This window comes from Mustela putorius, unplaced genomic scaffold, assembly GCF_011764305.1.
Source record: "Mustela putorius furo isolate JIRA1106 unplaced genomic scaffold, ASM1176430v1.1 tig00537281_pilon_pilon_pilon, whole genome shotgun sequence".
NCBI classification, from domain to species: domain Eukaryota; kingdom Metazoa; phylum Chordata; class Mammalia; order Carnivora; family Mustelidae; genus Mustela; species Mustela putorius.
In genome coordinates, this window is record NW_025422419.1 from 1 (window position 1) to 139,712 (window position 139,712).

The window sequence follows — 139,712 nt, forward strand, 5'->3', positions numbered from 1 at the left end:
TGTTAGGATCAGGGTCCGTGGTAGGTTTAGGGTTACTCTTCAGGTTAGGTTCACCGATAGGATTCGAGGGGGGGGGAGGGCCCGTGCTAAGTGTCAGGGTCAGGGTTACATTTAGGGTTAGAGTTTAGGTCAGGGCTCACAGTAAGGGTCAAGTTAGAGTGTCAGGTCAGGGTCGGGGTCACTGTTAGGATCAGGGGTTAGGTTTATGGTCATGGTCTGGGTGAAGTTTAGCGCCCGTGTCAGGTTTAGGGTCAGGTTCAAGTATTGGTTTTAAAGTCCACATTTGAGTCAGGGACAGGATTGTGTAGTGGTCAGAGTTAGTGTCATGGTTAGGATTAGGGTCAGGGTCAGGGTCAGGTGAAGGTCAGGGCCAGGGTCAGGTTTTTTAGGGTCAGGCTTTGGTTTAGGGTCAATATTCGGTTTCAGTGTCACAGTTAGGTTTTGGCGGTTGGGTTGGGATTGGGGTTAGGTAGAATTTAGAGTGATGGTTAGAGTAGAGAAGTAGGGTTATGGTTAGGGTTAGGTTTAGACAGCATAAGGTCAGGGTTAGGGTTTGGTTTAGGGTAGGGGTTAGTGTTAGTGATTACGGTCAGGGGTCAGCGTTAGGTTTAGGTTCAGGGTCCGTATTAGGGTCATGGTTAGAGTTACCTTTAGGTTTAGCGTTAGGGTCAGGCTCACAGTAACAGTCAGTGTTAGGATTAGGGTCAGGGTTAGGTCAACATCAGGGTTAGGATTTTGGGTCAGGGTCAGGGTCATGGTTAGGAATGAGTCTTAATTACAGTAATATTAACGTTAGGTTTAGGTTCAGGGTCCACATCAGGGTCAGTGTCAGGCTTAGGTTTAGGTTTTAGGGTTCAGGTCAGGATCACAGACAGGGTCAGGGTCAGGGTCAGGGTTTCGGTTAGGTTTTGGGGCAGGCTCACAGTCAGAGTCAGGGTAAGGGTTAGTGGTTACTGTTGGGGTTAGCCCCGCTCCTGGATATGGACCCATCCCTTCAAGGTCTCAGGATAAACCCTGGGCATAAGGGTGTAGACCCTCCACCTGATCCCACTTAACCAGCCCTTAAACTTGGTGTGAACATAATTTTGCCCACCAGACATCTAATTCCTCATCAGCCTGATCCTGCTTGGGGCATCTCCACCCACGATGGCATGGCCAGGTCCTCTTTACACACGACTCACAAACACACCCAGAGGCACACACACACACACACACACACACACACACACAGAAAGAGATGGGGATGAGACCTAGGGCTACACCCGTGGATCAGAAGTTGTGGGACCCTCTGACTCTGAGCCCCCTGGTGTCACCTTTTGATTTTAGTAGCCAAAGGGCCTGACGCATTGGGGAAACCTGATATGACATGCCAGGGAGGGGACGTGTCTGGTGGGAGAGCTCTCTTCTCCCTGCATCCTCTCGGCTTCAGTACAGCAGAAGAACATGTCGCTTCCTTTAGGATGTGCCTAGAAATGAGCTGGGCAGGGGGGTTTTCTCTGTAATGGGGTGCCTGGATACGTGGGTTCCAATTCTGTTGGGCTCTGTCATCAGGAAAGTGAGGTCACCACTGCCTGGGGGCTCCTTACCGAACTTCCTGCTCCACCAGAGCTCCCTGAGCCGCCAGTCCCCAAGCTGCTCAAGGCTCACTCTCCACTCAATGCAGTGCCTATCATATGACCCCCATACAGACTCCCCCAAGCTCCTGGGAGACCTGGGTGCAGCTGTTGTCCCCGCTGGAGGCAACAGAGCTGGGTTTAGACAAGGTTAGTGTTAGGGTTAGGTTTAACAAAGACTTAGGATCAGGGTTAGAGTTAGACGTCATTGGGGTCAAGGTTAGCGTAAGGCTTAGGGTAGGGGTCAGGGTTAGGGTTAGGTTCATGGTTAGATTTAGGGTCAGGCTCACATAGAGTCAGGGTTAGGGTTATGGTCAGAGTCAGGGTGAGGGTCAGTGTTAGGGTGACGGTTAGGTTTAGGGTCAGGTTCAGGGTCATGGTCAGATTTAGGGTCAGGTTCAAGTTTTGGTTTTGGGGCAAGGTTCATGTCAGGGTCAGGGTTAGGTTTGGGACAGGTCTAGTGTCAGGGTTAGGGTCAGGGTCAGCGTTAGGTTCATGGTTATGGTAAGGTCAGCTTTATGTTTAGGTTCTGTTTTATGAGTAGGTTCAGGATCAGGGTTAGCTTTAGGGTTATGATTCTGTTTAGGATCACGGATTGGGTCAGAGTTAGGTTTACAGTCAGGGTTAGGGTCAGTGTTAAGGTCAAGGCCAGGGTCAGGTTTAAGGTTAAGGTCTGACATAGGCAAAGTTCAGAGTTAAGGTTATGATGAGGGTCAGGCAGAGGGTCAGTATTATTGTTAAAGTGGGGTTAGGGTTAGGGATAGAGGTAGGTTGATGGTTAGAGACGGGTTAGGGTCCGTGACAGGGATAATGTTAGGGGTTAGTTTTTAGGGTTAGGTTCAGCGTTAGGTTTCTGTCAGGGCCCGTGTTAGTGTCAGGGTCAGGGTTACGTTTAGGGTTAGAGTTAGGTTTCGGGCTCACATTCAATGTCAGGGTTATTGTTAGGGTCGTGGTCAGGGTCACTGTTAGGGTCAGGGTTAGGTTTATGGTCTTTGCCTGGGTCAGGGTCAGGGTGAAGTGTAACGCCAGTGTCAGGTTTTCGGTGAGGATCATGTATTGGTTTAAAAGTCCAAATTCGGGTCAGCGACAGTGTTATGTAGTGGTCAGTGTTAGGGTCATGGTTAGGTTTAGGCTCAGGGCTAGGGTCAGGGTCTGGTATAGGCAAAGTTCAGGGTTAGGGGTTATGATCATAGACAGGTATAGGGTCAGGGGTTATTGTTAAAGTTTAGGGTTAGTGTTTAGTTGATGGTTAGGGTTAGAACTTGTTAGGATCAGTGTCCGTGGTAGGATTAGGGGTTACTCTTAGGGTTAGGTCAGTGATAGGATTCGGGGGTGGGCCCATGTTAGTGTCAGGGTCAGGGTTACATTTAGGGTTAGAGTTAGTGTCAGGCTCACAATCAGGGTCAGGTTTAGTGTTCAGGTCAGGGTCGGGGTCACTGTTAGGGTCAGCCTTAGGTTTATGGTCATGGTCTGGGTCAGGGTCAGGGTGAAGTTTAGCGCCAGTGTCAGGTTTAGGGTCAGGTTCAGGTATTGGTTTAAAGTCCACATTCGGGTCAGGGACAGGATTGTGTAGTGGTCAGATTTAGTGTCATGGTTAGGATTAGGTTCAGGGTCAGGGTCTGGTGAAGGTGAGGGCCAGGGTCTGGTTTAGGGTCAGGCTTTTGTTTAGGGTCAATGTTCGGTTCAGTGTCACAGTTAGGTTTTGGCGGTAGGGTTTGGGATTAGGGTTAGGGTTAGAGTTAGAAGTAGGGTTATGTTTAGGGTTAGGTTTAGACAGCGTAAGGTCAGGGTTAGGGTTTGGTTTAGGGTAGGGGTTAGTGTTAGGGTCAGGGTCAGCGTTAGGTTTAGGTTCAGGGTCCGTATTAGGGTCATGGTTAGAGTTACCTTTAGGTTAGTGTTAGGGTTAGGCTCACAGTCATGTTCAGGGTTAGGGTTAGGGTCAGGGTTAGGTCAGCGTCAGGGTTACGATTAGGGTCAGGGTCAGGGTCATGTGTAGGTATGAGTCATGGTTACGGTAATGTCTGAGTTAGGTTTAGGTTCAGGGTTCACATCAGGGTCAGTGTCAGGCTTAGGTTTAGGCTTAGGTTTCAGGTCAGGATCACAGTCAGGTTCAGGGTCAGGGTCGGGTCATGGCTTGGGTTAGCGTTTGGTGCAGGCTCACAGTCAGTGTCAGGGTCAGGGTTAGTGGTTTCTCTTAGGGTTAGCCCCGCTCCTGGGTCATGTACCCATCCATTCAGGGTCTCAGGATAAACCCTGGGCAGAAGTGTGTAGACCCTCCACCCGATCCCACTTAACCAGCCTTAAACTGTGGTGTGAACATGACTTGCCCACCAGACGTCTAACCCCTCATCAGCCTGATCTTGCTTGGGGCATCTCCACCCACGATGGCATGGCCAGATCCTCTTTACACACAGAAACACAGACACAACGAGGCACACACACACACACACACACACACACAGGAATACTATGCAGCCATCAAATATGAAATCTTGCCTTTTGCAATGACTTGGATGGAGCTAAAGTTTATTATGCTAAGTGAAGTAAGTCAATCAGAGAAAGGCAATTATCATATGATCTGTCTGATATGACGAATTTGAAAGGCAGGGTAGGGGGTCATGGGAGGTAGAGAGGGAAAAAATGAAACAAGATGGGATGGGGAGAGAGACAAACCATAACAGACTTAATCTCACAAAACAAACTGAGTTTTGCGGGGATGGAGGTGGTATGGAGAGGGTGGCTGGGTTATGAACATTGGGGAGGTTATGTGATACGGTGAGTTCTGAGAAATGTGTAACACAGATGAATCACAGACCTGCACCCTTGGGGCAAATAATACATTATATGTTAATTTTAAAAAATTTCACCTGTGCTTTATGCAGTCTGGAGGAGGATGGGCACACATATAAACCCATATAGTGATTAGTCCACCTGACACCAATAGGACCAATCAGAGTCTCCCTGGGATTGATATGTAAATGACAGGAAGACGAGGTTCTCTCTTTAGGCGAGTGACTGGCTTTGCTGGATGGGATTCAGGAGCTGGCCATGGCCATCTTCCTGGACACTTGAAGAGTCTGACCAGAGAAGAAAGCAGCCATATGGAGACGAGTAAACATGAGACATGGACAAATAGAAAACTGTTTTGCCGGGTTCCAGTCCCTGTTCTTGATTCTGAAATTTTAGTTCTGCAGCTCTTCTTTTGATTTTTTAAAAAGATTTTTTTTATTTATCTGACAGAGATCACAAGTAGGCAGAGAGGCAAGCTGAGAGAGAGGAGGAAGCAGGCTCCCTGCAGAGTAGAGAGCCCGATGTGGGGCTCGATCCCAGGACCCTGGGATCATGACCTGAGCCGAAGGCAGAGGCTTAACCCACTGAGCCACCCAGGTGCCCCATCTTCTTTTGGATTTTTATGAACTTCTGTGGTATCCATCCCTACAGGAACCTGGACATTCCTTTGTTTTTTGTTTGTTTGCTTGCTTTTCCCTTTTCGTTCCTCCAGTTTTCTTTGGATTGCTGCCACTTGCAAGCAAAGGGTCTTGTAAAAATACCACACCAAGGAAATTCACACGTCCTTAGGAGCTATTGAGTAAGTTCCTATAGGGGAAGGACACAGTGAGATGCACATTTTAGAGTGATCATCTTAGAATAAGTTTAGAGGATGAATTGGTGTGAGGAGGGGAGGGAAAGGGGCATATTCCTGAAGATGAGATGGACAGGTTGGAAGGCCGTTATGGTCATTCTGGCAAAGTATGGTGAGTGCCTGAAACAGAAGAGAAAAAGGGGGCCGAGGAAAGATTAAACTTACACAAGGTGAGAAGACTAATGAGACTTTATGAAATCTGAGTTTGTGAAAATCGGATATTGCTAGGCTTTTAGCACACTTACTTTGGGATCTAATCTTCAAAAAATATTTAAATATCTCTGGTGGTGACAACATCATCGTCTTTCCAGTGATTAAGAACTCTGAAAATCTTAATCTGGCCTGGGCTGTAGAATGTCAGCTGCTGCGGCTTGAGCACAACGAAAAGCCGTTGAAGGGTTTTACACTGGTGGGTGGAGGGTGGTCATGGGATTCCCTTTTTGCATTTTTAAAATGTCATTTTTGGCTGCTGTGTAAAGAATGGATAGAGAAAAGGCAAAAATAGTAACAAATCATTCTCCAATATTTACGGAACATCTACTATGTGTCAGGTACTGTTCTAAACCCTAAAGACAGAATAGTTAACAAGAGACAAAATAAATTTGATGTCCTCTTGGAGTTTTCATTTTAGTTGTTGAGTGAGAAATGAAGCAAATAAATATACATACATATCAGGGCCGTTTGTTCTGGCGGGCCTTGCCCCAGCACTCTGGAAAGTCCCAGGTACACTCTATTCCTCATTTGTCTTTTCTTTTGACAGACCGGGTGATCACAGACAATAGACATCCTGGTATGTGTTGCCATCCGGCTATGGGGACAATCAAGCCTTCAGCAAGGGGAAGGGGGAGAGGGGGTGCTGTGGGGACATCAGGTTATTTAAACAAGCCTTTAGCAAGGGGAGAGGGGTCTTTCATTCCCCCCTTTTTCTTTATCATGGATAGAATCCTATATCCATTCGCTTTGTTTATGAAGTAAGTCAGTTTGAGAGCCGGTTTGTTTAATTAGTTGATATTGCTGTGTCAGTACCATTGTCTGGATTACTGACAAGCGATCTTTTACTGTACGAGTTTATTTAAGATACAAGGGCCGATTGAAAATTGGGCTATTGATAAGGTAACTTCTTTGTTGTAATCTCAAGGACATTTGCAAACCAAGGGAGGCTCCTATCTTGCAGGATTGTGATCTTAGCAAGTCAACTATTTATCATTTTATGGCAGTCAGGGGTGCCTGAGGAATGCTACACATATGGAGGGGAGCGGGTGAAGGGGGGGGATGCAAGGCGCCAGCTTTTAAAGACCCTTAAATTTTTAAGGTGGTTGAAGGTGGAAGGTCTCATCTTCTATAACTTCTTCGTGCTGAATAGGGGCGTAGAGCTGTCCGTACCTACTGGGGTTAATATTGATCAGGGTAGGAATGTATAAGGGAGTTTCGAAAGGTGGAGGCAGCTGAATCCAGCGCTGACAGTGAAGAGGTGTCCTTGCACGCGACAAGGATCGTCTGTCGTGGTGTAGTCATTGTAGCAATGGAGTCTCGGCACCAAGTAGAGAAACATGGAACAAAGCAACATATTAAGGTTAATAAGGCGATAAGAATGAGAAGCCGGAAAAGGAGATTCGGTCATAGTCCTCCTTCAAACCAGGAACTTAACCATTCACTGAGAGAGAGAGCAGGATCTTGTAGGCCTTAATTTGGGTATTCATATCTTTTATTAGTCCTGTGACATTTTTGTGATAGTCTGGGATATACACACAACATTCTGTCTTGATAATTGCACATGTGCTACCTTGGGCTACTGTCAGGACATCTAAGGCCATCCTATTTTGTAGGACTGCCTTGCGTATCTGTGACACTTCGGTATTAAGCTGGGAGATGCTATTTAGTGAATCATTGAGTGCCTTTGTAGTATATTTATTAAAGGCTTCTTCATGCCACATGATATCCCCTAGTCCCGCAGATGGAACAAAAATGGATGCTAAGTGATCATACCATTTAAAAACAGATCGCGTCCATCTTTGTCTCAAGTAGGGGAGATTAGCTGGAGTTGTAATGGTTTTAGTAATGCGCCCATGATTCCAGGAAAATACCCTTTTCTTCCAAATAGCTCCATGGGCATGTGGTACCAGGAAGGCATATTTGGAGTCAGTATACATGTTAATTCTTAGGCTTTGGCAATTGCAAAGTGCTAGTGAGCACTATGGCACACCTAACTTTTCTTCTTCTTTCTATGAAAACTATTTTCATCAAAAAACCAACTTTCATTTGTAATTTTAACAGGGGCATCTTAAACCTGGCCATATAGAATAAGCTAGATTAATAATCTCTATAGAGAAAGAAGTACAGTGGTCAGGTTCAGGCATACAGGTAACTAGGTTTAAAGTTTGACAAATTTTAAGTTTTATTTCTGGCATCTCTGTTAATGTAGCCCAGTATTTAATAAGTTGGCCTCCATCATCCATTGGTGGCCTTTGGCTACTAAGACAAATCTGGACCTGATGTGACATTATTACAGTTAGGGACTGTCCCATAGTGAGCTTTGAGGCTCTTTTATGAGGGCTGTTTTAGCTTTTTGCTAAAGCATCTGTTTGCAATTGCACCTCAATGGAGGTGGCCTCTAGATAAATATGACTAAGGGATGAAACCAATAAGAAGACCTTTGAGTGGTCCAGCCTTAAAAATATCCTAATTACAGAGGATCATTGTCAAGTGGGAGAAGAGTACGGTATGCTGGCTTTTAGGCAATTTCATTATTCCCAGTCGTTTAATCATGTGCCGTGGGGTCTGCTAATATCCCCACAAAATAATAAGATTGAATAAAGAAGCTATTGTACAAGTTCTCTGAAAGTTTACCTCAAATTGTTTAGCTTAGGTAAACAAACATTTAAAGACAATCAAATCTAGAATTTAACATCCATAAAGGTGTTTTACTAAAATAGAATTTTTTTCTCTAAAATAACCCTCATTTACAGAGATAGCCAAATCAGGACTAATTCACTTGTGAAACAAGTTTAGTTTTGACAAACTTGGCCTATTCTTTACATAAGCTCAGCAAGAACAATAAGTTTGATCAGTAGATCTTTTAGCATCTGCTTTGCTGGAACTTTTAATAAGGAATCTCTAGGTTGAACTTTTAGTAGCCTCTCTGGGCCAGAAGCCAAGCCCTGTACTGGCCATCAGGCATGCCTGCAATACCTGTCGATTTGGGCGAATCTCTCATTGGGGAATTCCTCTTCTGAGACCGCACCTACCAAGGAGTGACATTCTTTACTCACCTGGTGAGGCTGCTGGGAACTCTGTAAGCAATGTATCAGGCCAACAGTCCCAAGGGGCTTTATGGCTCTAGGTTTTATAAAGTCAACCTTAGTTCCTTTAAACTGTCTGGTTATATCCGAGTCTTTTAAAATATGACATTCCAGCCAACGCCTTGGTAAAATAAACTGTGTTTCCAATTCTTTCCTGTTACAAGGAGAACAGATTCTTATTGGACTTATGCAAATGACTGATTGTCATGGAAGAATGTTTACTTACTGAGACCTTTTGGTTTCAGAGGGTTCAGATAGAGAGAAAAGCTTGAATGCTTTGAGCTCTTTTATAAATGAGCACTTTTACATCTCTATAAGTTACAGATAACTAGGAGGAAGTATCCCTAGTCTGGAAGAGCAAAACATCAGAGAGAACCAGCAATGTTTAAAGTAAGACAAAACATTAAAGAGATATAACATTATAATTTTTTAGTTCATTTAGTCCCGTGTTACCAAATCTAGTGAATGCGGCTTTAGTCAGTTTTGGAAATTTTTACCCATTTCAGTTTTAGGATTTTCAAGTATATCAAATATCTGTATTTGTCCTGAAAGTCCTTTATAGGAATCTCCTTGAAAATAAAACTCATTTTATAAGAGAATTAAAACAATTATAAATGACAAAAAACTCAGAATGGATATGGTTAAAGCTAAGGAGACACGGGAGTTTACAATTTAGCTGCAAGGAAATCAGGTTATTTTTGTGATACATAACATTTCCATAATTACAGTATCAAGCGATGATCTCTCAAAACATTAAAACTTTAGGAAGTGCGTAGAATCTCTAGAATAGTTATAGTATTTTTCCCAAATGTAATCCAAGGTTTATCATCGGTTCAGTAGTATTTCATGAGCAACTTCATATATTAAGGAAAAGCCTGAGTTAAAGAGATTTTACAATTTAAATCTTGTCAACATTTGCTAAGATCTCAGAAAGTTTTGAAGCACATGCCTAAATATAATTAGGGATGTTAAACACCTGATAAAACAAAACATAGAAACTGGTTTTTCTGGGCAGGCAAAGAGAAAATCACTTACATTCTCGTAACAGGAGATCAATTAATCTAAGAAAAACTTTGTCCTTTGAACAGAGAATTTTAGTCTTGTACTAATGTAATGTACTTTTAAAACCCATTTATTTAGTCTATTTTAGTCCGTCCTGACCATAGCTAAAATTCCTTTTCTGAAGATTTCCCTTTATAAATCTTTTATAACTTTCCTTTGCATTCAGGTCTTGTCCTAAGCCATTTCTTACTAAGCAACCATCTCATTTAGGATAAAATTACCTTCCCTTACCTTCAACAAAATGTATTCCCATTCCTTAAATTTTTTTACTTATCATCTACTTTCCTACAGAGTTTCCCTTATTTCCATCAGTCTTAGTTACACTAAGCAGAATTTGATACTCTTAGAAACCCCTTAATCTCTAGTGAAGACTAAGTATTAACCAATTGTGAACTGTTACAACAGAATTCTTCAGGTGGCAAATTTATGAATCAGTTAAGTGGCAAACAAGTTTACCAACAGATTTAAATACTCTTAGTTTCTTTGCAGTAAGAAGTCAAAAGCACAAACCTATATCCAGTAATTAATGACCTAGCATTTTATCCTGCTTGGTTAAGACCTAGATGTTTATAATTCAATTTTATTTGTCATCCAAGCAAAACTTTAAAGCTTTCAGATTATCAAAGACTTTGAAAGCGACTTCAGCAATTACCCATTAGAACTTTGAGACAGACAATTAACCACCAGTTTAGTTATTTCTTTGCTAAACAAATTTTAATAAATAACATGAGCTTATTTGACCTTCAGTAAACTTCGAAGTTTTACATTTACTGCTGATAACTTAAAAGACAGGTCTTATTTTAATTAAACCAACAAACTTAACTTAGTTCCAACACTGATTTACGTTCCATCTGGACCTGAGACATGGTTGGGAAGATCTGGAGTGAGGGGGTGTTAGGTCCAGGGGGTGCTCTTCTTGCTCCTTGACAGTGAAGAGAGAAGGAGCTGTGGTGCATGATCTAGAGGCCAGTCATGCAGGCTGCACACACGTTGGTATAGAAATAGGAGAAGAGGGAAACAGAAGAAAGAAAGTGCTGCCAGGAGGCAGAGAAAGGATTCCCAGTTTTGGAGCTCCTAAGCCCCAACAGAGGAGCAGATGCCATGCTTTTTCATTAGCCAGGGGGGAGGGGTTAGGCAGTCCAAGTCAGGCCAGAGAACACAGGGAAACCTCCCCGAAACAAAGAGTTTCGGCAGCTGCTTGGGAATATTCCCTATAGTCTCTGTCCCGAGTCAGACCAACCCCAGTTGGCTTCAGTTATAGCCATCAACATAGGAAGTGAGTGAGGGAGAAGCTCCCACATCTATTAGGAGAAACAGAGAGAAATAAAGCCAGAGTCCCCTTTGCTAGGGATGGCCCAGCAACCTGGGTTTACTAGAAGAAGGCTTATTTACATAATTATTATCCAATATGTCAGGAGGAAATTTACTAGCTGACTCATTGAATCTGGTTTTAGTTCTTAATACCTATCTTTATATATTCCCTTCCGATATGTATGATGTTTCAGACAAGGGGAGGGGGACCTTTCAGGTGCTGTCCTGCTCGCGTCCCTCGCGGGAACTTAGGAGCATCTTAGCTAAGGTCTATCCGTATATAAACCCCGGACCAGGCTACTCCATGGAGTAGATGACCGTTATGCCGTATGACGCTCCGCGAGACTCAGGGTGCAGCCCACTCAGACTCCATAGCCAAAGGCAGTGGAGCCACATAAACATTCATACAGTCAGGCATTCCTCAGATTCAAACGGATCAGACATTTTTTCCTAAACAGAATGTTACCTTCATAACTGAAACAAAGAACATATAGACACTTAGGACGTCGACAGGACAGCCTGGACACAAGAGACAAAAATAGAAATTGCTGTGCGGGTTCGGTTCAGAAATCGAGACTACGGGTTATGGTCAGGAGGAACGCAAGATCCACTCTGACCGACAGGTGGCCCAAGATAATGGCCCTCTACGGAAACCCCAAGGCGTACCCTGGAGTAAACTGAAACCCCCGAGGCATCCCTTGGTTACAGCAGGAGAGAAGTCTGAGTTCGTCAACTCCTTCTCAGCCTGCCCAAAAATACGGAGCAACAACGTTGTTGTACGGAACAGAAAAACAGACAAACAGAGAGACAGAGACACGAATGACAGAGACATGGATACTGGCCAGCTTACCTCCTGGTGGGGACCGGCTAGAGTCTTGGGTGGGACTTCAAGAGATCTCGGTGAGACCTCCAAATGAAAGACCCTGGAGCCGCACCCAAGAATCAAACAGCACGCCTCACCTGGATGAAAACTGAAAGAGGTTTATTGGTTACACAGGCGCCTGCGGACGCATCAGCCTTTGTGGGCTGAGCGTGCTGGGCTAAGTTGGGGAGCAGATTATATAGGGCAGGGTTGGGGTGGCGGGAAGCAAGCTTACAGAAGCAGATGCATGGTTACAGGGATCTGATTGGTTAATTAGTCAGGCGTTGGGTTTAAGGCAAGGACACAGCCGTTTGTTCTGGCGGGCCTTGCCCCAGCACTCTGGAAAGTCCCAGGTACACTCTATTCCTCATTTGTCTTTTCTTTTGACAGACCGGGTGATCACAGACAATAGACATCCTGGTATGTGTTGCCATCCGGCTATGGGGACAATCAAGCCTTCAGCAAGGGGAGAGGGGGTGCTGTGGGGACATCAGGTTACTTAAACAAGCCTTTAGCAAGGGGAGAGGGGTCTTTCAGTAGGAGGTAGGTAAGGAAGGTAGTGGGGTCAGATCACATAAAGTATTCAAGGCCATTGTAAAGATTTGCCTTTAACTTTGTGACAGATGAGAAGAGCTTGGATGGTTTTGAAGAGGCTTGACTTGATTTAGATTAGAAAAGGATCGGGGTGCCTGGGTGGCTCAGTGGGTTAAGCCTCTGCCTTCAGCTCAGGTCATGGTCTCGGGGTCCTGGCATCGAGCCCCGCATTGGGCTCTCTGCTCATCAGGGAGCCTTATTCTCCCTTTCCCACTGCCTGCCTCTCTGCCTACATGGATCTCTCTCTCGCTCTGTCAAATAAATAAATAAAATCTTAAAGAGAAAAGAAAAGAATCACTCAGGCTGCTGTGTGCAGAACGGACTTGTGGGGTTGTGGGATGGGGATGCTACTTGCATTAATGTAGACTGAGATTTCTATACTGCTGACATTTGGGGCCACATTAATTTTTGTTATGGGGAGCTGTCCTGTGCACTGACCACTAGATCGCAGGAGTGCCCTTTCCCACTCTCAAGTTGTGACAACGAAAAGTATGTCCAGACCCTGTCAAAATCCCCTGGGGGGGAGCAGGTACACAAAACTCTCCTGGTTGAGGACCACTTATTTGGGTGAGAAGGGGTATTGGCCCAGACCAGAGCAGTAGATGCAGGGGTGGGGAGAAGGGGGGAGATTCTGGGTGTATATTGAAGACAAAACATGCAGGATTTGTAAATATATTAAGTGTGGAGTGTGCGGAAAAGACAAGAGTTGGGATGATTTTACAATTTTGGGGGCCCGAGGCCCTGGAACAGTGACGTTACCACTTGCTAAGATGGGGATGGGAAAGATGACGGGAGAGAAGCAAGTTTGATGGGCAACAGGTGTTTGTTTCTGGAGATGGTGGCTGAATCCACATGGGGATGCCCAACCAGCAGCTGAACACACGAGTCTGGCATTCATGGGTGAGGTCCAGGCTGGAGGCACAAATATGAGCACCGTTAGGACATAGGGTTCAAGCTCTGAGAAGAAGTGGGCTTACCTACGCAGTGAGTATGGACAGAGGTGTGTTTGGCAACATGATAAGGCAGCTTCATGATATCTGTCCCCTGGTATTTGTCCTGTGAGTATGGATGGGAGTGTGTATGGGACTTAGGACTTGCTTTTAACCAGTAGAATTTGGCAAGGTAAGAAGATGTCACTATTATGATCTCATTATATTAAATCAGACTGTTTTACTGATAGGAGTTAGAGGCTGTCCTGGACTTGAAGAAGCAAAGAGCCAAGTTCAGAATCACCTGTGGAGAGAGTTATATGGCAGGAAACCGCAAGCAGCCTCTGGGGGCTGAGGATGGTTTCCAGTTAACAGCCTGGAGAATCTCCCTGGCCCGCCCCAGCATGGGCTGCCCCCAAAATCACACAGCTACAAGGAAATGAGTTCTTCCAACAACCCGAGTGAGTTTGGAAGCAGAGCCTTCCCTAGTGGAACCTGCAGGTGAGAACACAGCTTGGTGGGTGCCTTCTCTCCTCCTTTGAGTGAGACCCAGAGCCGAGGACCCTGGTTAAGCTGTTTCTGGCCTCCTGACAGCTAGAGATGGTAGGATAGTAAACTGAGCTGTTTAAAGTTACTAAACTTGTTATTATTTGTTATGAAGTAACTATTAAAAACAAAACAAGAGGCCCAAAATGGAGTTGCTTATGCTAAGCCCCATGTCCCCCAAACCAGACTTACCTATGATTTCAGCTGTCCCAGAAATGGAATCTGAGCCCAGGCAAGCAGACACCACCTGATCCCCACTCCCTCGGACCCCTGCCATCCCCAGAAGCCAAGTCACCTGGCCATAACCAACCTGCCTTGTTTGCCTGACGTGACTTCCTTGCTCCTCCTATCTTCTGCCTATAAAAGTCTTTCATTTTGTACTGCTCCTCCGAGCTCCTTTCAGTCTGCAAGCAGGATGCTGCCCATTTCGTGAATCATTGAATAAAGCCAATAGGTTCTTTAAAATGTACTCAGCTGAATTTTTTTTTTAACACAACAGAAAACTCAAGCAGAAGGTCCGAGTCCCAGAGCACAGGACTGATGTCTAAAGTTCAGGAAGCTCAACAAAACCCAGCCAGGAAAGGAGCCATCATCACTGACCAGTGTGGAAGAGGAAGGGAGAGCCAACATCACGATGAAAAAGATAGAATATTTCCAGAGAAGTGGAGGGAGTTCCTTGTCTATAGGACTGACAGGTTGAGTCATTTGGATCTGAAAGTTAATCATTGGATTTGGCAACTTGGCAGTGATTAGCTATCTTGTAAAATATCTGTGTAGGTGTAGTCGTGGGACCAATGACTGTTAACAGTGTCTGAAGTGCAAAAAAAAAAAAATTCAGGGTTTGGATTGAAATGGGAGCAGTGGATATAAAGAGCAGTGAGCAAGTCTGACTTCTGTTTTGGAGGTCAAATCAGTTGGTTTTGCTGATGGATTAGATACGAGAAAAGGGAAAGGGGGAATTTATCCCACGGGCTGAGGCTTTAGCCAGTAGGAGGTGGGGATGCTGTTTACTAAGAGGGGGGAGACTGGGACAGGAGCAGGTTGAGGAGGGAGCAGGATAGAAATCATGGTGAAAATAAGACTCCTGTTACATATTCATGGAGAAATATGCTGCAGGCAGTTGGCCATGTGAATCTCAGCTCCAAGGGCGGGTTAGGATTAAAGACGTTAACTTCAGAGCCTTCAGCTTCTACAAGAACTGAAATCAATGATGCTGAATGGAATCGGCCAAAGCAGTGGTTTTAAAACTGGGGCTGGGAGGCAAGGAGTTTTGCTCCCAGGGCCGATTGAACAATATCTGGCGACATTTTTGGTGGTCACCACTTGGGGGGGGGGGTGCTGCTGGCATCTAGTGGCTAGAGACCAGAGATGCTGCTAACTGTCCTGCAGGGCACAGGACAGCCCCACAGCAGAGAATCACCCACCAGGTATCAATAGTGCTAGGTTGCGAAAGCCTGATCGAGGGAGAGAGAGAGAGAGAGCGAACGCATAGCTACAGAAGACCCAGAATCAAGCTCTTCAAAGGGGCAGAGATGAAATAGAGAAGCAAATTGAGAATACAGGTCCAGGATGGTAGGAAGAGAAACCATGTGATTAAGAGGGCACTAAGGAAGCGGGAACCTAGAGACACCGAGTACATCCACGTTTGCTAGTGATAGGCGTGTATGGTGCATGGACCGCCTATGAGAATTCACACACCTTGCACATTTTTAAGTGGACATCTGAAACTTTTTAATCATAAACTTTTCATCACAATATATGTATATTTTATTAACTAGGTGTTGAAAATATTAAACATTTAAAAAATGAGATAGAGGGCACCTGGGTGGCTCAGTCACTAAGCAGCTGCCTTTGGCTCAGGTAATGATCCCAGGGGCCTGGGATGAAGGCCCACATTCCTGATCAGCAGGAAGCCTGCTTCTCCCTCCCCTGCTCTCCCTACTTGTGTTCTGTGTGTGTGTGTGTGTGTGTGTGTGTGTCTACCAAATAAATAAATAAATCTTTAAAAAGAAAATGAGATAGGAAAAAATTGACGTCATTGGAATAACATTTGCCTGCTACAAGTTGATTTTTTTTAAAGCAGAACAGTCTCATTTTCTGTTATTTTATTCCCCAAACCACACTGGAATGGAATGAAACCATTAAAATCCTTACTTGTGCTTTTTCCTATTATGTCCCTAAAAATATGTAGTTTAATTTAAATATTAAGGATTGAGTGTCACTAACCAAAACTGATTGTTATTCTGATGTAAGAGCACTTCCAACATCTGCCCTAATCCCCTTTCTGATGTTAACCTTTACCCTTAATAAGGAGAGGAAGCTCTAAAGGTGGAGCCCCAGGACTGCCCACAGAAGGGCATTATTTGAAACAAAACTGGTATTTCAACTTTGGTATCAGCCCAAGTCCTACACTCTAATAAGATCTGAGAGGAGTGTCTTGATCTTCCAGGAAGGAGAGGAGTATCCTGATATCAGACCCAAGAATGGGCATATCACCTATCCTACAGAGCACACATGGAGTTTGGATCTGGAAATGGACTCCCTTAAAATGATCTGCACATAAGGATTCTTTATAGAGATTTTTCAACTACCCTTGGGGACATGGTACCCTACACCCACAGGTGTAGACAAATATTTTACAAGCTATGCTGGGAATGAGGGTGGGGAGAAATATGGAGGTTGTTATAGGAAGGTAGAAGGTTAAAGGAAGTCTTTGTTTTGTGTTTTTTCCTTTTGTTTTTAAGAAAAAGGTCATTTGTCTTCTGACTGGAAGGATCCATTGGAACAAGAACTTGATATTGACCCTGGGAGTGGAGTCCCGGAGAGGGCTGGAAGAAACAAATCCCAGGCACAAGGAAGAACAAACCCTAGCTGGGGATGTCTGCTCTTCTCAATAAACCTGCTCTGTCTTCAACTCTTTCTGTGTTTCTTGTACATTTCTCCAATTACCATGTAAATTCGATGATGCCAGGGACTTTTCTGTGTCGTTCGCCACAGATTTACAAACACTCAGGGCAGTGTGTAGCACACAGTAGGTACTGACTAAATATTTGTTGAGTAAATGTCTAAAAACAAATTAAAAATGGATACAAATGTAGGTATAGATTTGATTGGGTGGTGGTAAGATAAGGGAATTCCTGCACAAAGGGCTTTTATTTTCTTGAAGTGTGACACTAGTGATGAAGTTTTGGAACACAGGTGAGGTTTGGTGGGGTGAGGTCCAGAGCCGATGACCAAGAAAGGATTCTTGAGACGTCTTAGGTGCAAATGGTGGTTTTATTTAAAACACAGGGACAGGACCCAGGGGCAGAAAGAGCTGCTCAGACAGAGGCATGGTTGACTGGGAGCTGAGGAAGGTGAGGACAAATGGGGTGTCCAGGAGGACTGTCATATGCTAAAGAAGAATTTCAGGATAAGGGAGACCTGGTTATTGTCAAGTCAAGGCTGTTTTTGCCTCTAATGAGGGAAAGCATGAAGACAGCTGGGAGTTTCCTGGAGATATGTTACATTCCTCCTATCACACATCCTTATCAGTGGGCTTTGGGCTTAGAAGAAATTCAGTTTTATTACACTTCCCTCCCCCTTAGCCTCCCTCAATTTTATGGAGGGGAGAATGATGTTAGGACTTCCGGAAACTGAGGTATGGGTGTCTGGAAGTCAGGCTATTGATGAGAAAGCTTCTTCCTTCCTTGTAAGTCGCTAGGACATTTGTAGATGGAGGGAGACTCCTGTCCTGCAGGACTGGGATCTCATTCAGTTAAGCATCGTTTTTCCTTGAGGGCAGCCAGGAGTGCATGAGGAATGTTACACATATGGCATGGGGAGAGGGTGTAGGGCGCCAGCTTCTGCTTTGTCCTCAGCTTGCCTTCTGCTCCCTCATCCCTAGGACAGGAGCTGGGAGTGAGGTGACATAGTTCAGAAGAGGTGGGGGTAGGGATTGTTGAGGCAAGTCTTGAAGGTGTGAAACGGTCATCCATTAGAGGGAAAGCAAACTCACCGGAGAGACAAGGGAGTTTGAAGCCAGAGTTGAGTATACACTGGAGAATTGTGGTCAAGTGTTTTAAAGTACATCAGGTTGGCTCAGCTGTATGATTCCTTCCTGGTTTCTGGTGCATGCCGCTGGCATTGGTAGAATCATTTCTAAAGAAACAAAACAAAAGAGGATAAGCCGTTCTTTCAGAAACGATGATGAATCAAGTTTTGAACATGCTGGGTTTTGAGGCACAGGTGGGACATCAGTGAAATAGCATGAGTAGGTAGTCAGTTACACGGGCCTGGTGGGTAGGAAAGAAACAGATGGTCATGTATCAGTGGGAGAGATGTTGGCTAGGGAATGGGAGCTGAAACCAAGGGCACAGTTGATATCACTACAAGAGAGGGTAGCTTGGAAGAGAAAGGTTAACTGAACCCCCGGGGAAACCCTGATGGGAAAGTCACATGCATTTCTCAGGCATGCCAATGTTGACACATATTATTGTAACTTCTGGAGGCCAGAAGCCATGGCTTTGAGACTCATTCATTCTCTGCCTCTGGCATAGCGTGGGCCACATTGAAGGTAATTCTAAAATTCATTCCGATTTGATTTCATTGCACTTTTCATTTACAAGAATCTTGTCATTGTTTGCTAGTGTATCATTTTCTCGAAAAGATTAAATAAGGACCATTTTACAAATATGAGATGAATGCCTGAAGGGATTTTGTTTAATTCATTCATTAGCTCGGGAACCACTAAGATGTTACCACCATTTCAAGCAAAAATCTCCAGGCAGACACATATACAATCAGTAATACTTAAACGAATTTGCTTTGATAGATGCAAATAGATATGCAAATAGAATGCAAATGGATGCAAAACTGCCTTCTACCAAAGGAAAGGGGGTCAACTGTACTTCCAGTGGACAAAATTCATTTACATATAGCTAGACAAGATCATCTGCATCCACATCAATTATGTACAATCTATAGAGTTGCAAAATAGCTCAAAGACAAGAAAGGCACAGAATGTCCCATAGAATTGGTCAGCCCAGAAGGGTACATGAGACAACACCTGTTTTCCCTTGGAAGACAGTATAATCTTTTAGGTTCATTTCAATGTCTTTCGTGATTTTGCGTATGCTAAAAAAAAAAAAAAAGTTACCCTTATTCTTATTAGTTTGAAAAAAAAACTAATAAAATACTAGTCTGTTATAAAATACACATGGAAGAATGTTCTGGCACTATCATACCCAATTTGGGGTACTAACTGATTAGGAAGATGAGGCAGAATTTGGGAGCCCCTAGAATGAGTCTGTTTCCGGTTGGAATGGGAAATATTTAAGAATCAAATTAAATGATCTCAAATCCACTCTGGAATGAAACAGGTTATAAGGAAAATACAGAAGATGTTGAAATGGACCTGTTGGCTCATTGTGAGCTTTCCTGGTCGAATGGAGACCTCTACCATGATGCTTGTACTCCATGTCCCACCCGTCCCATACCTGCTATCCGGGCACCAAAGGGCCACCAGACTTTAGGCTCAGTCTGCAGTTCCAAATGGAAACCCTCTGGTCCCACAGTAGTGGACAGGATGACTCTGGTTGCTGGTGGAAGCGTCAGCTGCTTTAGTCCAACAGTTCAAGAGAGGATCAGAAGAGCATAAGGACGATATTGGAAAAAAATGCTCGGGCGAATTTCCAGAACACAATATTTCTCTTTGCAATTTTTGAGTGTTCTGTAGCCAACCTGCCAAAAAAAAATGTGAAAACTATAAATAGAGAGGAGTGGGAAGGAGAAATGAGGACCTGTGACAGTGCCAGCAAAAATAGGGAACTGAGAATCTTCCAGAGATTCAGAGTCAAAGGGGGTTAATATTTACTTAGAAAAGAAGTCGTGGGCACAAGTTCTAGGATGAAATGAAGGCAAGAGAGGGAAGTTAGGGAATCGAGAGAGAGAGACTTGAAGATAAAAAAAAAAGTCAACTTAAAGTCTCATTCCTCATTAAGGAAAGTACATATCAGAGAAGAGGGGAGAGACTGGGATATAGTTGATCACTGATTGTGTCTGGCTCTGATTAGAAGCTTTGTATCCACTTTTTAATTTAATCTTCCAGCCTGTTTCCTGGATTCCAGCTTCTATTTCCTATGAAATAGGTACCATCACCAAAGACGAGAGTCAAACATGTAACAGTAGTCAAATCTTTAACAGCGCGGACAACTAACTAACCAAAAGCTGGCCCGGGGACCCCTGCAGAGTCAAGTGTTACATGCCCAGTGCCTGGACCGTGAGGCCATGGTAGGGATCTTGGGAAGGGTTTAGGGTAGGGAGACACACAGCAGGTTCTGGCCAGAGGCTAGTCACCAAACTTTGTGTGGCTGAAGGGGTGTGTACCAGCTGAATGTCAGCTCCCAGATGAAACTGAGGGAAATGTCCTTTGGGAAGGTTTCCGCTGACTCTCTGCCTTTCCTTCGTCCTCCCCAGGGTGTTCCATTAGCATTTGGGGTCTGGGGTCTTGCCTGTTGCTCCTGGCTTTGGTGGGCCACGCCACTGCCACAGCCAGGGCTCCAAGTGGCAGTGAACTGTATGGGCTCTTGACTGTTCCCTCCTTACTCTTGGAAGGAGAACAGGCAGCAGGGATTTTCATTCTTTGTTGGCACCTACTCTCTTCAGCAACCCCAAGATCAGAACCCCAGGCTGCACAAGCTCAGGTTCATGTCTTTACCAAAGGCCGGCAATAATTTCAGAAAGGAATGACAATGAAGGTAAAAAACAGTTCAACTACTCGCTCATCTGGACTTCTAGGGCAGGTGGGGTTCCCAGACAACTTTGTTCCGTCGGTCTGGCACACTTGCCCCCCCCCTCGGTGCCTTGGTGATGAGTGTGGGCCTTGCTGTTTGCGCTGCCTGAATTTGCCCTTGTCGCTTATTAGCACTGTGGCCCTAAAAGTCTGAGAGGCTAAAAGTCATGCCTCTCAGAGCCAATCGGAATAGCTTATTAGACCTATTGATTCCGGCATAGTGGGCCTGTGCGGAAATCTCTCTTCTTCATCCCTCCTCCTTCTCAGTCTTCCCCTCCTCCACCTCTTCCTCCTCCTTCTTTGATGTGTAAACCAAGATATTTGGGGAGCAGGGAATGATGTGATGTTTGGGATTTACTTTAAAATATATTCCAAACCTCCCCCCTCCCCAAAAGCAAAAATACAGCCACTTCGGGGGCAGTAGAAGGAGGAGGGCCTATGAAAGAGTTGGGGAAGCAGAGTGATAAGTACTCGGAAGGGCCGGGATCCTTCTGCTCTACACACTTTGATGTGTGCTTGAGAATTTTCATAATAAGAGTAAACAAACAAAGACCAAATAATGAGGCTTTCATTCCCTATATCCAAATGACCACAACAGGGCATAGAATGCACTTTCATAGTTGCTCCCCTGGCAATTTATTCTGATTCTCCAAATAAGATTCCAGCTCTCATCCTACCAGTCATAGTCTCTGGATATTGACTGGGAACGTTTTCCTCAACAAGGCCTTGCCAGGCCCACGCTAGGGAATGTATTGTTTCAGATTCTGTACTCAGGTTTTAAAGATTATTTATTTATTTATTTATCAGAGGAGGGGGAGAGCGAGCACAGGCAGACAGAATGGCAGGCAGAGGCAGAGGGAGAAGCAGGCTCCCTGCAGAGCAAGGAGCCCTTGTGGGACTCTATCAAAGGACGCTGGGATCATGACCTGAGCTGAAGGCAGCTGCTTAACCAACTGAGCCACCCAGGCATCCCTGTACTCACGTTTTAAAAAAAGTGACCAGTTTCCCGTTTGGAGTGACTCGAATGCAAGACTCACTGTAAGCCATTGTCTTGCTGTGTCCCATCCCTTTCTAAGGACTGCTTGTGCTATCTCTGGGAGATCACAGCATTGGGAGGGGCAGCCCAGGCCTGGGCTACTACAGCAAAACTGCAGCCTGAAGGGCGCACCTGAGATCTGTGGTTTGAGCTGTCAGAGCCTCACGGAGAAAAAAAAAAGAGAAATGAATCATCATTTGACCATGACATTCCCACTAAAGGTGAGGACAGTGGGAGAAAGAGCAAGGGAAGAGAAAAGAAAAATCTCAAAATAAATGTGGGGTAGATGGCAGGAGGAGGATGGGGTCTCGGAAATTGGGGGCAGGTGTGGCGATCGAACCAACGCTAGCCACAAACACAGGATTCCGCCCATTCTAGAGCGGACTGGACATAAACATGCTCGCACATCTACTTGTCGGCTGTGTTTTGTCAGCCGGTAGCAAGGTGACTCTTTAAGAGCTCTGAGAACCCAAACTTGTGGCCTCCCCGCAGCTGAGCCAAAGTGGAGCTGGGAGCGGCCCAGACGACCCGAGGCTGCCAGCTGACCACCTTCCTCCCTACTGATCGCTGGAGCCAAGCTCGGCGGGGGAGAAGCCACGCTCGCAGGTGGGTGCCAGGGCTAAGGGCAGAAGCCGGGTTCCCACAGAGGCCTCCTCGCCCAGGTGGCTGCAGGGGCGGCGCACGGGGACCGGAGGCCTGACACCGGGACGCGCCCCCCACTCTGGACAATCGGCCGCAGAAGTAAAGGGCCAGCATCCGGCCATGGCTGTGCTTCCCGCGGGACAATCTCGGGAGAAGGTCCTGGAAGAGGCTCGCAGGCCGATTTTCCGAGGGAAACGGCGAGGTGGGGAGGGAGCGCCCCTGACCCTCCCCGCCCTCCCCTCTCCCGCTCACCCAGCATCACCAGCGTCCGGGCTGCTCCGCAGAAACTTACGCGAGGTTGTAGTGTCGCCCTCTGCCGCATGGGGGCAGCATCACCTGCTGGCTCAGCGGCAGCGGTCCGCACCCCTCTCTTGGCGGAGGCAGGCGGAGGCGGGCCTGCGGCATCCTCTTTCATTGGCCGGGGCGTGGTCGCTGCCATGTTGGAGGAAGCAGTGCCTTCTGTGCGGTGGAAACGCCGTGGCTTCACCGGTAGCGTCGGGGAGCGCAGTCTCCTACCTTTTCTCCTCGCTCGAGTGTCGGTGCTGAGAGGCGGTGGCCGGCGGGATGGAGAGAAGTAGGATGAACCTGCCCAAGGGGCTGGACACGCTCTGCTTTGACAAGGACGAGTTCATGAAGGTGCACGCCTGGGCTCTGCTCCCCGGAGCCGGTCCGTGGGTGGCCTGCCCCCGTTGGCCCTCCAGGGCCTCTCGTCGGGCTTCTCCTGCCGGCTTCCTGGGGCGTCCCCGCCCCAGACGGGTCCTCGACAGGGACCTCACTGCACTTCACAGTGAGTCTCTTGGCCTCGGGTGGGCTAGGTGCAGCCTGGAGAAAGCACTCCTGTGAAATCGTGCACATTGAATGAAAACGCCTGAAAGTTCAGGGCAAGTGGTTTTGAGCTAAACGTAAAAGCCCTGGACCCGTAGGACCCGCCTCTGGTACCGTGCGGCACAGTCAGACCGCCGCTCCCCCAGCCTGACAGAAGCCTCCCAGTGCCTTGTGCCTAGAAGCTGAGCGACTGAGCGTTGAACACATCTCTGAACACACGTACTTACCAGGAATCGGGTCAAAAAGGCACTTAACCTAACGTTTATGCCTGACTTTCGTCTTAAGCTCCCGGAATGAGAAATCTGAAAGACTGTACTGTCGTTACTGGTTCTGGTCCAGTACTACAAAGCATACCAAGCTCCTTTTCTAAAGTTGCCCTACTTCTCTTGGTGAGGTCAGCCTGAAGCTGGCAGCAGATAACTGTAGGACATAAACTTACAGAATAGAAATTTAAACTGAAAAGACTTTACTGACAGGAAAGGTTCATCAGACATAGCCTTGAAAATGTCCCAAGGTTTGAATCAGAGCCAGGAGGAGCTTTATCTGTTTTCTGTATCCCTCTGGGTCTGTAGTTAAACTATCAAAACATATATGTTTAATTTCTAAGGATTGGGATTTAGTAGCTGGTTTCAGTGTTAAAAAGTTTTGGCTCTGTAGGTACCTAAAATTCTGAAAAGAGTTTGAATTTCTTACTTTTTTATGGCTTCAAGTCATAATATGTTTTTTTTCTTTTTTGGGTTAACCAGCTAGTTCCTTTTTGATACTTGCATTCAGATCACATCTCCCAAACTCTGGCTTTAAAAGTGCTTATGTCTGGATCCTCTGCAGTGTGGCCATATCATTTTAATATGTAGGGATGCCTAGACGAAGGTATATTGTACTCTTGTTCTTGTATGGTGATGTTAAGCCACTGTAATAAAAGGTGTAAATTGAATGGAGTGTCTGAAGGAGAGCACAGAGTGAATTCTCGGATCCAGAAACCTTTTGTTAATGAAGGACACGTGATGAGGAGAGAGGTCATTGGAAGAAGAAAAGGCACACACACAGACTTAAAGAATCTCAAAGCACGGAAGTCTCTTTAGCTTGTCTGTCTTTGGACTTCGTCAGGCTTTCTTTGGGCCTAACACTAGCATTTTCTCGCACTTCCTCGCCCCGCCATCTTTCTCACTCTGAGCTGACAGAATGCCTTTGGTCAAAGCAGCTTCGGAAAATAGAAATCTCAAAATAGCAGTTCTAAAGTAGGACTTAGAGGTAGGAAGAGAGCAAACTGGGAAAGTGGCTAGAATGCCAGCAATTCCATATTCTTTCAAGGCTCTGAAATTTCTGAATATAATGTACAATTTGTAGTGTTAATGAACGTGACCCCTTCATACATAGAAGGAAAATACATAGAACAGCTGTTCTGTGTAAAGTGGTATTGATCCTCTATGTGGGAGCTGGAGATAAAGGTTATATGCAATTTGTGTTTCCATCAGAGAGATGTTTTGTTAAGTTACAGTTCCGAGGCAGAAATGAGTGGAGAGCTTGCTGGCAGGGTTGTATTTCTACATAGGTGTCTTGTTTGGCACATTTTGGAATGAGACTGGGATGGTAAAGGGAGATGGGGTGGGGCTGTGGGTTGCACCTTGGACACTGCATACATTGAGGGGTCCACGTTGATGCAGTCTTCACGGTAGAGCTGCAGTCAGGTTTACAGCAGGAAGGTGCATGGTCATATCTGTTGAGTTCGAGCTGACTGGTGGCAGGAGACTACTTAAAAAGTCATGTTTATGAGATCTAATGAGAAATAGAAGGGGAAAGGTATGCAAAAGAGGTAGGTGATCAAAGTGCAGGAATGGCAGATGGGGAAGGGTCACCTGGGGCAAAGGCACTGGCAACATCATACTTTGTCGGCTTAGAAATACGAAAATCCTTTGGGTTGACAGCCAACTAAGAGATAAGCAGGACATAAGGTATTGGTAGTAGGGGGAGAAAGTGTCATAACAGATAAATTAGACCATTTACATGGGTGTGCTATTGACATCACATGTAGCCTTCCTCTTCCATCTCAACATATGACTTCATCTCCAGTTGTACAGAAAAATTAGCAGCCATCCCACGGGACCTCCTCCATCGTGCTGATCATGATCCCATTCTTGTATTTGTCCCCTTCTCCTCCTCACCTGGTACAGGGAGGGGCTCTCCTTCCTCCTCGGGTTCAGTCTTCACTCTGGCTTGGAGTCCATGCCCTCCTGCCCTTCCAGGAGCCTGCGAGGATCCTCTCCCCTGCACTCCTTCCCATCATGCGCTCCTGTTTGATCCTCTCCTGAAAGACCCGCGGATCCCCTTACCCAAGAATCCAACACTGCCACTGGATGCAATCAGCAAGAGGTTCTTTATTGTTACGCAGGCGCCTGCGGGTGGTCAGCGCGCGCCTGCGGGTGGTCAGCAGCTCCTGCTAGCTGAGCACACCCGGCTGGGGTGGTGCCGGGTTTTTATAGACAGGTACAAACAAGTTTTGGGTGGGGCGCAACTGATTGGTGGACAGTTTGAACTTTTGAAAAAGGCATACTTGGTGTTAGTGGAGTGGATCAGGGGACCCACATGTGAAAGCAGACAAAGCAATCTTACAGAAGCAGAACTGGCCAGTTAGCCCACGCATGCGAAGAGAGCGGCGGGAAGGGGAAGTTAGACCTTACTACTCAGCAGAAAGACATCCTGTCTACGTGACTATGTGGCCCCCTGCCTACATGACCATGCCCCTGCTATTAGGAGAGGGTATCTTGTTCAAACAGGAGTCAAGTGTCATGCCTTAGTAGCCAAGCTGTTACAGAAAGGCAAAAGAGCAGTTACATTGAATTCAACCCTGGGGGAAGGGTCTTTTCACTGCAAGGGGAGGAGGGGTACTCTTACAACAAAAGAGCAGTTAATTATTTAAAGACTGGGGGGGGGTCTTTCATTCATTCCCCCTTTTTCTTGATCATGGATAGAATCTTATATCCATTCGTCTTGTTCTTGCATGTCCTGCCCTTGCATTGAGCTAGTCCGGGGCTCTGTTTGCTTGAGGAGTTGGTATCGCTGTGTCAGTACCATAGTCTGAAAAACAGACAGGTGATCTTTAATGAACTGTACTAACCTGTTTAAGACACAAGGACCAAAAGTTAGAATTAATAACAGAATGATGAGAGGGCCCGTTATAGATGACAACAAAGTAGTAAGCCAAGGCAATCTGTTGAACCAGTTTTCGCAGTGGAGAAGGGTGAAGAGGGGGTGCAAGGCATCAGCCCCTTCTCCATCCTCAGCCAGCCTCCTGCTCCTTGATTCCCCCCTGAACAATCTTGACCCTGAAATCTTTAAGGTGGTTTGAAGGTGGAAGGTCTCATCTTCTGTAACTTCTTCCTGCTGAATAGGGGCGTAGAGCTGTCCCTACCTACTGGGGTCAATATTGATCAGTGGAGGAATGTATAGGGGAGTTAGGAAAGGCGGAGGCAGCCGAATCCAGCGCTGACAGCGAAGAGGCGTCCTCTCACGCGACAAGGATCGTCTGTCATGGTGAAGTCATTGCAGCAATGGAGTCTCGGCACCAAGTAGAGAAAACATTGAACAAAGCAACATATTAAGGTTAATAAGGCGATAATGAGAAGCCCGAAAAGGAGATTCGGCCATAGTCCTCCTTCAAACCAGGAACTTAACCATTCACTGAGAGAGAAGGATCTTGTAGGGCCTTAATCTGGGTATTCATATCCTTTATTAGTCCTGTGATACTTTTGTGATAGTCTGGAATGTACACACAACATTCTGTCTTGATAATTGCACATGTGCCACCCTGGGCTGCTGTCAGGACATCTAAGGCCATCCTTAGTATAGCGATAAGGAGGGTTTTGGAACTTAGGCCCATATTGGATTGGGGAGTTATGGATTGACAGCAATCCCCTTTCCTTCCAAATAGCTCCATGGGCATGTAGTACCAGGAAGGCATATTTGGAGTCAGTGTTAATGTTTTTAGGCTTTGGCAATTGCAAAGTGCTAGTGAGCACTTTGGCACACCTAGCTTTTTTTTTTTTTTTTTCTATGAAAACTACTGTCATCAGAAAACAAACTGTCATTCATATTTTTAACAGGGGCATCTTAAATCTGGCCAGATAGAGTAAGCAAGATCAATAACCTTTGAACATTTTTGCTCTATAGAGAAAGAAGTACAGTAGTCAGGTTCAGGCATACAGGTAACTAGGTTTAAAGTTTGACAAGTTTTTAAGTATTATTTCTGGCTTATCTGTTAGTGTAGCCCATATTTAATAAGTCGGCCTCCATCATCCATTGGTGGTCTTTGGCTTCTAAGACAAATCTGGACCTGATGTGAAGTTATTACAGTCAGGGACAGTTCCATAGTGAGGTTTGAGGCACTTTTATAGGAGGGCTGTTCCATGCTTAGCTAAAGCATCTATTTGCAATTGCACCTCAACAGAGGTGGCCTCTAGGATAAATATGACAAAGGGATGAAACCAAGAAGACGACCTTTGAGTGGTCCAGCCTTAACAATATCCTGATTACAGAGGATCACTGGCAAGTGAGAAAACTTGTCAAGAGATAAGGGGAGTCCCCCATGGATTATTCAATCCATTCATAAAAGAAAGTGGGGTCATCCACGGTGCCTCCAAGTCCATAGTTGATCCTATGGAGTGCAATAGGCTGGCTTTTAGGCAATTTCATTATCCCAGCCACACATAAGGGGTTAGTTAAGTTATACAATTGTAGGGGAATCAATCCCATTTTCCAGTTGTTTAATCATGTGCCGTGGGGTCTGCGAATATCCCCACAAAACAGTAAGATCAACTAAAGAAGCTATTGTACAACTTCTCTGAAGTTTACCTCAAATTGTTTAGCTTAGGTAAACATTTAAAGACAATCAAATCTAGAATTTAACATCCATAAAGGTGTGTTTACTAAAACAATTTTTCTCTCTAAAATAACCCTCATTTACAGAGATAGTGAAATCAGGACTAATTCACTTGTGAAACAAGTCCAGTTTTAACAAACTTGGCCCATTATTTACATAAGCTCAGCAAGAACAGTGACTGTGATCAATAGATCTTTTAGAAATCTGCTTTGCTGGAACTTTGTATAAGGAATCTCTAGGTTGAACTTTTAGTAGCCTCTCCGGGCCAGAAGCCAAGCCCTGTACTTGCCATGAGGCATGCCTGCAATACCTTTGGGCGAATTCCTCTTCCTGAGACTGCACCTACCAAGGGAGTGACATTCTTTACTCACCTGGTGGGGCTGCTGGGAACTCTGTAAGCAAGGTATCAGGCCAACAGTCCCAAGGGGCTTTATGGCTCCAGGTTTCATAAAGTCAACCTTAGTTCCTTTAAATTATCTGGTCATATCTGAGTTTATGCATATCTTTCTCAAATATGACATTCCAGTCAAAGCCTTGGTAAAATAACCAGTTTCCAATGGTGTCCTGTTACAAGGAGAACAGATTCTTATTGAACTTATGCAAATGACTGATTGCCATAGAAGAATGCTTACTGAGACCTTTTGGTTTCAGAGGGTTCATATAGAGAGAAAAGCTTGAATGCTTTGAGCACTTTTACAAATGAGCACTTATACATCCCTATAAGTTACAGATAACTTAAGAAAAAGTATCCCTAGTCTGGAAGAGCAAACATTAGAGAGAACCGGCAATGTTTAAAATAAGACAAAACATTAAGAGACACAACATTATAATCTTTTAGTTCATTTAGTCCCATGTTACTAAATCTGGTGAATGTGGCTTTAGTCAGTTCTGGAAATTCTTACCCATTTCAGTTTTAGGATTTTCAAGTATATCAAATATCTATATTTGTCCTGAAAGTCCTTTACAGGAATCCCCTTGAAGATAAAACTCATTTTACCAGAGAATTAAAACAATTATAAATTACAGAAACTCAGAATGGATATGGTTAAAGCTAAAGAGACATGGGAGTTTACAATTTAGCTGCAAGGAAATCAGGTTATTTCTGTGATACATAACATTTCCATAATTACAGTATCAAGCGATGATCTCTCAAAACATTAAAACTTTAGGAAGTGCGTAGAATCTCTAAAATAGTTATAGTATTTTCCCAAATGTAATCCAAGGTTTATCATTGGTTCAGTAGTACTTCATGAGCAACTTCACATACCAAGGAAAAGCCTGAGTTAAAGAGATTTACAATTTAAATCCTGTCAACATTTCCTAAAATCTTAGAAAGTTTTAAAGCACATGCCTAAATATAATTAGGGATGTTAAACACCTGATAAACAAAACATAGAAACTGGTTTTTCTGGGCAGGCAAAGAGAAAACCATTTACATTTTCTTAACAGCAGATCAATTGATCTAAGAAAACATTGTCCTTTTGAACAGAGACAATTTCAGTCTTGTACCAATGTACCTTTAAAACCCATTCATTCAATCTTAATCCATTCTTGACCATAGATAAAATTCCTTTTCTGAAGATTTCCCTTTCACAAACCTTCTACAACTTTCCTTTGCATTCAGGTTTGTCCCAAGCCATTTCCTTCTAAACAACCATCTCATTTAGGACAAAATTACCTTCCCTTACCTTCAACAAAATGTATTCCCATTCCTTAAGTCTTTCTTACATGTCATCTACTTTCCTAGAGTTTCCTTTTATTTCCATCAGTCTTAGTTACACTAAGTAGAACTTTGTATTCTTAGAAACACCTTTAGTTATTAACCAATTGTGAACTGTTACAACAGAATTCTTCAGGTGGCAATTTATGAATCAGTTAAGTGGCAAACAAGTTTACCAACAGATTTAAATACTCTTAGTTTCTTTGCAGTAAGAAGTCAAAAGCACAAACCTACATCCACTAATTAAAGACTTAGCATTTTATCCTGTTTGGTTAGGACCTAGATGTCTACAATTTAATTCCATTTGTCATCCAAGCAAAACTTTAAAACTTTCAGGTTACCAAAGACTTTGAAAGCTATTTCAGCAATTACCCATTAGAACTTTGAGACAGACAATTAACCATCAGTTTAGTCATTCCTTTGCTAACAAATTTTAACAAGTAACACAAGCTTATTTGATCTTCAGTAAACTTTGATAGATTACTGCTGTAACTTCAAAGACACATCTTATCTTAATTAAACCAACAATCTTAACTTAGTTCCAATACTGATTTACGTTCCACCTGGACCCACTCCACTTTGAATGTTTACCTGAGACATGCGTGGGAAGATCTGGAGTGGGGAGGTGTTAGGTCCAGGGGGTGTTGTTCTTGCTCCTTGACAGTGGAGAGAGAAGGAGCTGTGGTGCATGATCTAGAGGCCAGTCATGCAGGCTGCACACACGTTGGTACAGAAACACGTAAGGGGGAAACAGAAGAAACAAAGTGCTGCCAGGAGGCAGAGAAAGGATTCCCAGTTTTGGAGCTCCTAAGCCCCAACAGAGGAGCAGACACCATGCTTTCCCACCAGCAAGGGGGAAGGGGTTAAGCAGTCTAAGTCAGGCCAGAGAACACAAGGAAACTTCCCCGAAACAAAGAGAGTTTCGGCAGCTGCTTGGGAATATTCCTTATAGTCTCTGTCTCGAGTGAGACCAACCCCAGTTGGCTCCAGTTATACCCATTAACATGGGAAGTGAATGAGGGAGAAGCCCCATTTTAGACTCAAAGAAAAACACCAAGGACAACGAGTAGAACACACAAAACAATTAACAAAAAGGTCGCTGCGCGGTTTCGGTATGCTACCGAAAGCAAGGTTTCCACCGGCCCAGAGGAGCCTCGAGATCTCCCTGCGGTGGACAAATTCCGTCCAGGGCCAAGGGGTTCCTCTGGAACGGACAAACGGATATAACCCTCGGACAAATGAGGGGCTCCAAAAAATTGGGCCCCTCGACACCCTGGAGCGTCCCCCAGGGTTGGCAGGGGAGAAGTCCGAGCTCGTCAGCTCCTTCTCAAGCTGCCTACAAATACAATCCAACAACGCACGCTGTTGTACAAACACTATACCGCTACCCGCAGTATAGGTCAAACAGAGGCCTCTCAAGACTAGAGACAAACAAGAACACGAGACTGGATACAAACGAGAACATGAGACAGGAGACAAGAATGCTGGCCAGCTTACCTCCCGGTGGGAGTCAGTTGGATCCGTGGGCAGGAGTCCGATGATCTCGGTGGGACCTCCAAATGAAAGACCCGCGGATCCCCTTACCCAAGAATCCAACACTGCCACTGGATGCAATCAGCAAGAGGTTCTTTATTGTTACGCAGGCGCCTGCGGGTGGTCAGCGCGCGCCTGCGGGTGGTCAGCAGCTCCTGCTAGCTGAGCACACCCGGCTGGGGTGGTGCCGGGTTTTTATAGACAGGTACAAACAAGTTTTGGGTGGGGCGCAACTGATTGGTGGACAGTTTGAACTTTTGAAAAAGGCATACTTGGTGTTAGTGGAGTGGATCAGGGGACCCACATGTGAAAGCAGACAAAGCAATCTTACAGAAGCAGAACTGGCCAGTTAGCCCACGCATGCGAAGAGAGCAGCGGGAAGGGGAAGTTAGACCTTACTACTCAGCAGAAAGACATCCTGTCTACGTGACTATGTGGCCCCCTGCCTACATGACCATGCCCCTGCTATTAGGAGAGGGTATCTTGTTCAAACAGGAGTCAAGTGTCATGCCTTAGTAGCCAAGCTGTTACAGAAAGGCAAAAGAGCAGTTACATTGAATTCAACCCTGGGGGAAGGGTCTTTTCACTGCAAGGGGAGGAGGGGTACTCTTACACAACAAAAGAGAAGTTAATTATTTAAAGACTGGGGGGGGTCTTTCACTCCCACTTGACTGCCCCACCTCTAGGTATTGCCCTGTCACTGTCGCGCATCACAGCCAGTGCTCAGGGGTTGACTTGACTTTCAGGCCCTGTCGTTCCACTAAAGAGTTCTTACCAAAACTGTTTCTAAGTCAGCGCACCTGACCTTTCTCTGTCTCCTTACTCGACATCACAGTAGACCAAATGCTCTGCATTGCTTCCTGTCTTTCTTCTACCTCTCTGATGTGTCTCCTGTGCAAAGTCATGCTCCTGGTAGCCACTGAATGCTGATTATGGGCTCAGCCTCGTGTTCCTTTCTTTCCCTAGATGACCTTTTGTGCAGCTTCATGACCACCTATCAGCAGGTCAGGCAGATTCCTGTCTCTGGCTCACACGCCTCCTGAGCACCAGTTCTGTGTATCGGACTTGCTGACCTTTCTTCTCAGATGTGTCTGTGGCCCCTCAGACTCATCAGGTTCAAGACGGAATTCATGAGCACCTCCTCCACTGAAAACCACCTTTCTTATTCTATTGCCTCTCTCGGTAAACACTTCATCCGTTTAGCCTGGAGTCGGGAAACCAGAAGTCAACTCCTACTCTGTCACCTTTCCAAAATCTAGTCTGTCACACCAAGTCCTGTGGATTTCGCTTCCTAAACCTCTTGAGTCCATATACTTCTTTCCATCTCTTCTCGTACCTTTGCAGCGCGCCCTTGCCATCACACCGTAGAAGCTTCTCACCCAGTCTCCATGCGCCTTCCTTGTCTTTCTGGGCCCTGGTCTACACTGCAGGCAAGCCACTCTTGTCAGAATGCGGATGTGATCTTGTATGTACCAGGTGACTGGTCAGTCCACCAGCTCTTGAAAAACCATTTTCCCACGCACTCGAACGTATTTCAAAGAGAATCAGTCCCCCATGGGGTAGTTTTCCTTGGTAGACAGTTTCTTTCTGCGCTGAGCCAGTCTGCCTCCTTCGAACTTCTCTGTGTCAGTTCCTCTCTGGAACTGTGTGGCTTCGTTGGCACCCCGGGTAGGCACATGATGACCTTTTCCATGAGAAGTGAAGGCAGGAGCCCTCTGGACGGTGAATGTATGTACCCTCATGTTCCATAGGTAAAGGAACCGTGTGTGGGGGTGGGGGGGTAAGTCCTTGAGGCTCCTCCCTGTTCTAATTGGGTGAACTGGGAATTTTGAGACAGGCAGCAGGTCCTGTGTGTCCTTGTTTGCAAGGAGCATGCATTCTGATGGACAAAACGGAAAAGGGGAAGAATGAGCAGCTGCTCAGATCTGTTTGTACTGTGCTGGCTGATTAGCTGTGACCTGCAGATGTGGGTCCCATCCTCGGCTCTGCTCTCTGCCTGCTTATGTCTGACTTGGGGCAAATCACTCGCCTCCGGCCTTCTGTTTGCTTGTTAGTATAATGAGGTGGTGCTTATCTATGTGATCTTTGCCGGCTACTCTGAAAAGACTCTAGTCCATCCTGGCTTGCATATAAGGAAAATGAGGCCTGAGGTGTGATGACTTCCTTTAAAGCCACACAGCTAGTTGGGGCCAATCACAGGCCAGATCTCCTGACCCCCATGCATCAGTCCTTGGAAATCCTACTGTAATATGTTCCTTTCCAGAAGCCACAGGTGGGAACTGAGGGAAGTGGGACAATCAGAACATTAAGAATAGCGCAGAAGATGGCACAATGTCCGCATGCCTTTGCACCTGCATTTCACCAATAGGGCCACCTCTTACCTTAGAAGAAGTTCCCACAGGGCTGGTGATCTGGATGCCTGGCCTGGAGCTTAGCTACGGTAAATGGGACCAGAGGGAAGTGATGGCTGTTTGAGGTGGACTTTGTTGACGGTGGCTGGAGATAGCAGCTGACAGAGGAGGAAGAGTGAAGAGTGACAGATGGCAGATAGCCGCAGGCCTGCAGGTCAGCCACTGTTGCCCAGGGTCGCCCATCCCCAGGAGCTGTCTTCGTATCACAGGAGCTGAGTGCTTACCCTGTGGGTTCTTAGTTCGATGTCACGTCTTGATGACAAGATTCCATTCTCTTCCGCATCAGTTTGAGACAGACATCGTAATGAAATTCTAATAAGTCAAATATGGAATGTAAGCCTGGAACTCATTTTATAGAGAAATTTTCTTATGTGAACTACTTTCCCTGATGGTAGAGGAGTTGTGACGATGTAACATCAGATAAAGTTTATCTGATTGGCACTTGTAAGAAGGGTTCCCGGCAAAAAAGAACTGTTTTTTTGTTGTTTTTGTCCTCCCTTTTGATCTTTCCTTTCCATTCCTTTTTTTTTTTTTTTTGTCTTGTGAGCGGTCATCTGATTTATAAAAAGATGCAACAAAAAGTAAAATGGTACAAGATAATCAGTTTCAAAACATAAAAAAGTGAGTGTCTTTAGCCATAGCTCAGAACAGAGGAACTGGGTAAGGAAAATTGCTTATATGAACTGGCAACAGGAAAAGTTGGTAAAGGGGAGCTGAGGAACTCTATTAAGACATAGGAGTGAGGGGCTCCATCATCATCTGGCATTTGCTCAGTGTCGTCTATATGGTTAGAGATGTCCATGATGGGAACTCCAGCAATCTTCTGGGTCTGGGTCTGGGTTAGCTGATGCCACAGTATAACACTCTGAATTACTTCCATACTGAGCAGTCATCTGCATAGTTTGTCTTGTGTGTATGTGGTAATCATTTGAATCTTGGCTCTTTCGCAATCCTTAGAGCCTCTTGATATTTTCACCCCGGTTTCTCAGTTTCAGCCATTACACAGTCAGTTGTACAACTGGTACACTTGGCACACAGCCCGTCCATCATTGACTGGTCAAGTTTGGCCTAAATAGAAAAGTTGATAAAGTCGGTACCAACCAGGATGTGGTAAGTCAGCCCAGCTGTGTGTTTATATTGGAAAAAGCAGGAGGGATGTTGGGGGACTTCTCTTTCCTTGAGTGCATGGGATCCTTCTTTTCTTTCTTTTTAGGTTTTAATCTGTCCTTCTCTCAGAGAAGGATCTCAGAGCTAAGCATTCGCTTCCCGGTCACATACTTTCTTGCTTTCTCTTGCTTCCCCATGTTCACACCATGCCCATTTCTCCTTGCTTTTGATTTTCTAATTTACTCTTTGTAGTACCATAAAACTTATTTAAATAAAATGTTGGCCTACTAAGTTATTTATTATTAGTAAGTTCTTTGTTCAAAATTTGAGAGCAAGAAGTATTATGTAAATATATCTTTTTGTTATTTAACTAGTCTTACAACATTTAGCATCAAATTTATTGAAACATTTAAACAAATTAATCACAAACTGGGGCTTGGGATCTTTCTTTCTTTCTTTTTTTTTTTTTTAAGTAATCTCTATACCCAACATGGGACTTGAACTCACAACCCTGAGATCAAGACCTGCACGCTCCAGTGACTGAATGAGCCAGGTGCCCTTTGGGCTTTTTGTTTTTAAGTTCCTCAGGTGAGGGGCTGCCTTAGTGGCTCAGAGGGTTAAGCTTCTGTCTTCAGCTCAGGTCATGGTCTCAGGGTCCTGGGATCGAGCCCTGCATGGGACACTCTGCTCCGCATGGAGCATGATTCCCTCCCTCACTGCCTACTTGTGATCTCTCTGTGTCAAATAAATAAATAAAATCTTAAAAAAAAAAGTTCCTTAATTGATTCTAATGTGTGACCAGTGTTGAGAACTCTAGCACTGGATAATTCCTTTAAATAGCTCAAGAAATTAATTTTGAAAAGCGAACTAAAAGCCTACATAGATTATGATTGGTGTTAAATTGAGGGGAAAAAGAGATAAAGAGAAGACATCAGCTGGAACAGAGTGTAATTAGGTACTCAAATATTTGTTAGATGGATAAATACATTTACGGAATGTAGGGTTTTTTTTTTTGTCTCTTCATAAATATGTCAAATGGGTATATAAATTCAACAAAGGAGTTTGATATAAAATTGATTAAAATGTTAGAACAGAAGTTTTTTAGAATTTCAGTGTTACTATTTCATGATGCTTTAAGATGATCTCTCTGTAGATGGTGGGAAGATCTTGTTAGCATATGTTTTTAATTTCTCAAGCTTGAATAATTTAGTCACCGAACAAAGATTTAGAATGAGTTTTGGAAGACACAAGTCCTAGATTATGTCCCCACCTAGCTGGGTCAGAGATTTGAGAGCAGGCGCTGGAGGGAAGAGCTCCAAGGACATTTTTGTATACATGCTGATACCTTGGGCGGGAACACTCTTCCCACACTTCCTGTGGCTATCTCCTTTGTGTCTTTTGGATTCAACTCATTGTTCTATATTTCCTGGTTCATCCAAGTTAAAATACATCCCATTTGTCACTCAGACCTTTACTGTGTCCTGTTTTCTTTTTAGCTGTGATCACTATTCATTAATCACTATTTGATCACTGTTCATTAATATAATGTTTGTTTACATATTTATTTTCTCATTTCTGCATTAGAATATCTGCTCCTTAAAAGCAGAGACCTTGTCTTTTCTTTTCATGACTGTGTCCCCAGGTCTTAGAGCAGAGCTGGAGTTGCATGATAAATATTTGAGGAATATTTATGGGATATACAGGGACATTTATTCATCTCTGTTGTCCATTGTTTTTCAAGAATGGTTGGAAACACACACATACGTGAGCTCACACTAACTTTCTATGTCTTTCAACCCCTATGTAGTGTGCAGATTAGTGCTTAACTATTTTGGTTTTTTGTCTCGATGAAATGGGACATGTTTCAGGGCAGAGCTCATACATTTCATATGCCCTCTTAGTACTTCTCATAATTAGAGAGTGATGGTTCTGGGGGATTCTGCTTCTCGTGGAGATAGTATATAGTGATTTTATAAGTCCATGTATCTGGGAAGGAGTATTTTACTTCTTGGCAGCTTAGAGAACTTCAATCTTTCCAAATTCCATGTAATTTTCATAGCATTAAAGCTACTAATTTCAGATTATTGGTAAGTTTTAAATGATCAATTCCCAGGTTACTTTGAATTAGTCTTTGTTTGCCATCCCTGATTGCAGCTAGTTAGTAAAGTAGCTACACTTTTAAACTCTACTTGGTTTTAATTTTGAGTGATGTCACTGCTTCTCTGATGGTTAATGGTTCTTAATTACCTGCAGCTTGTCTGGTTTGCTCATTTATTTTCCTGTGTTCCAACACCTCTTGTGATCTCCCAACTTCTGGCCTTTTGGGGGATTTGTACTTGAACTGGGTTCAGATAGGAAATACCCCTGAGTACAAAGAGAAGATATTTTTCTTCTAACTTCACTATCTCCTATTATTAATGCATTACATTGTTGTGGTACATGTGTTACAACTGATGAACCAGCATTGATACAGTATTAATTAAAATCCATGGTTTACATTAGGGTTCACTCCTCTGTCTATAGTTCTGTGGGTTTTGACAAATGTATAATGTTATTTACCTACTGTTGGTATCTTACAGCCTAGTTTCATTGCCTTGAAAACCCCTGTACCTCATCTATTTGTTTCTTCTCCTCTCTCTGCACCCTCCTCGCTCACCCCTCAGCCCGGGATCTTTTGACTGTCTAGAGTTTTACCTTTTCAGAGGCACCTGGCTGGCTTAGTTGCTAGGGCATCTGACTCTTGATCTCGGGGTTGTGAGTTCTAACCACCACATTGGGTATAGAGATGACCTAAAAAATAAATAAAAATTAAAATTAAAATGTTGGTTAATTTTTACCTTTTCCAGAATGCCATAGATTTGGAATCATATAGTATTTAGCCTTTGAGACTGGTCTTTCTCTTAGCAATATGCATTTAAGGTTCTTCGAAGTCTTGTGGCTAAATAATTCATCTTTTAATTGTCAAATAATCCGTTGTATGGGGTGTGGCACAGTGTACCTGTTCACCTACTGAAGGAGATTGGATTGCTTCCAAGTTTTGGCACTTCAGAGAATAAAGCTGCTGTAAACATCCGTGTGCAGGTTTTTTTGTGTGGACACTACTAGTTTTAAGCTCTTTTGGGTAAATACAAAGGAGCACAATTACTGATCTTATAGTGAGAATGTGTTTAGTTCTGTGAGAAACTGCCAAGCTGTCTCACACAGTGCCTCCCATTTTGCATTCTGACCAAACAGTGAATGAGAGTTCGGTTGTCCCACATCCTTGCTAGCATTTGGTATTACTAGTGCTTTATATTTTTTATATTCTACGTGATATGTAATAGTACCTTGTTTAAATTTGCAATTTCTTAATGACATACAAAGTTGAGCATCTTTTCAGATCCTTTTTTTTTTCTTTTTTAAAGATTCTATTTATTTATTAACAGCACAAGCACATGGAGAGGTAGCAGCAGGCAGCGGGAGAGGGAAAAAAGCAGGCTCCTCGCTGAGCCGGGGGCCCAGTGTGGGGTTCAGTTCCAGGACCTGATCTAAAGGCAGATGCTTAACTGACTGGGTTTCCCAGCCACCGCTCTTTTCACATTTTTAAATTAGGTTTGATTTCTTGTTGCTACTAAGGCATCTTTATATTATATTTCTTATTTTAAGTCCTTTACCATGGATGTGTTTTGCAGATATTTTCTCTACTCCGTGACTGGTCTTTTCATTCTCTCTCTCTTTTTTTTTTTTTTTTAAGATTTTATTTATTTATTTGTCAGAGAGAGAGCGAGCAAGAGTGAACACAGGCAGACAGAGTGGAAGGCAGAGTCAGAGGGTGAAGCTGGCTCCCTGGGGGACAAGGATCCTGATGTGGGACTCGATCCCAGGACGCTGGGATCATGACCTGAGCCGAAGGCAGCTGCTTAACCAACTGAGCCACCCACGCGTCCCGTCTTTTCATTCTCTTAACAGTGTCTTTTACAGAGAAGTTTAATTTTTAACAAAGTCCCTCTCATCAATTTTTTTCTTTCGTAGATCATGCTTTTGGTTTTATATCTGAAAAGTCATTGCCAAATCCAAGGATCCCTACATTTTTTCTTATGTCATCTTTAAGAAGTTTTGCATTTTACGTTTAGGTTTTGTGAAAGGTGTGAAAAGTTTGTTTTTATTCTTTTCATTTGTTTGTTTTTTCTTATCAATGTCCCATTGTTCGGTTCCATTTGTTGAAGACTGTCCTTGCCATTGAGTTGCCTTTGCCTGTGTGTGTGGATGTTTTTCTGGGCTCTCCACTCTGTTCCAAGCACCTGTCTCTTTTGCCAGGCACCTTCTGTCTTAATCACTATAGCTTTAATAGTAAGTCTTGAGATTGGGTGGTGGCAATCCTCCCAATTTCGTTTTTTTTTTTTTTTTTCCCCGCTCTTTAATATTTTTGTTGACTACTCTGGGACTCTTGGTTTTCCAGTTTTCCATCCAAATTTTAGAGTCAACATGTTGGTATCCACAGAATAACTTCCTGGCATTTTGATTGGGATAGCATTGAGTCTGTCGATCAGTTTGGGAAGAACTGACCTCTTAACAGTATTGAGTGTTCTTACCCAAATTATGGACTTTCTTTCCACACTTCACATCTTACCTTGCTTGTTATATTTCATCAGAATTTTATACTTTTTCTCATATAGATCTTGTGCATATTTCGTTAGATTTGCACCTAAGTATTAATTTTTTTTGGTATGCTAATGTAAATGGTCTTGTGTTTTTAACTTCAAATTCCACTTGTACATTGCTGGTATATACGAAAGCAATTGACTTTTAAATTTTTTAATTAAAATTCAATCTCGTTAACATATAGTGTACTTTTAGTTTCATGGTTAGAATTTCGTGATTCATTGGTTGCATACAACACCCAGAGCTCATCCCAACAAGTGCCCCCCTTAATACCCCTCACCCAGTTACCCCAACTTTCCCCTCTCCAGTAACCCTCAGTTTGTTTCCTGTAGTTAAGTCTCTTGTGATTTGCCTCCCTGTCTGTTTCTATTTTTCCTTCCCTTCTCCTATATTCATCTGTTGTTTCTTAAGTTCCACATGTGACTGAAAATATATGGTATTTGTCTTCCTCTAGTTCCATCCATGTCCTTGCAAATGGCAAGATTTTGTTCTTTTTGATGGCTGAGTAATGTGTGTGTGTGTGTGTGTGAGTCTGTGTGTGTGTGTGTGTGTATACCACATCTTCTTTATCCATTCATCTGTTGATGGACATCTGGGCTCTTTCAATAGTTTGACTATAAACATTGGGGTGCTTTTGCCCCTTCAAATCACTTTGTGTACTTTGGATAAACATCTAATAGGGCAATTGCTAAGTCGTTGGGTTGTTACATTTTTAACTTTTTGAGGAGCCTCCATACTGTTTTCCAGAGTTGCATTCCCACCAACAGGGTAGGAGGATTCCCCTTTCTCCATATCCTCGCCAACATCTGTTGTTTTCTGACTTGTTAATTTTAGCCATTTTGACTGATGTAAGGTGGTGTCTCATTGTGGTTTTGATTTGTATTTCCCTGATGCTGAGTGATGTGGAGCTCTTTTTCATGTGTCTGTTGGCCATTTGGATGTCTTCTTTGGTCTGTTCATGTCCTTCTGTCCATTTCTTGACTGGATTTTTTTTGTTTGTTTTTTGGATGTTGAGTTTGATAAATTCTTTATAAATTTTGAATACTGGCCCTTTGTCTGATACATCATTGGAAAGCAATTGACTTCTGTATTTTAACTGTGTATTGTGCAGACTTGCTATAATCACTTGACTAGTTTCAGGAGGGTGTGGGGTGTGAAGTCTTTGTATTTTCTGTAGACAGTCATGTCATCTGTGAACAAAGTTTTATTCTTTCCCAGGTTGTATACCTTTTGTTTCCTTTTCTTACCTTATTTCATTAGTTTGACCTTCCAGTATAGTATTGAATAGTAGTAGTAGGAGGGACATCCTTGCCTTGATTCCCTGTCTTCTATTTTCTCAGTATTAATATCATGTTAGCTGTGGATTTTTGGAGATATTCTTTATCTAGTTGAGGAAGTCCTCCTATTCCTAGTTTCCTGAGGGTTAATAATGAAGAGGTGTGGATTTTGTTAAATGTTTTTTTTCCTCCCTTCATTGATATGGTCATGTGATTTTTTTTTCTGTTGATATGATGGATCACATTGATTTTCTAATGTTGCATACCTGGAATAAATCCTACATGAACCTGGTGTATAATTTTTTAATATAGTGTTTGCTTTTATTTGCTAATTTTTGTTGAAGATTTTTGTGTCTGTGTTCATGAGAGAAACTAGTTTGTAGTTTCTTTTCTTGTAGTATTGGTTTTGGTGTTAGGGTAATAATGATCTCCTAGAATGATTTAGGAAGTATTCCTTCTAGTTTTACTTTCTGGAAGAGATTTTAGAGAATTGTGTAGTATTCCATAAATGTTTGGTTGAATTTACAGTGATTGGGATTGTTAGCAGTAGCCCTCACTTCTTTCATCTGATATTAGTAATTTACGTCTTCTACCTTTTTTTCTTTGTTTGCCTGGCTAAGGGTGTATCTGTTTTATTGATGTTTTCAAAGAAACAGACTTGGGGTTTATTGATTAAAAAAAAAAAAAAATCCTGGTTTTAATTACATTGATTTCTGCTCTAATAAAAATTTTTTTTTTTTCTGCTCTATTTTTTATTTTTTTCCTTTAGGGTTTTTGTTTTAAATGATTTTATTTGACACAGAGAGAGTCAGTGAGAGAGGGAATACAGGCAGGAGGAATGGGAGTCGGAGAAGCAGCCTCCCTGAGCAGGAAGCTCTGATGCAGGGCGCTGTCCCAGGACCCTAGGACCATGTCCTGAGCCAAAGGCAGATGATTAACCAACTGAACCACCCAGGAGCCCCTCCTTACTTTAGATTTGATTTTGTTGTTGTTGCCTAAAATGTAAGCTAAGATTATTGACTTTAATCTTTTTTTTTCTAATATTTGCATTCAGTACTGTATTTTCCCTTTAAGCAGCATTCCACACATTTGGCTACATTGTATTTTATTGAGACTGGTCTCCTGTCATTTAGAAGTGTGTCATTTAATCTCCATGTATTTTGGACTTCTTCAGCTATCTTATGTTACTGATTTTTAATTCCATTGCAGTCTGTGAACATACTTGGTATAATTTTTATTTTTAAAAATTTGTTGTGTTTTGTGGCCCAGAATTATTCTGTCTTGATGAGTGTTCCATGTGTGCTTAAGAAGAATGTGTGTTGCACTATTACTGGGCAAAATTGTCTGTGTACATCTGTTGTACAGTAATTGATGGTGGTGTTAAGTGTGCCATGTCTGGACTGAATGTCTACAGCTGTCAGATCCTTGTTGCCCTGCTGCTGGATCGGCCCATTAATGATGGAGAAGTGTTGACGTCACCAGCTGTGATAATGGAATTGTATATTTCTCCCTGCAGTTCTGTTAGGTTGTGTCTCACCTGTGTTGATCAGGCACACATACGTTAAGGATAATTGTGTCTTCTTGGTCAGTCGATTTCTTTATCATTATGTAATGCTGCGCTTTATGCCTGATAATTTTCCTTCTCTGAAATCTGCTTTGTCTGAAATTCATGTAGCTACGCCATTGATCCTGTGATTAGTGTTACTTTGGATTTTTTTTAATGTATCCTAGCATTTAACCTGTTGATATTTAAGTTGTTTCATTTTTCATCAAAATATAATTCACAAAGCATAATAGTTGCCATTTTAAAGTGTACTCTTCTCTGGTTTTTAGTATATTTACTGTGTATATGGTACATACGTCACTTCCAGAATGGTTCCATCACCCGAAAAATAAACCTCTTAGTTCCAATTCTCCCCTCCCCTTATTCCCTGGCAATCATGAATCTACTTTCTGTTTTTATGGATTTGCCTTTTCTGGAACATCTCATATCAGTGGAATTGTATAACACGTGACCTTTTGTGTCTGGCTTCCTTTAACCTGAGAGTAGAATGTTTTCAGACTTCAATCGTGTTGTAGCATGTAACAGTTTATTCCTTTTTATGGTTGTGTAAGAGGCTCTTCCACATTTTATGTATCCATTCATCATTGATGGACGTTGGGTATATACTCTTTTGGCTGTTACGAGCAGCACTGCTGTGAACATTCATGTACAGGTTGTGGCAGGAACATCTGTTGTCAGTTCTGTCGGTGTCATACCCCTAGACGTAGAACTTCTGGGTAATTGTACGTGTGTAACTTCTTGAGGAACTACCGAGCTGTTTGCTGCCTTAGCCACACTATGTTTTACATTCTCACCGACAATACAGGAGGGTTCCAGCTTCTCCGCCTTCTTGCCAGCACTTTTCTTCTTCTTTTTTTTTTCTTTTTCTTTTTCTTATTTTACCATAGTTGTCCTAGTGGGTGTGACGTGGCATCTGCATGTGCTTTTGATTCGCATTTCCCCAATGACTAAGGATGTCGAACATCCCGACATGTGCTCTTGACCGTCTGTGTATCATCTTTGGAGAAATGTCTATTCAAAAGTCTTTGGCTTGTTTTTAAATTAGGTTATTTGTTTTTTTGTTGTTGAGTTCTAAGAGTATATTTGCATATTCTGGTTATTAGGTCCTTGTCAGACAAATGATTTGCAGATACTCTCTCCCATTCTGTGGGTTGTCTTTTCACGTTCTCCGTAGTGTCCTTTGACACACGAAAGTTTTTATTTTGATCAAGTTCAGCTTATCTAATATTTCTTATTGCTTTGTGTATCATGTCTAAGAAAGCTTTTCCCGATCCAAAGTCATACAGATTTTTTCACCTGTTTTTTCTCTGAGTGTTACAGTTTTTGACTCTTACATTTAAATCTTTGATCCATTTTGAGTTTATTTTTTGTGTATGTGTGACGTTGCTGTTCCAAGTTCATTCTTTTGCATGTAGATATTCACTTGTCCCAGTAGTAGGCACTCGAAAAGACTGTTTTTTCCCCCCCCCATTAAATGGTCTTGGCATCCTTGTGAAAAATCAGTTGACCATAAATGTATGGGTTGTAAATACTTTTTTTTTGAATACTTGGGAAATCTACACTATAAAGTAAAACCATTCCTAAAGTAGTAAAACCATTCTTGGTTAAGTGAAATGGGTCTCTATTATGGCACTGTGAGTTTGGGTTTGCTTTTCACAGCAAACGCTGCCTAACCCAGTATTCACAGATGTTCCGAGTTATTTAATCATGTGTTATGCAACTTTTGTTTATCTGAGAACAAATGCATAAATGGTAAGTTGAGTACTAATATTACCTAATAGCATTTGTTCACTGAGGCTAAGTTATATGATTTATTTATTTATTTATTTATTTAAGATTTTATTTGAGAGTGAGAGAGTGCAGGAGCAGGAGGAAGGGACAGAGGGAGAAGCAGGCTCCTTGCTCAGCAGAGCGCCTGATGTGGAACTCAAACCCAAGAGACTGGGATCATGACTTGAGACAAAGGCAGATGCTTAACCACCTGAGCCACATAGGCACCCCAGTTATACAATTTAGAATGCCATCATGAAGTTCAAGAACTTCAACAATGTGTAACTGAGGCAGGGAAAGTGATCGACCTAAAAGTATACAGTTGGTGAGTAGGATGGCTAGGATTATGAACCGAGACCCCCTCCCGTGATGTACTACATAACTATGATGTAAGGTCTGAGATGGTCTCAGGAGAGAAAGGTCCAGGCTAATTTGGTCACCAGTGTAAGAAGCAGGTGGCTTTCTGTAGATGACTGTGAAATTACGGTTTGGTATGAAGTCCTTCTCTCCGACACTAGCAGGGTCAGTCTTTGGTTGATTAACTAAAAAAGTCAGTTTTAAACAAGTACTCTTAGGGAATGGTACATACAGTTTTTAGCATTTTAATTGGAAAAAATATATGTACATTTATTCTCCATTGAAAAACAGTGCCAGGTCTTTTCTCTGGAAACTGGCCTGCAGATTAGATTTCTGAGTTATCACAGCACTTGGGTCGCTCAATAGGTTAGGCATCTACCTTCGGTTCAGGTCATGACCTCGGGGTCCTGGGATGGAGTCCCGCATTGGACTCCCTGTTCAGCAGGGAATCTCCTTCTCCCATTGCCCCTTTCCCTGCTCATACTGTCTGTCTGTGTCTCAAGTAAATAAAAAGAATCTTTAAAAAAAGCTTTCTATGTTGTCTTTTTTTGCATTCAGTTTCAGTTTCTTTAACTGAATTGAGTGACAATCCTGTGATCACTCCCTCCCTGCCTGGTACTTGGTCATATCACCCATACCTAACTTAGCAAAAATTTTCTTATTGATTTCTTTGTATCAAATCTTTCCAAAGTAGCTGCGTTAGTTTTCAAAAGAACAGTGATTTTTTTTTTGCAGTCATATTTTGTTGGTTTACATAGTGTTTAATGAAAAGTAAGTGTAGGTGTCCTTAACTAGTTTGGGAATCATCACATTTGATTCTTGCTGACTAAACAGGTCATGGAGTAGCAGAGTCACAGGGGAAGTAGATAGTAATTTATTGCCTCTAAGCATATAAGCCTACCCGGGTATCACAGAATTGTAAAGGGGAAACACAGGATAGCTAATCCTGTGAGACCAATACTTGGAAATAGGTTATGAAAGATTTGGAACATCTGTTCAATGGGACACTCAGCATGCACATAAAATATTAATAGAAATGTATGTGTTTTATGTAAAGACATTCAAGTTATATTTTTTTAGATGGGATTTTTTTTTAATAGAATGGGTTTTTATTTTTTATTTTTTTATTCTTTTTTAAGATTTTATTTATTTATTTGACAGAGAGGTCACAAGGAGGCAGAGAGACAGGCAGAGAGAGGGGGGAAAGTAGGCTCCCAGCTGAGCAGAGAGCCTGATGTGAGGCTTGATCTCAGGACCCTGAGATATGACCTGAGCCGAAGGCAGAGGCTTAACCCACTGAGCCACCCAGGTGCCCCTAGATGGGAAATAGTTTAGAAGAGCATGAATATTTGTGTGTGTGTGTGTGTGTGTGTGTGTGTGTACACATATGTGTGTGTACACAAATACATAGAGAAGGTCTGGGGTTTCCATTCAAGATGGTGGCATAGGAGGATCTTGAACTCATCTCTTCAATGAAATACACACTGAATCTATAGCTCCATATGGAAAATTTTCCTGTGGAAAAAACCCTACAACTAGCTGAGTGACTCCTACACATTAGGTGAGTAAGGAAAAAAACCTATGTTGAAGTAAGAATCAGTCTTGCCATAAACCCCACCCCTGGTACAGCGACCTGGGATTGGGAAGGTACTCAAAACCCCAGGCTTCTCCCTGAGGAGCAAAGGGTTTGAGCCCCACTTCTGGCACCCCAACTTCCAAGACGTACATCTAAGAGACAAGACCCCAAAACATCCAGCTTTGAAAGCCATCAGAGCTTGCACCCATGAGACCCACAAGGCTATAGCAAACTGAGAAACAGTTCTTAAAGCAGTCGCCCGCGAATAGACTGACCCATCCTGGAACTCAGCACAGAAGCAGCAGACTGAAATGGGTTCAGATTTCTGTGAAAGAGGCTCATTTGCTTATCTTAAAGCCCTGAGGGGCAGGCATCTAATTTAACCTGGATCTGGGAGCCTAGTAAGGTATTCTCCAAAGATGGAGCTGATGGGTACCATCTTTGCGCTGTCCCTCTACCTCGCTTCTGCTTTCTGGTATCTCCTGGAAAGGAGCTTGAATGCTCGTATGATGCCCCGAGGTTTGCAGTTGCTACCCAGGGTATACCTCTAGATCACCTGGCTCTAGCGGCCAGCAAGACTCACACTCACGGTAGTGAGTATCACAGTATTTACAACAACCAAGACTTGGAAATAACTAAAGTGTCCACCAACGGGGTGAATGGATAAAGAAAATGTGTGTGTATACGATGGAATATTACTCAACCATAAAAAGAAGGAAGTCTTGCCATTTGCAACAACATGGATGGACCTTGAGGATATTGTGCTGAGTGAAATAAGTCAGACAGAGAAAGAGAAATACTGTATGATCTCCCTCACATGTGGAATCTAAAAAACAAAACAAAATGAAGTCATAGAGAACAGATTGGTGGTTGCCAGAGGCGAGGTTTGTGGAGGAAATAGATGAAGGGGTCCAGTGGTATAAACTTCCAGTTAATAAGATAAGCCTTGGGGATGTAATGTACATCATAGTGACTGTAGTAAATAATACTGTGTATTATTGTATATTAATTTTATTATTTTTATTAGAAATATGTATTATTAGCCCCAGGGTTACAGGTCTGTGAATTGTCAGGCTTACACACTTCCCAGCACTCACTGTAGTACATACCTTCCCCAATGTCCACAACCCCACCACCCTCTCCCTACACCCCTCCCCCCAGCAACCCTCAGTTTGTTTTGTGAGATTAAGAGTCTCTTATGGTTTGTCTCCCTCCCAATCCAATCTTTTTTTTTTTAAAGATTTTATTTATTTATTGGACAGACAGAAATCACAAGTAGGCAGAGAGGCAGGCAGAGAGAGAGGAGGAAGCAGGATCCCCGTTGAGCAGAGAGCCCGATGTGGGGCTCAATTCCAGGACCCTGTGATCATGACCTGAGCCGAAGGCAGAGGCTTTAACCCACTGAGCCACCCAGGTGCCCCCCTCCGAATCCAATCTTGTTTCATTTTTCCTTCCCTACCCCCACACCCCTCACTTTGCCTCTCAAATTCCTCATATCAGGGAGATTGTATGATAATTGTCTTTCTCTGATTATTTCACTCAGCATACCCTCTAGTTCCATCCACGTCATTGCACATGGCAAGATTTCATTTCTTTTGATGACTGCATAGTATTATATATATATATATATATATATATATTTTTAAGATTTTATTTATTTATTTGACAGAGATCACAAGTAGGAAGAGAGGCAGGCAGAGAGAGAGGAGGAAACAGGCTCCCTGCTGAGGAGAGAGCCTGATGTGGGGCTCAATCCCAGGACCCTGGAATCATGACCTGAGCCGAAGTCAGAGGCCTTAACTCACTGAGCTACCCAGGTGCCGTATATTATTATGTATTTAAAGTTGCTAAAGCTTAAGAGTTCTTAGCACAAGAAAAAAATGTGTATGTTTAGTGATGGATGTTCACTAGTCTTAGGGTGATCATTTCACAACAGATAAAAATATGGAATTTTTATGTTGTACGCCTGAAACTAACATGTGTCCATTATATGTCAGTTTCTTTAAAAAGTAATTGATATTTTATTTTTTTAAAAATTATTTATTTATTAGACAGAGATCACAAGTAGGCAGAGAGGCAGGCAGAGAGAGAGACAGGGAAGCAGGCTCCCTGCTGAGCAGAAAGCCCAATGCGGGGCTTGAACCTATAACCCTGGGATCATGACCTGAGCTAACGACAGAGGCCTTAACCCACTGAACCAGCCAGGCACCCCAAAAGTAATTTATATTTTAAAGAGAAAGACTAGGGCACCTGGGTGTCTCAGTCAGTTAAGCGTCTGCCTTCGGTTGAGATCTTGATTTCAGGGTCTTGGAATGAACCCTGGCATCAGGCTCCCAGCTCAGCAGAGAGCCGGCTTCTCCCTCTGCCCCTCCTCCCACTTGTTCTCTCCATCTCTCTCTCTCAAATAAATAAAATCTTAAAAAAAAAAAAAAAAAGTAAAGAGAAAGACCAAAACAAAGTCTGGAAGGATGTGAATCGCTGTGTTAAATAGTGAAGAAAAATAAATATTAACAGTGCTTAACTGCAGAGCATTAGAGAGTGGGTGATTTTTTTTTTCTCTCTCTTACATAAGTATTTCTTGGTTGGTTGAAAGTTTGACAGTGAACATTTGTTACTTTTAAAATTAAGAAGAAGGGGCGCCTGGGTGGCTCAGGGGGTTAAGCCTCTGCCTTCGGCTCAGGTCGTGATCTCAGGGTCCTGGGATCGAGCCCCGCATCAGGCTCTCTGCTCAGCGGGGAGCCTGCTTCCCCCTTCTCTCTCTCTGCCTGCCTCTCTCCCTACTTGCGGTCTCTCTCTCTCTGTGTCCAATAAATAAATAAAAACTTTAAAAAAAATAAAATTAAATTAAGAAGAAAAAGCTGTTTCTATTTTGAGAAGAGCCTCTTTGAAATGTATAATTAAAAGAAATAAAATGCCTGTAGAGTTAGGCAACTGGAGAGAATGGTCTTGGTGAGGGGCCCCCTTTCCCATAATCTTAGGAAGTGAGCAGACCCCATGATGTCCCTGTGTGTGTTCCCCTGCAGTAATACGGCCTCTTATTCTTTCTCTGATCTTATTTTTCTATGTAAAATGTGGTATCAGTGCAATCATTTTTTCTTTCTGGTTTGATTTTCAGGAAGATTTCGACGTCGATCACTTTGTGTCTGACTGTAGGAAGCGTGTCCAGCTGGAGGAACTAAGAGGAGATCTGGAACTCTACTATAAACTTTTAAAACAGCCATGGTCGAGCTCATCAACAAGGATTATGCAGATTTTGTCAACCTTTCCACAAACTTGGTAAACCTGAAATTCACAAATCCTACACACACACACACACACACACACACACACACATTTTCTCTCTCCTTCATATTTATTAAAAGGGCAGAGTTTTTTTTAGAAACCTTTCAGTTGATTACCCCACCAACCCCACCAGAAACTTGAAGAAATTACCAATTTCATTAATAAAAGAACTAAACTTTTTGGAATACATTTTTTTGTTTGTTTTAGTTTTTATTCATTTAAGGTTGCTCTAGTTTGATTATGTTTCAAATTCATTAGTCAACAGTGAAAAGTAAAGGATGATAATACCCAAGGGGTTGTTTTATTAGTTGCTAAGTGATTACCCTGAAGTCTTCCTTGATTTAGACTAATTTGTAGGAGCAAATGTCCACCACTCTTACAATGTTTAATTTACTCCCAGGTATATGTTAGCCAGAGCTAGGTTGAGGGAACATTGGCCAATATTGATATTTTAAAAGTTTGGTTTTATTTAAAAAGATTTGCAGTGGCTTTCAATTGTTTGTAAAAGCTATAAGAATGATTTGCAGTGAGCTTATCAATTGTTTGTAAAAGCCGTTTTAGAAATGTTGAATTTTGTTACTTGGCAGAAAAGTCCCTTGTTGATTCCTTCCTTCTCTCTCTGCCTGCCCTCTCTGCCTTTGATCTCTGTCTGTTTAAATCCTGATGCTTCATTTTGTTTGTCCAGAGAAGCACAGAAAGTTGCAGCTCCGTGGGAATTTCAAGAAGCATTAAAATTAATGATGCACATTTGCTTTTGGGAAATATACCACTAAGATAAATATCCCAATAGGATTAAAAACCTAGAAAATTTTACTTCTGTTTAATTTCTATTTTTCTCAAGGCTTATAATAATGTTTAAGAGAGACGTAGCCCGTCAGACTTTCACATCAGCTGGCTGAGTATCATCAATTACAGACAGAGAACTGTTCACCTTCTGTGAAAATTTTTCACATTCATTTAAAATGTCATCTAAAGGCAAATTGTTCTTAAGGAAACTTTCGTTTCTCATGACTTCCCTTATTTTTATAGTTCCATGTATTTCAACAGATTTTTTTCATATTCTATGAACAACATTAATGGCCAAATAACACTTCTGTTGTTTAGCTAGTTATGTAGCAAAATACGGTTGTGCCAAAAAAAATAATTTAAATCTGGTACTGCTTTGATTGTTAAATAGATACGTCATTATTACTCCTTATCGTGATGTGTTTGTGCCAACCTGGTTTTGCTTTTTAGGTTGGCATGGACAAAGCCCTCAATGAACTTTCTGTGCCTTTGGGACAGTTACGAGAAGTTCTGGTAAGTCGCCAATTAATGAAAACAGTCTGCTGTGACGCCTGTTGTCCTCGTCGGCTTTTCTCTAAGAATTCTTTTCATCTGTTAGTTTGGTGGTACTGGTGGTTGTATTTTAACGGTTCGTGATTATAATATTCACCTTCAGAAGAGTTGTAAATGATTTTTTTTTTGCATATGCTAAAAACCTAAAAAAACATGTTCGATTTGAAGAAGACATATTCTCAGAGTAGACAACCTTAAAATGTCAGGGGAGAGGAAGCATATTTCCAAATTCAACTTATTAATGCCACTTTGGTCATATGTAAGTGGTTTCTAACTTACGAATGACTTGTATTTTAACAGTTTGTAATCTTGTAAATACCCCCCCCACCCCACGTAATCTACATGTGGTTAGGTTCCTGGGCTGATCTACAAAAACTGTGTAATCCCTAATGGAACTGAAGGATAATATAAATAAAAAGTAATACTTAATAAATGTTACATTTGCATGTTCTCTCAGAAAAATCTCTGTTGTGGGAATGGGACTCCCCACCTCTAAGCCATTGGGAATAGGAACTCCACCTGGGTGAACAGTGGAGGGGCAGTTGTGGCATCACTTCTAACAGAAAACTGTGCTGCCCTGTCTCCCACCCCCCCCCCCCCCCCCGTCTGTGTCTGGTGCCCTGACTTACGGCCTCTGTCCGTTCTGATGCCCTGTCATAAATTTGTCATAAACTACACCATCCTTCCTTGTCTGTCTCCTCTAGCTTGAGTGGCCTCGTGTGCATCCCTCCGCTAAGACAGTGCCTGCATCCTAGAGAGAATATAAGGAGAACATAATTTAAGGGAAGACACAGTACATGGTTAGAACCAAGAAAAATGCGAAGTAATGGAAATATCAGTGCTGAGAAGCCTAGGGGAGGGGCAGGCAGGAAAGAGTTCGTGAAACAGGTAAAAATCTTGAGTTGTGCCTTGAGGTAGCCAATACTTTCCATGGTTTATGTCTCATTTGAATTTTACAAAATCTTGTTAAAGGTACTTTTCCTTGGAATGGAAGGGATTTTCGTGGTCCGCTGTTGGATTCCACACCAGCCGCTGTGGGGCTCTCCCACTGCCTCCTTGGTGTGCCTCTTCCTCCCGGGGCCTCATAGTGGTGTTGTTTCCCAAGCCTAGCCTTCCTTTGGCCTCCCACTCTTCTCTCCCTGGAGGCAGATTTGCTCTACTCACACAGGCTCCCGTCCCACCTCACCCCCTGCCATCACTGTATCCCCTCCCTTTTCCATGGCCTGTTTTTATGGCCACTTTGGTCCTGCTCAGCCACAGGCCTGACCTGCCTTTCTGGTCCCAACTCTGAAGCTGTTCTGTGAGATTCTCAGACCTCTGAGGGATACGACTATATCTGTCTTCATTGTATCCCTGTGGGCTGCCACCATACTGACGTCCAGGAGGTGTTTCATAATGTTGATGGAGTGAATTAATTCACCTTCCTGTGGAATTTTTGTGATATGCCTACTTCATTCTAGTTGTTTCTGTTAACCTTTGTTTTGGCCCTAATTCCTAATTATCTCTTTATTCATTAGCTTCTGGACATGTTTCTCTACCTCTGTGCTCTGCCTTTTTCTGGTCTTCTGTTCTTCATTCTTGATTCCTGGTATTTCCATACCCACATTTCATCATCATGCATCAGTGCTTTGACATTCTCTCATTCTCCAAAATATGCAGAATCTAAAGACCTCATCTCAGTGAAGTTGGCCGTCCATTCCTATTTTTGCTTCTCTCCAGAAGGAAGCCTGCAGTGCACATGGCTGTGTGCCTGTCTGACCCTGCCCCTGAGTATGTCTGCACTTACATCTGCTCCCCATCCCCTCCCCACCTCGGCAGCTGTGTACACATGGCTTTCAGAGTCCGATTCAAGCCCCGTTGCATTTCCAGACTCTCCTGTACTTTGCTTCATATTATCTGTTCTCCATTCTAAGCCCCCTCATCCCCATAACTTTCACTGTATATGTGTCATTCTTCTTCTGGCCATGCGACCCTGCCTTCGTGTCATTATGCCCCCAGATCATGAGTCCCCTCAACAGTAACTATGTCTGGTATATCATGTTTTGTTTTGTTTTTTTTTTTTTGTCAATATCTGCATAGTACTGGAGCACAGGTATTAAGTTCTGTGGAATTGAATGAGATGTAGGAACTTGATGATGTGACAAAACAATGTCTGTAATACGTTTTATTTTTTATTCTTTTAAAGAGTCTCAGGTCATCAGTCAGTAAAGGAATTCGGGCAGTAGATGAACTAATGTGTAAACAACAGGACATAAGGAAGAAAAAGGTACCCTCCAGTAGATTTCTTATGCTGCATGCCAGTTGAAGCCCTCTCCTCTTTTCTCCACGAACTTGTCAGCACTATTCAGCTTTTTTTCAAAGCTCTCACGCATGTGCATTTTATGCATTACGTCACGTTATCTACCTGAAATAATAAGACAGAATTTCAGAGGTACCCACACAATCTCAAGATCACCCACTTTTTCCAGAACAAGAAACCGTGATAACTGTTGTCGGTGCAGCCCTTGACAGTTAACGACTGTATAAATTGTCAGCGGCCTTGTAAAGAAAATAGGCCTATATTAGAGACTAGGGGAGAAGTGGGCTTTCCAAAGCAAACTCAGGATTCTGCCGTAGGTTTGTTGTTATTTTCTGATCCTGTGTTCTTTATGTTCTGGTGTTCACTTTACTTTTTTTCGATTCGCAGTAGTTAGCATGTGATGTTGGCTTAGTTTCAGGTGTGTGAGACAGGCAACGGCTCTGTACATCTGAGGGCTCACCCCGGGAGTGTGCCCCTTAGTGCCCCCGATGTCATTCATGATCATAACGATGTAGGGGCACAGCGGGCATTGGGAGTCTGGGCTTCTGACTCTCGCCTGCTGCTCTGTACTATGTTTTCTATGTGTATTATTAGCATATTTGTTAAAATCTCAGTGGGGAGAAAGCCTGTTTGAGGGACCTTCTGTTTAATTCGCCTCTGGATCTCCTCACAGCTTTTGTCCAAAGAATGCTTGTCATGCGCTTCCAGACAAAACAGTAAGCTTTATGAGAGCAGGGTGTATTTCTTGCTTTATTCTCTCGTGTCCCCCTCCTCCACCACCCCCCGTCGGAATGAATGTTGAGCTCCCAGGGGTGTTCAGTAACTATTTATTGAATGGATGACTTTGTATTTTTTTTGTTCTTTAAGGATGAGAGTTTTCATAATGTCCCTCAACCTCTTTGATAATATTTGTAGTGTAGTGTAAAAGGTCTTTAATGATTTGGTGCTTGGCCATATAGGTATATGCACATGTAAACTGAGAGGGTCAGTACGATCGGAAGCCAAAGTTAAAACATGAATAAAGGGCCATAAGAAAAAACAAATGGAGGGGCGCCTGGTGGCTCAGTTGGTTAAACGTCCGACTCTTGATTTTGGCTCAGGTCATGATCTCAGGGTCATGAGATTGAGCCCCACATTGAGCTCTATGCTCAGCAGGATGTACTCTACTCGAGATTCTCTCTCTCCCTCTGCCCCTCCCCTGCACGTGCACATGCAGTCTCTCTCTCTCTCTCAAATAAACAAATCTTTTTAAAAAAATTTTTAAAAAAGGATATGGGAAAGAAATGCCCATAGATCCCAGCGTCCTGGGATCGAGTCCCACAGCTCCGCGGGGAGCCTCTTCTCCCTCTGACTCTGATCGGGCTCTCTCTCTGACAAATAAATAAATAAAAAGAAAAGATTCAGGATGGGGTATAGTATAGAATATGAGAAAGCAAAGTCTAGGGTTTTTTTTTTTCTCTATAAACCTGCAATAGAATATGGAAGTATGCTTATTCTAGAACTAAGATTTGCATTCTTGAGAATTCTTTGTTTCATAGAAATATTCAAAATATAGCATGCCCTATATATTTGAAGTTAACTTTTGGTCTTATATTTTCCTGCATTTAGCATGGGAAATAAAGATGATTAAGAGTAAAGATGGTGACGTTTTTTCTTTGCTTAATTTTTATTTTTATAGATGTGTGTGTTGAGGCTTATACAAGTTATTTGATCAGTTGAAAAGATTGAAAAAAATCTTAAATTCACAAAGTTCTAAAGAAACCTCTGCACTAGAAGCAAGCAGGTAAGCATTTTTTTTTTTAACTAAGTAGCACATAAATTAATACTTCAAATCCAGTCTAATTAGGCGGGGACGGCTTAGTTAGAATTCATTTCTAAACAAGAAGAAAATCCAGGTTTGTGGCTAGAATGTAGCTCCAGGAGAGTGGAGAACATGAAATGGTGAAATCTATAACACGTTCCTATAAACCCTTTGGTTATAGACCACAGTTCCAACACGTCATTATGCTTGCAGTGGAAAAGTATATTTGGAATCACCTTCCTGAGGACTAGCAAAGTCCTGTTGATCTTTAAGGCATACCTACCATTCATCTTGGTTTTTCTCCATCTCATGTTTTTTCCTAGACATGCCCAGAGTATTACCATTGATGTATTTTGCACCAGCATTATATTACTATGAAACAGTATAGGGCACATCCAGTTGAAATTTACAAACAGGAAAGAAAAAGCTTATGAAATAGGAAAAAGATGATGGCTCTCTTTGTTATACTGTGATTGTCTTGTTCCCTTCCTGGTGTGAATTTTCAATCAGCCAGGGTAGATGAGTGACTCAGAAAATGAGTAGTTAGGTCCTGTCAGCACCGTGAGACACACAGTGGTGCAGTGGGAGTAGCCCGGGCTGGTTCTGCACATACCAGCTGGGCTGCCTGCGTCAAGGTCGCCTGGTGCCCTGCGTGCCCTGCGTGCTCTGTTGTGTGAGGCTAACAGTCCCTCCCCCTGCAGGGGAGTTAGGTTTCTAAATTTTAGGAATTAAGGTTTTAGATTTGGAAGGAACTTGAGAGACCATATGCTCCACATGTCTCATGATGGAGATTAAGAACGGACACATCCCAAAGGAAGCGATTCTCTGGTCCTGGGTCTCTGCCCCCTTTCACATCAAGGCATTCAACTAAGTGGTCAGCCTCCACTGTGCTTGTGTCTCTAGCCCGTTGCACTCGTGCTTCTGCCCCGTTCGTCCACACTTAGCAGACAGTCTGTACGCGGCCCTTCTGCAGCCCGTGTGTCTCCAGCGGCTCTGCTTTGCTGTGGCCCTTGGCAGCACCTGCAGCCCCTCCAGCCATGTCCATGTTCAGACCCTGGGGAGCTGGCCCTCCAGTGTTCTTCCCATCTTTGCTGTTGCTGCTGTGCTCCTCGGATAGAAACACCTCAGTGAGCTCTGTGTCTACAATCCTGTCCCTTTGCAGCACTGTCCTTGATAAACAGACATTGTGCGCTTTCTTTCTCAGAATTACCTTGGAGGACTTTTTTCTCCAGAAGAGCAGCTCTGAGCTCTGGAGTCAGGAAAGCCAGAGCAGAGTCAGCGCACGGTAAATACATCATGCTCTGCTAGGCCCAGAAATGCCGAGATAAGGATAAATAGGAAATGCGCATGGGATAAGTCAGTAGAGGTTGGGATTAGGCTTTGGCATTGGTCCTGCCTAGCGCCTGCCTTCCCTCCATACCAGTTCTGATGCTCTGGGACAGGGCACACCGTGGCAGGTCTCCAGACATTTTTGGGTTTCCTTACAGTGTGTTTCCTCACTACCTGACTGCCCATCCTCAGATGTGGGATGCCTCATAGAGCCCAGCAGGGGCTTTGGGGTCTTTGTTATGTTTTTTTTTTTCTTTCACTGTTTGGCTTCCTTTTGAATGGGGTTGATGCTTTCTAATGTGGGGGGGCAAGAGGGAAGTGTATCCAGTCCACTTGATGGCAGATGCACTGTGAGTGATTTCTCACCAGCTCCCGGAGCACCGAGCTTGCTCTTTCTGCCATTGGGTAAATGTAAACTTGGAGTCCGCTGCTCTGAGCGATTTCCCAGGTTGCTGCTAGGCGGTCAGTTTTAGCTGATTGAGGAGACAGCAGTAGTTGGTACTGGGGAGGTACTTGGGAGGGAGAATGAGGCAGGTGGAAAAGAAGAGGGGGCTTCGGGTATGAACGGTAGGACAGGGCAAGAGAGAGGAGGGGGTTAGAGAATGGGAGAAGAAGGGAGAAGAAGGGCACGAATGGGAGAGCCCGAGGAACGTGGTGGAAACATGCAGTTGTACCCACACTGACCTAAAATAGCTCCATCCCCTTGCCTGGGCCCTGTGGCCCGGGCCAGGCTGCGTCGGTGGCTTCTATGACCTCCCCGCTCCTCACCCCTCACACCTGGGGCCTGCTGCACAGACAGTTTGTCCTGAAAATTGATGGCGTGCAGGTGCAGGTGCCTGAGCGCTGTAAGGCATGGGGGGCGGTGGGGGTGGCAGGTTTTAACTTTGGGAATTACACTTCTCTAATTGTCTCTACTAGCCCTCTCTGGACTAGAGAGATTTTGGAGAGAATTGCCACAGAATTTAACCAGTTACAGTTTCATGCTGTTCAGAGCAAAGGCATGCCTCTTCTGGACAAAGTAAGACCAGTAAGTGTTGGTTTCGATTTTCAATTTGCTGTTTGCGAATTTCCTGGATGATTTTGGTTTGACCTAGCATTGCCCCTGATAATTGCTACTTTACAGGATTTTGAAGCTAGCTTTGAATTTTTTTTTTTTTTTTCAGTATCTCCTGCTTGGGACCCTTCTTCCATTATGTCACACTAGATAGATTTTGTGTAAAGACACAAGCGTAGTCTCCAAACTATGCAAGTAAAATTAATTCTGAATTTCATGTAACTTGACACATCATATGATGTAGTCGGAGTTCATTTATCCAAAGCCCTTGACTGGGTTTAAATGCACGTTTGTCAGATTTACTCCGTAGCTTAAGAGGCAAATAACTTTTTGTCATTCCGTAATTGTCTAAACTTCACTTTGATGAAGCCGACTTACTTTCAAAGAAATCATACGGAGGGGACGCCTCAGTGGCTCGGTCAGTTAAGCCACTGCCTCTGGCTTAGGTCATGATCCCAGGGTCCTGGGATCAAGTCCCACCTTGGGCTCCTTGCTTGGCAGGAAGCCTGCTTCTCTTTCTGCCTATGCCTCCTTATGTGCTTGTGCTCTCTCTCGACAAATAAATAAATAAAAACCTTTAAAAAAAAAAGAAAGAAAGAAAGAAAGCAATCATGGGGAGAAGAGATTCATTGTTATTCTCTAGGAAATGTTGGGATTTTAATCTTACATATATTCTGGTAGAATTAGAGGCTCGATTTATATATATAACACATATGTATATAAATTATACACATATATTGGAGCTTTTAGAAACTGTTGTGCCTGGACCTTCTTTCCTGGTCTCTCTGTTCTTGCAGCGTATAGCCCACATTACGGCCATGCTGCAGCAGTCCCTGGGAGGCCTGTTGCTAGAAGGGCTTCAGACTTCCAATGTGGACATCATACGGCACTGCCTCCGGACTTAAGCTACATTTGACAAGACACGGGATGCAGAGGCGTTCGTTGGGCAAGTACTGGTGAAACTGTACATGGATGAGGTTTGTGCCCCCATGCACCTCATTCCACAAACACAGAGCATCTAATCTGGCTTCGTTTCTTGACTGGGTGCGAGAGAGCTCAGGGCTCTTCCTTGAAGATGCTCTTAGTTCCTGCTCTTCTGGATGTAAGAAAAGGTTGGTCCCGCTTGGAGCCCATCAGCATGGCAGGAATCAGGCATGCGCTCTTTTCTCTTCCAGTGATGCCATAATTCAGGGATCATCTTAATTTAGTATGGGTGAGGGACTTGCCTCGGAAGAAGGTACGGATCAGAACATTTTCAGGTCAATTTCCACTTCCATAAGTTATACGTTAATGAAGTTGCCGAAAAGCATGACCCCACCAAGGCGCCCGTGCCCACTGGAGGATCTGGAAGACAGCTCTGTGCGCAGGGAAAGTCTGTGAGGGGAGGCGTCTTCGCAGAATTGATGTGGCTTAAGTCTTGAAGACCATGGGGGAGTTTGCCAGGCTAGGAAGGTGGGAGGGAGGGAATATTCAAAGATAAAGGGCTTTGAAGGGCGAGTTAGTGGGGTAGTACCTTAAGTCCGGAACTTGGTTACCCAGTGTTCTTGACCTATAAGGATACAGTTAAATGCAGGGAGTCAGTGTATCCTGCCTCTGAGCGGCCGGAGTATGGGCTGCACCATGTGATACCGCCAGCAATCAGCAGCTTCCAACGTAGAGAGCATTGGTTTCATCTAGTTCAGGCTGACAGAAGTCATGAAGCCAGTCTCAGCGTTTGAGGGCTTTCTTCCAGTCACCTGCCAGTGTGAGTGTTCTTTCTGTCCGGTAAGTATAAAGCTACCCACCATGATTTCAGGATGAAAGGCTACCAGTTTTAAAACGAGACAGTATCCCAGTGATAGAAGTGAAATTGAAGGATTAATTTCAGTAATCTTCTCAGCTTCATTAAGACTACTAAAAGTAAATGATCTGTCAGTTCTTTGTATGTATCCTATTATAGTTCCTAGCTCTCTCTGTGGGGGTGAAAAAGATTACATTATTCTTTGTCACTAAGTGAAAATATTTTAGTTGTTTAATTTATGCCCTTTTCATTGAACTGAATCTAATATGCTAAATTAGGGAAGTACTTTACGTTTCCGTGTCGTTAAGTGAACTGTGGCCACGTTTGTATTTTAAGTTTGTATGCTTGTCATTCACCTCCTGCAACTCAGCCTTACCCAAAAAAATAAAATACTAAAGCAAAATAAGATGTGTTTTCTTCCCTCACTTTCCATCTCAGCCCTTTCCCTGTTCTGGAGACGGTATAGGATAAGGCCAGGGTGAAGATGGTACAGAGCGGTTGTCTGCAGATACAGTATTTCGCTTTTAAGCTCAGAAGGGAAGCAGATGAGTGTGTGTGATGTTTTAGCTTCAGGCCAGTCTCTGTCCCTCAGCCTCTGTGTCCCCCAGGGTTGGAGCAGTATTCCCAAATCCCGGGACCCAGATTTTCATGCCGTTGTTACTTACGTCCTGTTTAGAAAGCATACTGAGTGGGGAGGAGGAAGGACGTAGTGCATTTGTAAGGTTTACTCGATTCTTTTCTCTGTAGTGTATAGTTCATACTTCTCTTGTAGGTGCTTTAAAACAAACAAAAAAACAAACAAACAAACAAACAAATAAAAATAAAACGCTCTTCCTTCTGCTAGGTGATTGTAGAGCAGATTGTTGAGTCTCATCAGGACGGCCTGAAGATCATGTATGCTAATAAGCTCCTGAAGTTCGTTCCTCACCACTGCCGCCTTCTTCGAGAGGTCACAGGAGGAGCCATCTCAAGGTGACGTAAAATGCTGTGTATGCACCTGAGCTCAGTTTAGTGACCACCTGTCACCTCCTCATGTGCCGCTGATCCCTGGCTGTCCTGTCTGACCCGGGAACGTGGGAACGTGTGCTCTTCCCTATTTGTTACCAGTGCTGTGAGGCAGGTGTCGCTTGCCTGGGTTTACAGGGAAGGGAATGAAGAGTGGGGACGAATCTCAACGGTGACATTTGTGTGACTCCAGAGCCTCTGCTTTTCTCTTGTCTATACTTTCTCCTTAACCAGGTTCAAAATCAGAATTGGTTTCCTTCCATTATTGTGATGTCATCATCGGTCTAGAAATACCAATTCATTTTAATTCAACACGTTTTATACTGATGGCAATTAAAGTCATGTTCGGTTTTCCCTTCCTCTCTTATTTCATTACCATGGCTTTCCATTTCTGTTTCATGAATATCCCATTACCTTCCACCATCTCTGTCATCCCAGTCCAGACCTTTGTCGCCTTTTGTTCGAGGGTAGCGGGCTCTCCCCACCTGGTCTCCCAGCTCCACCTGTCCCTCTTCATTGCAGCCCTCAGCTGTCCCACCTGCCCAGAGCTCTGCAGCCTTCCTGAGTTGCTCGTGGCTTCTCATCGCCCACAGAGGAGCATCCAGTCTTCCTGCGCAACCTGGCACCCTTGGTGCTTGAGTCCTAGTGGTTCTACGCTGTAGAACTTTCTACTGTGGAACTTTCCCCCATACCACTATGGTTCCTGGCCAGACAGGAGCGCTTGACCTTCCCTAACACACCTGGTACAGAAGATCCCTGACTTCACCTTGGTTCAGTTTATGGTTTTTTGACATTGTATAATAGTGCAGAAGTGATATGCATTTAGTTTGGATCTTTTCCCAGAATGGCGATCTACAGTAGGGTCCCCTTTTGTAATGCTGGGCAGGGGCAGCAAGCACAGCCCCCAGGCAAACCACGTGATCACGAGGGTCAGCAACCAACACACTTGAACCGTCCTGTTCTGGCTTTCAGTGCACTGTTCAGTAAGTTACATGAGATACAAGACATTTTATTGTGAAATAGGCTTTGTGTTAGAGGATTTTGCCCAATTGTGCAATACTGTAAGTTTCTCAACACATTTAAGTTAGGTGGGGCTAAGCTCTGATGTTCAGTCGCTTAGGTGTTTTCCATGCATTTTCAACTAAAGAGATTTCCAGCTGAACAATGGGTTTATTAGAAGCCGAGGCCGTCATAAGCTGAGGAACATCTGTCTATACTGTGCGCCTCTGTGTTTTCCTTCATTGCTTCCTGTCTCATATCCCTTTGTCTTTCTGTTGATCTGTCACTCCACATGAAGCTCCAGTCAAATACAACTTCTTTTTTTTTAGGTTATTTATTTATTTACTTATTAGAGAAAGCATAAGCAGAGGGGGAGGCAAAGAGTGAAGCAGGCTCCCCACTGAGCAGGGAGCCCGATGTGGGATTCGATCCCAGGACCCTGAGATCATGAACTGAGCCATCCAAGCGCCCCCAGGCTATGGTTCTTTCAAGAAAAAGTCCTATTTGTGAATTCTTCATCTAGTGAAGATGAATTAAAATCAGAAAGTCAACTCTGCCACCTTTAAAAATGGGCGCAAAAAAAATGGGTATAACCCTATCCACAATAAATCACTTTCAATCCAGTCCTGAAAACTAATACAGAGTAGGAAGAAAGCATTACAAAAAAATTTGTTTTCATTAATCAAGCTGGGTTAAGCTTACGAATGCCTTTCGGCAGTTCTTATAGTTTTATGTCATGGATCATTCATGCATGTAAAACCATGACTGGATAACGACCACTTTCAGTCATCAGAAGATGAAAAATGGTCAAGAGTCACCCAAACTGAATCCTGTTCCTCCTGGCATGGGAGCCTAAATATTTTCCCCCCTACTGTGCTCTTTCTCTCGATCATCCAGAAGGCCTTTGAGGGCTGACAGCCTGCTGGAACAATGAGGAATTCACCTGGCTTTCTGCCTCTCTGTCTAGTTCTGGGTGTGATCATGAGAATCTCTGCCTCACAATACATATCATCTCCTCAGGGTAAATAAAATCCATGTTTAAAAAAAAAAATCAGAAAATCAAGAGTGACTCTGCCACCTGAAAGAAAACCCAGGTGCTGCCACATGCCTCGTTTCTCCTCGAGTGACTGCAGGTATAACCCTAGTCAGAAATTCAGAAAGAAAAATTGAGAGGGAACGACTTTGACCAATACTTGGAAACGACTGTGGCTAAAGCTTAGTTCATGAGACTATGTCAATGAGCTTATACCATCCCATGTCCTGGTCAAACCCTCATGTCTGGGAGATGGAGGGACATCTTCATCTTCCAGAGCTAGGGAAAAAGGTGGAGACAATACTGACTGAGTCCCTCCTTCAGCAGGAGAGCCAAAAACACCTTGCCCCTCCATAATCCCAAATGAAAATAAACATCTCGGGGCGCCTGGGTGGGTTAAGCTTCTGCCTTTGGCTGGGATCGAGCCCCACGTCGGGCTCTTTGCTCAGCGGGGAGCCCGCTTCCCTCCTTCTCTCTCTGCCTGCCTCTCTGCCTACTTGTGATCTCTGTCTGTCAAATAAATAAAATAAATAAAATCTTTAAAAAAGAAAAGAAAAGAAACATCTCATTTTACTAGTGTGCAGCAGTGACTATGCAGGAGAAATTATTATTATATTATTATTAGATGATATTATTATTATTATTATTGTACTATATTGTTAACCTTTTGAATTCGGCCACCTAAAATTTTTAATAAAATATGAAGGCTTTTTTTTTTTTAAGATTTTATTTATTTGAAAGACAGAGATCACAAGTAGGCAGAGAGGCAGCAGCAGAGAGAGGACGAAGCAGGCTCCCCACTGAACAGAGAATCCGATGCGGGGCTTGATCCCAGGACCCTGGGATCATGACCTGGGCTGAAGGCAAGAGGCTTTAGCCCACTGAGCCACACAAGGCGCCCCATGAAGGCTTTTTTTTTTTTTTTTTTTAAAGATTTTACCTATTAATTTGACAGAGAGATCACAAGTAGGCAGAGAGGCAGGCAGAGAGAGAGAGAGGAGGAAGCAGGCTCCCCGCTGAGCAGAGAGCCCGACGTGGGACTCGATCCCAGGACCCTGGGATCATGACCTGGGCTGAAGGCAAGAGGCTTTAGCCCACTGAGCCACCCAGGTGCCCCATGAAGGTTTTTTTTAAAGAAAAAAAAACTTCAGACTATATCTTTATCCTAGAAGTTCCCCATACAACTGGCTTCTGTCTTGGCCAACATTTAGCCATTCAGATAAAGTCCGTATTTAGTGCTTCGTGTGTATGCATGTGTAAAATAAGAGGACAGTCATAAATCTTTAAGATTGTGTATAATAACCGTGAAATAAGGATTCTTGATACACAAGGTCTCGTCTGGGGAAAACAGCTGGAGAACAGTATGCAGTTTTCAAATGACGGAGGGGAAATACGCATTCAGTTATGAGAAAGGGAAGGAGAACAAGACCAAATATTAATAAAAGGGAAAAAAAAAGCTTTTTCTGCCATCTTTCCGTGCCACAGTAACAGTGTGAACAAATGTCCCACAGATGCCCTCAAGAACATTAACACTGCTGAAAGGGGGGGCGAAGGCCAGGTTCTTAGGAGGCCATGCACCAAAGTCATCATCCCGTTTCCTCACTGTAATGACGAAGCATGAGTACATGGGCAAATTTGAAATTATTGATGACCACAGAGCTGGGAAAACTGCTGTGAACCTCACGGGCAAGTTAAACAAGTGTGGCATGACCAGCCCTAGACTTGTATAACTGAAAGATCTAGAAAAGTGGCAGAATATTTCCATCCCCTCAGTTTGGTTTCACTGCATGGAAAAATTCTTCTGGCATCATGCACCATGAAGAAGGAAGAATCCAGGCAGGAGGGAAAATCCTGGGATTCCTTTTTCCTAGAAATATAATATACATGGCACGTGAAATTCTTCAATGGGAAAAAAAAAGGAAAATAAATTACAGTCAACTAATGTTTGACAAGGGTGCCAAACAATTCAATGGGGTAAGAACAGTATTTTACTCCCAAGCAGCCACATGCAAATAATGAAACAGGAGTCCTGCCTCACACCATACAGAGAAAATAACCCAAAATGCATCAAAGACATAAATGTAAGCATTAAAATGATAAAGTTGGGGATGCCTGGGTAGCTCAGTTGGTTGGACGGCTGCCTTCTGCTCAGGTCATGATCCCGGAGTTCCCGGATCGAGTCCTGCATCAGGCTCCAAGCTCCACAGGGAGTCTGCTTCTCCCTCTGACCTTCTCCTCGCTCATGCTCTCTCTCATTATCTAAATAAAATCTTTTAAAAAAATAAAAATAAAGTAAAATGATAAAGTTTTCAGAAGAAAACACAAAGGTAAATGTTAGTGGTCTTGAATCTAACAATGGCTCCTCAGCCAAACACCAAAGTCAAGCAACTTAAAAAAAATAATAAACAAATAAATGGGACTCAACCAAAATATCCCAGTTTTGTGCTTCCAAGGACCCCATTGACAAAGTCAAAAGACAAGCCACTAAATGGGAGAAAATATTTGCAGGTCATATATAAGGAACATGCATTCAGACTGTGTGAAGAATTCTTACAACTCAAATAAAAAGACAACCAAGTTAAGAAATGAGCAAAGAGGGGCGCCTGGGTGGCTCAGCGGGTTAAGCTGCTGCCTTCGGCTCAGGTCATGAACTCGGAGTCCTGGGATCGATCCCCGTATCAGGCTCTCTGCTCAGCAGGGAGCCTGCTTCTTTCTCTCTGCCTGCCTCTCTGCCTGCTTGTGATCTCTCTCAATAAATCTCTCTCAAATAAATAAATAAAATCTTTAAAAAAAATGAGCAAAGAACTTGAATATACATTTCTCCAATATTCAAATGTATACATTAATATATAAATGTATATATAAATATATTTTACATTATCATATATTTATATAAACATATTTATGTAAATATATTTACATTCTTAAATATGTATTTAAATATAAAAAATATGAATATAAATATATATATTTAAAGATACATATAAGGTATATATAAATTATATGGGACAATAAGCACGTGAAAATATGCTCAACATCACTAATCATTCAGGAAATGCAAATCAAAACCATGGTGAGATACCACCTCCCACCCACGTGGATGGCTACTATCAAAAAACCCAAAAGCAGGTGTTGGAAGGATGTGAAGAGCTGGAACCTGTAAATTGCTGGTGGGCTTGGAAAATAGCGCAGCCACATTAGAAATGGTTTAGTAGCTCCTCAAAATGCTGAACACAGAGTTGCCATAGGACACACCAATATCACTCCTCTGTATAGAGCCAAGAAAAAAACTATGCCCACACAAAAACTTGTGCATGAACGTTTAGGGTTTATTCGTAATAGTAAAAGGTGAGAACAACCCAGATGTTCATCAACTGATGAACAGATAAATAAAATGTGATCCATCCAGCCAGTGGAATATTATTCAGCCTTGAAAAGGAATAGAATTTTGAAATGTGCCACGACACAGAGGAGCCTTGAAAACATTCTGCTGATTGAGAGAAGTCAGTCACAGAAGACCACATATTGCATAAGTTGACTTATATGGAATTTCCAGAATAGCTAAATCTACAGAGACCGAAAGTAGATAGCGGTTGCCTAAGACTGGTGGTGATGGCTAAAGTTTTCTTTTGAGGATGATGAAAATGTGTAGGTAGTTCAGTATAGTATAGTTAAATATAGTGAAAGCCATTAAATTGTCCACATTAGATGGTGAGTGGTATGGCCTGTGAATTATATCTCAATTAAGCTGTCATCGAAAAATGCAAAGAACTTCTATATTTATCAAGTAGAAAAAGAATGAACTTGATTAAAAACATCAAAAATGGGGGGAAAATAAAAACAAACAAAATAAGATGGAAGGAATAAAATCATGACTGTTTATCATTAATTTAAATGTGTACAGACTGACTTTTTCTATTAAAGCACCTATCAGGGGGTTACAGATCCACGCTGTTCAAGAAACATACTTAAAATGCAAAAGGGATTGAGAATGTATCAGGTGAGGAGATACCATGCAAAAGAGAAAGCCGGAATGGCAAAATTCATCGCAGACAAGTTGGGTCTAAAGTTATAGGTACTAAGATGAAGAGGGACATTTTTAAAGGCAGAGTTTGGAAAGAAGATGTAAAAGGTATAAGCAGGTATACATCTAACAACATAATACCTAAAGACTCTAAAAATGCAATAACAAGGTAAAATTTTAGCTTTTCAAATGGGAGTATCTACTAGAAGGAGGGAAAAACAAGGACACACAGAAAATAGACATCCTGGGGCGCCTGGGTGGCTCAGTGGGTTAAAGCCTCTGCCTTCGGCTCAGGTCATGATCCCAGGGTCCTAGGATCGAGCCCCACATCGGGCTCTCTGCTCCGCGGGGAGCCTGCTTCCTCCTCTCTCTCACTCTCTGCCTGCCTCTCTGCCTACTTGTGATCTCTGTCTGTCAAATAAATAAATAAAATCTTTAAAAAAAAAAAAAGAAAATAGACATCCTTATTTCCCTCGGAAAACATTTCTTTCTTACACCTAAGGAAAGCCATATTTGTAAAGATTAATTGCATACTAGGCAACAAAGGAAACCTTTACAAGCCTTCCAAATTAAAGATTTAAAGAACAGTTCTTTGATCACAATCCAGTAGAATCAGAATTAGATAACCTGGTAACAAAAAATTGAAACTACATACAAGTTAAGAAATACAGTCTTCAGTCAAAGAAGAAATCATAAGACGACTGAAGAAAATCTTGAAAGCAATGGAAAGGAGACTATTTCATACCAAAACTTACAGAAGACACCAGAAGTTATACTCTAAGGAGACTTTAGTGTCAAATGTCTTCAATTTCAAACATTTTTTTGAATAAAAGAAACTACTCATTTAAACCCATCAGAAAAGGGCAGCTCAATCAAAAGAAAGGAAGTAATTATAATAAAGATAAATTTTTTAACTAATAAAAAATATGAGGGGCAAATAAACTCAAAGTTGTTTTTATGAAAGACTAATGAAATAATAAAAAAAAACTTCACATGCCCTATTAAGGATAAGAGAGGGGGAAGATGGGGTGTGGGAGGAGGTGGGGAGAGAGGGAAGGGGGATGGGGAAAGGGGGGTTTCAGGGAGGAGGGGACAGAGAGAGAGAGTTGCAAAACAGATAAGGGTTGGGAACAGAGATATAAAAGCAAATGCATAATATAAAAGAATCACTAAACTGCAAGGCACTTTATACTAATCAATTTGATAACCTAGAAGAAACGATGATTTCCTAGGAAAACAAAATCATCCAAATGATTCAAGAATGGAAAATTCAGAAGATGAGTTCCAAGATCAGACAGGTTTGCAGCTGGATAACTGTCATTCTACTGTTAAATGGCAACAGGCAATTAAACAATAATAAGTCAATTCACTTGATGAAGCTGAGCACAATTTTAATACCCAAACCTGAGAGGGAGGAACGGGGAAGCTATTAACAAATCTGGCTTAGGACAGATTAGTTAACAGAAACTGAACTAATGTTAGCAAATAACAGAAGTCAGGCATCTATCAAAGGACTATATCCTGAGACCAACTTGGATTCATTCCAGGAAAATAAAGGGAGCTCAAGACCAGAAAATCAATAAGATTTACCTCATCACTAAATTAACTGTGAAAAAACTCTTAAGACCATAGCAATAAATGCATTTGATAAAAAATAAAGGCACCTGATAAAAGGTGAGCAGCCATTCTTTATAAAAATGAAGATAAAAACAGAAGGACGTTATGCAGGAGGGATTATTAACCGGGAAGCACTAGATCAAGAGGTAGATAAAATGAGCCCATATTTGTCAAACAGTGACAGAGCCCCATGCGTGTGTGGATAGAGGCGAATGAGCTCATGGATGAGCACCAGGCTGTCAACAGGTATTATAGGGACAAAGGCAGCGGTGAGGAGAGGAGAGTCTTAACAACAGGGAAGAAGGTAAAAGGAGGATTGCAGTTAAAAATTGTGCATGATACAAACACATGCAAATAAGACCGGATATTTTCCCATATATAGTTTTTTAAAACCCTGCACACATTACTGGAACTACCAACTCTTGCTTTCAGCTCCGCAGCCCTCGCGTGCTTTTCCAGTACCAGGATGCAGGGGTAGATCCTCCGTTGGTGAAATCCTATGTCATTGTACTCCTAAAGGGACAGGTGAAACAGCGCAGGGGCTGGAGGTCGGAAATCAGGCATCGCTGCGCCCACCCCAGCTCCCTGCTCGCCCAGCCCCCACTCTGAAGCAGCGGGCACTTGGAGCTGTTAAGAAGCAGGGATCTGAGCAGTTCTCTGGTTTCCCCTGGAGCCATCTGCATCCATCATATTTCCCACAGCTCTCCCCGAGTGTTCCCTTAACTCCTAGCACACCCTTCTTATGAGAGCACCTAGTACTCCCCGTCACAGTGCTCTGTCTGTCACATGCATCCATTGATCGACTTTGTGCTGGTTGAGGGCTGGAGCCCCCTCCTGTTAACTCCTCAAGTCCGTTTCTAATGCAGCAGCACCTGGCACTTAAGCACCCTGTCAGTACCTGCCAAATGAATGAAATGTACTCAAAACATAGTATGAAGTCTGCGTTTTGAAACTCCTTTTTGGAGCCGTTTGCTATCATTTTCCCAGGCAATTAAAAAAATTTCCAGCCTTGCTGCCAATAACCTGAAGGGGTAAAGGAATGCCGGCGTGCCCCATGGGACATGTCACTCTGGATGGTCCTTCGGCAGCAGGGACTTTGATAGCTCTCTTCCAAACCCAGTAGGATGGTGGAATCGGTACGTGGCTGAGTGCCTCCCGGGTCTGACCCTGTGTGACGCCACCCGGTGCCTGCAGCTGCCCTCTGGAAGGTGTTGCTTTTGCGGCAGAGCCGGAGGGCACCAAGCGTGTGTCTGTCTCCAAAGTCCTGGGCACCACATCACAATGCCTTCCTGAGAAGCAGAATCAAGGACAGTTGCTGATCTTCATTCCTTCCCACCAAAGGTAGCTCATACACCATCTTTGGAAGTTGGAGCCAGGGGGCGCCTGGGTGGCTCAGTCGGTTAAGTGTCTTTCTTCAGCTCAGGTCATGATCCCAGGGTCCTGGGATGGAGTCCCACACATTTGCCTCCCTGCTCAGCGGGGAGCCTGCTTCTCCTTCTCCCTCTGCCATTCCCCCCACTTGTGCTTTCTTGCTCTCTGTGTGTCAAATAAGTGAATAAAATCTTTTTAAAAAGCTTGGGCCATTCTCTTTAGCCATTCTACTTTCCATGGGGTAATTTGCCACCTCCCTGAATTTACCTGCATCTTTCCCCAAATCTACTTATCTTCCAGCCTTCTTGACCATAATGAGTCTATAAATTTTCAATAGACAGTGTGAACTTACACTTGCTAATATTTGCATAACATGCACCTCTTTCGATCTCAAAGAAAAGCTTCGCACCGCAATGGTCTCTAATCTCCAATTAGGTTCTGTTCCGGGATCCCACTGGAATTCTACGCGCCTGTCCCCTAAGATGCCATAAATTGTGGTCCAGTTTCCCAGCCAGCCAAGGAAAGCACATGGGAAATCTTGCTGAAGTATGAGTAAGAGCCAACAAAAGGAAACATATTTATCTGCCTCGAATGCTGGGACCTGAGGAAAGCAAGTTTCATTACAGACAAATCAGGAAGGAGGTGCAGATTGCTTTTTATGTCACTCTGGAGTGGAGGTCTGCCATTCATCATTAAGGCCATTTCCTGCAATGCACTCACCAAAGTGATACTCACTTCGGAGTGGACAAAACTTAGGAAATGGCCAAGGGGAGCTCTGCTTACACTTTACACTCTCAGCATTTATTTGTATTAATTTCTTTATAGGGCAGTATAGAGACATGAGACCACATTGAAAAAGCAAAGCTTGTCATCCTGTGGCCTTGGGTCAAGAATAGAGATAGTGCTGCTCATGTCAGTTTCAACCTCCAGTGGCCAAGGGTTTGATCTGATGCTCTTTCAAGTTTTCCCCATAGCCTTTCTCAAGGTCAATGGCCAATAATCCCACAGGAGGAGATTTTAGGGCCCTCTCAAACTTCTGTTTTGCTATCTCTCCCCACCCTGCTTCCTCTGCAAAAGTCACCACTTTGCCTGTGCATCTACCACCTCTTAGAGCTTTTGTAATCAGCCACGAATTGCAGTGCTGATTCCTTCCATGACCACATATTGTTTACAGGAAAACTCTCCTTCGTTATGCCTTGCCAGTCAGAGTGACGGTTTCATCCGCAACCTGGACCAGGTTCGGGAATGTTCTAAACATAAATGTGAGCAAATGTCTTCTGTATTGAGAGACATGTACATTCTGTAAATGGACTCTATTGAAAAACCAATACATAGGGTACACTTATGTGCTGACCCAGCTGGAAGGAGGCACTTCATTTTCATCTTTCAGAAAATTGGTGTAACACATTGATTTTCATAACAAAGAAAGCAGTTTTGTGTCCTCTACCAAAAGACTGTCATAGTAAGCAATAAATTGCCTCTTTGGAGTGAACAAATTAATAAGATATTTTCTAAATTTCAAAATAAAGACAGAACTATGTCTGTAATGCTAAGTGCATCCCCTTAGTTGCAGGACATTGTGTCATGGACCACCTGAGCAATGACACATGGCGGCCGGTAGTCTGATTCACCTGGCAACCTGTTAAAAGAAAGTCTTGCACATGACAAGCTTTCAATAAGACACTGACAAGATGGCCAGGAAGCCAGCCTTAGCTGGCTTTTTCAGGTGTCCAGACATCTAGTCAACCTACCTCACCAACTCATCACCATGCTTACTGGAGTAAACCCCAATCTCTTCCTTCCCCCCTGGAGATGGGAGAAGAGCCACTCACACGTTTGTATGGAATTCTCATTCCCCCTCGCTCTGTCCCCACATGGCGCTGTCCGTGTAATAAATAAACAAATCTTTATGTCACCCGGAAGTTCCTGGGTCAAATTACACAACTCGGACAATTTTGGGTCACTACAGCCTTTTGTTTTTCTCTCCACCTTAAGCCTTCTGGGTGACCAACAGCTATCTAAAACTCATGTTGCTGCCATATGCTGTTGTTCTGCTTCATCTTCCCAGTAAAGTTCAGTATTTTTCCCTAAAGTTTGGTTTATCAGTATCTCCAGCGTCTATCTCCAGCTAGGGTCATGATCCCAGGTCCTGGGATCAAGTCCCACTCTGGACTTCCTGCTCTGCGGGAAGCCTGCTTCTGCCTCTGCCTCCCATCTCTTATGAATAAAAAAAGAAAATCTTAAAAAAAAAATTAAAAAAAAAAACATTTCTATCTTCCCACTTTTAAAGATTAATTCTAGGAATTATTGCTATAAATCCAAGTGTCCTATCTCTTTCTTAAAAAGTCTTCTCCAGGGCACCTGGGTGTCTCAGTTGATTAAATGTCTGACTCAAAATTTTGGCTCAAGTCATGATCTCAGGGTCATGGGATTGAGCCCTAGTGAGGCCTCTGTGCTCAATGGGGAGTCTGCTTCTCTCCTTTTCCCTTTGCCCCACCCCCCTACTCACATGTGCACACACGTGTTGTCTCTCTCTCTCTCTCTCAATGAATAAATAAACAAATCTTTAAAAAGTCTTCTACAAAGGGAGTTTGAGAAATAGTCCAGTAAGGGGCTGGAAGAAAATATTATAAGTTTTATTCATATTTCATGTCATCCATTTAACTGTTTAGCTTTTGCATGTCATTTATAATGTGCATAATAATTTAGTAGAGTAGTAGAGTCTATAATTTATCAAAAATTTGCTTAAATTGGTGGTATGTCTGCAAATATTTTTGTATGTATGTATGTATGTATGTATTTATTTATTTATTTTTGTGAAAGATAGGTGCACAGTAATAAAAGGAGATCACTGCTCCAGGGACCCAGATATTTCCCCAAGTCCTGTTTTTCCTTCCATTCCCTCTGGGCTTCATTAGACCCCCTTAACACCAATCTTGTCCCTAAAACACGCCCTCTGCAGCACCAAGTTCGAATGCTTAACTTGGGCCATCACTGCAGGCTGTACCGGGATGACCTTAGGGAAAAGGGTGGTGGGTCTCACGGGTTAGCTGTGTCACCTCCATGAACAGTCCTTTGTTCTGAACAGCTAGTGCAGCCCACGTTTGCAATCACAGGCTCTGGCACCAGAGTGGGCGTAGATCCCAGCTGGCCCCTCAGTAGCAATATGGCTTTGGGAAAGTTGTGTCATTTCTGGCCCAGACTTAAGGCTCATCCATAACGTGGAGGAGAAGACAGTGTGACCCTCAGTGGGCTGTTGAAAGGATCACGAGATGGTTCGACTCAGGTGCTCCGAGGTACCCAGCACACAGTAGGCCCACAGTAGAACAAAAAGTTGTTCTATTGATCTTATAGTTACTATTACTCATACTAACAAAACTGATCATTTGAGATGATTTTCAAGCGAAGTGTCTTCGCCTGGATTTCTAAGATTAACCTACTTCAAAATGAATTCTGCTCTACTGTGAAAAACGAGCTAACCAGCAGGTTTCTTCTGCGTCTTTTCTGAACTTTTTAGGATCCTCTCTAGAGAAAGGTTCTAAAGGAAGGCAAAGTGCAGAAATACTCTTGCTTCAAAGGATGTGTAGGAAATGATTAATTTTGCCAAAAAACAGTGCCTTGAACATAAAAGATGTTTGACGAAGCTCACTGTAGACAGTGTATCCCTCCAGGATTCATAAGTTGAAAACTCAATGTCCAAAGGGACATAACTAGGAGATGGGGTCCTTGGGAGATGTTTAGGTCATGAGGGTGGAGTCCTCATGGGCGAGATTAGTGTCTCCATAAGAGAGACCCCACAGAGATCCCTCGCCTCCTCCACCTTGGAGGTTATAGGGAGAAGATGGTCATCTGTGACCCAGGAAGTGGGCACTTGAACAGACACGGAATCTTCCAGGGTCTTGATCGTAGACTTCCCAGCTTCCAGAACTGAGAGAAATAAGTATGTCTTTAAAGCACCTAGTTTATGGTGCTCTTGTTACATCAGCCCAAACTAAGATAAAGCTTGTCTCTTATACTGAAAAATAACACAAATGTTAACAACAATTAAAAAAAGGAACAATGTGGCCAATGACATGTAATGAACATCATCTCTCCTCTACAGAGCCAAGAGCTTAATTAGTTTCGGGCAACTCAGTAGAGTATGATTAAACCAAAGAGCAGCAAGATGTCTAAATGCTCAAGTCCTCTGCCTCCTACTTTTCTGTCAAAACAAAAGAAAAGCCCTAGGCTGGTTTTGGTTGCCACCAAGCACAAAACAGCCAAATTCCAAATTAGAAAGCTCTGGGGTTTAATTGTGGATGTATGGAATTACATAGAAGCTCTCTTTGATCATTCCAAAGGATGTTTCCCTCAAAGGTTACAAATACATCTCAGCCTACCAACCATCTCAGGCCTACCACAAAAATTATATATATATATATATATATATATACACTTTTAGCATTTTAAAATGTGTCTAAATTTCAGTTTCGGATCCAGTTTTGACTATTGTTATGGGCTTAGTTGGATGCCCCCAGATTCCTACATTGACGTCCTAACACCCAGCATCTCAGAATGTGGCAGTATTCAGAGACAGGATTTTTAAAGAGGTGATAAAGGGAAAACGAGCTCACTGGGGGTGGGCATCAAGCCAACAGGACTGTTGTGCTTACAGGAAGAAGAGATTAGGACACAGACAGTACAGACTGAAGGACAATCGTTTGAAGACAGAGTGGAGAACACAGCTATCTGCAAGCCAAGGAGAGACGTTTGAAGAATCGAACCCTACTGCCACCTTGATCTTGGACTTCCAGCGCCCAGAACCATGAGAAAATAAATTGTATGTTGCCTAAGCCACCCGGCTGTTGATATTTTGTTTACGACAGCCCATGACTCAGAAATTTGAGGACCTCCCCCCCAGACTTTATCCTGAAGTTCTGTTTCAGCTTCAGGGGCTTGTGTAATACTACTGTATCAAGGAGGGAGGCTCCTGCCATTCCCTGCACTGGGTCATTGAGACACTGCACAGCTGTCCCCAGGGCTGGCTACATAATTTACAAGCCCCATGCAAAATGAAGATATAGGGCCCTTTGGCAAAAAAAAACAGGGAGGAAGTGTTTGTTAAAGGTACTAAAATAGAAAGCTCATTTCCTCCATGGTCTGTCTTCTGAAGGGGCATGGCTGCTGCTGTTTTCTATTTGCATTTAATGTCATTCCAAGCAAATAAAAATTTTAAAATGTGATTATGGGCATGATTCTTGCCATTCATCTTCGCAGGGTGCAATGTCAGTGTTAAATAATTCACGCAGGGATTCCACAGCTGGGGCACACCCACGTGCCCTCTTCTTATCAGAACCGTGGTAATACTGAACAAGACCAGCTCTGCCATCTTTACCTCACCTGGGGACTCACACATGTTCCACCGACCCTGCCTCCCTCGGCTTCCTGATGAGTAAGGAACTTGACAGGATCAGGAGCCGGGGGCTGCCTTTCTTTCCCTTCCCTCCTAAGTCACCACTTCCAAGGCTTGGCTAACACAGGGAGGTGACATGAGTGAGAAAGGACAAGACAGGGTTCTGGGCTGCTCACAAGAGGCCACCGCCTCCTGCCGGTGCTCAGAGCAAGCTCTGGTCTGTAGGGAAGGCGAGCTCCGGTTGACTCGGTCATAGACGTCACGTGGTCAGCGAGTCTCGTTGACCACCACTCACGAGGTGTCCATTTCCATGCTGTGCTCACCGGGCAGGGCAAGCAGTACATGCAAATGAGGAGGCAAGGAATGGTGGATACCCACAGTGGGCTGTCCCCTCCGCTATGTACGTGCTCCACTGTCCCACCTGTTATGCCCCAATAATGGGTCCATGATTAAAAGAGCGAGACTGATACAAAGCGAAGGTCAAACAAAGCTTTATTTCGCACCAAGCATCAAGAATCAAACTGACCAGCCAGGGCCGCTTTTCTTACAGAGAAGTCAACCCCTCTCTCCTTTATGGACGAGCTTTTAAGGACATAGGCCATGTGGTTGGGCCTGGCCATGCACAGGTGGCCAATGAAATTGTAACACACAGAGAAAGCTGCACAGTGATGCTAGGTGACCAATTGAATTACAACTTACCTTTTAGTAGATATTTGACCTAGCCTATCACCTTGGTTAGGATTGGCGCCCAAAAGACTCACAAAGGGCGGGGCCCATACTCCTTGGTAGCTAGGGAGACAGTATGCAACCCTCCACTGATCAGATGTCTTACCTGGCCTGACCCACCCTTGTATTTGGGCTTTGTTACCTGAGGTTGATTTCCGGGACATGTTTTTAAGTAAGTCCCCTGGGAGAAGGGGAGCAGGGACATCTTAAGGGTTAAACAACAAGGTTATTGTGTAACCTCAATGGAAGCCTCTGGCTAAAATATACAAATATAAAATAGGTCCTTACACCACCCACTTCGCTCAAAAAACACAAAGTAAAAAATAAAACTGAGTAATTCCTAGACAGTGAGAGAGAAGCACACTGACTTCACCTTAGAACCCTTCTGAGGGCGGTGCTTGGCGGGGTAGGGGGGTTTGAGGGGGTTGGGGGTGGATAATGGGATCTCTGAGGGTGTGGCCAAAGGGCAGGGCCCTTTGGGAAGGGGCTTTCTGGGGGAGGGGCCCTTCAGGGAGCAAAGCCCTGGGTGGGGGCATTCCCTCTGGGGGCAGGGCTGGGAGCAACCCCAGAAACCTGGCCCACAGAGAAGCTGGTCCTGTCTCTCCCTCTGCCCACATTCCCCAGGGACCCCTAGGATTTGGAGACTAAAGTCAAAATTAAAGCCATATGTCTAAATGGTTCATACTGTGGTTGGGTAGTGTTTTTAACATATTAATTGACTGGTTTTTCTCAGTATTTGTCAAACCTTTCCCAACTCAAGGCTTTCTCTTAAGCAGCAGCGCAAGGCTGGCCCTTCAGTTGGGTCAAGCTGTTTGGTGATTCTCTGTAAAAACCCACCCTCTTGCGCTGCTCAGGAGGGCAGTGTTGCATCCTAGGATAAACATAAATGTTTATCAAATGTGTTTACAAATTATATTTATATGTATACATACAATTCTATGTTTACATATATATGTATAAAATAAAAATAAAAATATTGTTTAAAAGGCTGTTTTCCGGGGTGCCTGGGTGGCTCGGTGGGTTAAAGCCTCTGCCTTCGGCTCAGGTCATGATCCCAGGGTCCTGGGATGGAGCCCCGCATCGGGCTCCCTGCTCAGGGGAGAGCCTGCTTCTCCCTCTCTCTCTGCCTGCTTCTCTGCCTACTTGTGATCTCTGTCTGTCAAATTAATAAATAAAACCTTTAAAAAAAAATGCTGTTTTGCAGGGAACCTGGGTGGCTCAGTCCTTAAAGCGTCTTTTTTCCACTCAGGTCATGATCTTAGGGTCTTGGGATGGAGGCCCACATTGGGCTCCCTGCTCAGCAGGAAGCCTTCTTCTCCCTCTCCCACTCCCCCTGCTTGTATTCCTGCTCTGTCTCTCTGTCAAATAAATAATTTTTAAAAAAGAAATACTTTATTAAAAAATATATGTAAAATGCTATTTTGCCCTCTATCCTGGTAAGATTGAACACATTCCTAACAAGAGATCTTCCTTGACTCCGTGATAAAAATTTAACATTGTCTTAATGAATCCTCACAACATCCGCCTCCCCAACCCTTCTCAGATGTTACAATTAAGGTTCAGTGAAGTCCAAACACTGGGCCTGAGGTAATATACCCAGTATGTGGCCTCTTGGCATAGTCTAGCAGCCCAAATTGGGGGCGAGGGTGTTTGAGTGTCGTTGGCCAGGATGAAAAAGCTGAAAGATGAAAAGAAGGGTAGTCTTGCTTTTTGGCCCAAAAAAAGAGGATTTAGAAAGAAAGAAACCTGTCACCCAAAGGAGGAGGCTCCCCACTGATCCTGGCTGGGCAGGAGTCAGAGCAGAAGGGAAACTCCCATCACCAAGGAGAATGGGCTTCTCCTTCATACAAAAGCATAGGATCCCTCTCACCTTATATGTTTCTGTCACCTAGTCATCCCCCTGTGCCTTCCCCATAATAGCATTCACAGGAAATGGCTGAGAGATACATTCAACTTGCAGAATTATAGCAAATAAAGTAATCTTTGACCCATCCTGGGAGCTTCTGATTACTGGGAGGGGCCAAGCCATCCTAGGGCAAGTGCACTCATTTCAAGAACCAGTAAAATGACTCCAAGAGTATCCTAAGGGCTAGTGATCATGACTGGTCCAGAAATATTTCTGGGAGTCCCTTTTAACATCCCTCCCATCATTTCTTCTCATCTCCAAGGGAATGGTACTTAGGTATTCTGAAAGAAATATGCATGACTAGTAAACTGTGTGTGACCCCTGCCGCCTAATTCATCCCTCACCAGCAATTAACACTGATGGTTTGAAGGATGGCTACTCCCCTGGCAGGGCAAGAGCTGAAGCAGAATGTATGGGGCGAGGCGACTCTTCCCCCTGGATATAAATAATTAAACCCAGTAGCCACCCTTCCTGCCTGGCCACTGTCATTTAGGTATGGCTGATTGTCCCTAAATGGGAATGAGATGGCGGGGGTGGGGGAGGGAAGCAGGTGACGGTCAAAAAAACTACAGTAGCTGCCACTGAGGGTCCAACCTGGCATTAGACTGAGCTCAAGTCCTGATTCCATCATATACGAGCTGTATGAACTTGGAAAACTGAGTTCAACTCTCGAAGCATCTGCTTTGCCCCCCTTTGGAGTGAGAATAATCAGTATTGACTTCACAGGGCTTATTAGGAGGATGAAATTAGATACTGTTCATTTAGCACAGTTTCTGGCCTATAGAAGGCACACATAAAAGTTGATTATCGTTTTTATGGACTTCCAACTTTAAGCCTTCTATAAAGAACCAAATGATATCTCTGAAAAATAATAACTGCCTACAAGGTTGTAGGGAAAGTGGTATCTATGTTGACCTGATTAGAAAAAAGTGGAAAAATCTCTCTTGTTTAAGCCTTGTTGAAAATTTTCTAAACTCTGTCCGCTCTTCTGCTTTAGTAATTAGAACAAACGTTGGAGACTCGTGGTTTTCTGATAATTGAGTTGCTCGTTATAACGCAGGGCAATTCGACATTAGTGTTTATTTTAAAAATTACCGCAAATGAAGATAAATGGTGAGACGTGCACTAAATTTGATGAAAATCCTGACGTGAGTGTTTCTTCTTGGGATTCTCTCTCTCTCTCTTTTTTCTCCTATGATCTGAGAGCGGATTACATTCTACTTGGGTGATGGCTCAGGTCAAATGTGTGGTTTTGCAGTTGCCCAGCCTTTCACAGACAATCTTGGAAGAACCATCATTGTCTCTGTAAGAAAACGGAGGGAAAGATGTGATTTTAACACTCAGCCTACAACAGTTCAACAATCTACCAATGTGAATTTAGAAACGCTGAGCAGGTCCCCCTTCTAGTAAGGAATATCTCTCCCATTTTCTTATAATACCTGAGTTTCTACAACTGAGCAATCTACTCTTTTGTGTCAAACAGCTTCCCAGGATTGTTTCTCCTTTAAACGCAAGTGAACTTTGGGGATGGCACTCAGATCCCTTTCTTTTACTGGACAACTGTGGAGCAGGGGTTGGGTGTGTTTCAAGAGGGAAAATATCCACAAGGGGACAGAAAAAGGACATAAATGTACAAAATCCCATTTTCTAAGAATGTAAAAAGCTAACTTCCAGGGGAGCCTGGGTAGCTCAATTGCTAAGCATCTGCCCTTCGGCTCAGGTCATGATCCCAGGGGCCTGAGAATCCAGCCCCGCGTCGGGCTCCCTTCTCAGCGGAAAAACCTGCTTCTCCCTCTCCCACTCCCCCTCCTTGTATTCCCTATCTCATTGTGTCCCTGTCAAATAAATAAATAAAATCTTTAAAAAAATGCGAACTTCCAATATTTATTTTTTTTCCTTTGCTCTAAATATCTCAATGTTCACTTGTTGAAAGCAATTGATTGAAGCCCTGGGAAGAAGTGGTAGATTGAAGCACTCATCAGAGTTGTTTGTGCTGCTTTGCAGGGGTCTGGCTGCACTAAATTATTTCAAGAAGTATTAATTATCTAAGTCACTCAGAAGAAGCCATTTACCTATTTCATTTTCTTTTTTTGAAGAGAATCTTTTTTTTTTTAAGATTTTATTTATTTGTCAGAGAGAGAGAGGGAGCGAGAGCGAGCACAGGCAGACAGAGTGGCAGGCAGAGACAGAGGGAGAAGCAGGCTCCCTGCCGAGCAAGGAGCCCGATGTGGGACTTGATCCCAGGACGCTGGGATCATGGCCTGAGCCGAAGGCAGCTGCTTAACCAACTGAGCCACCCAGGCGTCCCCCTATTTCATTTTCTGTGGTTCTTGATCCTTCCCCCAAATTCTCACAGGCCTCCGCAGCTGGCACAGAGTCCGCTCCCATAACTATAATCCCTGTCCCATCTCTCACCTCACCTCCATCATACATCATACATACCTGATAAAACCCCACCTTGGTAAAAACCCAACCCTCTGTCCACCCTACATCTGCCCCTGGCAGCTGAAGGTGGTTGGTGAGAAAAGCAACGATGCTGGAAGCTTTCACATTAAGTTTTTTTTTTTTTTAAGATTTTATTTATTTATTTGACAGAGAGAGATCACAGTAGGAGAGAGGAAGGGATGAGATCACAGAGAGAGGAAGGGAAGCAGGCCCCCTGCTGAGCAGAGAGCCCGATGTGGGACTCGATCCCAGGACCCTAAGATCATGACCTGAGCCGAAGGCAGCGGCTTAACCCACTGAGCCACCCAGGCGCCCCTTTCACATTAAATTCTCAGCCACAAATCCAAGTATGTTTCTCTGACCGACAGAATCTCCACTCTTCTCGTGAAATATTTTGACTATTTCACATCTTCTTTCCTCCAACCTTAAGCCAGGGCTTCTCAACACTGGCCACACTTTTGAAGCACCTGGAAGACTTTAAAACACAGGAGTGCCCACCTCCAGAGGATCTGATCTAATTGGTGTAGAACCAATTAGATTAATATCCAATTAGGGTCTGGATATAAGTGTGCTTTTAAAATTCTTCCCAGTGATTCTAATGTACAGCCATTTTGTTCAGAGTGAGAACTGAACACCTTCCATCAGATACAGCTGATGACCGACCATTCTGATGACTTCACTGAGAAAAGTAAATTGAGGGCACCTGGGTGGCTTCAGCTCAGATCATGGTCTCAGGGTCTCGGGCTCTCGCATCAGGCTCTCTGCTCAGCAGGAAACCTGCTTCTCCCTCTCCCTCTGCCTGCCTCTCTGCCTACTTGTGATCTCTCTCTCTCTCTCTCTCTCTCTCTTTCACTCTGTGTCAAATAAATAAATGAATAAAATATTTTTAAAAAAGAAAGAAAAACAAACTGGGTGGGTGTGTAGGTGGCTAAGTGGTTAAGCGTGTGAATCTTGGCTCAGGTCATGAGCTCAGGGTTATGAAATCGAGCCCCACGTCAGGCTCCATGCTCAGCGGGGAATCTGATTGAGATTCTCTCCCTCTCCTTCTGTCTCTTCTCCCTGCATGTGTGTGCTCCTTCTCTCTCTCTCTCTCTCTCTCTCTCTCTCTCTGTCAAATAAATCTTGAAGGTAAGGAAAGAAGACCCACAGAATCCCACTAAGTTTACCTGGGTGGAACCCTTACTCCAATCCCTTCTGAGTGAGGACAAGCCCCTCCACTTGGGGTTTCTTCTCATTTCCCTGATCTCTGAGTATGAATGTGCTCCAGGACCCAACCTCAGACTTCTCCTCTGTCTACACTGAGTCCTTGGTGACTGTCCCTCTTCTACCATCTGTCTCCTGATGACTCCACATCTCCACCTCCAGTCCAGACCTGGATTTTGAGCTTTCTTCCACTGCCTGCTTTCCAGATCTACCTAGATGAGTTAAACCCAACATGTTCAAAACCAAGCTCTTATTCTTCTCGAGCTCTGCTGGTCTTGCAATAGCTCAAACAGGAAACTGTAGAGTCATTCTTGATTCATCTCTTTCTTTCACTGCCCACGTTTAATTCTTTGGTAGAAGCTGTGGATTCTATCTTCAAAATATATTCTAAATCTGACCAGTTTCTCCACACTTCAGTTACTCCCACTGTGGTCCAAAACACCGTCTTCTATAGCCTGAGTTATTGTAATAGTCTCCTATCTGGTCTTCTGGATTCCATTTTTGCTCTGTTCTAGTTTATTTTCCACTCAGCAGTTAAAGCAATCCGTTTAAGACAAAAGTCAGACCTTGTTATTTCTCTGCTCTAAGATCTCCAATGGCTCCCCACTTCACTCAATACAAAATTCAGTCTTACAAAATTTAACACTCAACTTCCTTCTCAATTCATCTCCAACCTCTTCACTCAGCTGTCTCTGCCTCCGCTCACCAGCCTCCTTAGTGTCTAACAGAGTACAGCAAGTGCGTGCCTCCCTTGGGGGGTTGCACTTGTTTCCTCTTCTTAAATGTACCCATCTTGTTCTCTGAATCCACTCAAGGATCTGCCAATGTCTTCTTATCAGAGTAATCTCCCCTAACTGCACACACAGCCAGCACCAGCACCATCACAATCAACATAGTTTCTGTCCCTCTCTACTTTTGACTTCTTATCAACAGCTGACATATTATATATTTATTTATTTATTTACTGTCTGTTCTCTCTTTCTATTTGAATGTATGTGCTATAAAAATGGTATTTGTGGGGTATTTTTTTCCTGATTTATTCTGTGTTCAGAAGAGGATTTGATACATAATACTCAGTACATAATTGTTGAATGAATGAATGAATGAATCAATGGAAATATCAGGTAATCTCAATCATAAGAGAGATTTCTCTCAAGCATTTTCTATAGTATTGCCCTATTTCATTCTCTGCATCTCTGGGTTGATTAGTAGATAAAATCATCATGTAAAATCAGTTTGAGCAAGGTTGGATCCTTAAGCTTCTATGTCACCTAGGACTCCAAATGTCACGGTGTACCATGCACATTTGCCTCCAGCCTTCTCCCCCATATTTTGGTCATGGTTCAGCAGCTGTGGCATCGTTCAGCTTTCTTTTCCCCTCCCCTGTCTCAGTTCCAGGAGGTCCTCCTTGGCTTTGGGCCCCCTCCTTGTGGGTGATGAAGGCAATGTAGGGAGAGGCAGCAGCTTCCCTGACTCACCCCTGCTTTCTCCATTCATACTGATCCAGTAACGCATAGCCTGTGCAGTACAGGGCTGGCCAGGTCAGTCTCTGCCACCTTAGGACCTCATTTTTGTTCCCTGCGGCAGCTTGGCCATTTGCAAAATCAGAAATTGTAAAAGTACAAACAGGAGACAATATGCCATATTTTATGGATTTTAAGATGCCCCTCCCCTCCCATTTTCTTTCACATCTCCAATGTCAGGAATTGTCTTATAGTTGGGGCTGAGCAGGTGGAAGTCCCTATAAAGTTACCACAGCTTGACCCTGTGCCATGTGGTTACTGCTCCTAGGGCACAACTGATCATCTACATCCCTTGGCATGCCAAGCCACAGGCCTTTTGAGGACCATTTAAAGAAAGAAAATAAACTGGTTATTATATGAAAAATCTCAGATAAAAAAAAAAAAAGAAAAAAAAAAGAGAAACCCCACCAGCATCAAACCAAGCAGAATGGAGGGGTGGCAATTTGGATGACCTCAGAATACTTTTATAAGAAGTGCAGCATGCAAAACAATCTTGAGAAAGGAGAACAAAGCTGGAGGTATCAGTTTCTTGGATTTCAAGATATACTACAAAGTTATAGTAATCAAAACAGTAGGGTACTGGGAGAAAATATACGCATAAATCAATGGAAACAGAATAGAGAGCCCAGAAATAAGTCCACAATTATATGGTCAATTAATCTTTGACAAAGGAGGCAAGAATATGTAACAGAAGAAAGTCTCCTCAAAAACAGTGTTGGGAAAACTGGAGAGCCATATGCAAAATAATGAAACTAGACCACATTCTTTTACCATACACGTAAAGAAACTCAAAATGGATCAAAGATCTAAATGTGAAGTGTGAGGTGTGCCTGTCTTGCTCAGCCTGTACAGCATGTGACTCTTATTCTTGAGGCTGTGAGTTTAGGTCCCACATTCAGTGTAAAGCTTACTTAAAAAAAAATTAAATGAATAAATGAGAGACCTGAAACCATAAAACTCCTAAAAGACAATAAGCAGTAATCACTTGGAGATTGGTTTTAGCAACATTATTTGTGGGTATGTCTGCTTAGGTGCAAGGGAAACAAGAACAAAAATAAATTATTAAGACTACAACAAAATAAAAAGCTTTTGCACAGTAAGGGAAACCCGCAACAAAACCAAAAGGGAACCTACAGAATGGGAGAAGATAGTGGTGAATGATAAATATAATAAAGGATTAATAACCAAAATATGTAAAGAACACACACACACACACACACACACAAAACCCCAAAAAAACCCAAACCCCAACATATAATCCAATTGAAAAATGGGCAGAGGACTTAATAGACATTTTTCCAAAAAATACATACAGACATCCAATAGACATGTGAAAAGATGCTCAATATCACTCATCATCAGAAAATAAAATCAAAACCGCAGGGAGATCTATCACCTTATACTTGTCAGAATGGCTAGTATTAAAAAGAAAAGAAAGAACAAGTGTTGGCCAGGATGTAGAGAAAAAGGAACCTCTGTACATTTTTAGTGGGAATGTAAATTGGTGCAACAACTGTGGTAAACAGTATGGAGGTTCCTCAAAAAATTAAAAATAGATTTACCATATGCTTTACTAATTCTAGTACTTGATATTTACCCAAAGGAAATAAAAACACTTGATTCAAAAAGATATATGCCCTCCTAGGTTTTCTGCAGCACTATTTATAATAGCCAGTATATGGAAGCAGTTCAGGTGTTTATCAGTAGATGAATGGGTAAAGATATGGTGTATATAGATATATAATGGAATATTATCCAGCTATAAAAAAGAATGAGATCTTGCCATTTGTGACAATATGGCTGGATCTAGAAGGTATTAGGTTAAGAGAAATAAGTCAGACCGAGAAAGGCAAATACCATATGATTTCACTTCCTTTTTTTTTTTCTTTTTAAGATTTTATTTATTTATTTGAAAGAGAGAGAGATCACAAGTAGGCAGAGAGGCAGGTGAAGCAGGGTCCCCACCGAGCAGAGAGCCCGACTCGGGGCTCGATTCCAGGAACCTGGTATCATGACCTGAGCCAAAGGCAGAGGCTTTAACCCACTAAGCCACCCAGGGGCCCCTATAATTTCACTTCTATATGGAATCTAAGAAAAGAAACAAGTGAACAGACAAAAAAAAAAAAAAAACAGAAATAGACTCTTAAATACAAAGAACAAACTGGTGGTTATGGGAGGGAAGGTGGATGGGGGATGGGTGAAATAGGTGAAGGGGATTAAGAGGTACAAATTTCCTGTTATAAAATAAATAAAATAATTTCCTGTTCTCATCTGGAGATGAAAAGTACAGCATTGGGAATACAGCCAATGATATTATAATAAGTTTATATGGTGACGTGATGATATACTTACTGTGGTGATCACTGAGTAATGTATAGAATTGTCAAATTACTATGTTGTACAAGTGAAAATAATTTAACATTGAATGTCAGCTATATGTCTAATAATAATTTTTTAAGTGCAGCATGACAGAAGCTCTGGGTGGCTCAGAGGAACATATTGTGAGAAAAATCTGGGCACTGAAATCTCTCAGTAGAAAGTAAATAAAAGTAGTGAGATTCTTAATGTGAGGTTTGAGAAAAGTGAAAAACGTTAACCAAAAATTTTAACTTTTATTTTTATGTATGCATTAAGGCCATATGTAATAAAAATCTGTCTAAATACTTACCAAAGAGCTTTTTGAATACATTTAAATTAAAATATTAATGAAAAGAAAACATTGTATCATAGTTTGAATGGTAGCATTTTTTGTTTCTTATTAAACTATACCAGGAAAGGAGGCCAAGACTCAATGAAATATGGCTATTATCCCCAGTTTCACAAGAGCATGAACCTCTCTGGCTTAACAAAGCCTAAGGAATCTACTACAGAAATGGGTTGTTCTTACTACCCTGGAGCCTTTTGTGCAGACTATGAACCAAAAGCTCAATATTAATCTTAAAATTAATTATATTACAAAGTTGTATTATTTGGAAGATGTGTTTAAATGACTCAAAGTTAAAAGATCTCAGTATAATGCTGGTTCTATAATTATCCTCCCAGAAAACATTACTTGTAAAACTTAATGATGTAGAACCATAATCATAGCATCGAGTAGGAGGTTGCCAAGCAGATGGAAAGTTTTTTGGTTTTTGTTTTCCAGTTGTTTTCTTCCCTTTCCTCCCCTCCTTTCACAAGGAGAATCAGCCACCTGTTTTTAAAGCCTGAAGTATTTTTACTGTTCTTGGTTGGAAACATTTGTTTAAACAAAGTAGCACTTGGTTGCTAAACCCTTGATTCTAAATGGACATAGCCATCTCATTTTTGTTGGGCCAGGGTTTGGATAACAATTTGATTTCCCAGTCTGTTTCTTTTGTGGCCATATAATCCTCTCCCAGTGTTGCATGCTCTGTGAGCTACAAGCACTTGAGAGCTCATAAGCACAAAGACTCTAAGGTTTCTTTGGGATTAGCACCATACAAATGCAGATTTGGGACAATGGAAGACTGTGTCCATCCTTGTAACTGTTACTGCTCTACTTCCTGCTTCCTCTGGGTAGCAAAGCAAGCCACTGTTTTTAAAATACACACTCACTTTAGCCGCTGACTTTTTCATTGGCTGCCTGGAGAAGAGAAGGAGTTCTTGCCTATGTATTTCAGTGTTTTGATCCCTTTCAATTATTTTTTTAAAATATATATCATTAAATTTTACAGGAGTATTACAGAATTCCTAATTGCAGAATTTGAACTTGAGCTACGCAGTCTTACTTTTCGTCTTCAATCTATGTGTCATTGACCTTTTTATGTCTGATTACCTGTATGAACTCTCTTCAGAATCTTTCCTTGGTTAACACAGTATAGAGAAGTGCTGGAAACCAGTTCTTTTCTGTGACACAATTCTTCCAACGGAGTTGAAATGCTTTGCAAACAATTTCATGTATATCAGCCAATTCATATACAAAGCAATGTCATGTGAATCCTTTCCTTTTTATATATCATCTTTCAGTGATGATCAGGAATTCATGCTGGTACAGAGACTCTGGTTTGGGAGGAGGAAACAGGGGCTTGCGAGGGGAGGGCGAGAGCAGAAGCTGCTCACCTGCTGTTAGAACTGACCTTAGCTGGTGGTACCAACATCTTCACCCTTTATGCATCTGCATCCTTTATGCATGAAATAGCAATATGCCTTTCCCTTTCGTGTAATCCTTATTTAGTTAATACCCAGTAGGATTTGCAAGCCCTTCACATCTCTGTGGATTTATTTTATTTCAGAGTGCAAGTGACTTTATGGCCCAATTACCATCATTGTGACTTATTGCATTATTGTGGGAGGGAGAGAGGAGCAAGAAACGCCTGATCATGTGTATCGTCATCAACGGAATGAGTGCCACGCACTCCTGGCCAAGGCAGAGGGATGGATGAAACCTTTCTGATCTATTGTTTATCAGAACACTGAAGCCTGGGTGATTGTGCCGTATTTTAACAGACAAGTGTGTCAAATGTATGGGTGAAGATGTTGTTGCAATGGTGGTGTTAGAGTAATTAATATTTGGAAGGTAATGAATATTTTGAGTTTAAAGATGTCAAAGGTCAAAGACGGGAGGAATGACTAAGATCGGATGTTGACCCCCCCTCAAATTACAGGGGGTATTGAAGCGAGACTGAGTCACCACCTGACCCCAGGAATGAACCAGCGAGGCGGGCTCCTTATTAGAGCAAGGCTCCCGGAAGCCAGATAGCCCTTGTGCTTGCAAGAGCTCAAGGCACAGCCGGCTGTGGAGCACCGAAGCAGCAGCAGCCACAGCAGCCACGGGAATCGTGACCCTCGGGCCGGCGCCTACCTGGAATTTCCGCAGCGCCTGGTTCAGAACCACCGGGGCGGACAGCTCCCCGCCGCCGCCGGCGCCGACTGCGGAAGGGGACCGAGAGCGCGGGCTTCACGCTCCGTGAGCCGGCTCGGGCGGCGGGAAGACCGGCTGCGTCCCCCCCAACCCCCGACACCCACTCGGTTCCTCCCTTCCCCCTGCGGGGCCGCGCGGGGCCTGCGGGTGGCCGTCCCGGGCCACACGTCCCGCAGGCGAGGAAGCCACCGGCCGCCCTCCCCCCTGCCGCCGCCGCCGCCGCCGCTGCTCTCCTCGCCCCGCTCGGCCGAGGGGTGTGGGGCGTGCCCCGCGCGGGCCCCGCCCCGGCCTGCTCCCCATTGGCCGGCGGGCCAGAGGTGCGAGTAGGCGGGGTCCGTCTCTGGCGGCTCGCGCCCGGGAAGGTCCGCCAGGGAGCGCGGGGTGCCGGGGGAGGGCGCGCGGGGAGGCAGCGAGCGCAGAGGAGACGCAGCGGCGGCGGTAGCGGTGGCGACTGGGCCCGGCTGCAGCCCCTGCCTCCCGCCCTCGCGCCCTGCGTCCCTCCGCGGCCTGCAGCCTGCGGCGCCCGAGTCCGAGGGCGCTTCCTCGGGCGCTGGGCCCGAGGCGGTAAAGACGGCGGGCCTGCCGGGCGTGGGGCGGCGGGCGCTGTGCTGCGGGCTGCGCTGGTGGGGGGCGGCGGGCCGCGGCGCGGGCCCGGTGCGGGCGCGTGCGGCTGGGAGGCGCTGTGGGGGGCGGGCGCGCGGACGGCGGCCCGGGCCATGGCCCAGGTCGGCGGGAGCGCACGGAGGAGGGCGCCGGCGCTGCTCGAGGCGGCCCCGCGCGCGCTACGAGAGCCTGCACATCTGGGACGACGTGTTCGGCGAGTCCGCCCCCGGAGCGGCGGCGGCGGGAACCCCTTCTACAGCACTTCCGCCGCCTCGCGCTCCTCCTGGGCCGCCTCCTCGGATGCCGAACACGAGCGCCCCGGCCCCCCAGTTGCCTCCCGACGCCCCCGAAGCGCAGGAGTCCGACGAGGACGAGGCCAGCGCGGGTTGGAGTGCCACGCTGGGGGACCGCCCGCCCCCGCGCTTCGTGGACACTGGCGGTAAGGCGGGCGGCCGCGGGGCGGGGGCGGGGGCGGCCTGGGGTGGCGTGAGCGCGGGGCTGCGAGAACTCCAGACGCTCCGCGGGCCGGCTGCTTGAGGGCGGCTTTTCGGTCAGCACACAGATGGGGCCCTGGCAGCGGGGATTTGAAGTGCGAGAATCAATCTGGTTGCGCGGTGGTGGTTGGTGGGGGCCGCTCCGACTTCCCCGCGGATGGAGAGGATGAGGCGGAGGCCCAAGTGGCACCCTGCCGCTGGCAAGGACCCAAGGGGGGGCCTTCCCTCCCTTGCTGGGAGTGTCCAACCCAGTCACACCTGTGGGGTTGCTCCTTAGGGGTGCGTTTGAGTTAGGTTCCTAAAGCCCGATGCAGCTTGTGTGTGTGTGTGTGTGTGTGTGTGTGTGTGTCTGTGTCTGTGTGTGTTTGTTGCGGGTGGGGGGTACGTAAATCGTTTTGTGTGGATGGCCCCAGAGCAGCGTTACCCAGGTGCCAGGGGTGGGGCAGCCAGCCTTTGGAGGGAGGCCTAGTGTCAGCCGGGACGTCTTCACTGGCTCGTGTTTTCTCCAGTGAATCTGACCAACTTTGTCCATGCCTTTCAGGATCACTTGCTGAGAGCAGAGAAGAGTGAGAGGACCAGTTATCAGCGTAAAGCTGTCTGTTCTCGCTCCAGAAGGCACTTGTGTGTTCTGCTTACCGACACGGTCATGGTCAAGCCCCTGATATCTGGAGGTCGCAGGCCTGCTGGCTTTTGTGGCTGCTTGAAATTCTCCTTTACTGCCTACTTTTTGGGAAGGTAATTCTGACATGTCTCTGCTTAGCCTGCAGAAGCTCTGCGGCCTCTGCCCTCTGGGAGAGGTGGAGACCAGCCAGCAGTCCCACCTGTCCCCTGATGCTTTCTGTTCCTTGCTCGACAGCCTACTGTGGCAGGCCCTTGTTTCTGCACACCATTTTCTTGTGTTGAAGAGTGTGCAACCAGTGTTGTGGAGGACCAGGGAGTGGCCATACTGGACCCAATGCCGCTCTCCCTGTGGCTCTCCATGATTGTTGTTCAACCATAGGAGGGCAGGCCAAAGGGAACCCTGGCTGGTGCCTGGGCTTGGATCTGGACCTTGTGCCACAGCCTGCTGGTAGGCTGATTGGGTTGGCTGGACTCTCTCAGCAGGGAGTGGTCTGCAGACCTCCCACGGACAGGCTGCAGTGTGGACACCCTGAGCTACAGCTGGGCTCTAGGGTCCGAGTCAACTGTGCTGTGTTTTGGAATGGGTGAATTTAGGATTCCTCATCTCCCACCTCTCCCCCATCCTCATGGGATGGCTGCAGGGGATGACCTGCTGGAGGAACATCTCAGAGAGATCTGGAACCTGAGCCAGCACCTGGAGGAGTCCATCTGCATCAATGACCAGCTACGGGAGCCGCTTGGACACCGGCTCAGCTGTGCAGCCTGTGGGAGTGGTAGGAGAGGCCCAGAGCCGCCCATGCTATCACGACTGGGGAGCCTCTGGAGGCTGGGCTTCATACTTTCCAAAGCATGTGATGGGCTTTCCTCTACTTGCTCCTTCCAAACAGTCCAGCAAGGCAGGTGGGGCAGGTTCTCTTATCCTCACTTAGAGCTAAGAAAGAACTTTCCTCTTGGCAGAGCTAACAAGGTGCGTCTGCAGGACATCTGACTTCCCAGCCCATTGTTAGTCTGCTCATATATGTGCCTGCTGACCTCTCTGCCTTGTCATGATGGGATTGGCAAGTGGTGGAGCCTGCTCAGTGGGTGCTCTCCCGCAGCCACTCACCAGGCGGCTGTTCTCCCAACAATCTTCTCTCGGGCTGGGGTCCCTTAGAGGCCATTCCTTCTACATGCCCTTGTCCTGCCCCCAGAACCAAGGGGACTCCTGGGACAAGAAACCTCTGGCACAGCTGCAGCTAGGGCACAGGGGGGGGGGCCCGCACAGAAACCAGACATTTGGCTCACCAGGCTTGGGGTCCAGGCCTTGAGGACCCAGGCACTCCTGCTGGGATGGGACAGTATTTCTGGAGGGACAGAATGGGTAGTTTCTGGAAAGCATCTATTACCCTAATGTGTAATGTGTCTGCTTACAATTTATGGGACAGGATCTACCTCCATTTTCTACAGCCCCAGCCTGGAACCCACACCTCAGCTCTACAATGAGAACAGAGTCCTTAAGGTTAAAAAAAAAACCAGAGCCTTCAGACTCAGCTGAGTTATGTTTTTTTAGAGATGGGTGGTAAAAGCCCACACACTGCACTCCTTCCTGGTCCCTTTCCTCCTGGCCACACCAAACACCTTTTGAAGCCAAGAGAAGAAGGTGGAGATAATAGCTAACCAGATCCACCAATCCAAAGTCCCATGCAGTTCTCAGTCTAGAAGGGGCTACTTCCTGAGAGGTCCCAACCAGGGGCCCTCATGCTCTGAGGTTCTAGGGACAAAGATAGCCCTAGAAAACCCACCACCTCTGTGCAACCAACCCACAGATACTCAGATACTCAGTCATTAGTTATGAACTGGATACCAATTAGGGGTCCGTTCTCCCCATCCAGACTTTACTGCAGCCTCATGTGTCTCTCCTGGTACTGAGCTGCCATCCCTGTCTCCTCACTGCTTCCCCTCACTCACCCACACTGGGATCCTCTCTGCTCAGTAATCCTCAGGACTTTTCTGCCTGGAAGCACCAGCCAGATGTCCTCCAGAGTGTTTTTCCAACACTATTCAATGGGCATCCAAGGGAGGGAGGACATCATTTCCTCTGTGACCTGGGGGCAGCTGACCTTAGTGTCAATTGACTTGATCAAATCAGTATATGGTCAATAAAAATTATATTTATCTGCAAATATTTATTGAATAGCCATGAAAGGCTAATACTTTCCTAAAGGATTTAATCCCAGAATGAAAGAATGTTGTGGAACAGGAAGAGACAACAAGTGATGTTTCTTCTCAATCTGCCTCTTTGGAGCAGGAAGATGTGAGGGGAAAGGTCACTGATGGGGAAGTAATGAGACGTCACAGAGAAGAGAGAAGAAGACACAACTGCTAAACCACCATTGCATGCCAGGACAGGCTAGCACAGACCTCAGTGGGGAGAAGTCACTAAGATGTGGACAAGCATGGTGGGCCATGCCCAGAGACCTCCCCCTGGTAGACTGACAGCTCTTGCAGCCTGGTTCTCAGAGCCCCTGTCCCTAGTCTCTGGGAAATCATGCAGATAATTCCACAAGCCCAGAAAAGGACAGATGTCCCCATTTTCAAATTGATGAATATAATACATTCTAAAAACTGTAGGCAAGAAGTCTTGATGTTGCTCTTTGGCAAAATTAAAGAAGGGATTATCACACAGAGGGTGTGTGAACTTAGAAAATAGTGACCATTAGAAACCACAGTGTTTGGGGCACCTGGTGGCTCGGTGGGTTAAGACCTCTGCCTTAGGCTTAGGTCATGATCCCCTGCTCTCTGCTCAGCAGGGAGTCTCTACTTCCCCCTTTCTCTCTGCCTGCCTCTCTGTCTCCTTGTGATCTCTGTCTGTCAAATAAATAAATAGAATCTTTGGGGAAAAAGAAAAAGAAAAGAAAGAAAGAAAGAAAAAGAAAGAAAGGAAGATGAAAGGAAAGAAAGAAAGAAAGAAAAGAAAGAAAGAAAAGAAAGAAAGAAAAGAAAGAAAGAAAGAAAGAAAGAAAGAAAGAAAGAAGGAAAAGAAAGGATAAAGAAAGAAAGGACGAAAGAGGAAAGAAAACACAGCTTTGGGGGCACCTGGGTGGTTCAGTTGGTTAAACACCTGCCTTTGGCTCAGATCATGATGCCTGGGTCCTGGGATTGGATCCCCTGCTCAGCAGGGAAAGGAGTCTGCTTCTCTCTCTCTCCCTCTGCTTCCTCCCCTTCTGCTCCTGCTCTGTCTCTCTCTCTCTCACATAAATAAATAAATTCTCTAAGAAAAGGGAGGAAGGAAGGAAGGAAAGAAGGAAAAAAACCACAGCGTTTTCTCTAATAACAGGGTAGACCTTATGAAAGCAGATGATCAAGGGCATTGCAAAGATGGAGGCTCCACATTCCCCAGGGCATGTGGATGTAGTGAGCTGACGCCCTCTGCTTTTCTGAGCAGCTGCAGCATCAGCTTTGCATTCCCGTTGCCTTAGTTCTGCACATCAGGATGGAGGAGCTTGGTTGGGCTCCTTGTCCAGCCAGCCTCTGCCCCCACAGTGTAAGCTGTCCTGTATTCTGCTCCTCAGAGTGCTTCCAGGAGATGGAATGCCTGAGGGAGGCCCTGCTGTCCTCGCGATCCTGACTTCAAGAGCTGGAGCTGGAGCGCCAAAAGGGGGAATGGCAGCAGCTTCTGGAAGACTTGGAGAAACAACAGGAGATCTTGCATTTCCAGGAGGAACACCTATCCCTATAGGAAAAAGACTCCAGGTAAGGGGGAGCCCAATAAGAAGGAAGGGGGCCCTGTTTTTTATATTTTAATGGGGGTATTGACAAGACAGGTATTTGGAGCCTTTGGGGGCCCTCAGTTTCCCCTCTGCTATTCCTGATTTATGGATGAATTCGAGCAGAAGGAAGGACTTGTCTGAGAATGCCTTTTCACTCCAAACTTGGGAGAGTAAAACCCTATTTTGGAAGGTTCAGCATATCAGGGGCACCTGCGTGGCTCAGTCAGTTAAGTGTCTGGCTGTTGATTTTGGCTCAGGTCATGATCTCGGAGTCATGAGAATGAACCCTGTGCTGGGTCTGGCGCTCAACTTGGAGTCTGCTTGGGGTTCTTTCCTTCCTCTTCTGCTCCTCCTACCGCTTGTAGGCAAGTGATCTCTGTCTCTCTCAGATCAATCTTTAAAAAAGGGGGGGGGTCAGCATATCAGATCCTGGAGAAAAAAAAAATGTTCTCATCCTCCCCATTAGTTTAAGGATGTTGGTCTCACTGAAATGTAGGAGGCATCTCCACCAGCCCTCATGCACATCCCCGACACAAGCCCTATGACTGCCTATCACCAGGAATAGAGCACCATCGGGGCAGGAAGAATACGGAGCTTGCATTTCTGCTCCCAACTAACGTAGCTAATGGCATGACATCAAGCAAAGTTACCTCACGTCTCATAGCCTCTGTTTCCACATCTGTAAAGTAAAAGTAATGGTCTTTTACTGGTTGACATCTAAGGCTAAAGCCCCGTGATGTGAAGGTTGGCTGACAGCAGGTAGCCTGGAGGGGCTGAGGGGCACCAGACACTCAGCAGGCCCTTGCCTCCCCCATGCAGGCTGCAGCACACGCTTGCCCTCCTGCAGCAGCAGTGTGAGGAGAAACAGCAGCTCTTCCAGTCCCTCCAGTCAGAGCTACAGATCGACGAGGCACTTTATGGCAACTTCAAGAAAAAGCTGAAAGGTATGTGTTCTCACTCTCCCCTCCCTGGTGAGCTCCTTGTTCTTGCTTAGGATTCTGGTGTCCTTTCCTTGGGAGTTGTAGAGCTCTGGAAAACTACAGAGTTCTGCCTCAGCCAGGTCTGGGGCTCCCAGTAAGAACAAAGTGTTTCTCTCATGTCCAAAGCCCAGAGGTTGGTGACATGTGCAAGATCCAGCCGAGACATCCTTAAAAGTAGTCGGACAAGAGTCCAACTCTGCCTGCCTAGGTGGCCAGAGAAAAGTTGAGCAAAGTATAGGTTATACAGTGATTAAAAAAAAAATTCAAAGAACTGTCCTGATGGCACCATAATGTGAGAAGCTCTTGAATATTGTGACTAATACATATTGCCCCCCATGCAGCCAGTACGGTGGGCACCCTGCTCCTACCCTGACTCATTCCCCAGGGAGAAAGTTAAAAGATGCACATTTACAGAAATACCTCTGTTAGGATCTAAATTCCAAGCCTGGATTTAAATTTTAAACTGTTTTTATGAGGACTTTTTTGCCATCTGCTAAAATACTGATCTAATGTTGGAGAATCTTTCTTCTATTTCCCCATTGTCCTTCAAATGGGGGAGGGTATTGTAAAACATCAAGTTAATAACTCAAACCAGGCTGAAACAGAGTACTGATGTCAATATGATAAAATTTAGAAAAGATTGGGATGCCTGGGTGGCTCAGGGGGTGAAGCCTCTGCCTTCATCTTAAGTCATGATATCAGGGTCCTGGCATCAAGCCCACATCAGGTTCTCTGCTCGGCAGAGAGCCTGCTCCCGCTCTCTCTCTCTGACTGCCTCTCTACCTGCTTGTGATCTCTGTCAAATAAATCAATAAAATCTTTTAAAAATAAAAGAAATTTAGAAAATATAAAAAAGAAATCCTGACCTTGATTAAAAATATCAGTGATAGAGGTACAGAATCAGGAGGCCTGGCTCTCTAGCCTTTCATGGACTTAAGAATAGGGAGTTACTTAGAAACCGTCTGAGACAAGGAACTTGTAGGCAAAGGTTGCTACAAAAACCAATTCAACCTGAGACCACGGTAGGGTGAGAGACCTTGTCAGAAATATTGTTAGATTGTGGGACACCATCTTGTAAAAGGGACTTTGGCAAACCAGGGAGCAAAGTGAAGACAGGAGCCACCATGCCGGGTGACCAGAAATCTTGAACTGTCGGAGAAACTAAACAATTTTTGGCCTGGACAAGATCACAAAGAGATGAGAACTGGTTTTTAAATATTTGAAGATCAGATGAAAAAGAGCTGTTGTGTTTGGCATCCTTTAGAGGTCTGATCAAGGGTCATCAAAGGGTAAAGGGCAGTTAGAATTTGGACTTAGATCATTCTTTATGCCTTCCTGACCACTAGAGATTTTGAGTGATGGAATTGCTGGTTTGTGAAGGAATAAGCCTCCCATCCAAGCCCCTTTAAATAGAAGGGGATGACTTGTGAAGAATCTCATAGAAATAGCTCTTGCTTTGGATAGGATGTCTAAGCCTTTCAATTCTATTTTTTTTTTATTATCTGTTTTAAAATTCCTTAAGCAATACAGAATTTTCAATATTCAGCCAAATTTGAATTTTCATAAAACCTGATTGGATTTCCTAACTTGCTGATGAGAAGGTAAACCAGAACTTGAAGAAAGTATCAGGGGCACCACAGGCTGGGAGAATAACTTCTGTGCACTCCTGGGAGCATCAGGTCCAGACTTTCCCGTGGGAGAGCTTTGTATCAGGGAGTGTGAGAAGTCCGGTCAGTTGAGAAGGCTGCTGTTATACAGAGGAGCTATGAAGTAACCATGGAAGTTTACATTCTACAGAGTGGGCCATGGAAAATGAGTACGTTTTTCCAAACAAAACATATACTTGATGGGAACAGAACTCTCAGACTAGTGGGACACACTGGTGTCAGAAGACACTCAAATCAAGGAAATCAAGTTTTGTAACCCACTAAAATGGGTGTAGTTATAGGGTATTTACATGAGGAGAGCCTGATCTTAAGATGCCGTTGGGAAGATAAAGAGGAATGGATAGAAGAAAAAAATTTTTAGAAAGAAGTAAATTCCTTTGTGAGAATTTAGATATAGGGGGAAGAAAGATAGGAAGGAGCTTCATGGAGCTTTGGGGGTTGGTAGATACTAACCATAGACTGAAGGTGCCCCGTGAGGACTTCTTAGGAGGAGTTGGCCTCCTACCTCATGACCTCCAGCCTCCTTATGAGATGCTATAAAAGCAGTATTTGGATACTATGGTGCTTATAAAAAACATAATGCAAATGAGTAAAAATGGAAAATATGGGATTTTCCAGAAAATTTCTCATAGTAAACTCTAATCCTTTATAAACTTGTAGTAATGACTTAGAGAAGACTTTCTCTACTAACTTCTTGGGAGCATTTTTTTCATTTGTAAATTCAGTGTATGTTTTTTTTTTTTTTCCTTTCAATTTTTGTTTTTTATATGACAGAGGGAAAAAAATCCATTCATCCTGACTTCATCCTACTTCATACCTCTCCTTTCTTATAGTTGTTTTAGGAGTCATTTCGAAGCTCCTACCTCTGAAGCCCCATACTTTCTTATCCTTAATTCTGTAATCTCATGAGAACTGTGAATTCTTCTGATAGCTTTCATATACTCATTTGGTCACAAAACCTGTCTGAAAAACTGACCAAAATGGTATTCACAGACTTGACTTAACCCCACTCAGTGGTAATGTTCACTCAGCTTGTCACAGAAAATTTGAATGTATTTGCCTAAAGGCCTGTGGCCCAGAGGCAACCTGGTGTATGGGCTACATGAGAGATGGCGTACAGATCCTATGGGGCCTTCCTAAACAACAAAACAAATTCTACTTTTTGAAATGTATTTGGCTTCAAGCTTTCAGATAAGATATGTGGTTTTGTAGAATATTTATTAGCTGTTTTCATACCTAGTACAAAGAAACAGACTGTGGTAGCAAATAGAGATTTAAACAAAACAACACAAACAAAAAAAAGTCTCTCAGTCTCTTCAATAAATGGTGTGCTGGGAAAACTGGACAGCTATATGTAGAAGAATGAAAACTCGACTATTCTCTTACACCGTACACAAAGATAAATTCAAAATGGATAAAAGACCTCAATGTGAGACAGGAATCCATCAGAATCCTAGAGGAGAACATAGGCAGTAATCTCTTCGATATCAGCCACAGCAACTTCTTTCAAGATATGTCTCCAAAGGCTAAGCAAACAAAAGCGAAAATAAACTTTTGGGACTTAATCAAAATCAAAAGCTTCTGCACAGCAAAAGAAACAGTCAAGAAAACAAAGAGGCAAACCCACGGAATGGGAGAAGATATTTGCAAATGACAGTACAGACAAAAGGTTGATATCCAGGATCTATAATGAACTCCTCAAACTCAACACACACAAAACAGACAATCATATCAAAAAATGGGGCAGAAGATATGGACAGACACTTCTTCCATGAAGACATACAAATGGCTATCAGATACATGAAAAAATGTTCTTTCATCACTAGCTCTCAGGGAGATTCAAAATTAAAACCACATTGAGATATCACCTTACACCAGTTAGAGAATGGCCAAAATTAACAAGACAGGAAACAACATGTGTCGGAGGGGATGTGGAGAAAGGGGAACCCTCTTACACTGCTGGTGGGAATGCAAGTTGGTGCAGCCTCTTTGGAGAACAATGTGGAGATTCCTCAAGAAATTAAAACTAGAACTTCCCTATGACCCTGCTATTGCACTACTGGGTATTTACCCCCAAAGATACAGATGTTGTGAAAGGAAGGGCCATCTGTACCCCAATGTTATAGCAGCAATGGCCACGGTCGCCAAACTGTGGAAAGAACCAAGATGCTCTTCAATGGACGAAGGGATAAGGAAGATGTGGAACATATACACTATGGAGTATTATGCCTCCATCAGAAAGGATGAATACCCAACTTTTGTAGCAACAAAAATCTCTTCCAGGACTGGAAAATATTATGCTGAGTGAAATAAGTCAAGCAGAGAGAGTCAATTATCATATGGTTTCACTTATTTGTAGAACATAACAAATAGCATGGAGGTCAAGGGGAGATGGAGAGGAGAAGGGATTTGAGGGAAATTGGAAGGGGAGGTGAACCATGAGAGACTATGGACTCTGAGAAACAATCTGAGGGGTCTGAAGGGGAGGGGGGGGAAGGGGGGTGGGGGTGGTTGGGGGAACCAGGTGGTGGGTATTGGAGAAGGCACATATTGCATGGAGCACTGGGTGTGTGGTGCAAAAACAATGAATACTGTTACACTGAAAATAAATAAAAATATATTTTTTTTGAAAAAGTGAAAGTTATGCAAAGCCTTATTCTATGCCAAGTATTAGAATTTAGACTAACCAGCCAGGGGAACAAGGCTCAGGCAAAGTGAAAGTTATGTAAAGCTTTATTCTATGCCAAGCATTAGATGTCAGACTGACTGACTATGGGCCGCCTCCAAAGAGAGAAACTCCCCTTGGTCTTACAGGCTAGTTCCTTATAGGGCACAACCGCAGACTTCTAAGTATGTGGCTTTGGCTGATTGGATGTCTCCTACCTGTGTGTTTTAGTAATGGTTACCGGGAACCAATACTAGTAACTGCTGAGGCATTTATTAAACAACAAAATGGCCTTGGTTTTAAGGTCTGTGTTTTAGCAACGGTTACCCGGAACTGGTATGAGTAACTGCTGAGGCATTTATTAAAACAACAAAATGGCTACCTAGGCAAACATGGAGTCACTATGGCTAAGTAGGCCCAGGCAGGCCCTACGGGTTTAACAGGTTTTAATGTGAAATCAGCCCCCAATAGAGGCAGCTGCATCCCAAATGCGTTGCCTGGGGCCCTGAGAGGACAGTGGGGGTCCCGAGCAGAAAGGAATGCCCTGGAGGAGTGTTCTGACAAATGCCTGGAAAAGCTTGGATCTGAGCCACCAGACCCCTTCACTCTCTCTTCTTCTTTCAGCTGCCACCTGGGATGCTGGTCTCCAGGTCCCTTTGAGCAGTGAGCTGAGCCACCTGGTGGCAGAGATCTGAGCTTTGGGAGGGCAGCTGGAGCAAAGCATCCAGGTGAACAGCTGTCTAAGATTGCAGCTGGAGCACCAGTTGGATGGCAGGGGAGGAAAAAAAACCGGCCTCAGCCCTCTCCTCGCCCACCAGGAGGACCCTGGAAACAAGCAACCACTCTTCCAAGGTAGGAAGCAGGGGGACCAGGAAGCCCGTGAGCAGTGGGGGCAGTGGCCAGGATGTCTGTGTTGAAGGGATCTTCCCTCTTCCATACTCCTTAAGGTCCAGGTGAAATCAGAGGCATTTCAATCTCCAACCTTGGGTGAGAGGGTGGGATTGAGGGTCCCAGCTGGGCTCGGGCCCCAGATTCTGAGTTTTCAGGTACAGGTTGCTTGCTTTGGGCAAGGTGTTTGAAGTCCCCAAGTACTGAAGCCACCTTACTTTCTTTCCTTTCCCCTCATTTTCAGGGTGAGGACAATAATCACATGTATCTTATGGACAATCATATGCATGTCATATGGTAATATGGTAATTATGCCTTAAGTGCAATAATTAACAAGTGCCTGACATGGTAAGCATTGCTCAACAGTTAACTAGGTTGTGAGTTAATATCTATTCCTTGTATTTGTGGAGTGCTTTAAAATTTACCATGAGTTTTCAAACAATTTTCCAAACTGTTTCATCTGAGGTAAGGGAGGTTTTGCCTTTGTATTTCAACGTGGGAAAACTTTGGGATTGAGACATTAACCAGCTAAGACCTGACCCAGGATTCGAAACTGGATGTTTTTATTTTCCAGCTGCTGGCCTTCCTTCCTCTTCACGACGTCCCTTCCTCCTCACCAGCCTCTGTCTCAGTATTGCTTTGCCTTCCAGGTTTCCCATTCCCCCTGATTGGAGGGGAGCTCAGCTGAGTGGAAACCATTCCCGTCCCGCAGGCAATGCTGGTTGTGGGAAAGCAGGGGGATGATATTTTAGTCCCTTTATTCCCAGTGGCTGTCATCTCCTCCCCTCCCTCCGCATCTGCCCTTCCAGCCATACTGCCTTGCCTGCTCTCTCCCTCTCTTCTCAATGTCCTTCATCCAGCCCCCTTCACCTAGCTTCAGTCTGAATGTTAGTACTGTCCCCCACTCCATCTTGACACACTCATTTCAAACTTATTTCTTTTCTTTTTTTAATTAGCCATCTCCTCTCAACCCCCAGGACACTATTTTCACAATTTTATTTCAGTAGGAGCCATTTCTTTCTTCTTTCATGCTCAGGCTTTTTTTTTTCAGTCTCTAAAGTTCCTTTGAGCTTTCAGGAAATGTTTCCCTGCCTGCTCTTCCTAGGGCATGTTAATCCTTAGCTTTTCCCCCCAGTCCCCTTTTGGATTTTCACTAATTAGGCACGGACTTGTCAAATGAAGGTCACATTTCCCAATATCCTGTGTTGGTGGCCATTAGATGAGAAAGTGTCACGTGAACTGTGTCCCATAGTAAACTGCTCAGCCACAGTAGGGTGGCTGGCAGGGCTCTCCCCTGGGGAGCCGTGATGGTTTTGGTTGTAGTGTTCAGTTATAACTCCCCTGCTCTGCCCTCGTGGCCAGGCTTTCCCTCCATCCATCACTGCGTCCCACACACAACCCCAGCCAGGACTCCGCCCCAGTGACTCCAACACTGTGACTGCTGCTCCTTACCCACAACAATGGCCTGAGCTGGAGAGCTGGTTCTAGGCCACCTCCTGAGCAGGACTTACTCCCTGCCTTCTCTGATATTTTCCAATTCTTCCACTGTAGAATTGCTGGCCTGGTACTCCAGGAGGGGTTTTGTTGTCTCTAACCTGCCATGCCTTCTGTCTCTACCCTTCTCATCCTGCTACATTTTTCCCATCACTAACCACTCATCAGAATGGTGATTGGAATGCTAATTTTTTAATTTGCCCCACAAGTCCATTCATACTTTTTGATTCAGTATTTTTTGACATTATATACTACACATATTTGATGTGGAAATATTAGGGTTCAGAGCTCAAGAAAGGAATCTTGAGACATTTTCTATGCAAAAAAAGTTCTTTTTATGATAGCCACAGGGACAGGACCAGTGGACAGAAAGAGTGGCACTGGGGTTTCTGTGAGGAGCCATTGATTATATAGTTTGGAACTGGGGGAGCTACAGGCAAAGGGAAAGTTTTCTGACAGGACTTTAATATGCTAAAGAAGAGATCATGACATCCTGGAGACATGACTTTTGGTCAAGCTAAGACTGTTTTTCCCTCTAGTTAGGTCATTAAGTTTAAGACAGTTGGGGTTCCTGTAATGTCTTATTCTGCCGCCTCAAGGGTTTGTCCAATGGACCATAGGTTATAAGGTAAATTTAACTTTATGTACATTTCCTTTTGCTTTGTTCTCCAATCATAGGTTTTTAGTCACAAGGCAGTGTATTAAAAAAATTGCACACCCACACACACACACAAAATTGCACACAACATAACTTATAATTATATAAAATTATATAAAATATAATTATATAAATGTGGGGCTTAGAAAAATGCCCCTAATAATCTTTCAAACCAGAAGTTGCTTCTATGGAGCTACGCTTCCCTTAAAGGGACAATGTTCTTGTTCCAAACTTAGGGATTTGTTTGCTGTTCCTTACTGTAGTGGTTTGGGGTATAATGAGGACAAATCCATGTTACCACCTTAGGTCTCTGATGGTGAAAAAAATGACTAAGCTGTGAGTGGGTTTTGATTGAGTGTGGTTGTTCAGGGTTTCCTGAAAATTGTTGTTGTCTTTACAACCTAGACTCCATTGCTTCCTCTCCAGCAGTCCAAGATGTTGGCATGAACTCTCCAGTGCTCACATTCCCTAGCCTTTCTTCTGCTGCTCCTGGCTCATCACCACCATTTTCAAGAGGACAAATGGTAAATATGGCAACGGAAGGATTCAGGGATTGATGATGGAGAATTACCAATACAAGTAGCCTTTGGTTACTAATGGGCACATTACCTGAATGTAGAGATTTTTCTTCTTGGGTCCCAAAAATCTTTAGCCCTACTCATTGCACCTTCTGTGGGCCCCCTGTTTTGCCATTATTCTTCCTCCTCTGTGGTTTTCCTATTGCTCTGTTGTGCCCTTCACTGCATGGGTGATCTCTCTGTCCTTGAAAGTGCTCGCTGTGTCCAGCTTAATTTCTTTGTCTGTGTCTTTCTTTTTTTAAAATGGGTTTGTTTTTTATTTATTTTATTATTTTATTTTTTCAGTGCTCCAAGATTCATTGTTTATGTACCACACCCAGTGCTCCATGAAATATGTTGCTTTCCTTAATACCCACCACTAGGCTCTCCCAACCCCTCACCTCCCTCCCTTCCAAACCCTTAGTTTGTCTGTGTCTTCTTAACTGGAAATTTAAAATTTTTTATTAAATATAATATTTTGTCCTGGATATTTCATTTGTCAGTAAGGATAAAATTTTGCCTCCTGGCAATTTGATCATTATGAGATGATGTAATGTAGAAAGATCATAAAACCATAGAATCTGGGACTGGAAGAGATTATGCTGAGTGAGATCAGTCAAGCAGAGAGAGTCAATTACTCATCATGGTTTCATTTATTTTGTGGAACATAACAAATAGCATGGAGGACATGGGGAGATGGAGAGGAGAAGGGAGTTGAGAGGGAAATTGGGGAAGGGGAATGTGAACCATGAGAGACTATGGACTCTGAACAACCATCTGAAGGGTGTTTGACAGTGGCGGGGGATGGAGGTTGGGGGAACCAGGTGGTGGGTATTATAAAGGGCACTGGATGGCATGGAGCTTGGGTGTGGGTTAACAACAATGAATACGTGGGGGAGGCGTCAAGATGGACGGAGAAGTAGCAGGCTGAGACTGCTTCAGCTAGCCGGAGATCAGCTAGAGATAGTCTTATTATCTAAAGATTGCTGAAAATAAACTAATAATATCCCTGAAAATCCATCGGCAGAAATCGAAGAGAAGAAAACAGTTATTCTGGAAACAGAAAAACAACCACTTTCTGAAAGGTAGGACTCGGCGGAGAAGTGAATCCAAAGCGATGGGAAGATAGACCCCGGGGGGAGGGGCCGGCTCCCGGCAAGCGGTGGAGCATAACTGCCGCACAAAATCAGGACATTTTAAAAAAGTCCTGTTCCGCTGATGGACATCGCTCCAGAGGCTACCCGGGGCAAAGCCCACACGGGTCAGCGTGCCTCATGTCCTGCAGGGTCACAGAAGGATCGGGGTGGTCTGAGTGTCGCAGAGCTTGCGGGTATTGGAACAGGAAAGCCGGCTACAGAGTACATAGCTGACAGTAAGCTCGCAGCTCGGGGGTGACCTTGAACTGGTCGCAGGCTCGGTGAGCTCGGAGCACTGCGCAGAGGTCAGGCAGACAGGAGTAACTGGGCGCGGGGTTCTCTGAGCAGCGCACTGAGGAGTGCGGCCCTGGGCTCTCGGCTCCTCCAGGCCGGAACCAGAAGGCCGCCATTTGTATTCCCCGTCCTCCGAACTCTACAGAAAGCACACTCAGGGAACAAAAGCTCCTGAAAGCAAAAACCGGAGCAGATTACTCACCCCGGCCCCGGGTAAGGGCGGTGTAAAATTCCGTTCCTGGGGCAGACACTTGAGAATCACTACAACAGGCCCCTCCCCCCAGAAGATCAACAAGAAATCCAGCCGAGACCAAGTTTCACCTAACAAGGAGTGTGGTTTCAATACCAAGGAGAAGCAGCAGAATTCTAGAAGAGGATAAAGCAAAGCAAGGAACTCATGGCTTTTTTTTTCCCTGTGATTTTTTTTTAGTCTTGTAGAGTTAATTTAATTTTTTTTTCTTTTTCCATTTTTTTGTTTTTTTTTCTCGCCTTCGTTTGGTAAAATTTTTTTTAACTGTTACCTTTTTTTCCTTTTTAATTTTTAAAACGATTTTTATTAACTAGTTTTTATCTAATATATATTTGTTTCTTTTTTTTTATTTTTTCTTAGGGTGTTTTCTTTTTTTAAATTCTTTTCTTTTTTTTTTTTTTTTTTTTTTTTCTTTTTTTTTCTTTTTTTTTTCTTTTTTTTCTTTCTTCCTTTTTGAACCTCTTTTTTATCCACTTTCTTTCTCTCCTCCCCCCTCACGATTTTGGATCTCTTCTAATTTTGGTTAAAAAGCATTATTTTCCTGGGGTTGTTTGCCACCCTTTTAGTATTTTAATTGCCCCTTCATTATACTCTTATCTGGACAAAATGACAAGACGGAAAATTCAACACAAAAAAAAGAACAAGAGGCAGTACCAAAGGCTAGGGACCTAATCAATACAGACATTGGTAATATGTCAGATCTAGAGTTCAGAATGACAATTCTCAAGGTTTCTAGCCGGGCTCAAAAAAAAGGCATGGAAGCTTATGAGAGAAACCCTCTCGAGAGATATAAAGCCCTTTCTGCGAGAAATAAAAGAACTAAAATCTAACCAAGTTGAAATAAAAAAAGCTATTAATGAGGTGCAATCAAAAATGGAGGCTCTAACTGCTAGGATAAATGAGGCAGAAGAAAGAATTAGTGATATAGAAGACCAAATGACAGAGAATAAAGAAGCCTGAGCAAAAGAGGGACAAACAGTCTACTGGACCATGAAGGGGAGAATTCGAGAGATACGTAACACCATAAGACGAAACAACATTAGAATAATTGGGATTCCAGAAGAAGAAGAAATAGAGACGGGAGCAGAAGGTATACTGGGAGAGAACTTAAATTGGGGAGGAATTTCCCCAATATGGCAAGGGAACGAGCATCAAATTCAGGAGGTTCAGAGAAACGCCCCTCAAAAATCAATAAGAATAGGCCCACAACCCCGTCCAACCCACCTAATAGTAAAATTTACAAGTCTCAGTGACAAAGAGAAAATCCTGAAAGCAGCCCCGGGAAAAGAAGTCTGGTAACATACAATGGTAAAAAATATTAGATTGGGCAGCTGACTTATCCACAGAGATCTGGCAGGCCAGAAAGAGCTGGCATGATATTTTCAGAGCACTAAACGAGAAAAAACATGCAGCCCAGAATACTATATCCAGCTAGGGCTTATCATTGAAAATGGAAGGAGAGATTAAAAGCTTCCAGAACAAACAACAACTGAAAGAATTTGCAAAACACCAAACCAGATCTCTACAGGAAATCTTGAAAGGGGGTCCTCTAAGCAAAGAGAGAGCCTACAAGTGTTAGATCAGAAAGGAACAGAGACCATATACAATTAACACCACCTTACAGGCAATACAATGGCCCTAAATTCATATCTCCCAATAGTTTAGCCCTGAATGTTAATGGGCTAAATGCCCCTGTCAAAAGTCACAGGGTATCAGAATGGATAAAAAAACAAAACCCATCTATATGTTGCCTCCAAGAAACACATTTAAGCCCGAAGACACCTCCAGATTTAAAGTGAGGGGGGGAAAAGAATTTTACCATGCTTAATGGGACATCAGAAGAAAGCAGGAGTGGCAATCCTTATATCAGATCAATTAGGTTTAAGCCAAAGACTTAATAAGAGATGAGGAAGGACACGATATCATTACTCAAAGGGTCTGTCCAACAAAAAGATTTAACAAATTTTCAATATCTATGCCCCCAACGTGGGAGCAGCCAAATATAACAAAAACCAATTAATAACACAAAATCAAAGAAACACTATCAAACAATAATACAATAATAGTAGGGGACTTTAACACTCCCCTCACTGAAATGGACAGATCATCCAAGCGAAAGATCAGCAAGGAAATAAAGGCCTTAAAACGACACACTGGACCAGATGGAACATCACAGATATATTCAGAACATTTCATCCCAAAGCAACAGACTACACATTCTTCTCTAGTGCACATGCGAACATTCTCCAGAATGGATCACATCCTCGGTCACCTAAATCAGAACTCAATCAACGTGGTAATCCAAAAGATTGGGATCATTCCCTGCATATTTTCAGACCACAATGCTCTAAAGCTAGAACTCAACCACAAAAGGAAGTTTGAAAAAAGAAACCAAAATACATGGAGACTAAAAACAGCAATCCTTCTAAAGAATGAATGGGTCAACCGGGAAATAAAGAAGAATTGATGAAAAAAATCATGGAAACAAATGATAATGAAAATACAAACAACGGTTCAAAATCTGTGGGACACAAACAAAGGCAGTCCTGAGAGGAAAATATATAGCCGGTACAAAGCCTTTCTCAAGAAGAAACAAAGAAAGGTCTCAGGTACACAAAACCTAACCCTACACCTAAAGGAGCTGGAGAAAGTCTACTGCAGATCCTGATTTGACCTCATAAAATATTTAGAACCAAGAAAATGCAGACACAATTGGTGGACAAGGAAGGCCTCTTGATTTCATTCTAGGATCTGATACCTAGAAGCCTCTGACAGTAGAAACATTCGTCCCTGAAGAAAAAGTCAAAACAGGCTGCTGAGGGAGAAGGAGACAGCGCTCCTGCTGTGTTGGCTGTTGCATACCTGGATGGGCCTGGCTGGCCTCCTGGTGGGGGGGTGGTTCTGGGGAGCTGGCAAGCTGATGTGGGTTGCCTGCTGGGTTGGGGCTTTAACCCCTCGCGGCTCACTGGTTGCTGATGGCTTAGAAGACAGTACAGTGGAATGACTTGAATGACGGTGGAATCTACAAAACCCATGAATGTAAGAAAATGTTCAGTGGTCGACAAAAGAACTGGCCTTCTATTGAGAGAGGGGTACCAGGGCAGGGCCTGGCTTTCTGGGAAAGCACCAAGCACAAAACACTGTGAGTCATGTGTATTTCCTTATTTGCAGTTAGCTTCTTGCGGGAGGCAAACCACCTGAGAGGTGAGAGTGGGCCCAGACCCAAAAACTGTGAAAATGGCATTTCCAAAAGTACCAGATGGGAGCAACAGCATCCATGATTGCAGACAGATACCCAGGGGACACTAGTTCAGGACATGCAGTGAGCAGACCTCTGCAGGAGGGAGATGATGTCCCATTTGGAGAAGGAAGTCAGACAGACGGGTCTGTGCTCATAAGACAATGGGGAAGAGCCTGTCTGGATGTTCTCGCTCTCCCCACTGTGCTTCCCCTTGGGTCTACCAGCTTGCAAATCCAGTGGAGACCCCACAACACCCCCATAGAGTCAGGAGCAGAGCAAATATCCTGAGGCACTGGGGCCCTGTACTGGTGCTGTGGTCCCAGGGTCACATTCAGCCTGATACAAACCAGGGAGGATCTACAAGGCCAGGCTAGAGAAACAGGTTACCTGAATGACCAGGCAGCGCCTTCTTCTCTATGTAGTGGTGTGTACACGCTGGCTATATCCATGTCAGAGCAGGCTTCCAGCTCATCAGACAGGAAGGAGGAACTGCTGGGAGAGCGCTGGGAGTCCGACAAGGCGTGGCTGCTGGACAGGGAGTGATGATGGCCGGGGTATTCAGCTTGGCCTGCAGGACCTCAATCACACTTTCTCTTTCTCTGGCAGTTTCTCTGCTGAGCCTAGTGGGGTGAAAGGAGACAATAGGTGAAGCCAAGGACACTTGGGCCCAACTTGTCCTGACCAAGGCACATAGGAAAAAACACCTAAGTCAAGGGAACCATTCCTGTGAAGAACACCAAAATACATTGACTTTCTATCCTGCCACATTGCTCAATTGCTGTATGAGTTCTAGTAGTTTGAGGGTGGAGTCTTTTGGGGTTTTCATATAAAGAATCATGTCATCTGCAAAGAGAGAGAGTTTGACTTCTTCATTGCCCAATTTGGATACCTTTTATTTCTCTTTGTTGTCTGATTGCTGTTGCTAGGACTTCTAATACTATGTTGAACAAGAGTGATGAGAGTGGGCATTCTTGTCTTGTTCCTGATCTCAATGGGGAAGTCTGCAAGCTTTTAACCCATTGAGGATGATATTTGCTGTGGGTCTTTCATAGATAGATTTGATAAAGTTCAGGAATGTTCCCTCTATCCCCTATACTTTGAAGCATTTTAATCAGAAACGGTCGGATGCTGGATTTTGTCAAAGGCTTTTTCTGCATCGATTGAGAGGACCATGTGGTTCTTCCTCTCTTCTCTTATTTAATTTGTTCTATCACATTGATTGATTTGTGAATGTTGAACCATCCTTGTAGCCCAGGGATGAATCCCACCTGGTCATGGTGGATAATCTTTTTAATGTGCTGTTAGATCTTGCTTGCTAGGATCTTGTTGAGAATCTTAGCATCCATATTCATCACTGATATTGGTCTGAAATTCTTCTTTTTTGGTAGGGTCTTTGCCTGTTGGGGATCAGGGTAATTCTGGATTCATAGAAAGAGTCTGGAAGTTTTCCTTCGCTTCAATTTTCTGAAACAGCTTCAGGAGAATAGGTGTTATTTCTTCTTTGAAAGTTTGGTAGAGTTCCCCAGGGAATCCATCAGGTCCTGGGCTCTTGTATTTTGGGAGGTTGTTGATCACAGCTTCAATCTCGTTACTAGATACCGGTCTATTCAGGTTGTCAATTTCTTCCTGGTTCAGTTGTGGGAGTTTATAGTTCTCCAAGAATGCATCCATTTCATCTAGGTTGCTTAGCTTATTTGGCATATAACTGTTGAAAATAGCTTCTGATGATTGTTTCTACTTTCCTTGGTGTTCGTTGTGATCTCTCCCTTTTCATTCATAATTTTATGAATTTGGGCTTTCTCTCTTTTCTTTTGGATTAGTGTGGACAATGATTTATCGATCTTATTGATTCTTTAAAAAAACGGCTTCTAGTTTCATTGATACGTTCTACTGAGTCAATGTACAGAAAACCAGTGGCTTTCTTATACACTAACAATGAAAATACAGAAAAGGAAATTAGAGAATTGATTCCATTTACTATAGCACCAAGAACCATAAAACACCTGAGAATAAACTAACCAAAGAGGTAAAGGATCTGTGTTCGATGAAACTACAGGACACTCATGAAAGAAATTGAAGAAGACACAAAAAAGATGGAAGACCATTCCATGCTCTTGGATCAGAAGAATAAACATTGTTAAAATGTCTATACTGCCTAGAGCAATATATACTTTTAATGCCATTCCGATCAAAATTCCACCGATATTCTTCAAAGAGCTGGAGCAAATAATCCAAAAATTTGTATGGAACCAGAAGAGACCCCGAATTGCTAAGGAAATGTTGAAAAAAAACAAAAATAAAGCTGGGGGGTATCACGTTACCCTGATTTCAAGCTTTACTACAAAGCTGTGATCACCGAGACAGCATGGTACTGGCATAAAAACAGACACATAGACCAGTGGAACAGAGTAGAGAGCCCAATATGGACCCTCAAGTCTATGGGCAAATAATCTTCAACAAAGCAGGAAAAAATATACAGTGGAAAAAAGACAGTCTTCAATAAATAGTGCTGGGAAATATGTAGAATGAAACTTGACCATTCTTTTACACCATACCTAAAGATAAACTCAAAATGGATAAAAGACCTCAACGTGAGACAGGAATCCATCAGAATCCTAGAGGAGAACATAGGCAGTAATCTCTTCGATATCAGCCACAGCAACTTCTTTCAAGATATGTCTCCAAAGGCAAAGGAAACAAAAGCGAAAATAAAGTTTTGGGACTTAATCAAAATCAAAAGCTTCTGCACAGCAAAAGAAACAGTCAAGAAAACAAAGAGGCAACCCACAGAATGTTGAGAAGATATTTGCAAATGACAGTACAGACAAAAGGTTGATATCCAGGATCTATCATGAACTCCTCAAACTCAACACACACAAAACAGACAATCATATCAAAAAATGGGGGGCGCCTGGGTGGCTCAGTGGATTGGGCCGCTGCCTTCGGCTCAGGTCGTGATCTCGGGGTCCTGGGATCGAGTCCCGCATTGGGCTCTCTGCTCAGCAGGGAGCCTGCTTCTTCTCTCTCTCTCTCTCTCTCTGCCTGCCTCTCAGTGTACTTGTAATTCTCTGTCAAATAAATAAATAAAATCTTTAAAAAAAAATGGGCAAAAGATATAAACAGACACTTCTCCAATAAAGACATACAAATGGCTATCAGACACATGAAAAAATGTTCATCATCACTAGCCATCAGGGAGATTCAAATTAAAACCACTTTGAGATATCACCTTACACCAGTTAGAGTGGCCAAAATTAACAAGACAGGAAACAACATGTGTTGGAGGGGATGTGGAGAAAGGGGAACTCTCTTACAGTGCGGTGGAATGCAAGTTGGTGCAGCCTCTTTGGAGAACAGTGTGGAGATTCCTCAAGAAATTAAAAATAGAACTTCCTTATGATCCTGCAATTGCACTCCTGGGTATTTACCCCCAAAATACAGATGTAGTGAAAACAAGGGCCATCTGTACCCCAATGTTTATAGCAGCAATGGCCAAACTGTGGAAAGAACCAAGATGCCCTTCAGTGGACAAATGGATAAGGAAGATGTGGTCCATATACACTATGGAGTATTATGCCTCCATCAGAAAGGAGGAATCCCAACTTTTGTAGCAACAGGGACGGTACTGGAAGAGATTATGCTGAGTGAAATAAGTCAAGCAGAGAGAGTCAATCATCCTATGATTTCAGTTATTTGTGAAGCATAACAAATAGCATGGAGGACCTGGGAGTTAGAGAGGAGTAGGGAGTGTGGGGAAATTGAAAAGGTAGGAGAACCATGAGAGACTATGGACTCTGAAAAACAATCTGAGGGTTTAGAAAGGGGTGGGGGGTGGGAGGTTGGGGTACTAGGTGGTGGGTATTATAGAGGGCATGGATTGCATGGAGCACTGGGGGTGGTGCAAAAATAATGAATACTGTTATGCTGAAAAATAAATAAAAAAATAAATTAAAAAAAAAAAGAACCACCAAAATAGCCTATCACTGCTTAGGGGTGGAGAGTAGGTTGGTGCAGTGGCAAGAAGAGTGCCAATCACCACCCAGGGCACTGGCCACAGGAGACGCCAGAAACTAGCACAGACTCTGTGAGCCCTGTAAGGCACAGCTGCTCCACGTTTTGGCCCCAAGAGCTGCTGGTTACCAGTCTCCAAGTAACTGAAGGTAAGTGGTGACAAATACATAGCAGTCTGGCATCGCCCTTGACAAACCGAGAGCAGGATGCATGGAATCATGTGGATGATTGAAATACAGCCCAGGTATGTGTCCAGGATGGATTAGCAATGAAAACAAAACCAAAAAGCTTTGCTCTTCAACGCAGGGACTTGGAGCAGCACTACATGGTCTAAAGCAGGCTTCTGACAGAGAGGGGCTTGGACTAGAGGCTACAGCTACAGATTTTGAGCCCATATTTTACTGTACATGGTAAGATTCTCTGCAGTGACTCATTGAAAACTGGTTCCTAAGAGATCATAGCCTCCCAGGAGTTTGCAACACCCAGGCCTTTCCCCCATCCTCTGAGAAACTACATTATTATTCTCTAATTCTTTTTTTCCCCCCAGAGGAACTGGACTACTACTACCAAATGAGCTGCCAATGTGGCTTAACCTAAGTCAACTCAGCAGCACAGCCTCATGTTTAAATGCCCAGGAAGAAAGCAGAGGAGAGCCTTGGGGGTACCAAGGACCCCTGGAACCTGGTTACTTTACTGTTGGGTCAGACTGAGTTATGCTCCAAGCCTGGAGCATAATTACACAATAGAAATCAACAGAATTGTAGCAAAAGAGAGGCTAAAGTGTCTCATGAATAAATGAACATGTTATAATCAGCATTTCCCTGCCCCAATTTGTAAAGTTACAGTCATCTGGACCCCTTGGGCCTTGTTCCTGATTCCTTTACCAGATCCTATTTCAAGTTACCTGAGGGCCAGCGGTTCAATTCCAGCTTGATCTTTCTCACTTTTATGATCCTCTGTAAGCCAAATTTAGAAAAACATGGTAAGAAATTAAATAGATCCCACTTCCTAAATTATAAATGCAAGAGCATCTTTGGGTACAGAATGGTGATTCCTCTGTGTGTGTCCAAGACATGTAGGAGAATTACTTGGGAAGGGTGCAGATTGTAGCTTCAGAGGGGCTGTGGGCTCTCTTGAACTCACCAGGCAGACCTCCCCTGACCTCATGATCAGTCTCAGGACTTCCTCTACCCTAAATCAATGCAAAGAAGTTTGAAGCACACTTGCTCAGCTTCTCTCTGGAATATTCCACCTTCTAAGCCTGCAACAGACTCACTCTCAGATGCATGCTCTGTGTCCCATCATAGCATTCATGGAGAGCCCACTCTCGCTCTATCCTGTCCCACCTCTGCACCTGCCACCAGTGTGTGGGATGGTTGGTCCCCAAGACTGATCCCGCTATCTCTTGGTACTCTCAGGAAATGTCTTCTAAGTAAAGAACTCCAATAATAACCCATATTCCTAGCTCTTGCACTATGACATTCAGTGCTCAAACCACATCCAAAGGGCAGCGTGCTTTAACTATACTGGAATTATATTTATGTATGATACCATGTGATACAAAGAGATGTTGAAAGGCTAAACCATTGCCCAAAGCAAATTAATGGCAGCATACGGGACACCAATGGGGTCTTGCAATTCTCAGGTCAGGCTCTTTTCACTATGATGACATCCTCCAATCTCTTCTCCCTTTCTCCCCCTTAGCACTGGATGGACACAGCCTGCTTCCTTAAAGGTCACTTGCCATGAGTGCTCCAGTTTCTTCTGCCATTGCAATAATGAACTCCGAATCTTGTGTTTCTCCTCAGTGTTCCCCACCAGCCAGTCTTGATACTGTAATGGCCCCAGGAAATGAAATGGAATATGACCTGGGTATGGGGGGGAGTTAGAGAGGAGAAGGGAGTTGGGGGAAATTGGAAGGGGAGGTGAACCATGAAAGACTATGGACTCTGAAAAAACAATCTGAGGGTTTTTGGGGGGGGTGGGGGGGTGGGAGGTTGGGGTACCAGGTGGTGGGTATTAGAGAGGGCATGGATTGCATGGAGCACTGGGTGTGGTGCAAAAATAATAAATACTGTTATGCTGAAAATAAAGAAAAAATAAATTAAAAAAAAAAAAGACTGTGGTGGAGGTGTGGTGGCCACCTGGGCCTGGGGCTATGGGAGTGACTGAGTGTGTGCCAAAGCCCTGTGGTAAACTTACTAGGGCTGAGTTTGCTGGCAAGCCTCTCTGTCAGCTGGCTTCCCTGGGCAAGTTGCTCTCAAAAGCTCTGCCCCAGGTAGTAGTCAATGTCATTGCTCCTAATAAGGTCCTCAAAAGATTTTACTGTCTCTTTCACATGCTGGGTAAGAAGGTAACACATGTCTTTCCCTTCTCGTATCTTCTGGCATAGGTATAACAGCTCTCGGGCCTGATCCTGAATCAGGGAATCATATTTCCTAATACAGGAGAGAAGAGGAAAAAGTAAGAATGAAAAGGAGTGAATGTGAAATTATGGGCCTTCAGTAGAGATTTCTGTGAGAACATTTCAAAGGAGCTCCCCAGGCTGAATTCTGGGCACAAAAACTGAAGTATATAAGAGTAAATCCCGCTCTGATACATGATGTCAGTTTAGCAATTTAGTGGTTCTTACAATGTTTTGTGCATGTTAGCCTTATGTCCAGGAGAATTGTAGGTCCTGTAGAGGTAAATATGCTGCCCAGTTTTACATTTCTCATGGGACTAGTAGAGTGTAGATTCATAGCTGATACTCAAGAAACACTAAACATATTTGCTGAGTAGATATTCAAAAGACACAATAAATAAAATTAAGTTCAGTGACTAGAATCACTTAATCCTGGGATACCTGGCTGGCTGGCTCAGTAAGAAGAGCTCACGACTCTTGATGATGGGGTCAGGAGTTCAAGCCCCAAGTTGAGTGGAGACATTATGTAAAATAAATAAATAAATATAAAACTTGAGGGGAAAAAGGAATCACTTAATTCTAAGCCTAGATAAGATCTTTCACGCCTTCGTGATGATCATGGAAGATCATCTCTATTATGGCAGACTGTTTTGCCAAGATAGCCATTGCTTTCCTTTTCCACATGTTGTTTTGCCAATGTGCCTTTGCTCCTTCTCTCACTGGCAGGTAGAGGCTGTTCTCCACCTCCTTAAATCTGGGCAAGCTCTGTGACTACTGTGACTGAGGTAATAAGGGAAGCGACACTGTGCTAAGTCCAGGAGTAGCTCTGAAATGTCCTGGCAACTTCTACTTCTGCTCTGTTGGAAGCCAGCCACCATGCAGAAGTGGAACAACCTAAGACCACTTGAGAGGCCCACCCCAAGAAGAAAGGCCCTGGAAGACAAGGAGACAAGGGGGGGAAAGAGAGAGAAGGCAAGGAGCATCATATCAACCGGACACATGAAGCTATTGGACGGCTGCCCCAGGAGAGACACCCAAGCAATAGCCACCTTGCTGAGCCCTGTAAATCCACATAAATTATTGTTTGAGGCCACTAAGCTTTTGCATGGTTTGATGCTCAGCGCAGATAACAAGGACAGATACCCAGTGTCTTCCAACACAAAGTATTGTATTCCAACACAAAGTCATACTGAGAGCTTAATATATGTTAGGCAATTTTGATCACTTGTACTAATTCATTTAAACCCAGTAACCACCTGTTGAGATAGGTTCTCTTATTCTCTTCATTTAATAGGTAAGGAAAGAGCCCAGAAAGTCTAAGTAAGTTGAACAGCTAGAAAGTGCTAGAGCTAGGATTCAGACCCAGGCAATCTAACTCCAGCCTTCCTACTACACCACATATCCAGTTGCTTTACTAATAGATTCCTGAGAGGAAATCCCAGAGACCTGGTGTTTCCCAAGCAGGGCCCATGGACCTTTCTTTGGATCTAGGCCTAGCATGGAAGTAGGCACTCTTCTGATCACCTTATTGGGTTTCTCTCTTCTACCTGTCTGGGCTAGCCCACGTCCAACACAAACTTAGACATTTTCAATCCTATCAGGAGCCAAAGATTGTCCCCCTTACCCAGCCCAGGAGGCTGATCTCAGTTCCTCTGCCAGTTTCCCTTCTACTCCAGTTTTTGGGAGCTGGGCCTCTAGCTGGGACACTCTCTGGATCAGACTCTCCAGATCCTTTTTAACCTGAAGCCCAGGGGGTAGAAAAGCCCCAGTGTCATCAGACAGCTACCTCTCATCTTCATCAGTGACACTGTGAGGTGAAGATCCCTCAACAGTGTCAATGGCCTTCAGCTTCCGTGGTGTCTCCAAACTAGATGAATAATCACTTGTAACTGAGAGAGAGACCGGACCTGGCTCTTGAGGTTCTGGATGATCTTGTTGGCATTCTGCAGCTGGGCCTTCAGGTCTCTGATGTCCTTCTGCAGGAGAGAGATGTCTTCTAACTTTCCATATGCATGCATGGAACTCCTCCTGCTTCCCTTGAGAGCTCTCCAAGGGCTTCTTCCCTGGGGAGCTAGTCACTGAGAAGCCCAGGCACCCCTCCATCAGGGCTGTTTCCCCTCAGAGCTGTCGTGTTCCTCACTCTCTTAGAAAAAGACAAAAGACATCTTCCTGCATAAAGCTACACATACTGCTAAGGCTTGGAGGCAGCTCTGGTGCCGGGGATAGGAATCGCTAGAGTGAAGGTTGAGGTGGGTACTTTATTCAGCCCCATGCTTTACAGCATTCAGACATGGTATTTCCACCCACTCAACAGCCCTGCAGGTCAGGAACCAGGCACAGTCACCTTCCACTGCCCTGAGTGTTTTTTTTCTATTCTCAATTTCAGTTTGGTGGGTTGTACCTACAGGCAAAGTCCTTCTAGGATGGAAAAAACAGATATTTTTAGCTTAGGGTTTACATATCTCCACAAGCTCATCTGGTCTCTTCATTAACAATTAAGCCTTAGATGATCACCAGTTGAACAGAACTTTCCTTCTTTTAATCAGCAGCAAATATGTTGGAAACTAATTAGAGACATTCCCACTCACACTCAACCTCATGTTGGACAAGAGTTCTCTGCCAAACTTCCTGTGCCTCACTGGTTCTGGGTACCCTTCCATCTACCATATCCCTGGGCCCTACTCCTCATTAGGTGTGGGACTGGCCAGTAGCTCCCAGATGGGAAGGCCGACTCCAGGGAGGTCAGGTGAGACTTGCCCTTGTGTTCCTACAGTGACTGGTGCTCTCCTTCCACTGAGATTCATTCTCACTTCAGCCGCAGGTCTCATAGCCCAGATGCTGGAGGGTCCACCTGCACCTGCTTGCTGTCCTGCTTCACCAAGGATTCACCTGCCCAGGAAGAGACAGAGGGTGTCACAGAGTTCTCTCTTGGAATGTCCCACATACCCCCTCAACCTCAGGGGCATGTGCCCTAGCCCTCAGGGGACAGGGAGTTAACAGTCAAAGTGGAATGGGTGCTTCTTTGGACCCAAGTGAGAGAAGAGACCACTCACTCCAGGCAGGACTTCCTTCCACCAGAATGAGCTCTGTGTGCCACTGGTGATCTCACCTACAACAACTGAGGCTTTGTGGGGACCAGATATCTTTATGTTAGGTATTATATATATTAACATCCCTAGAAACCCCCATGAAACTAGCAAGTGCTTTATCCACAGAGGCTCAGTAAATATTGTGAATGGGGCTAAACTAATTTAGAGTCCTAAAACATCGAGATCCATACAGTTCTATAAGATAGCTACTAGCCCACAGCAAATATCATCCTCCATGGGGCTCACAGCCTTACCATTGAGATCAGCAACACGACAAGGATGCCCCCTCTCACCATTCTTGTTCAACATAGTATTAGAAGCCCTAGCAACAGCAATCAGACAACAAAGAGAAATAAAAGGTATTCAAATTGGCAAGGAAGAAGTCAAAAACTCTCTCTCCTCACAGATGACAGGATACTTTATACGGAAAACCCAAAAGACTCCATCCCCAAACTACTAGAACTAATATAGCAGTTCAGTCATGTCGTAGGATACAAAGTCAATGTACAGAAATCAGTTGCTTTCTTATATGCTAACAATGAAAATACAGAAAGGGAAATTAGAGAATTGATTCCATCTACTATAGCACCAAGAGCCATAAGATATCTGGGAATAAACCTAACCAAAGAGGTAAAGGGTGTGTACTCAAGGAACAACAGAACACACATGAAAGAAATCAAAGAAAACACAAAAAAGATGGAAAGACTATACCATGGTCATGGATCAGAAAAATAAACATTGCAAAAAATGTCTATACTGCCTAGAGCAATCTATACTTTCAATGCCATTCCAATTAAAATTCCACCAGCATTTTCCAAAGAGCTGGAACAAACAATCCTAAAATCTGTATGGAATCAGAAAAGATGCCAAATTGCTAAGGAAACGTTGAAAAAAAGAAAAACAAAACCGGGGCATCACCTTGCCTGATTTCAAGCTTTTACTACAAAGTTGTGATCACCAGGACAGCATGGCACTGGCATAAAAACAGACACATAGACCAGTGGAACAGAGTAGAGAGCTCAGATACGGACCCTCAACTCTACGAGCAAATAATCCTCGACAAAACAGGAAAAAATATCCAGTGGAAAAAAGACAGACTCTTCAATAAATGGTGCTGGGAAAATTGGACAGCTATATGTAGAAGAATGAAACTCGACCATTCTCTTATACTGTACACAAAGGTAAACTCAAGATGGACAAAAGACCTCAATGTGTGCAGGAATCCATCAGAATCCTAGAGGAGAACATAGGCAGTAGCCTCTTCTATATCAGCCACAGCAACATCTTTCAAGATATGTCTCCAAAGGCAAAGAAAACAAAAGTGAAAATGAATTTTGGGGACTTCATCAACATCAAAAGCTTCTGCACAGCAAAGGAAATAGTCAAGAAAACAATGAGGCAACCCACGGAATGGGAGAAGATATTCGCAAATGACAGTACAGACAAAAGGTTGATATCCAGGATCTATAATGAACTCCTCAAACTCAACACACATAAAACAGATAATAATATCAAAAAATGGGCAGAAGACATGAACAGACACTTCTCCAATGAAGACATGCAACTAGCTAAGAGACACATGGAAAAATGTTCATCATCACTAGCCATCAGGGAGATTCAAATCAAATTCAAAAATCACATTGAGATACCACCTTACACCAGTCAGAATGGGCCAAAATTAACAAAAACAGTAAATAATGTGTGTTGGAGAGGATGTGGAAAAAGGGGAACCCTCTTACACAAGTTGGTGCAGCCACATTGGAAAACAGTGTGTAGATTCCTTAAGAAATTAAAAATAGAGCTTCCCTACGACTCTGCAATTGCACTACTGGGTATTTAAACCCAAAGATACAGATGTAGTGAAAAAGAAGGGCCATCTGTACCCCAATGTTCATAGCAGCAATGGCCACGGTCACCAAACTGTGGAAAGAACCAAGATGCCCTTCAACAGATTAATGGATAAGGAAGATGTGGTCCATATACGCTATGGAGTATTATGCCTCCATCAGAAAGGATGAATACCCAACTTTTTGTAGCAACATGGACGGGACTGGAAGAGATGATGCTGAGTGAAAGAAGTCAAGCAGAGAGAGTCAATTATCATATGGTTTCACTTATTTGTGGAGCATAACAAATAGCATGGAGGACATGGGGTGATGGAGAGGAGAAGGGAGCTGAGAGAAATTGGAAGGGGAGGTGAACCGTGAGAGACTATGGACCCTGAAAAAAACAACCTGAGGGTTTTGAAGGGTGGGGGGGGTGGGGGTGGGAGGTTGGGGAACCAGGTGGTGGGTATAGGAGAGGGCACGGATTGCATGGAGCACTGGGTATGGTGCAAAAACAATGAATACTGTTATACTGAAAACAGATAAAAAAAATTAATTAAAAGTAAACAAAATTTTGAAGCTGAATCAGACACATCTCATGTGCTCCATAAGCATTTCAATCACCCATAGAAGGTTCTAGGAGAAAGCATGGATTCTAAACCAACAGTGATGGTATATTTTTGAAGAATGTGATTTGGTACCAAGAGGAGGAGAGAAACTATCAGTATATGTTGAGGGATGTAAAGCACTTTGCTGACTATAGCAAAAATCAGCAAACCTAGATGTTAGCCCATTTCTTTCCTATATGCTTACTGCAAACTTGCTTTGTTTTTTTATTCTTCTCTTCCAGGTGCTAAAACTGAAGTTAAATAACCATTTCCACAATTCTAGGACCCTGGTCAGGATTAAATTTGTTTTGAGGCTGGGGAAGAAAAGGGAAGTCTACAAAGCACATAGACAGATGTCTTAGTGATGGTGAACCTAAGACTTACTAAGCATGACTCTGTATTTCTCCAGCTGGTTGGCCTGGGCAAAGACTGTGGCTTCTGATATCAGCAGTTTCTCCTGGAGGTCCTGGTAGCATTGTCTGCACTGGGCCAGCTGGGAGTGCAGGTGCTTGGTGGATCCAGGAAGGCTAAATTCTGATGGAATCCCATGGTCTCGGGCCTGGGGCCAGTTATTCACCTGTGAAAAGAGCCAGCATAGGGACCAGGCAGTAACAGTCCTGGGCAGTCCTGGCCCCGTCCCTTTCTGACCCCCTGTGGACTATATTCATGGGGTTTGTCCCAGCATTCCTCAATCCCTTTGGTAGTGGCTTGCTTTCCAGCTCCAAGCTCCTGCAGAGCTAGGATAATGTTTTATTCATCTCTGTATTTTCAGCACAAAGTACAGTGCCACTAGAGTTCACTGAGGGGCTCTCAGTAAAGGTTGGTTCAGCGGTTAAAGAGAGGAGAGGTAGAAACCTCTCATCTATCCTCATGCTCCTGTCGCAGGGGCCTTTTCCTCCACTCCCTCCACCTCAAATCCTCTCTAGTCTCCATTTTAATCAATAGTCAGCAAAGCCCCTCCCTTAGGAGGATCCAAAAACAGCCCAATCCTGTGGCCCATGAACAGACACCTAGGATGGACTGTGATGAAAATGGCAGTGATATGGAGAGGTGTCATTACACACCACTTGTTGGGGGCTTCCTTAAGTCCCAAGCATCCCTATATGGCATCCTATTGAAATGACCTGTTTTATGCCATCTTTCCCCACCACACTGCAGACTTAAGGGCAGAGACCAGGTCTTTTTGCCTGCTGCCGAATGCCTAGAGTGCCATATGGAAAATGAAACACTATTTATGAAAAATTAATTACCCAAGTAATGTTTATGAGGACAATGTTATAAAAGCTTTTCCAAAGGCTGAATTTGTGAGGAATACTATTACAGTTGCTTTTGGGGGCAAAGAAGCCCTTCCCTCAGACCTTCTGACCCATAGAGCAGAACTGTTTTAGGTAAAAAAACTGTTACCTCCAGGCCTTCTCCACAGGTCTCTATTCCCATCCAAACCCACACTTACTTGGTGGCCATCCATGGCGAGGCAACCCCAAGGTCAAGACTCTGGGGTCTGGGGCAGGGCCTTATGGTCACGTGCTCCTCCTCCTGGCATTGGGGTTTCTCAGGAGAACAGACCAGCTCTGTGTTCATTCTGTCGATCTCCCGGGCCAGGTGTGCAAGGAGCTCTGGGCTAAGCTTACTGTTCCCGTCCTTGCTGTTTAGCATGAGCTGTTCTTTGAGGAGGCTGATGATGTTGTGGGCATTCTTCAGTTTTCCCCGCAGCTTTCTGAATTCAGCCTGAAGGCTATTCTCATTCAGACTCCCTCTGGCTACCAGTTTCCACTGCCACCTCGCCCTTCTCCTTGTCTTCCTCAATCTCCCATCCGTCAGACATTGCTTCTCCCATCTGCTCTTTCAGCTCTGCATTCTTAAGGCAAAGGCTCAGCATGGTGTTCCTGTAGGAAACACAATACACACCATGAGGGGGTGGCTCCTCTCTCGGCCTCAGTTCCCGTAGTCCCCATCTCAGCCCATCAGAGACTAGAGACACCCCAAAGCAGGAAGCCACCTCAGAAACGGACAAGGGCTTCCTTATTGGATAGACTCAGGAGGAGAGACTCCCGCATTATCACAGCTACTTGGTGGCAACACAGTCCCTAAAATTCTTGGATTCAACACACATGGTCTAGTTGTCTTTACCCTGGTCATCAAGCCTCATGTTCATTTTTTTTTTAAGATTTTATTTTTTTGAGATAGAGAATGAGAGCATAAGTAGTAAGTAGTGGCAGAGGCAGAAGGAGAGGAAGAGGGAGAAACAGGCACCCATTGAGCAGGGAGCTGGATGCAGGACTTGATCCCAGAACCTGGGATCGGCGAGGTCAAGTCTAAAGCAGATGCTGAGCTGACTGAGCTACCCAGGCGCCCACTCAGCCTCATGTTCTCCTTTTCACTGGTCTCTGGAATAAACAAAGGTACTTACAGTGTTAAAAAAAAAAAAGAATAAGAAAGACCTTTCCTGGGACAAATTTATTATGGGTTCTACAATTCTATTCATTATCATTGGTCAATTTTCAACCACTGTATGAGAAATTGGGACCTAGGAAAACAAGAAATAAATAATACCAATCAGAACTACCATCAAATATACTTCTGTAGTTATTTGCTCTTTTGACAGATCATCTTCATGAGGTCAGGGACCCTTCCTATCCTGTTCACCCTGTATCCCCAGAGCCTCCACAGTGCCTGCCACATAAAACATGCATACTTGTAGAAGACATAAAATGGATAAACAACTAATTTTCACCAAGACATTCTAGACTCTATCCTTTCTTCACACCTATCCCTTTGCCAGGGTTGGATGGAAGTTTTAAAAACAACAACAACAACAACATTGCTTTAACAAGGCAATTCATTTAAAGAGGCAGTTTGCTTAACCTCTTCAAGTCTCAGTCTCCTTTTATATGAAATAAGGGTAACTCATACCTAGTAGAGCTACTGGTTGCTTAAATGGAATTGCATATATTGTCTAGTCAGTTCAGGGTCTACAACAGAGGAGTCATTTTATTCTGCTATACCAGCTGCAGACCTGAAAAGTACTAACATCAGAATTCTATAATGTACTTGTAAAAAACAACAACAACAACAACAACAACAGAACCTCACAACTTTAGACCTGAGGCCTATGGATCTACATTTTACCAAATTCCTGCAGGTAATCCATAAGCACACTGTATTGAGAACTGCTGACTAGAAGAGGCACAGTAAACTATTAGTTAACACCTGAAGAATTAGCAGTTGGCTCTCCCCCAGATTGAGTTTCTTAGAATCTTGAACTGACTGGCTCAGTCAGAAGAGCATGTGACTCTTGATCTCGAGGTTGAGAGTTCAAGCCCCATGGTGAGCAGAGAGATTACTTAAACAACAACAACTTATGCTTTCACTTAAGTAGAAAGAAATATCATGGGGGAACCTGGGTGACTCAGTCGGTTAAGGATCCAACTCTTGATTTCAGCTCAGGTCATGATCTCAGGGCTGTGAGACTTAGCCCCACATTAGGCTCTGCACCAGGCATGGAGACTGTTAAAAATTCTCTCTCTCCTCTCCTTCCAAACCTCCACCTCCTTGTGCATACAATCTCACATTTACTCTCTCTTTCTCTCTAAAAAAAAAAAAAAAAAAAAGAAAGAAAGAAAGAAAGAAAGGGGTGCCTGGGTGGCTCAGTCCCTTAAGTGTCTGCCTTCAGCTCAGGTCATGATCCCAGGGTCCTCAGATCAAGCCCTGCATTGGGCTCCCTGCTAAACAGAGAGCCAGCTCTCCCTCCCCTCTGCCTGCTGCTCTATCTACTTGTGCTTTCTCTGTATATCTCTATCAAATAAATAAATAAAAATCTTAAAAAAAAAAGGAAGGAATATCACAATTCAGAGTAAAAGAACCAACATGAAGGATGATCACAAGAATATTTCCAAGACTGTACTAAAAAGTATATAGCATAGAATAAAAGGCTTAGATATTAAAAATTCAGAGGCAGGGTTCTAGCCACAGACTAATATGCAACTTTGGTCAGTCTAACCAATGAATCAGCTATATACCACTTCTGTAAAGTTAACAAAACAGCAGAGATTTCTAAAAGTGCTATTCCATGATTTAGGGATTCATGCCACTAAGAGAGAGGTGAGTGGAAGCAAAGGGGTCCCAGTATACATCATCTTCCCTCAGGGACTCTTCTGGTTCCACACACAGCAGTGAAGCATCATGGGTAGTAGGACATTCTTCAAAATGTTCCAGCCAATGCAAAAGAGCAATACCTGTCATACACCAGGAGATTTTCACTTGTGACTCTATGGCTAATAATGGGCATTATTACACGGAATTAAGACCAGATTTAAATAATTTGAATGATCATCATTATCCAAAATTATTGAGTTTTCTCTTAAGAATTTGAACCATTAATGCACGGAGCTTGGGATGTGGACCAGGAAGCCCTAAAGCAGCACAAATGTCTTCCTTGCAGCGAGGTGAACTCCCTTGCCTATGGTGACCTCCCGATGGGCAGGCTCTCCTGCTCTGGGCAGTGTCCTACCTGATGTGGGCCACAGAGGATAATTCTGCTTCCTCTCATTTTGAGCCTTTAGCTCTTTCAGTTCCCCCTCAGCTCTCCTCTTCTCCTCTAAGTGTTGGTGGATCTTGGCCCTCAGGTGGAGCATTTCCTCCTGAAGACCTCTGTTATTGGCCCCTCCTGCTGAGGAAGGAGGGGGAAGACATACATTCTAGGTCTCCACAGCTGCCAGGCTTTTCCCCAAGGCCATATTGAGGAGCTGAAATATAATAATAATTTAAAGAAGTTAGGTCATGAGGAACATCAGATTGCAAAGGCAGCCATTAATGGGAACAAAAACGCCCTAAAATGAGCTCGCCCTAAGGACTTCCTTAGCCATAAGGGCCCTCGAGACTGGTCTGGATGGGGAGCACACGAGAGAGCCAGTGTTCAGAACTGCCGCCATGGGCAGGAAGAGCCACATCCAGATGTGGGTGAGAAAAAAAACACAAGCCCATCATAAATAAAAACCCAATGGAAAAACAATTGAGGTTTACACAGGACCAGAGTGTGGATGCTGATTTCTTCTCTCCCTGGGGAACCGAGTCTCCTGAGAGGCTTCTTACAAGACAGGAAACTTCCTTGACGCCACAATATCCAAGTCCTTGAATATAAAAATCTCAGCTTGAGACACCAGCTCTTGAGCCTAAGGCCAAGCCTGCACCTCATGCCCTAAAAAGGAAGACTGAGACAGGAGGCACTCAGCCACAGGTAAAACAGCAGCTTAATTTCACTGGCAGCAGGAGAATCACACCCCATAACTATGGAGAAGTTAAAGTGAGGGACGCCTGGGTGGCTCAGTTGGTTAAGCAGCTGACTTCGGCTCGGGTCATGATCCCAGCGTCCTGGGATCGAGTCCCGTATCGGGCTCCTTGCTCAGCGGGGAGCCTGCTTCTCCCTCTGCCTCTGCCTGCCATTCTGTCTGCCTGTGCTCGCTCTCTCCCTCTCTCTCCCTGGTAAATAAATAAAAATCTTAAAAAAAAAAAAAAAGTGAGGTCACCTGCCCACTTGTTGCTTATCACTCTTGCGCTGATGCTGACAGGCAAACTCTGTCTACAAATTGAAGCACCTGAGGAGAAAACAAGATGGAAACAACTTCCCAACACCTTTCTATGTTCCGTGGATACTCCTAAAGTTACTCTTCAGTGTGTCAACTCAAGAAAATCATGTAACTTTTCCTGTAATGAGAATTTTTTAAAAGACTTTCTTATTGCTCATTTTGGGTTCCTCTCCAGTTTCCCCCACACTCTTAAAAGTATAGAAACCAAAACCTGAGTATGAGAACCCACTCCATGTATGACTAAGTATTTTTGTGCAAGGGTTTCTTGTCCATCCATCCAATATTAATCTTAATATATCCCAATGCTATGTTGCTTTTTTCTCCTCTCGGTGACTGCACTTTGGGGTTCTACTTAGCTTTGGGTCTATGTTGACCTCCCAATTTCCCACCTCTGTCCCACAGCTATTTGGGGCTCATGCTGTATCTTCTATCTGTATTAACAGTGTGGCTTGTACTTGTCACTGGTAAATTCGTTCTGGCTATCCAGAATAATTTCTCAATGATCAAAGTCTTCAAAATATTTTATTTGCATCTTCATAAATCAAGTAGTAGCCATTCGATTGGGCACGATTTGTAGAATTAATTACATGCTTTATACCTTCATTCAGGTCACAAATATATAGAACAGAACAGGGCCTGGAGCTGCTTAAATGGAACAATGACTGACAGAGCTGCTTAGCCTGGCACAAAGCCACAGACTTCTGCTTGTAATGGAGCTCAGTAAGACCTAGGCTGCATGGGTGGAGTTGATTCACAGCATTAATTTGCCAGTAGCACAGCCATTGAGGTTGCAAAAAAAGAAGAATGAAGAAAGATGCATAGACACAACTGCTCATTTTCCAGGCCTTCCTTGGGTTCTGAGCCTGACTTTTGCCTCTCTTGTTCTCCGACCAGTCTCAGTTAGGTTGGTCTATCTCCACATGTGCCATCAAGCACTTGAGACAAAATAAAGGGGGACTGGAATAAAACCACTTTTGAAAATTTAGGACCTCAACCCCTCATTTAAACTATGAGATGTTACCTTTCTAAATAAACCCTTTTCAATGAACTTAGCTAAAATAAACATTGGCAGGGCACCTGGGTGGCTGTCAGTTAAGCATTTGCCTTCAGCCTCAGGTCTTGATCTCAGTGTCCTGGGACTGAGTCCCACATTGGGCTTCCTGCTCAGTGGGGAATCTGCTTCCCTCCTGCCCCCATCCCTGTTTGTCCTCTCTCTCTCAAATAAATAAATAAAACCTTTAAAAAAAATAAATAAATAAACATTACCATCAGCTTTGAATATGGGCACTTTATTCTTCACTAAAACCTAAGTGTTGTTTCTCTTTAAAAATAACAACTCACTTTGGGGCTTCTGGGTGGTTCAGTTAATCAAGTGTCTGCCTTTGGCTCAGTTCATGATCCCCAGAGTCCTGGGATCGAGCTCTTCATTGGGCTTTCCTGCTCATCAGGGAGTCTGATTGTCCCTCTCCCCCTACCCCCTGTTCATGCTCTCTCTTTCTCTCTCTCAAATAAATAAATCTTTAAAAATAATCTCATCTTAATGATATCTTTCTTTTTTTTTTTTTTTAAGTGGGCTCCATACCCAGGGAGGAGCACAATATGGGGCCTGAACTCATGACCTGGAGAACAAGACCTCAGCTGAGATCAAGACCTGGATGCCCAAGTAACTGACTGAGTCACCCAGGTGCCCCATCTATATGTATATATTTTTAAACTGCCTTCTCACTGCTTGTTATCTTTCACTGATTTAAATACACCTACTTTCTTTAAAAATAAAAAATAAAGAACCACAGAATGTCAATACCAGAAAGGACCTGAAGGTACACCTAGTCTAATTTACCACTTTAAAATTAGAAAATAGAGCTATGATTTGCTTCCCAGCTAATTTGGGTTCTGTGTCAGAGGAAGCTTGCTTTAGGCTAACTTATCTTTAAAATTGAAATGTAAATGCATGAAAAATGACTTAGAATCTAGCTTCTTAATCAGTTTTTCTTGCTCATCTATGGAAAGTTGACATTTCTATATGTTTTCCCAAATAAAAACCCCAGGGCTTTCAGTATGTGTGGTGTTAGTATGAATCCTTTAGGTCTATTTTTAATTATATCTCATACAGGATCCTCCCCACTGGCCAGTTCCTAATTCATTTGTTCTATTGCTTCCATGGTATAATTAAACCTCTTTTGTGTGTGCTGGGTTTTCCTTTTACCCTACAGAAATTCATATGCAAGTATGATCTCCTGTTTGAATTGCATTGTTTTGTTTTTACCCTATGACATATGTTTTCACAATGTAAAGCAGTTCTCACACATGTGAAAGGCATTAATGATTTTTTAAGTTCTTCACATGACGTTTACTGACTTTTTTCTCCTTCATTGCATTTGATACTTGATAACTTTTTTTCTGTTGCACACATTCAAATGAAGAAAGTCAATGCTTGATTCATTTCACAAGCATTTCCTAGTTATTTATTAGAGACCTTACGTTTTGCTTGAGAATGGGATTTTGTGGGAGATACCTGGGGAAATTAGCAACATAGCCAGATCTGAGACTTCCAGATGTGAACGAAACTAAAAAATAAGGATGAGCAACTTGTTTTGGCCAAAAGATAGCTCTTACCTTGGAAGGAACACAACGTGGGATGTGTTTTGTTAGGGTAAATATGTGTATACCTGAGGTAGGAAGGTAGCTTGGTCTTGAATAAAGTTTACCTTCCAAGGATGTGGCAAAGAGGAACCCAGAGACTAACTGTAAGAGACTATTTCACCAGAAACCCAGCAAAACACCATTTTGAGAATCTGGACACAACAGTTATGGCAAAACAAGCCTTATTTATTTGGCAGCCAGACAGTCATGCCCTCAAACTCCAGGAAAGCTGAAGTGAATTTACAATGATTTCATAAACCAAAGTTCCTCCTACCTGAAACTAGACATTGATTTTTTTTTCTAATTTATCATTATTTTAATAGAGAACATTAAAAATATAACATAGTGATACAAAAATATATTTAACATGTTGACATGACCCTATGGCCAAGAAGGAGCCATTCCTGTCTGAGGGTGTCACATAAGCAGACTAAAACTTAGATAACTTTCTGTCCCTGGAAATGCTTTTCTTTTTTTCTTTTTTTTTTAATTAATTTTTTTTACTTTTTTAGCATAACAGTATTCATTATTTTTCACCACCACACCCAGTTGCTCCATGCCAATCCGTTGCCCTCTCCTATACCCACCTCCTGGATCCCCCAACCTCCCACACCCCCACCCCTTCATAACCCTCAGATTGTTTTTCAGAGTCCATAGTCTCTCATGGTTCACCTCCCCTTCCAATTTCCCTCAACTCCCTTCCCCTCTCCATCTCCCTTGTCCTCCACTGCTATTTGTTATGCTCCACAAATAAGTGAAACCATATGATAATTGACTTTCTCTGCTTGGCTTATTTCAAGGAAAGGTTGATGGGAAGAAAGTTACACTTACCAAAGGTAGTCCATATACACTATGGAGAATTATACCTCCATCAGAAAGGATGGATATCTAACTTTTGTAGCAACATGGACGGGACTGGAAGAGATGATGCTGAGTGAAATAGGTCAAGCAGAGAGAGCGATTATCATATGGTTTCACTTATTTGTGCAGCATAACAAATAGCATGGAGTACATGGAGAGTTAGAGAGGAGAAGGGAGTTGGGGGAAATTGGAAGGGGAGGTGAACCATGAGAGACTATGGACTCTAAAAAAACAATCTGAGGGGTTTGAAGTGGTGGGGAGGTGGGAGTTTGGGGGTACCAGGTGGTGGGTATTATAGAGGGCACGGATTGCATGGAGCACTGTGTGTGGTGAAAAAATAATTAATACTGTTATGCTGAAAATAAAAAATAAAATTTAAAAAAAATTAAAAGGAAAAAAAAAGATATTCTCCATCCAGCAGGTATATAAATTTGTCTATCATGAGCCCTATCCAAAGACTAACAAATAATTTATTAAGTATCTCTGCCAAGTAATAGGACAGCCCATTGCAAGGGAAATGCACTTTGTCCTTGCCCTAATGCAAAAGGTTTAGTTTAGTCCACACGGTTGAACTGACCTTTTCAAAATGTGATCTGGTTATTTGCCCCATACTAGGCTTATAGGAAGGAAGGTTGAGGAAGGAATAAACTTTACAAACCAGTTTGCCTACAACTGAGAACTAGAGCAAAGACTCACATGACTACTCATTGTTAAGATCGTGTCACTCAGAATCTGGCTGTCTTCACATCTGTGTCTCTTGTTCACTTTTTTCTGGAGCTAATCCTGTCCACAGCAAGCAATAACCACATAACCAGCTGATACCCCAATCTAAATCTTAGAATGGACATTTGTTTATCTTGCAGATCCCTCTCTTCTCCCCAGAGCCCCTCAGTGACTTTAAGGAGTGAGAGGCAGAGGGATCTGACCGGAGAGGCAATACTGTACATAATTAAAGTCACAAACATTGGTTAGGAGAACTTAGGAGAAGCTGTTCAAGGAAAAGGAGAAGTGGAATTCATGCAAGAATGTAAGGGAGAAGTATGGGTCAGGTACGGCTAGAGCAATAAAAAAGGGGATCTTGGAGAAGGGGAAGAAATGGTGTTAAGGATGTGAGGTGTCCCAGACAGCCAACTACTCATGTCCTCAAGAGGCCAAAGACTGTGTCATGTCCAGTGATATTTGAGGAATGCTCATGTATGTTCTTTTTGTTGGTCTCCTCTTTTTCTTATACAGGAGGTATAGAGGCAGACCCAGAACACCTCATTTTCCCAGCAGTTTCTCTAATAGCTCCAAGGAAGCTAAAACTGGAAAAGCCCAGCTACTTCTGCAGAAGGACAGATACCAAATGATCTGTTTTCTCCTTAATAACTCAGAGACTCACAGGCACAGTCTATGTAGGAGGTGTAATTGCTAAGTGTCACTGGGCAAGGTGGAGACACACACAGGAGTGCCAGCGAGTGCAGTGGGATCACTGTCAGTTACTTAATCTCTGAGGTCCAAGGCTTTCAACTCTTGAGCTTTGCAAACTGCTGGTTGTACCTTCAGTGATGGCTGGTATGAACAGTATTTCAGCCCTGGGTACCAGGTTCTGAGGTTTGATAGAAGCTTGCTCTTGAAGTGTCACTTGCCGGTCACTGATGTGTGTCCCAACCTGGGTGGTCTGTCAGGTTGTCCAACAGACTTCTCTTTTGTGTAACGAGAGTTTCACCAAGACAGAGATCCCTGCTTTGGAAGCATTTCCGATTCCCTTGGAGGTTCTCAGCCAACTTTCCTGAAGTGGATCTTAGGCCTGCCACCTCCCCCAGCAGCCCTCCAAAGACTTCCTGTCTTCTGTGGTGTGTTTTGGATACAAAAACCCAAGAGGGGAATTGTCCATGGTCTTGTTGTAAGTAAACATTTTTCTGAAGCTAGAGCTATAGGTGGTACATGGGGCAAAGGTGGGAAGAAGGAGCAAGCGAATAGAAGGAGTGGGTGGAGAAAAGGTGGGATTGGAGAGAAAAGTGGAGTGAGGATAGGGGCTGGCTGGCAACGTGGCTGGGAAGCTCAAGGAGGTCGCAGAAAGAAGATGGGAAGTGGTTTTTTAAAAAGATAGCTTCTTACTCTAGGCTTACAAGGGCTGCAGGAGACTACCTTTCAGACCCCAAAGGGCTATGAGCCTGCCACCCTGGGAACCCAGAACCTGACTTGGACTTTACTTGCTGGCTACTGTGTGCAGCTTCCTCCTCGATGCTATCTGTGAACTTGGTGCTAGATTGTCTTTCAGTATTGCCCCCTGAAGCTGCACCTGGAAGTGAGTCCGGAAGAGAAAGGTGATTTCCTTCACAGGTGGCTTTCATCAGCCAAAATTACACATTTTGCCATCTGCCTCTGATTTCTTTTCCTTTCCCATATGCATGGCCCCCTAGCCAGCAGGGTTGAAGGTACAACCACTGTGCCAAATCTGCAGAGAAAAGACTTATATCACTGATGCTTTCTAATATTTAAGCTTAAGCCTTAAAACATTCAAACTGAGTTTGACTGCACAGACCTGTACCTAAGAAGCTGGATGTTAGATAGAGTGGTTACCCCTCACCTATTTCCAGAAAGCCTGAACTATTTCCTGTCCTGCCAGCCTGGCAGCCCCCATGTCTTTTGATACATGGGCCCAACATGACTAACCTTTTCTCCACCATTGAGTACTGAGTCGGTCCCTGATTAAAGGATAAACCTGCTTTTCTCATCCTTTTCCATCTCTGAGGTCATGGGGTGGCCATATCTTTGAGGAACACCCCTCTAGGGGCTGTGTATTCTACAGAAGCTCAGGACTAGTCAAAAAATCAAGGCACAGAATGGTGTTTTGGTGCTTCCTAATTCCTTCTTTTATCCTCCCCTTCTCTCTCAAACTCATTTGTTCAATGCTGCCCCCAAGCATCTTTTTGCCTGAAAGGCCCCATTAGCATCTTTACTTCCAAGTGAGTTTTTTTTTATACATTCTTTTGTTTCTTAAAGATGGACACAGTCATCTGAGGACAAAAACCATCTGGCATCTTGCACTAAGGGAGGAACAATAGCTGCAGTTTGTGGTCTGGGCAAAGACCTGAGACACTGTTGACTGATAGAACTTTTTGTAATTCTATGAATATGCTGCCCAATACAGTAGACACACACGTGGTTACTGAGCACTCAAAAATAGGCTAAGGTAATTGAGGAACTATTTTTTTTTAATTCAAATTTAAATTCGCTAGGCACACAGGGCTCATGGCCACCATATTGGACAGAACAAAGCTGGGGCATTTTCTTCCTCTCAATATCGTTATAATAAAAGACTGTCCACCCAATTTTAGATTAAGACCTTGTGGGCCCACATTACTGATTTCTTCTGAAGTTGTTGGGGGAATTTATGATGGTTAATTCATTTTAACACCAAGAAAATCTACCATGACAATTCCCCGTGTCTACAGAACAGGTCTTAAAGAAAACTGCCTAAGTTAGAGAAAGCTGATATTTCATTCAAATTCTGGCCTTAAGCAACCAACCTATTAAAACTCCTCTTCTAGGCACTTGAGTAACATGTGTTTGAAAGAGATTTAAATGGTTTGTCCACAGTTACACAGTAAGTATGGACAAGAGCTGTGTGCCAAGAAATCAGGTCTCTGGACTTCCAGACAGAGGGCAACTCACTCACTGCTCCTTCTGGTGACAAATCAGATCTTTATCTTTGCTTCTTCCTCCAAGACCAAAGAACCTACTTCTGAGCTCAGATATCCATGGATAAATAATGAGCATCCACTATCCTCTCTTCAGATAAGGTGAACAGGTCCATCTCACATCATTACATCTCCTGTCATCTGCAAGTTCATGCTGGAGCATTTGCAATGACCCAGGCCAATCTTACTAAAGTACTAAAAGGTAGTAAATATGTTGCCCTAACAATCAAATCTTATGGCTCATCCCATGATTGTTGTATTAACGTTGGACCAAGTTCCTGTGCCCTGTTCAATAATGTCGTACCTATAAAAGGTAACTCCACCACTCAGATCATTAGGGATTTCTTGGAAGACATTGTACAAGAGGGATTTCCAATACTTACTCTTTCAAACCAGCCCCAGAACCATCTCATTCACAAAGGTAATTGCAGAGAGATGGATGAACAGACTTCCTAAGCTTTGGCAACTCGCTGAAATCCAGGATGCTAATTCACTTGTGGACATCCATATCTTACTATGCTTATTTAGGAAAATCATTCCCTGTACAACAGTAGAGATCAGAATCTTTTATTTTTCCCTTGTAAAGGAAATGAATGTCTCACTCAATGACAGATTAAGAAAGCATAGTTCTCACATTGTCTCTCCTCTGAGCTTCAGACTAGAGAATGTTCCTGTGGTTGAAGAAAACTCGGCTGGATGAGTTAAACTCATCTCCATTATTAATCTTGAGGGCTTGTGTGGCCACACTGCCCTACATCCCAGGGGGATTCCTGGGCTAGGTTCCAGGAGTAAGGTTAAGGGACGATTGGAAAAAGTGACTGTCACTGGTCTTAAAAGCTCTCATCTCATATGTTCTGCCCTCTACTTACCTTTTGGCCTTTCTGATGCCATGCATACATTTTTAGAAAATGTTATTTCTGCAGTTGACTCAGGGCCCCAAACCATGGTTTTGACTTCATCTGGAGTTACATGGAGACAAAGTAAGCATGCCCATTTCATCCCAACATTCTACTACATAGGAGTTTTGCTTTCTTTATTTGTTTTTAGCTAGTTTAGTCTGGTGTAGTTCCTTTAGGGAAACTTCAACAGTTGCTCATCCTTTTACCAATTTGAAATAGAATGCTGGAGGCTGTGAGGGGAGGGAGCTAGAATAAAGTTGAAAAAGTTTTATAGAAAAAATTGAAATGAGTAAGCTATTCCACATAAAGCCCTGTAGTTTGCACTAGACACCTTTGTTACCATTTTTTTAAATCAATGCCAGTAATTTCTCTTTTTTGAGGGAATACCCTTTTCTAAGCTTTTACAAGGCAACAAAATGCTATCTTCCAAACTAACTGGTGATGTTCTAAATTTCTGATTTAAATCTACTATGTACATTATATTGGTGCACCTACTGCTTATTATTTTAGATACTCTGAAAAGTAAGAGTCTATCACTTCAAATTTTAACTTTTTTTTTTTAGCCTTTGATGGCCGTTCACAATTGTGGGTTTTTGAAAATTTCTACATTTCAGTCCAAACTCCCTTTTAGATTTAGAAAATTATCCTTCACGGCCTTACTTGATAAAGTACACAGAAATAAAATACTGTAGATCCTTCTATGAAAATTTAAGTGTCATGCACATGTATTCTTTTAATCATTGAAACAGAAATGGATAGTTTTGTGGAGATTTTAAAATTGAGGATGGCATTATTTATTAAGAATATGGACCCTGGAGCCCAACTGTCTGGGTTTTGTATCTGCTTCTGTCATTAGTTCTGTGATGTTGTGGCTTGCCTAAAGTCACAGAACTGTAACTCAGTTTCCTTAATTACAATGTAGGGGAAACAGTGATATCCACTCTACAGAGTTGTTCATTAGTGAACTTCAAAGGATTTGTTGTGTTTGGCATAAAGTGTATATGCATTAAATATTGCCTTTAAGCATTATTACCATTAGTAAACTGACATGGTCTGTGGGCTGAAAAAAGGTGGCCACAGAACCTAAGTGTAATCTGTAGAGATAAATTTTATACTTAATGTTATAACTGGATGAACTTGATTGCACTTATCTGCACTTCCTTACTTATGAATTTCTGTTTTCCCCAACGGGAGGCTTGAAGTAACACTTTTTGGTCTCTCTGCTTCACAGAACAGTTGAAAAAATAGAGTTGTCAGTAAAGTAAGATGAATTCTTTTTGGACGGGTGTGTTTTACAAAATAGGGTTCATCATTATTTACATTATAACTGTCTTAAAACTCCATCATGTGTAAATAAGCCTTAGAGGAAAAATCATAGACTGTTAATTCTTCAGTAATGAGCCCTAACTGGGTTTTGACAAGACCATTTTCTCTAAATTCTACTCTACAGTCATTATTGTTTCCCCTTTAAGCTATTTTTATTCAACCAACAGGAAAGAAGTGGTATTTCCCACATAGTTACTCAGAATGTAGCAGAAATCCTATTTGACTAATTTTGAAAGGGGATTCAAAGAACAAAAATTGTACAGCATGAGTAAGCATGTGGTGCAAAACCCCTGGCTGGTCTTCCCCTGAGAACTAAGCTCTCATACCAGATTCTCTGGGCCATCTCACCTTCACTCTTAGGCTCCTGCCCTGTGCTCATTATTTTTGAGGGAAATTGGAAAGGTAGGTGAACCATGAGAGACTATGGACTCTGAAAAACAATCTGAGGGTTTTGAAGGGGTGGGGGGTGGGAGGTTGGGGGAACCAGGTGGTGGGTATTAGAGAGGGCATGGATTGCATGGACCACTGGGTGTGGTGCAAAAACAATGAATACTGCTATGCTGAAAAAAAAATTTTTAAAAATGAGAATTATTGCATGTTCATGTAATGGACCAACTAATTGTCCCTGACTTAAGTATGATGATACTGTATGACAGAATCCAGCAGAAAAGGTTTCCTGTCAAACTCAGCATCCATTCTCTTCAGGACCAAAAAAGAGCTTTAAGGTTTCATATAGTCCTCCATAAGCTTCTGCTGAGAAGAGGTCTTCCACTAGACAGATTCTACTCTTGTGACAGAAGTAGCTAGGAAAGAAAACTGGTGTCTGCAGCCCAGCCCCTGCTGTCTGCTGAGCCCCTTTATGGTGTAGCTTGGTCTATAGATGGCAACACCTCTCAAGCAGCTTCCTAGATTGTACTTTATTAAGAAAGCAGTTTTCCAATGGACTTATAATTCTGTAATGTCAAGGAGTTCTTCCTGCTCATGGTCTCTTTTTTTCCCCTCAAAGAATACAAGCAGCAGGCCTTTCCAAGAACATTTAGGGGAAAGCACCACCCACCATTAAACGTTGACTCCTCACACCTTCATCCTGCTTACTACTGCTCTCCTTCAGCAAGGAGAACAAGAAAGAGTTTTTAAGGTAAGGGAGTTTATTTCACATTTTGGGGGGAAGAGTAATGCTGTTTCTTTAGTCTCACTTCCTTGAGAGAAGAACAATCCAGGTTTCTTCCTTTTCCCTCCTCTAGTTAAATAAATCACAAAAGCATCCACTCATTCCAGAGCCTTAAATTTGACTTGGATTTTTAGTACTGATTCTCCTATAAGGAAACAAACAAAAAAGACATGAGTTTTCTCTACTTCTCTTCTCATCCATATTTTCAAGAATGAAACCAAATGGTTACTGTTTGGCCTTTGATACTTTTGTCGGATCGGTAACAATTTTCTGTGTCTCAACTGAAGTAGCTGAAATTCTAACACTTATGTGTTAAAAAGAACACTCTCCACTTCAGCACAGATGTTAACACAGTTTAACATTGAGAGAAATTAATTTACAGAGGAAAATATACAGCTTATCTGGGTGGGAAAATAGTCCTATAAGTAATCTAATGCCAAGTTATTGGAGATTTAACATGTCACTTCCTTCTTCATTTAAATTGTTATGAAATCACTTTACTTTTTCTCTACAGCCCTATGATCAAAATTTTAAGTGATAGAAGTAAAACTGCTTTTATTATCAAATTGAATATTTCGTGGAAACAGAAATTCATGACTTTTAGGACATCCTTGTACACACACATGCCTCTAGAGTTTACAGACTGAGAGGCTGGTATTTTAGAGTAATGATTTTGATAATTGCAAATGGAAGCACTACAGACTTATGTTATATACTAAAAGCAAAGCTACATGCATGCACTAGACAGTTATGAGTTTTTAAAGGGAATAAAGAAGCTGATTTAGCTCATCTACTTAACACCCCTGTTCTTCGTATAATTTTCTATCTAAGATTTTCTTGCCAACTTCCAGTTATACCCTTGAGCTTTTGCAAAAGGAAACAGTATATGCTCCACAAATAAGTGTGGAGCACATGGGGAGTTAGAGAGGAGAAGGGAGCTGGGGGAAATTGGAAGGGGAGATGAACCATGAGATACTATGGACTCTAAAAACAATCTGAGGGGTTTGAAGTGGCGGGGGGGGGTGGGAGGTTGGGGTACCAGGTGGTGGGTATTATAGTATTATAGTGGGTATTATAGTATTATAGAGGGCACGGATTGCATGGAGCACTGGGTGTGGTGCAAAAATAATGAATACTGTTATGCTGAAAATAAATAAAAAATAAATTTTAAAAAAGGAAATAGTGTACTAAATAAAAAACGTTTATTTCTGGAATTTGGCATTAAACAACATAAATGGAAATAATGCAAAAAGATTCAGTACATCATTTTTAAAGTTTAATCATTCTTTTTTGAAATCTGGTAAAATTTATATTGTCAGTTTTACATGCTGTTTCCCTTCCACTTCTCATCCTCTACTGGAAGCAACTTACAGTGCAATTTTTTTTTTATTTGGGAAACTTGGCCTGGCTCATGGGATTACATATAAAGAAGTTGAGGACTTACCTTTTGTCAATACTCAAACTACTTAAAAGCAATACACCTGTCTTCTAATTATTATAAAGTTGTTTAACAAAGTTATTACACTAAATATCGAATGAGAAGATGTCTTAAATATATATTCCAAAATGTTAAGACATTAAAAATAACCCACATAAATCACTCTGATATATTGTCCCATTCACTCATTCCTTCTAAGTTTTATTACCAGGTTGGCTCATATAAGCTCTGTATTCCTAGCTACTTTTCTCATAGTACCAATGGTTCTTTATGTCCAAAGGGAGAAGAAAAGCTCTCTAAATTTTAACCTTAAAAGAGAGAAAATATTCTATATGCTCAGGTCTCACATGATGTTAGTTTCTGAAAAAGAAAGCCAATTTTGTTTAATCTATTTCTAGTACTATTTCTACAAGCAAGATGGAAAGGGGACTGTCAGGGCATGGTTCCAACCATTTCTTCTTAGCTTCATGGGAACAATTGCCACATTTCCCTGCAGGGCATTGGCTCCCCAGGAAAACAAAAACAACATTATCCTAACAAACAGGAAACTAGAGTTTGCTCTACCAGCTGCCCAGGAAAGCAAGAACTGAAGTATTGTCCCTTTAGTTTATAGCATGAAGAGAAGGTGACCATAGGTAAGTCAACTTTAATTCTCAAGAAAAGAGCAATTTTTGGTATAGTCTAATCTGACTTTCCCTGATCAGAGTACAGATCAACTGGAACAGAGACAGAAATAACATCAATTTTATTGAAACTGGTTTGAATCGTGTGAGGAACCAAACTTTCCAGACCCACACAAAAAATTAGCACATAAAGAACATCAAAGTGAAAGGTCTTTTAGGGATATCGTCCCAGGTCACTAGTATAAAGGCATGTGCATAGGAGAATATAGATATAAACTGGCAAGGAGAATATACTAAGAGCCCTCAGGAAACTTTTGGGCTAGGATCTAATATCCTGGATAGGTCACAATTTTCTTAAATCTTTATAGCTCTTCTGACTGGATATAAAAATGATATGACACATCTTTTTAACATATGAAAAAGGAAAAATATGGTGCTGTCCACAGGTGAATGGAAGAAGCAGGTGTGGTGAGATTCAGGATAAAGAGCAACACCTACAAGCAAAAGGCTGACAACATTAAAATAGCCCAGTAGTGCTTTCCAAAAATAACTTGGTAAGTAGCTTATAAGAGAAAACAACAGAGAAAAACGTTTGGACTTTACTAATTGTCAGACCTCTGCAACAGAAAAGCATTTAACGGAGAAATGTGATCAAAAAGACTCATCTCACTCTTAAGTAAATCCCTGGAGTGCCTTTCAACTTACCAGCCTCTAAGATCTATAGACTTCATCCCTACTGGGTCTTACAAACCATTGCTTTGGAATTTGCCATGATTCAAAAAAGGAAATATAAGTGGGACGCCTGCGGGGTGCTCAGTTGGTTGGGACCGACTTGCCTTGGCTCAAGTAACGATCCCGGTAGTCCTGGGATCGAGCCGGATCGGGCTCCCGTGCATGGGGAGTTTGCTTCTCCTATGACCTTTCTCATCGCTCATGTTCTCGCTCACTGTTCTCTCTCCAAATAAATATACATGAAAATCTAAAAAAAAAAAAGGAAATATAAGTATCAAAACAAATCTATCAAATATGGATTTTTCTCAATTTCAATTCTGCTTGTTTTTTCTAATTAAATTATGACCTGGGTGTAATTCATTCATTTCAATATTATTTTTTCGTTTTTTATATCAAAAGTCCAAGGTTTTTCTAAAAGTTTCATGATGCTTTATCTTAAAATTACGGTCAGGCTGAAAACTGCCTGATGAAGGTAGAAATCATCCAGTAAGAGAACGGGTCTGTGCTCCTGGACAAAGAGAACAGAATACTGTATTACTAAGGGGAATTATCATGATTGGCTGGCTGATTGAGACAGAGGATAGTCCAATGAAAGCTATGGAGGCGATGGGGCCAGTCCAAAATGTCCTACTCATTGTGGATCTGATGTATAGAGTGTCCAGCTGGATTGCAAGTCCAGCCTCTAGTATAACGCAAGAACAAGGAGCTTGTGGAGGATCTTCTCTCATGGGGCCATGTCCACACTTAATGACAGGGCCACATTGTGGAGGGTACAGGATGTGGGCTAATCATGTGCCATGCTGATAGGCCGCTGCATAGTTCAGAGGCATCCTCATGACTTGGCCAGCGCATGCTTAATGGCAGAGGCAGACCTGCAGGGGTGCAGAAGAAGCCACATGACTGAGTGGGGAAGGTTCGGGGACTTCCGAAGGGGTGCGTGGTGATATCAGGAACCCACAGAGGAAGGGTACGCTCATTGTAGGACATTGGTTTTTTCTGTGGTTTAGTATGTCATGATGTGGCCTCTCACCATGATGTGTGTGGGCTGTGGGGGCTCCCTTTCTGGGCTCGGATTCTCCCCAGCTTCAGCAAGCTGTGTTAGTACACACGTGGATTCAGTCTTCTGGGGCTCCTCAGATGGTCTTGGAATCAGGGAACGGCCACCACCAACCCTTGGGACTTATGCGATCCCCCCAACCAAAGCCTGCCCCCAGTGTCCTTCCTTGATCCACACTGGCTGCCAGGGATGGCCCTGAGTTTCGAAGTTCGGTGAGGCGACGAAGCAATGGGAAGCAATAGAAGGACTTTCGGGGAGAAGAGAGCGAGGAGAAGCATGGTGTTGTACTAAGCTGAGCAACAGAGTTTCGCCCCGCATCACATCTGTATCGAATCTCAGTGTCGGGCATCAGTGGTGAATAGGATCGTGTCAGAGGGACCGGTTTTGTGCCACTTATGGTTCAGGAGACTCCTGGGTATCTTGTTCTTTGGAACGCAGTAGTAGGTAGTAAGATGATATTGTTGCGCTGTGGACTTTTTTCCGATAAGGTCCTTATGAGACGTAGAAATGCAAGTGATTGGTGGATATTTGATTGTCGGCCTTGCGAATTTCTTCGAAGTATATTAGTTCCATCAGACCTCTTAAAAAACTCAGATGGTCCAGTTATTGGACCAGAAAAAATGGGTTTTACTTGGGAAGAGCAGGAGGAATGGGCGATTCTGACTGAGCAGCACGCTCCAGTCCCATCACAGGAAAGTGGCAAGAAAAAACAAGGAGAGGAAACAGTATTTCATGGCAGAGCAAGGAACGGCAGTTGGGTTATGGGCTGCTGGAAAGAGAAAGTCCTCTGGAGAAACGGAAGGGTGTGTTGGCGGAGGGGGATTGTGGTGTGAAGAGGGGTTATCACTGGTTCAGGCTGCAGGGATGCTGATGTCTTGGAGGAAGATGAACCCTGCCAAGTTTCCCTGTTGGCCTGGAAGAGAGGAGCAATTCATGTGGGGCGCTACTACTGTGGGGTTATGTAATGGGCCTCCATTGTAATGCAGCGCAAGGCACCCCCTTCCAGCTTCACCTTCTGGTGTTCCCCAGTCCACTTTACTGAGTTACTTCCGCTCTTCACAGTTCAAGCAGGTTGTGGGGGAGGGGAGCGTTATGGAGGAATTGGAATTCAAACCTCCACTGCTTTATACTGCACAGAGACATGGCAGCACGGTCTGATTCAAATGCCCCCATGAGTCTTCTGCCAATATCATGTGGCCTCCGGCAAGGGCTGAGTGGCCTCTCCACTGTGGGTGACTGATGGGGGGAAGGCTGCCTCCACCCCAAAGTCTGAGGTCCTCTGCTTCTGTGATGTGGTGCCGATGTGGGTATTCAGAAGAGTCATTCCTCTGCAGTGATGTCACATCTGCAGTTATGTGTCACAGCAGCATAGATGAGCTTTATCTCCACACTCAGACTCCCCAGCTGTTGTTTCTCACCATATTTGCCATTCACACAGACTACTTCAGGCATTTTACCACAAACAGGAACACTGTCCTGCAGAT

The 139,712-nt window shown here is 43.5% G+C and overlaps 3 long non-coding RNA genes and 1 pseudogene across 7 annotated transcripts; all 4 read left to right on the forward strand.

Annotated features, from left to right (window-relative positions):
* The first annotated feature begins 22,747 nt into the window (after positions 1–22,747).
* On the forward strand, positions 22,748–61,415 carry LOC101677601. 4 transcript variants are annotated; one of them, XR_006604854.1, is made up of 9 exons: positions 22,748–22,945; positions 49,082–49,242; positions 50,485–50,547; positions 52,772–52,852; positions 54,564–54,668; positions 56,934–57,042; positions 57,867–58,813; positions 59,694–59,821; positions 60,377–61,415. It is a non-coding gene; the product is annotated as a conserved oligomeric Golgi complex subunit 2 (long non-coding RNA). The 4 variants fall into 4 exon arrangements; XR_006604853.1 differs by lacking the exon at positions 60,377–61,415 and having other exon boundaries at positions 59,694–60,208; XR_006604851.1 differs by lacking the exons at positions 54,564–54,668; positions 56,934–57,042; positions 57,867–58,813; positions 59,694–59,821; positions 60,377–61,415 and having other exon boundaries at positions 52,772–53,721.
* Positions 61,416–61,957: 542 nt separating this feature from the next.
* On the forward strand, positions 61,958–63,987 carry LOC123390189 (annotated as a pseudogene).
* A 23,994-nt stretch (positions 63,988–87,981) lies between these two features.
* Positions 87,982–98,963, forward strand: LOC123390190. The gene is made up of 7 exons (XR_006604855.1): positions 87,982–88,014; positions 88,611–88,804; positions 89,332–89,463; positions 92,242–92,422; positions 93,259–93,383; positions 98,376–98,603; positions 98,884–98,963. It is a non-coding gene; the product is annotated as an uncharacterized LOC123390190 (long non-coding RNA).
* An 11,518-nt stretch (positions 98,964–110,481) lies between these two features.
* Positions 110,482–113,646, forward strand: LOC106004610. 2 transcript variants are annotated; one of them, XR_006604856.1, is made up of 4 exons: positions 110,482–110,690; positions 111,985–112,152; positions 112,673–112,743; positions 113,411–113,646. It is a non-coding gene; the product is annotated as an uncharacterized LOC106004610 (long non-coding RNA). The 2 variants fall into 2 exon arrangements; XR_001177662.2 differs by having other exon boundaries at positions 110,482–112,152.
* Positions 113,647–139,712: the final 26,066 nt, after the last annotated feature.